Raw genomic sequence first — 144,179 nt, 5'->3', positions numbered from 1 at the left:
TATTGAAATTAGTGAAATACAAATAGTAAGAAAGTTTAACTGTATCAATGATTAATGTTTCTAATATAGCTTCAATTTTAAAAGATTTTAGGTTCAACATAAGTAAAATCCTCCCCAAAGATCAAAAGTGTAATGAACTACCTTGGGAGATAATGGATGCCCTCTTTCCTAAAGTCTTTAAGGGAAAGCTAAATGACCACAATTTGGATATTATGTAAAAGAGATTCATGATCAGGTACAGATTGTACTTGATAGTCTCTGAGATCCCTTCCAACTTTAATATTCTTTGATTCTATGACTAGATATATTGCCACTTAAATGAGAGTTTCCTAAGTCCCAGAAATATCCATGCCAAGTACTTTTTGCTAAATCATGTTCTATGCCAAATCAACAAAAAGTCTCGGTTTTCTCATTTTTGTTTTTTAAGGTGATATAATAGCTTGTTAAAGGAAAATACACAGTAAGGGTACCATGTCCTAGATAACCAGATTTCTTTTGCAGTATCTTGGTAGGGGCAAAAGCTATTCATGACAGAACGCTGTCAAATATTTATTTTATTCTTGATAATAACCTAATCAGATATACTGGGCAAAAATTTATAGATAACATTTCTTCAAAGTTGTGGAAAATAAGTGTGGAAAAAAACAGTTCACAAAAAATACCAGAACTTAGAAACTATAGAGAGAAAAAAATAACACATCTAAATTAAAGATGATCAGATTTTCAGGATATGTGGTAGTATAATCTACAGATGGAAAAACTTTGGGGGAGGTTCTGTTGTGGTCAGTGTATGAGAAAATAAAATGTGGTTATATACTTAGAATTAAACACGAAAGGAAAAAAGGCACCTGTTCGTCAAAGAGGACAAGGCATTGGAATATGTTTACTGATACAACACTGAAACTACTTCTGTTCTCTCTTTTTATTTAGCAAGTTTGTGACCAGTCAGAATGAGGGGATTCACTTCTTCTTTCAAAGGAGACAATGACTGTGTGTCATGGCTAAATACTATATTAACTGATAAAACAGATATTTTTCTTGTAAGAAATTCTGCTGTTGTGCCTAATATTAGATTCTCTTTCTCTAGAAATAAAATGCTTATGTTGAATATTAAACATGATTGATGTTTATAAAGCACACAGAGAGTACCTCATTTATGCATTTCTTACGTACAAGCACCTGCCCCAGTCATACCTGGCATCAGGAAATTCCTTTCCCCTTATTATCATTCAGTGTTTTCTTCCCTAAAAGGGTAATAGAATCTTAGAGTTAGAAGAGACTACGGAAGTCATCTAGATTGCACAGAACCTGAATAGGAACCCATGGTGTCACTGGCAAGTGGACATGCAATCTCCATTTGAAAGTTTACAGTGATGGAGGAACATATGACCTCCCAAAGATCATTCTACTTTTGTACACTTTTTTCTTCCCTCTTTTCCTCGTTGCCAATGCCATCCCAATGTTACCGGGGACCCTCAACCATAGACTGGGTCCCGATTACCTTAACTCAGTTTATGTCTACAGTGGATTTTGCCATACCAGTATAGGAAAGTGGAACCCTTCAACTCCTATAAGGGTTCCTCAACCCTCTTAGCCCTTAAGTCCATTCTTCAAACACAACCCCCAAATTCCTGCCATTCAACCTCTAGTCCAGCCCAAATTCTTCCTTTTTACTTCCTAGTTGTCCTGGACCAATTCCTCATATCAGAATTTTTGCCCCTACATATTAAGCTCATTGTCCTCCCAAACCCTGCCATAGTGATACAAGAGCCATCCTCGTGACTTGGATCCAAAAAGGGTCACAAGCCACTCTGCCTAGTCCTCCAGCTATGTCTCAAAATTTGAATCCCAAATGCATTTTCTTGTGAAGCTTATAAATGGTGACAAGCTCCCTCTCTCTGCCTGTATGTATGTGTGTATATGTATGTATGTGCATGTATATGTGTATATGTGTATGTACACACACACACACACACTCATATATCAAATAGTCTATGGAGTATATATGTGTGTCTTGCACTAAGTAACTGACTCACTGTCAGTTATGTTGTTTCCAAAATGATTTCTGAGGTTCAGTCAATATGTAAACTTTCATAATACAACTCATCTAGAAGATTGGCATGCCTTAAGATAAAGGTAAAATTAAGGAATTCATAATTTTTGAATAACCACCATACTTTCTCTGTTCCTTCATATTCTCCGGTCCTTTTCTGTCCTCTTTCTAATTATCTTTCCAAGCTGGAATCAGGCACCTATTATTATCATATATATTACCTCTCTATTATTACCTTACTCCTTTGTGATTCCCAACCACCCATAGCTTACTCCTTGCTCCAGCATCTCAGTGATAGTTAGATTTGGATCTTTTTGTATGTATTTCTGATATTTCTCTATTTTTCCCTCCTTAATTTTTCCTGCCCTCTAGTGACATTATTGAAAATCACAGAGAAAAAAATTCCTTTTCCATTCAATTACGTTCAAAGAAAAGAATGAAAAATAGGATTTTAAGGAACTTGAAATGTACAAAGGACAAAAATAAATTCCTATTCAAAGGAACAAGGGATTATGTTGGAAATACAGTTTTTTATGCTTTAATTCAGAACAAATCCCTCAATAATATCCACGGATATTTTAGGATTTACTTTCTTAGAAAGATAGGCAACATAGTATTAGTTAAAGAGCCAGCTTTAAAGACAAGAAAACTTTGGTTTGAGCCCTACCTCTGACACCTACTGGTTGTATAACTGGGCAAATCAATTAACCACTCAATGCTCACTCTAAGAGAAGTTTCAGAGAAGGTGCCAATTAGTACTAGAAGAGGAAGTTTCTTTACCAAAAAGTTCCCTATACCACTGAAGTCACAGGCCCAGTGGCTAACACTATCCCCGGGGCAGCTAGGTGATGCAGTGGATAGAGCACCAGTGCAGGAGTCAGGAGGACCTGAGTTCAAATCTCACCTCAGACACTTGACACTCACTAACCTTGGGCAAGTCACTTAACCCCAATTGGCTCATCCTGGGTCATCTTCAGTCATCCTGATGAATATCTGGTCACTAGATTCAGATGGCTCTGGAGGAGAAGTGAGCCTGGTGACCTGCACAACCCTCCCTCACTCAAAACAAAGTCAAGTACAAGTTATGTCATTATTTCTCTGATGGCATGGTCTTCTTTGGCAATGAAGGATGAACACACAACACTATCCCCTCACTTTCCTTAGGAACACAAATCCTCAAGGCATCTCACAATCCAAACTTAACATCTCTCCCCAGCTTGTTAGCTGAAGAAACCCCCAAGATTCTCAATTCAACTTCAACTAACATTCCCTACCATTTAATGACTTATACAAGTCTATACTTGACCCATTCCTCTGACTAGGGCAAATTCTCAATTCATGGATTCTCTTAGATGCCCTATTTAAATATATCCACTAGAACATTCCTTTTAAACTGTTGTGTGAGAATTATATATAATAGAGGAATATGCTCTTAGTTCAATGCCTAGCACGTAGTAGGCACTCAATAATTGCGTATATATTCTTTGACTTTGGTCTCAATGTAAGTGAAAGGTTGCTAAAGAAAGAACTATATGTGGGATGGTGGTGAAGAAATTTGTCTGGCAGGAGCAGATGGTGCATACCAAAGAGCAGATGAAAATGAAAACAAGGGAGGGTCTAACTGGCAAAAATTCTTGAAACCCATCACCAAGACTTTTAATCAACGGAGGAAATCGAGAAATTTGATGAGTTAGTGGAGGTGGAATGCTTCACTGAAAAAGAGGTGGATAAATGATATTTTTTAAAGAGTTTCTCCCAAATAGAAAGAAGTGACCTTAACGGGGTTTGAAATTCAGCCTTTCAACCCAGTTAACAAAAACAAATGTCCAACTAATTGGCTACCAGCAGAATTTTAGTCAGCAGCATTGACCGGGCTATAAGATTTCAAATCCTATTTAAAATGGTAGCTCTAACATTCACAAAGCTGCCTTCTCTAGCTCTAATAGGGAATTCCTCACCTGCACAGCTGCAGATTATTTGCAATGCATGTTAAGAATGGGTTCCACTCCAGCTTCAGCAGCTGAAAGTCTCTGAGCTGGTGGCCTATGAATTTGCAATTTACTGGTATAAAGGCAATTAGACAACTAGACTCTTTCTGAAAATTTTCTTTAGAAAAAAAATTCTGAAAAAAATTTCTGAAAATTTTCTGAATAAAAAGATGGAGGTGTCCACAGGAAAATAGCTAGAGATCCCTGATACTGCTAGTTTTAGGAAGAAAGACTCTGGAAGGAATCAGCCTTTGAGGTTGCCAGAGGACAAACAGATGCTATGCCAGGCCTGTACAACATATGGTCCAAGGGCCCTTTGCACCCTGCCGAAGGATTTCCGGCAGCCCTTGAAAAAATGTAGGGTTGCTACTGTACACTCTCTCGTTTGTCACGTGACCCGAGGCAATCAACCATCATCTGTCTGTCTCTAGTCTAACCTATTTGCACCCTGAAGAAGTTTAATCTATTTTAATTTTGGCCTGTACATACTGCAAAGTTGTACAGGTCTGTGCTATACTATTCCTCTAGCTCAAATACCATCTTTAAATGGTAGAACACTGTCAATAGATAATTCCTCTCGGATAGCACAGTGGATCAAGGAGAATCAAGAAGACCTGAGTTCAAATGTAACCTCAAACACTTGGTAACTGTGTGAGTCTGGGCAAGTCACTTAACCCTGTTTCCCTCAGTTTCCTCATCTGTAAAATGGGCTGGAGAAGGAAATGGCAAACCACTTCAGTATCTGCCAAGAAAATCCCTAATGGGGTCACAAAGAGTTGAATACAATTAAACAACAAAAAGTCGTGACAAGATATCCTCACACACTCTAGATTCACTATAGTTTTGACCTAGGCTTTCTCATTCCCAGACTTCACTCTATTTCATATTTTGGACTGTCACCTTATCTTAGCCCCACATTTTTAGTTTCATCATTCATGGTCAAAATATGGCAAGTCATTGAACCCCAACTGCCTCATCCTGGGTCATCTCCAGTCATCCTCATGAATATCTAGTCACTGGATTCAGATGGCTCTGGAGGAGAGGTGAGGCTGGTGACCTGCACAGCCCTCCCTCACTCAAAACAAAGTCAAGTGCAAGTCATGTCATCATTTCTCTGATGGCATGGTCTTCAGCAATGAAGAATGAACACATATGCTGTATATTATGATCCTCTGAATCTGGTAGCCCCTATAGGCCTCAAATGGACAGATCCCTATAACACACACACACACACACACACACACACACACACACACACACACACACACACACACACACACACTCTCCAAGGGCTGACCTTTGAATTAGGATTATGTAATCACTTTGCCATTGTCCTGCTTTCAACAACTGTACTTGGAAATTATTATCACTATTGCCTCTCTGACTCAGCCAAGACTTCACCGTCTTCTCAGGTAGTTAATAAATTCAAACTAGTCCCAAACTCTGCTTAACCCCATAACTCCTGGCATTCTACCTAGCAATGTACAAGTAACAGAAATCTGGATTTACTAGTAAACCAAAAAGTTTTTTCAAAAGCCCAAACCTAAGCATATGTTGCAAATATGTTCAGTTTAGGGACAGGATTACCTGATACAATAGAAAGAAGCCTAACTCTGCAGCAAAAGATCTAGATTAAAATCTTGTATATGGCACTTACTACTTTTATGACCTTGACTAGTCACTCAACCTCCCTGAGTTTTCTTATCGGTAAAATGAGGGGGTTGTACCAGATTCCATCTGAGGTCTCTTCCAGCTTGAATCCTACTCAGATCTGATTCTATTATCTTAAATTCCTATCACAATATATTTTAATAGATACAAAATATTATAAATGTTCTTAGAGAGAAGGGACTGTGCCTAACTCATTCCGCATGGTTACAAATGGGTAATAATCATTATAGTAGCTCCTAATTTATTTTAGTCAAAGAATTCAAGTCATGTGAATTTTCCAGAGAGCTAAAGCTTTTCCTTTAAGTTCTAAAACTTTTTAAAAAAATCTCCACTACAAAGCCAGCAGTCTCTGGATCACCCCAAAAATCTGGTTTCAGGAATTCCCAGATAGACTCATAAAGGCTCTATAGCCTGTGGTCTACGTAGAATTTCCTTTGAATTGCTGAGTTTTATAGTATCCCTCATGGCATTCATTGCTATTTTGATAAGCTCCTGAAAAGTGGAAAGAAACAAATACATGGCCAAGTACTCCATAAGTCCCCCCGCCCCATGAGCCCTACTCCATTGCAATATTTCATGATAGTACGAAGGGCTGTCACCAAAACATTGATCAGATGTGGAAGAGTTTAAAGATGAACTGAAGCAATTTAGGTAAAAATCACTTTACACAGATATCTATAGAACAATCCCCTAACCTTAAATCCACTATAAAGCGAGACTTGCCTATGCAATTAGTCACCCTGCAAGTTGGGTTAAGGTGGAAGATCGTCTCTTCATAAACTCCTGAAAGTCACTAGACATATTAAATGATGGTCTATCAAATATACACAGTTTTGAGGGGAGTTGACGTAACATTTTATTTCCCTGATATTCTATATCTTTGCATCTTCAACAGAGTATCTTACAGATCTGACAAAGTTGCCCCTGCTCAGGTCTTTAGTGCTAGTTAAGTTGAAGCACCAATTAAGTTCACTCTCTGGTATTTAAAGTCTTCCCGTTGTGGCACTTTCTTTTTACTTTCCTACATGAACTCTATGATGCAGATAAAGTGGGAAGCTCTTCTCTCCCCTCTCCCATCCCCCTGCCAAAACTTAAAACAAATATTCCTAGCACTTTCCTACCTCTGTACCTTTGTTCACACTTCTCCTAATGCTCATCATTCTCCTTCCTCTTTCTCCAACACCCTGTCCCCTTTCCACCCAAATTCTTACACATCTTGTAAAACCTAAATGAAAATGTTCTTCCAAATAGTACAGTATTCACTCCCGGACTCCATTCATTCTTCCATTACCATTTCCATATTCTTCCTCTTTCACCCCGTTAGATCAAATAACACTTTCCTCAAGTCTCTGCACTTATGTAAATATTGTATTTCATAGTTATCTATGTCTTATTAAAATGAAATTTAGTAGAGCAACTGCAGACACTATGCCTAAACCTTTGTCTCTTTAGCACCCTCATTCTTCAATGCCCTTTACATTCGAGGTACCTGATAAATAGTTCATTTATTGCATTGAATTACTGAATAAAAGCAGGGAACTGTATTGTCTCCTTATTAAGGAAAATTAAAGTAACAGATTAACAACTGAAAATAAGGAAAGCTTTTCTTATAGAGAAATAATTGTATAGGTACTTGGTAGTTGTACTAAGTAATGAAAATTAGGGAAATGAGCTAGAGATGTTACAGAATGCCATGGATAATGAACATACTGTCTCAATACTTCAAATTTCAACTATATCTTCCACAAAGCTTTTCTTAATTTTTCACCCTTCTCGAATTTTTCATAGTACTTTGAATTTTTCCTTTTTACTTAACCTAATTTATTTTAAAATGACTTGTGTGTCTTTCTTCATTATATAGGAAGTTCCTTCTCTTAACTATTCTTTCCCCTCAAGCCAAACTGTTACAGAGAATATAAAATTCCACTATGCTTTAGTTTGACTATTTTTTTAAGTTTTGATTTCACAGAGTAAAACATTATCTTAAGTTCTGCTGTACAATATGGTATCTTCCAGGTATGAATCAAAATTATTTAAAATTCCCTTATATTACAACATTCTAATTACTCAACCACGGAGAATACACAGAGACATGTATTCACTACTGTCATGCAGTTTCTGCATGATATCCTTCACATTGAACATTGATTCTTTATAGATGTCAAGGTCCTCCACATCCTCTTATTTTCATGATGTCTTTGAATTGGAGTCTCCTAAGTGAGAAGCATAGTCATGTGACTTGGTCTTTTACTGTACTCATAGGGATAAAAAATCAAGTTGATAAATAAATGCCTATTGTTCAGTTAGTATGCAGTTGTCATCTACTGGCAGAGTCCTAACATAATGGCTGCTTCTTTTGGAAAATGCCCTTGATGTTTCAGTACATCTAGGAATATCTATGAGGAGGGTACCAAAACAGTCCAAGAAATTCAGCTGGGACAGGTAAAGCTCAATTCACTATGAAGCCCCTAGACAGCCTACAATGAATCCACATGCCCAGCTGAGTGAAGAAATTCATAATCTATGAAGACAATTTTAACTCTGATTGCCCCCCTAAACCCTACAAATTTTACATAGGCTCTGAGAAGGACTCCTGACAGCAACATCATTAGCTCAGGGAATCACTTGCCTTGGCACAGGTAGAGTGGCCAATACAAGCTCTGGAAGTCTTGAACTTGTTCTAATCCTTCAACTTGATCAAAGAGAGAAAGGAAAAGGCAATTCATTGTTGATACTTTTGTCATAATCAGCTGGTTCCCATAAGTAATAATTCTCAAGTTATTCTCAGTTCTTAGCTAGGTTTATCTCAATCCTTATCATAGGTTGCCAAGTTTTTGGAGAAGGAAGGAAAATTCCATTAACAGAAGAATATCCTCCATAGGTTATTGCCTCCTCCCTCCCCCAAGAGCACCCAGTAGGTCTACAACCCATCCTGTAAGGAATATATACAACTAGATAATATTCTCCAAATCAATGACCTATCTCTGGACACATAAAACATACTAGTATAAATGAGATGGGTTTATGAAAGTTTCAGGAATCTACATCTACAGAATAATCACACTGCAAACAAAGTCCAGGCTCAGTGCCAACACATTGAGTTAGATGAGAAAGCTCTGATGGCCAAGAACACTCAGAAACCACAATTAGAAATTAATGGTATCCATCTGCTGGTTCATATAGTCCTTGCCTTGAGGTTAATGAAGAGATATCACCTCCTTTGTTTCTACTGATACTTGAAATTGCCTTACCAGTATGACCACCACCATAGAGCACTTATTATTACCTGGGGGTTATATGTGATACCATCTCCCTAGAACTGGATGATTGGCTAAGTTTTAAAAGTAAGCATAATTCAACAACATTAGTGCTTGAAGGACTGACATCATATAAGAATAAGTCTTCACAAATACTCTCAGCTTAATTCACCAATTCTCAAATTGTGCTTCAATCCATACATCTATTATTTTACAAGTAAGAGGATAGTTCTTTGTTTCAATAAGTAATTACTGATTGTATTGCTTGCAGCAAGTGAAAATGTTGACTAAGTTTGGGCTCCAACAATGAAATTCAAAGATTTTGATTTACTCCTAGTTGCCACATTGCCTCAATCAAGACAGTCAATCATTTAGTAGTTATTAAGTATATATTGTGTGCCAGGCATTGTGCCAAACTCTGAGAATATAAAGAAGGGGAGAAGAGAAAGTGCTTGTTTTTAAGTAGTTAACAGTCTAATGGGGGAGACGACATGCAAACAACTGAGTACAAACAAGACACACACGCATATAAAATTAAGGCTAATCTCAGAGGGAAGACATTTAAAAGGGGAATTTTGGATGGGATTTGAAGGAAGCCAAAGAATCTAGGAGGCAGAGATGGGGGAGAGAGTTCCAGACATGGGAACCAGATAGTGGAAGTGCATAGATTCAAGAGATGTAGTGTCTTTTGCAAGAAGGCCAACACTCCTGGGTCATAGATAATGTGGAAGGAAATAAATTGGTAAAAGATAAGAAAGGTAGGAAGGAGCCAGATATTAAAGGCTTTGAAAGCTCAAAAGATGATTTTATATTCAATCTTGGAGATAATTGAAATTTTATTGAATGGGGGCAAGGGCAGCATGATCAGATATGTGCTTTAGAAAGATCATTTTGATAGCTAATTGGAAGTTGGACCAGAGTTGGTAGAGACTTGAGATAGGGAGACCAACTAACTAGCATACTATTGCAATAATCTAGTTGTGAGCTGATGAAGGCTGAGACAAGTATGATGGCAGTATTAAAGGAGAGAAGGGAAGGTATATTCTAGAAATGTTAAGAAAATAGAAATGGCAAGATTTTTACCACTGATTGGATATGGGAACTGAGTGTAAGGAATGAGGAAGATGACAGCTAAGTTGAGAGTATGGGTGCCTGGGAAGATGGTGGTACCCATAACAGTAAGAGGGAAGTGAGGAAGAGAGGAGGGTTTGTGGGGAAAAATGATGAGTTCAGCTTGGAACGTGGTAAGTTTAAGATGTTTACAGGACATCTGGTTAAAGATACTTAAAAGGTAGTTGGAGATGTAAGACTGTAGGATGGAAGGGAGGCTTAGGGCTGGACAAGTAGATCTAAGAGTCATCTGCAGAGAGATAACTGAAATCATCAGAACTGAAGACATCACCAAGTGAAATAGCTTTGAGGGAGATGAGGGCATAGAGCAAGCAGAATCTTTTATATAAAACAAATATAAATTTTGGCTTTATTATAACTGAAAATATCAATAATTCAGGATTCTGCAATGTTCTGTTTTAGAACTGGATATTATTTGTATTGACCCTTAGGGATGATGTGTGTATGTATGGATGTGTTAAATTTATTTCAATACTTAGAGATTTATGATTTCCTCAATATCAGGTTTTCCTCCAGTGACAGATGACAAACACTACCACCCTACACACCTTAGTGAGGATAATATGATGATGGTGATGACAGCCTTTATGTAGAGCCTACAATGTGCAAATATAATCTCATTTGATTCTCCCAACAGCCCTGTGAGGTAAATGTTCTTTTTATTCCCATTTTCTGGATGAGGAAACTGGAGCAAACAGAGGCTAAGTGACTTGTTAAAGTTCACGTAGCTAATAAATGTCTGGGGCCAGATTTGAACTCCAGTCTTCCCAACTTCAGGCCCAGCACTCTATTTGCTTTGCCATATAGCTGTCTTAATGGTCAATTTCATAACTTGCTTTGGACAAAAAATTTAATCTGGTTGCCAAACATCTGATGATGAGCCTCTCCAAACTGGTCCTCAAATGACACATATACAGTCCATTTTCCAATGTTTCTAGCTTTAAACATGGCATACTCTACACTTCATCTGCATGGCCTTTGAGCTCTCAAGGTTCACCTCCATGTTATGCTGAGGAACCAGAGAATTTCATAGACATGAAGGAGAAACCATGGTCTATAACTTGTAAATTTCTTATGAGTAGGGACAGTTTCATTCTTTGTTATTTTCATCCCTAACACTTAGCAAAATGCCTGTCACATAAGTATTAAATGAATGACGGACTAACTAAAATATCTTTTTTCTTTCAAAGGCCTCCTAATTCAACTAGATTTTTTTTGGTCTGATTTTGTTTCTGGCTTTTCCATGCACTTTAGGGAAATAAGTAGCCTTGAAGTCACTGAACTTGTGATTTGTAATATAGGATAAAAAACTTCCCCATCTTGTACTTGAGTATTAATATCATTTCCATTTATAGGGATTCCAAAGTTGACAGACAGGTTTAGCTACAGTCACTTCTTTGGAAAAAAACAAATGATATGTACACTACATCCTATTGTGAAATTACTCTCTCTCTCTCATACATTTCACAATCTGGTTACATAACCCCTAACTCTTTTCCTGATATGTCATCAATGTTATCAAAAGTTTTACCAAGCACAAAAGGTGCTTGGTAGTTTTTCTTTGTTGATCAAAGTGTCGTTTGTATCCAACTAAGAGAGTTTATCAAGCCAAATCTTCCTTTCTTTGGAATACAAAACACAGAGGAAAGAGAGAAGAGGATAAAAGAGACCGTGCACAAACCTCTGAATGGTCTTCTTGGGGAAGGGGGAAGGGATCACCTCTCCTTATCCCTAATTCTTTATACCTAAAGTGACATAAAGTCCTTAAAGAAGACATGAGACTTTGTCCAATGAGCAATCCCTCATGTATACTCTTAGAATTAAGGAGGCATGTAAATGGTTAACGTCTCAAATATATATTTTCCCCATCTGCTTCTGATTACAAAACCATTGTGGAGGCTGTCATCTGACTTCCACAAATTATCACCACAAGTTTGGTATAAGTCTAGTTCAAAAGAAATATAATTTTTAGGCAAAGGTCCAAGTTGATTAATCACTCTACATTTACATTTAGGAGGATCAGATACTATTGGAAAGTAACAACACTTTTGCAGGTAGAAGTTTCAGAAGACAAGACTTTCACCCCTTACTACAAAAGATTTTGGGTCCCATTTGTCTGAGGAAGGAATGATGGGGCTAATGGAGCAATAACACCCCTAAAAAGGATACTTGGACTTTCCCCAAAATTTCAACAGCCCAGATCCCTGGCGTTGCCACTTGACCTGATGAAACTCAAGTTTTCTCATCTGTAAAATGGCTGGAGATGGGGAGAGCAAGGGAGAGGGGCAGCAGCAAAACATCTATCTCACAGGGTTGCTATGTGTCATGACTTTTTGGAAACCTGAAAGTCAACAATAACCATCATTTATTAAGCACTACTATGTGCCACGCACTATGTGGGGTACTAAGACAAAGACAAACATGAAAGAGGCACTCTCCTGAAGGACCTTCTAATCTATTAGAGAAGACAATATTTACATATATAAATATATAATGAAGAGGAAGAACAAACTGAAATAAGAATCTGTGTGACAAGCACATTTTTCTGAAATCACAAGGACATTTAGGATATAAAATGTCCTAGAATATAAAATGTAGCACAAAATTAAAATGCAAGATAATTTGAGGAGAGTGGGCACCAGCACCTAAGGGGATCAGGAACAACTTCACATAAAAGGTGGTATCTGAGTGAAAATTGATCACTCTGAAACTCTCAGTATATTAATGTTCTAGGCTCTGCTCCCATAGTTAGAATCTTCTGACCTTGATTCAGTCCCTAGTCTCCAGCCTACATCAAATTAATACAGTTCCTGCTCTAACTCAATGTCTTTCTTGTTCCTCTTTCATAACTTCCTCACTCAGATTTTCATTTTTTCATTATTTAGGTTCATACTTAGAATACTAAAACCTTTTCACCTGTTCTCCTACCAAAGCTTGCTTCTCTTATCATTTTTCTCTTCCTTCTAAATTAATATCTGACCAATCACATCAGCATTCTCAAAAGCCATATTTGTATCAAAAATATATGAGGCAATCTCACATCTCAATTGAAAAACAAAAGCTGTGATACACATGTAAATGTGGAGGGCAGTGCCATTCATCGTGTTTCTGCCTTGTATCTCTAATTAGTGTGCCCTTTCATTAATGATGTGTGTGAAGTCCCTGCAAATTAAAAATATAAAATTATGCCATAAAAGTCTTTTCTAATATGCATTTTTATTTGGTTGGTTGAATGTCTACTAACTAGTACTAAATCCTGGCAAAGAGAACTAAATTAATAATGTAAAATATCAAAAAAAAAAGAGAGGCAAGAATATAATTTCAACATCCTAATTATATTTTTCCACTTTAGGGTCAAAGAACGAATAAGCATCCAGTATTTTATCTCCTGTGTCTTCTAACTAACTAAAATAAAATGTGCATTAAAGCTGATTTATATACCTTACAAGTTTGTTTGGGGACAACTGCTTTGTTGTATAAAGTGGCGTAAGATAAGCAAAACCTTTGTCTTTTCCTGTTGTCTAAAACAAGGCCCTTTACTTAATAAATATTTAACACATGTTTGTTACATTAACTTAGTCAACGAGCATTTGTTAAACACTTAGTATATACCAGACTATGAGGTAAGTGCTGATGATGCAAAAGAAAAATGAAAACAGTCCTTGCCCTCAAGGCGCTTACATCCTAAAGGAGAAGACAAAGTGTAGAGACAGAAGGATGTACCAAAAAAAATCCAAACTGGAAAGTATATTGAAGATAACATTAGAAGGGGAGGCACTAACAAGTACTGGGAAAGATCTCTAACAAAACTGGCACAACTTGAATCTTCAGGGCAAAGAAAATTTCTAAAAAGAATAGATGAGGATGAAGACATTCTAAACATGGAGAATAGTCCCTACAAAGGAAAAGAGACAGGAGAAAGAGCATCATGGATGAGGAACAGCCAAGAGACCAATATACATACACCACTGAATGTATGATATAGGAAGACTAGGAAATAAGAAGAGACAAAGTTGTAAAGAGATTTAAATAACAAATAGAAGATTGTATATTTGATCCTATAGGTAATAGGGAGTCACTGAAGTTTATTGAAAGGAGAAAGAGATAAAGAATAAGGGAAAGAGATGACAAACTTGGCACAGGGATATAATCTAGTAGGGATGAACAGCCTCATTTATCCAGATATCTAGGAGCTCTCTGTCAAAAGTAAGGCAGTTAATAACTTCTTTGCTTATCTTAATGATGATTTCATCCTTCAAAAGTTGGAGGAACTAACAAGGGAGAAATTCTTTTCTGTATCTGATTCTCACTAACAGGATTTGCTTTCTGGAATGGATAGGCTGGAAACATTGAAGGGAATGACCATGCCATCCTAGAAATTGTCTGACATGCAACCTATATCATGGGAAAAAAGATTTCAAAGGGTTCAGAGGAAAGATAGGTAGGAGCCATGGGCTAAAATACTTCAGAGGAAGCTAACTGAAAAAGAATTAAATAGGCTTAAGAATGAAATTCTGAAGATGCAAAGGGAAACGGTTCCAGTGAGAAGAAAATGGGATTTGTCTTAAAATACCAATTTGGATAAAAATCACCAATCAAGTTAGATCTTTGTTAAAGAAATGAACAGAAGGAATTATATGGACTGATGCTGAGTGAAACAAACAGAACCTGGAGAACATTGTACACAGTAACAGTCACAGTGTGCAAGGACTGTTTCTGATAGACCTAGACCTTCACAACAATGCAAGGACCTGAAACGTTCCCAAAGGACTCTTGAGGCAAAATGCCATCCACATCCAGAGAAAGAACTATGGAATTAGAACACAGAATGAAGCAGAATATTTTCTCTTGTGTTATGCTTTGTTTCAGTTTGTTTTTTCTCATGGTTTCTCCCATTCATTTTAATTTTTCTATGCAACATGCCTGATGTGAAAATGTGGTTAATAAGAATGCATGTGTAAAACCCATATAAGATTGCATGCTGTCTTAGGGAGGAAAAAAGGAGAAGACATCTAAGACTTATGGAAGTGATTGTAGAAAACTGAAAACAATTAATTTTAAAAAAGTAATGAATAGGCTATGAAAGCAAGTCAGGGAACAGAAGAGGAATACAAGAGCATGGTGTGGTTCAGTAAAAATAGCATCAAGAAACTATTTTTGCAATAATAAAACTTAATTGAAGCTAGAGATGGGAGCTATGAATAACATTTTTTTTCTTTTTGTGCATTTTTAGATTTATTGAGACAAAAAGAATGATCAAAGATAGGTTCTTTGTGTGGGGTGGGTGGGATGATGATAACCGACAACAGTGAGTGCATCATCGCTTAATTTTCTTTTTGTTTTCTCTTCAAAGGAGGATGACCTATACACTGAAATGACAGGATAAAAGGAACTAACAGAGTTGATACCCAAGATAAGCAGAGATGGTTGAAAAAAACCAACTTGATGAATTCAAGTCACTTGACCCAAATGATCTATATCTTTGGGTCCTAAAAGAACTCGATGTGATTACTGAGCCATTGTCAGTGATATGTAAAAGAGCATGGAAAATGGGAGCAAAGCCATAAGATGGGTAAATAAGTGTCCAGATTTTCAAAAAAAGGAAGAGAAAGATGGTCTACAAACTAGAATTATTTCCTGGAAAAATTCGGAAACATACCATTAAAGAGATGGTTGGTAAAAGGAAGCAGTGGCTTTTTTAGGACATGCATGGCTTTATTAGGAACAAGTCATCCTGACGAGGTTTAGGGGTGCTGGGGACCCCAAAATACTGACATGCTGGGTCCTGCTTGAATGAATTCGATTCAAGCCTTCTTACAGCCAAAGAAAAACAAAGTTTATTAAAGATTTGCCTAATTGGGTTGGCTCATAAGGAGCCTAAGCTTTCACAAGGGGGATCAGATAGAATCCCAGCTAGACAGAGTCTGGGCTGGATTGAATCTAGTGCCTTCATGGATGTGAGATGGAACTTAAATACAGAAAAGACTATAGGAGGGATCTGGGGGTAGTCTGGTAGTCTACGGAGGGTCTTGAGAAGAAGTCCAAGAAGCAGATGACTGGTCAAGGGAGGCAATCAGGAGATATCAGACAATGGAGGACTTGGGTCGGAAGCAGGTGGGGCATTCCAGGTCTTGATAGGGGTGGCATGGGAATGAATGCCCACCTTGATGGGAGTGATCGGCAGCTTGGAGAATGGGGTTTTGATAGGATCCAGGGTGGGAAGTGCACCGGAGACTTGAGCACGGCGATAATAAAAAAGCCCATAGGCTTCCTGAGACTGCTGGAACAAACGGAAAGATTAGATTTGAGTAAGAAAGACCAGATTAAGTGGGAAGACTCAAGAGGAGCTCCAGGAGGCACCCAGAGTCTGAACCCCATCAGTTCCAGATTAACTTCATTTCCATTTTTTAACACTATGTAGGAAATGCTGTGGAATTTACTCAGATTTTAGCAAAAAAATTTTATAAAGTATTTCATACGATTCTTATGGAGGACGAAAGGCATAGGTTAGGCAATACTACAATCCGAGGGAACCAGAACTTATCGGATGTCTGGATCAAAAAAAACACAGTTGTTAATGGTTCAATGTCAACATGGTATAGCCCTGAATACCATGCCTAGGCACATTAGGACACAGATGGTAGTGGGAAACAAAACACATCGATTCCCATAGTAATGTTTCAGTATGGATAGGGGACCTGCTCTTGCCCTGGTGCATAGCCCCTCTCTTGCTCTGGAGTACTCACCCCAGACCTCTAACCCCAATGCTCACAGACCTCTCTCTCTCTCCTCCTCCCTCCCCCTATGCCAAGTTGGAATGAAAAAAAAAATGATTCACTGTAACTTTTTCTTGGATTTCCCCACCAGGATTCAGTCTTGTACACTTTTTGGGTCTCTTTGGAGATTTGGAAGGTATTTTGTTTTGATTTGGTTTGTTTTTTGGAGGGAGAACGCTTACTGTATTTCTTCCTGTTACTCTGTCTTCTTGACTCTGTCTATTATGCTTAAAGACACTATAGATAGAAAAAAAATACACCAAGAATATCTATTTACCAAATGACATATCATTTAAGAACTTAAAAAGACAGTGAATCAAATTTTAGGGGAGAAATTGACATCAAAATAATAATCAATAAATAGGTTCACTGTGTGTTTCACATGTAGACAAACCTAACAAAATGATCACCACTAAAGAAGCTTAAAACCTGAATATAATTTCAGCAAACTAAGACATGATAGATTTTTGGAGATTATTGAATGGAATAAAAAGGAATATGCCTAATTATCATTGTATGGTATTGTATGCTAACTTTAAAAATTGACTATATGATAAGGCATAAAAATTTCACAAAGAAGTTTAGAGTAGCAGAAATACTAAATATATTCTTTCCTGATCAAAACCTAACAAAATTATAATCAATAAAGGGGCTCTGAAGACAGAATTCAAATTTAAATTGAGATTAACTTACTTAAATAATTGAAAGTCAAAGGAAAAATCATTGAAAAAAATTCCATTAAATAAAATTATGATGCAACAATATACCAAAGTCACCTTAAGAGAAAATTTATATTTCTAGGGACCCATGCAACAGAAAAAAGAAAGAATACTTCATTAAACTAGGCACATAACTAAAAAATTGGAAAAGCAACAAATCAAAGAACCCAACCATGAACAAGAATAGAAATTATGAAATTCAATGATAATCCAAATGAAAAACTAAGGTAAAAAAATTGCAAACTGAAATTAGAAACCATTATTCAAATAACTTATTAAGTAGGTAAACCATTAACTAATCTGATTTATTTAAAGTGGGAATTAAATGACCAATACAATAAATGAAAAAGGACAACAAATTAAGGAAGTATTAGACAATGTGACCTAATTAAATATGTCAATAAAGCTAGCAAATACTTATAAAAACATACACTAGCCAGGGTCACAAAGCTAGTAAGTGTCTGAGGACAGATGAGAAATCAGGAAAATGAGTCTTTCTGGCTCCAGCCCCTACAGCTGCCTAATAGCAACACTAGAGAGTTAACATTTAAATAGCATTACAAGATTTGGAAATGACTTTACGGTTATCCCCTCCGGATATAGCGGAGGTGTTATGGCACCCCTAGGATCTAGAAAATCCATTTAAAATTTTTTTGCCCTCCCTTCATAGCTGAAAAGAAGTGTGAACTTTTTTTTCTTTTTCTTTCATGGGGTGTTTACAGTAGCTTAATGTCAAATTTGGGTTAATATTATACAGTACTATACCATATTTTGTTCATTTTTGAGTTTCTAAAGTTCTCCTGTGTCATCTGCTGGCCTTCACATGTCCTCTGTGGCTTCTGTAAAACTATCCCCAAATTTCCACTTAATTTTTTATGCCCACCTTCATTATATCAAAACCACAATGGGGGAAGCTGTGATGTGGAAGGGATAACTGTATATATGTAAGCTGTATATATGTACAATGACACTGTGAAATAGATGCTCATTGTATAGACGGAAAAAACAAAAACAAAAACAGGCTTTAGAAAGGATGGAATTCATCCAGGGACACCAAGCTAAAAGTGTCGGAGGTAGAATTTGAATCCAAATAAAGAATTCAGAGAAAAGTGAGAATACGTGCATGAAGTTACATAGAATGACAAAAGAAAAGTCAAAAGAATAACTATGCATGACAATGAATGAAGAAGGGAATGAAACAGCATTTAAGTGCTTCCTATGCTCCAAGCCCTGTGCTAGACTGAAATAGAAAAGAAGGGAAGAAGATGGAAAAACCTTTCTCCAATAGATAAGCAGTCAAAGAATTAAAAAAGAATTAAAGAACTTTAAAAAATGGTCCAAATCACTCACAATAAGAGAAACACAAATCAAAGCAACCAACAGGCAAATTGGCAAAGATAACAAAATGTGGAATAGTTAATGTTGGAAAGGTAACTTTTCCACTGCCATTCTAGAAATCTATTTAGAATTATGTGAATAAAGTGTTTTAATTAACATGTCTATACTCTTTGACCCAGAAGTCCCTTGCTAGGCATACAGCCCAAGGAGATCACTGATGAAACGAAAGGCTATCTATACACCAAAATGTTTACAGTAGTACTTTTTGAGGTAGCAAAGAATTATAAACAGAATAAATATCTATTGATTCAGGAATAGTTAAACAAACTGTGGCACATAAATACGGGATATTGATGCACTGTAAGAAATAACAAATATGATGAATAAAGTGAAACGTAGAAGTCTTTAACGAACTGATGCAACGTGAAGTAAGCAGGACCAAAAAAAACAATATGTACAATGCATGTAACAATATAAATGGAAAGAACCACTATAAAACCATGGAAAATAAGGTTACAAAACTATAAGGAATAAACTTGGTCCCAAAGAAGAGTTTTAAAAATCTATCCCCTTCCTTTACAGTATGGGGGGAGGGGAGGTCTATTGATGTGGAATACTACATATATTTTCAGATACATAATTTTTTGAGGTTTTGATTGATTTTGCTGATTTTTTTCTATTCTTCCTCTTTTTCTTTTAAAAAAAATGTTATATGTATGAAATGGCTCCCTGGGAAAGGAAAGGGAAGGATGTAAGGGTAATTTTAAGCAATGCAGATTACAAGATATCAATGAATATTTACTTTAAAAAAGAAATGAAAATCCAGACAAGCCCTGATTTCAAGGAACCATATTCTTGCTATAGGACACAATTAGGAGACAGAGGTAAACTGCAGAGCAGATGGAAAGGCCTGGTGGATATAAAAGGGTACAAGGCAGGTGACAATATCCAGGGAACATTAGGATGTGCCAGCAGGTCAGAGAGAGGAGCCTGGGGTTCTGGAGGATGGATTGGTAGGACCTTAGGACACAGTGGAAGAGCAGAGGGTAAGATCTAGCTGTTCTCCATCTTACAGGAAGCACTGTAGTTGATGAATCAATGTTATTCAAGTGAAGTGAATGACCATGTATACCCAGTTCACCACTGTTGGGAAGTAGAGAGAAATCCAGGAAAAGATGGGAGGTCAAAGTCCAATCAGGAGAAGAAAGGGACCATTGCCAAGAAGTGCATTGGAGAACAGAGTTCCCATGGTGCTTGCCCCTCCTGGGCCAGAGGGATGGTATGTGAGCCCAGTGAAGCAGGAGGCTAGGGCAAAGGACAAAGAAATGCAAGGGTGCTCTACTCAAATACAAGGACTGAAATTAAAGGACTCATTCTTCCCAGGGCCACAAAGAGGAATTCCAATGCTTTGGCCAGAAGCAGGGGTACAGAAGAGACCCTGGTGAATAAGTGAGAGAAAATTCCTGACATGTTTTGTTCTTGTTCAGTTGTTTCAATCACATCCAACTCTGTGTGACTCCATTTGGTGTTTTCTTGGCAAAGATACTGGAACAGCTTGCCATTTCCTTCTCCAGCTCATTTTATAGATGAGGAACCTGAAGCAAACAGGGTTAAGTGACTTGCCCAGAGTCACACAGTAAGATCTGAAGCCAGATTTTAAGTCTTCCTGATTGTAGGTTTGGAGCTCTATCCACTGGCTTCCTGTAGTTTTGAGGTATCAACCTTCACCAAAATCATATGATCAAGTGAAGTTGCCCTAGGAAAGAGGAGGTCAATTCCCTAGAGTTCATGATCCTAAAAGCAGACAGAAGTTGGGGGAGGTAAAGTGGCCCTGACCTCTAGAGTTTAGCAAGAATGGTATACGTGGTGTATGAATGTAATGGAATACTATAGTTCCATAAGAAATTATGAGTAGGTGGATTTCAGAAAGACCTGGAAAGACTTAGATGAACTGACACTGAGTGAAATGAGCAGAACCAGAAGAACACTGTACACAGTAACAGCCACACTGTAAGATGAACAGCTTTGACAGGCTTAGCTCTTCTCAGCAATAAAATGATCTCTAAGACAATTCCAAAAGACTCATGATGGAAAATGCTACCCACATCCAGAAAAAGAGTTGTGGAGTCCGAATGCAGATAGAAATATATTATTTTTCTCTTTCTTTTCTTTCTTGATGGTTTTCCCCTTTTGTTCTGATTCTTCTTTCACAACATGACTAAAGTGGAAATATGTTTAATATAATTTAACATCTAATAGCCTATATCAGATTGCATGCCATCTGGGGGTAGAAGGAGAGGAAGTAGGAAGAACTCAAAATCTTAAAAAAGTGAATGTTGAAAACTAAAAATAAATAAATAAATTTTTGAAAAAGAATGTGTGGCACATATGACAATAAGTCATTGGGCTTTGGAAAGGGATGTAATAGGGTGAAGGATGGGAGTTGGGGAGATAAACCAAAGCCAGAGAAAAAGAGTAGAAACAGTTGTACCACAGAACTACACATGGAGAAAGGGGAGAGAGCACCCTGAGATACATCATCCTGGGAAAAACCTTGTCATTCAGTCTAGTTAAAATGCTGATCTCTTCATTCCTTCTTTCTGGTAAAGTTTCTAAGTCTTCATTCTATTAATGAGAATAAACAACAGTCTAGCTAAACAGAAAGACTTAATTAAAGGAAATACTTGCGACTTGAAAAGTTAAGGTGACCTCTTACTGGTATATGTCTAATGACCCAGAGATCTCTGAGTCAAAGCATTTAGACATCTTAGTTGCTTTTTTTTTTAATGTGTAATTCCTAATAACTTTCTATAATGGTCGATCAATTTGCAGCTCTACCAACTATAACTAAATGTACTTGTTTTTCCAACAGTCTTATAATATGGATTCTATCTCCTATCATTTTATCCAATTTGCTATATGTGAGGTAAAACCTGAGAGTTATTTTGATTTGGATTTCTATTATTAGTAGTAATTTGGAGCAATCATTTTTTGCAGTTGGTAATAGTTTGCAATTCTCCTTTTGGGAAATGTTTGCTTATATCCTTTGAATGAAGAATAATATGATTACAACAAAATATTTAAGTTAAAAAGTAGATTCTTGGTGAGTTAATATAAGAACTTCAATAAATATGAAATTTAAAGAGAATTATATAAACAGGGTTTTAATAAAAGCCATAAAAAGCTAAAAGAACTACATTACAAGAAACGTAATGACATTTGCTTTCCATTATCCCAGTCTCATGTAATAGAAACTTTTGGTTTAAAAATTCAGTAAACACTTGCATAGTAATATGTTGAACATTTTCAAATTAATAAAAATGGTCAAATTAATTACTTTAAATATTGAGGATACTGATTGAAAACTCTGGATTTGGGGGCAGAGAAGGAAATTTTAAAAGATAATCTTACTTTTCTTTCAGAACCAAGGGAGCTCAAAATCTTACTGTGATGTATCAGTGGAAGGAAAACAGAGACTCTGCCTCAAGGACTATCAATACATTAATTTCCCTTATTGGCATTGTATTTATTTTCAAATCCTACCCAGACACTTAACAGCAAGTCACTTAACCCCTCAGAATCTCAGTGTCTTCATGTATAATGATAATAATGATACTTGCACCTCCTGGGGTTGTTGTGAGGAAAGTACTTTGTGAAACTTAAAGTGCTATATAGGTAGGAATTGTTATTTTTATTGTTATTGTTTGTCACTGCTATCCCAGGGAATTCAGGAACAGCTTGGGAGATGAAGATTATCGTGCTCATTACAGGACTCCTGGGTTGTACTGTTCTCTATTGCATTTGCTCAGAGGAGCAGCCCCATGTTAGCTCTACAAACACCTTTAAGTAACTTTGTCCTGTTCATTGCTCTTCTGAATAAGTATCTTATGTTCAAATGCCTTTGGAGCATCTGATAGTTTTCTTTTTTTTTTTCTTTTTTCGATTTTTTTTTAAATTTTGTAATGTTTAACAATCACTGCCATACAATTGCGATTTTATCCCTCCCCACCTACTCCCCACTACCCCCTCCCTCCCCACGACTGCATACAATTCTGTATAGATTCTACATATACTTTCCTATTGAGTATATTTTCACTATAGTCAAGCTATGTAGTCAGACTAAGATAAATGAAAGAAATCGTATAACAAATCAGAACATGATACACAAACACATACACATACACAAACATGATCTGCTACAATATGTGAGTGACTTCCATATTTCTCTCTCTGAGTGTGGCAGGCATTTTGCCTTGAGATCCTCCATTGGGATTTTTTTTTTTTTTGGTAAGAAGTTCTTGTGTTATTACAAAAATCTAAGTCTACCAGAAAAAACTCTCACACACTGTGGTTGTTGCTGTGCATAAAGTTCTCCTGGTTCTGCTCCTTTCACTCAGCATCAGGTCATATAAGTCCTTCCAGGCCTCTCTGAAGTCTTCTTGTTCATCATTTCTTATGGCACAATAGTACTCCATTACATTCATATACCATAATTTATTCAGCCATTCCCCAATTGATGGACATCCCCTTGACTTCCAGTTTTTGGCAACTACATAGAGTGCTGCTATAAATATTTTTGTACATGTGGGACCCTTTCCCATTTTTATGATCTCTTGGGGATATAGTCCTAGTAGCGATATTGCTGGGTCAAAGGGTATGCACATTTTTGTAGCCCTTTGGGCATAGTTCCAAATTGCTCTCCAGAATGGTTGGATGTGCTCGCAGCTCCACCAACAATGAATTAGTGTTCCAACTTTCCCACATCCTCTCCAGCATTTATCATTTTCTTGTTCTGTCATGTTTGCCAATCTTATAGGTGTGATGTGGTACCTCAGAGTTGTTTTGATTTGCATCTCTCTAACCAATAGTGATTTAGAGCATTTTTTCATATGATTATAGATAGCTTTAATTTCTTCCTCTGAAAATTGCCTGTTCATATCCTTTGACCATTTATCAATTGGGGAATGACTTGTATGATTATACATTTGGATCAGTTCTCTATAAATTCTAGAAATGAGGCCTTTATCCCCGAGCTTAGCTGTAAAAATTCTTTCCCAATTTACTACATCCCTCCGGATTTTGGTTGCATTGGGTTTGGTTGTGCAAAAACTTCTCAGTTTAATGTAATCAAAGTTATCCATTTTGCATTTCATAATGCTTTCTATCTCTGCTTTAGTAAAGAATTCTTCCCTTCTCCATAGATCTGATAAATACACTATTCCTTGCTTCTCCAGTTTATTCATGGTATCAATCTTTATACCTAAATCATGTACCCATTTGGACTTTATTCTTTGATAGTTTTCTGAAATGGAATCTGATATGCCTAGGGAGGATTCTGACTTTTCTGTAGCAGGGATCTGGATACGGGTCCAAGCCCCATGTCACAGCACATGTACAAGTCTTCTCATTTCTGCTTGTTCAGGAGAATTCTGTGACTACCATTCATGACTTCAAGGATGGTTTAGTAATGAAGAAATGTTAAGTCAAATCCACAAGCATTTATGAAACACCTGTGGTATTCTAGGACCAGTGTGCTAAGTACTGAGGATACAAAGAAAGACAAGACAGACCCTGCTTTCAAGGAGCTTAGAATTTAATGTAAGGGAAAACATGCAAACAAATGTGTATAAATAAAATATATAAAGGATATACTGGAAATAATCTCAGAGGGAAGGTGTTAGCACTAAAGGGGACCAGGAAAAGGTTTCTTCTAGAAGGTGGGATTTTAGATATGATTTGAAGGAAGCCACGGAAATAAGGGGGGTGGAGATGAAGAGGGAGAGAGTTCCAGGTCTGAGGAGGAGCCAGTGAAGATGCATAAGATCAGTAGATGGACGGTCATACGCAAATACTAGCAAGAAGGCCAATATCACTGGATCACAGAGTTAAATGGGAAGGTTGCTAGATAAGGTAGGAGGGAGGCAGGTTGTGAAAGGTTTTAAATGTCAAAGTGAAGAGTTTCTATTTGATTCTGGAGGTGATAAAGGAGTGATGGGGGGTTTGAATGGGGGGGGGGTGTCATACAGACTTGAACTCTAGGAAGACCAATTTGACAACTGAGTGGAGGATGGACCAACCATCTAGGCCTGATGTAATGAGGGCCTCTGCCATGGTGGTGGCAATATCAGAGAACAGAAGGGAACATATATAAGACATTCTGAGAAGGCAGAATCAACAGGAATTAGTAACAGATTAGATATGGGAGGTGAGAGTAAAGAGTTGCGAATGACACTTAGGTTGTTGGCTGAAGAATCTGGAAGATGGTGGTGTCCTCAAAAGTAAGAGGAAAGCCTGAAATAGGGAGGGATGGGAAGGGGAATAATGGGTTCAATTTTGGCTGATTACTTTGGATCACCAATCGTTACCATCTGCTGTTTTTGTCATTTATACACAATCAGCATTTAGACAAACCTGGATCGAGGCTTTATTTTTTAACTTTGGTTTATCTGAAGTGGAGGTATTATTTTTAAAAAATGTACATTGTGAAAAATAAAAGTAATTGAAACCCATCTGAAAGAATTCCTTTTATTCTAATGCTTCTTAAGTTCAAACTACAGTAACTTCCTACAGTGTCCCTCAAGATTCCCATACAGATTATTGCGTGGTATTAGATTACTTGTTAGTTAAATCTTACTTGATTAAGTGGAGAGATGCCCACAGTGAATATTTATACATTTCATTTAATCATCTACCAACCAAAGCAGAGTTAACTCTGGAAAAGATCATCCAAACAGAATAAAAGAAAACCATATAAACTTTTAAATATGTGTCTGTGTCTGTGTCTGTGTGTGTGTGTGTGTGTGTGTGTGTGTGTGTGTGTGTGTGTGTGTGTGTGTGTGTGTGAAGGAGGTGTTGAAACTACTGGAGTATGGGAAAAATCAATTTTATCTTTTTAAAAATAATAATTATTCTAATAATTCCTAGTTCTCTATCACTGAGAAATTTGTCATTGATAGTCCTTCCTTCTTATACCTAGGAAAAAAAAGATTTTTTTATGCTACATAGTAGAGAATGAAAAGGAATGTTATAAGAGCATAGATTTTAAGTTGAAAGGAATCTTAGACATTATAGAGTTTTGCCCACTCATTTTACAAATGGGAACTACCCAAAGGGTTAAGTGACTTACTCTGAGTCATAGAGTTACTAAGTATCTTGGGTTCATTCTTAAGAAGACCATGCCATCAGAGAAATGATGACATGACTTCCACATGACTTTGTTGTGGGTGAGGGAGGGCTGTGCAGGTCACCAGCCTCACTTCTCCTCCAGAGCCATCTGAATCCAGTGACCTATTGATAATCACTCTAAAGCTAGGAGGGTCCAGAGGAGGCTTTAGGAAGGGCCTCATTGATGTCCCTACTTCAGAGGTTTAAGGTTTTGGGAGAAGAGAGGAGAGAGGAGGGGGGGGGGAGGAGGAACTAGCCAGTAAAACCTAAGTCAGCTGGGCATCTTATGGCCACTGAAATTTACCTTCCTTTGAAAAGGAGAAGGAAGGGGAGAGAGTAATTATCAATAATAACTGTTGCTGTTTCCCTCCCAGCCTGACATCTTTTTTTTCTTGGCCTCATTAAAGGCACCATGCCCTGGCTACTTCTTAAACAGTCCTATTCAATGAATGGGCGTTGCCTCACCCTAAGTGAGTACCTGCAAAGACCTTGGCCTAAACTCCCAGTGCAACCTGGGTCATCTCCAGTCATCCTGATGAATATCTGGTCACTGGATTCAGAAGGCTCTGGAGGAGAAGTGAGGCTGGTGACCTGCACAGCCCTCCCTCACTCACAACAAAGTCAAGTGCAAGTCATGTCATCATTTCTCTGGTGGCATATTCTTGTTCATCAACGAAGGATGAATGCAAGAAACAAAGCAGTCATAGAACATCTGCAGGAAGAATTATTTTGTCTACCTTTCCAGTCAATTTTGTATTGAGTAAGCAGGTGCTATCTGTTAAATTCTTTCCTAAACTCTGGTAAAACAATGACAAAAAAAAACAAAAACCAAACAAAACAAGAAACAGCTCTTGCCCTCAAGGAATTTACCTAATCTTCTCAGGTGGTAATACTTTCTTCTGGTTCAAATTATCTTGTTTTCACTTACTTGTTTGCATGTGATATCTCCCTGAGATACATAAACACCTGAGAGGCAAGGATTATTTCATTTCTTAGTATTCCAGACCTTTATACATACTAGGGGGAGGAAACATGTACAAAGATACTAAATATAAAATAAAAGACAAAGTAAATGCAAAATAATTTCTGGTGTGTGGGGAGGGCAGTAACAACTAGTGGGGATTAAGAGATGTCTCTTGCAAGGAGTGGCACTTGAATTGATCCTTGAAGGCAGTCAGGAATTCAAAGAGGCGTAGGCATGGAGACAGTCCAAGACAGGGCACCAGATTGGGAGATAAGAATGCCATGTAGAAGGAACAAAAAGTAGTTCAGTTTGCTGAGTGAGGGGGGGAGTATCATGAAATCACTGTAAAAAGCCAGACTGTGAAGAGATTTAATTGTTAAGTGGAAGATGATGTGAAGCATGGATTGTTGTGAAAACTTCAAAAGAACAAATTTGAGAATTATTCATCAACTCATTTCTCACAGATGCTACAATTTCTGTCTCTACAGGTTCTACAGTTCCTTTCTGAGTACTGTGTCCTGCTAACCAGGGAATAACTTCCCTCCATTAAAAAGGAGAATGCATGATTGTCAAGAACAAAGTAATAGGGTCTGTTTAAACTTACTGTGCTTGTTTACTGTTGGGATCCTAACATTATAGAACAAGAAATATGGAGCATAGTTAGTGGAAAGAAGAGTAAATGAAGAGTCAGAGGATCTATACTTGAATTCCAGCTTTGCTACCGGTGACTTTAGAAAGTCACTGAACCTCCATGGGTCTCAGATTTCCTTATCTCTAAAATGTGGGAGTTGGGCTGGATGATTTCTAAAGGTCCCTTTCAATTTTAAATTGATGACTCCCTTTAATTTACAAATAATAAAATGGAGGTCAGGACACATTAAATGGCTTGCTCAAAGTCACAAAGATACTTAAAAACAAAATATATAAAAAGTAGATACAAAATCATTTCTAGTGTGTGGGGATGGCAATCACAATTGGGAAAGTGTGGGGTGGCTCAGGAGAAACCTCTTGAAGGAAGAAGCATTTGAACAGAGCTTTAAAGGCAGCAAGGGAGATGAGGAGGCAAAGAGTATGTACTGAGACAATCTAGCATAAGTCATGGAAGGGAGAAACTGTTATATTCCAGAGAAGCACCAGAACTGAGATTTCAACCCCAGTGCCCTGACTCCAAATCTAGAGTGCTTTATAGCACACCGTATTAATGTGCTGGATTTGCCTTTATTTTCCTTCCAGTATTTCCCAGGACCAAGTAATCTTTTCCTATGTAAATTTTACAATTAAGATCTTTTGAGGTTTGAAAGGCCAGGTTGATCTAATGTTTCCACTTAACTCTCTCCCATTTGGAGTTCTGTTGGACCCATCACTGCAATAGTTTATCAGATCTGCCACCTCCAAAGGCACGTTCTGCAATTGCGCCTGGAATGTGGAATGAAATTCCCAGAGTGAACACCGTTAAAGACAATGAGTTAAGAGAACAAGGGGGGTAAGCAATAAGAAACAGGACCTTTAGTTAAAGAAACATTTGCCAAGTATCTACCATATTCAGTGAACTGGAAAAGCAAGAGAAAGAAGGCATCAATCAATAGAGGGAATAGAAACAGGCTTTTTTTTTTCCCTTTTGGGGTCAGAGTTTGGAAGCAGTAATTAATGTGACAGACAGGTGGTGCACTGGATAGAGCCTAAAATCAGGAGGATTTGACTTCAAATCTGACCTCAGCAACTTCCTAGTTATATGATCCTGGGCAAATCACTTAATACCTATTTGCCTCAGTTCCTCGTCTGTAAAATGGGGGCACAAGGGAGAAGAAAATGGTAAACCACTCCAGTATCTTTGCCAAGAAAACCCCATGGACAAAGTTCAAGAAGTCATGTACAGTCAGACATGACTGAACAACAATTGTGCCAAGTGATAGGGATGGAAAGGGAGGCACAAACAGTTCCTGCTCTCCAGAAGCTCACAGTCTAAGAGAGACTTGTGAATACAAGCATATATATACATACATGCATATGTGTGTGTGTTCGTCCTTTGTTGCCAAAGAAGACCATGCCATCAGAGAAATGATGACATGAATTGCACTTGACTTTGTGTTGAGTGAGGGAGGGCTGCATATGTAAACATATACAAGATGCACATCTTAGATACAAAGTAACTTTAGAAAAGAAAACAGTAGCAGCTGCCCTCTTGCAGAAGATGCCACTTGAGTTCAGTCTTGGAGTAGAATAAAGACTCCAAAATGTGGAAATGTGGAATGCAATGCAAAGGTTACCAAGGGGGAGGGAGATGGAAGTGTCCTTTTCTAGGAATAGCAAGTAAGTCAGAGTAAGTGAATCATAGATTTCCTCTGTTTTAGGAGTAAAGTGTAAGAAGACTAGGAAGGTAGGAAGTGTTTTAAATGCCAAAGGACTTTATATTTGGATCCTAGAGGTAATAGGGAGACTGTGCAATTTATTGAGTGAAGGGTGGAAGGGAGTGGCATGGGTGGGCTTATACAGAAGAATCACTTTAGAAGATAAATGGAGGACAGATTGCAGTGGAAAGAGACTAAGCAGGGAGACTAATCTGGAGACCAGGAGACTATTGTAATAGTCCTGGCAAGAGATAATGAGGACCTACCTGAAGGGATTTATAGGAAATAGATGAAAATGAGATTTGGCTACAAATTGTATTAAACGGAATCAGATTAAGGAGCTGAAGATAAACAAAGGATGTGAGTTTATATTTTATAGGGGAAGGTTTGCTGTTTAGTCTTTCAGTACTATCCAACTGGGTCTTCAATCTTGCTTATAGTTTTGGCAGAAAAGGGACTACAGGTTGTTAAGGATCACACAGTTTTTAGACCATCTATAAACATTAATTTTACTGTTTCTGTTGTTTAGTCATATCCAACTCCTCATGACCCCATTTGGGGTTTTCTTGGCAAAGATACTAGAGTGGTTGGCCATTTCTTTCTCCAGCCCATTTTACAGAACAGGAAATTGAGGCAAACAGGGTTTAAGTGACTTGCCCAGCTGGGGCAATTCTCTGAGGCCAGATTTGAACTTAGGAAAACGAGTCTTCTTGACTTGAGGCCTGGTACTCCATCCACTGTGCCATTTTGCTACTCCAAGAATGGAAATAAACAGTTGGATGAATGTAAAATGAGACTCTCTTTTGCCTCCATACCTTGAAAACCATAGTAATAAGGGGGGGTGGGAGATTGTTAAGCATTTATAAATGCTTTTTGATAGGCAACATTTGCACATGTTGGATGCTATGCTGAGCACCATCTACCTATTCTTCGATCTTCACAACTATTACAATTCCCATTTTACAGTTGAGACTATAAGACCTAAATAAACTATAAGGTCAAGTGACTTTCCCAAGGTCACATAGCTAAAAAGTATCCCAGGCCTTAATTGAACTTCAGGCAATAAACATTTATGAAGTACTAAGATTCAGATCTTCTGAGAGAAGGATTAGAGAGGGGAAGCCTGTGGAATGAGAACTTGTCCAAACAGTTTTTCAGTCAATGAAAGGTTTTGGCACAGTTTGGGGTGGGGCCTGAAAGGAGTTAAGTTTTGCTTTTTTTACTGTGGTTTTCTTGATGTCTTTTATTTTTACCCCAAAGGCTCTAGCGCAATCTATAGGTGTACACGACAGTCTTTCTAAACAGTTTCCCATCCGTCTTCTTGGGGTGGGGAATAAAGTATGTTTTATTATCTCTTTTCTGGGACCTTCCCTCCTTACCTTAGAGTGTCCTGAAAACACTGGACAATGTCCCCTCCAGACCCTAAACTGCGCGTGCAAAGGCGGGGAAGCTCGGAAATGAGATGCCTTCCACTGCTTCCACATGGCGGGGACGCGCGTGGGAAGGGCGCGGCGGCTTTGGGGAGGGGGCGAGGCGGCCGGGAGGGCTCCGCTCCGCGCCCCACGCGGCCGGCGCGGTTTCCCACGCGGGGACCGGTCCGGCGTGGCGGCCGGAACGACTCGTTTCGCACTTTGGAAACCGAACTGCGGACGCGCGCGGTCCCGAGGACATGGGGTGCCTCGTGGGGGGCAGGTTTCCATCCCCGAGGCTATGTTCTCCCCGGACTCCCCCAGCTGCCATTCACCGGCACCTCCCCCCACGCCCCGGCAGCCGCTCCGGCGTTGGCCCCGCCCCCCCGCCCCCATGACGTCTTACGGGAACGCAGGAGCTTCCCTAGTCCCCGCCCCTCACCCCACGCCCCGCCCCGCGATTGGCCAGCCGCACCGACAGCGCCCCCAGCCACGCCTCCGGACGGGCGAATTCGGGGCGGCGGGGGGCGGGGCGAGAGCGGAGCGCTACCACCGGGAGCGGAGGCCGGGGGGAGGGGGCGGGGAAGGGGGCAGCCCGGCGCGGGGGGGCGGGGGAGGCGGGGGACCGAGGAGTGGGAGGGGGCCTCGGGGATAAAGGGGGCGGGCCCGAGCGCGGCCCAGGATTCGGCCCGCCGCGGGAGAGGCTGAGCGCTCGCGCCCGGCTCCGCCGCCGCCCCTGCCGTCCCCCGCCGCGTCCCGCCGCCCCCTCCTCGCGCCCGCCGCCCCCCGTCTCCCGGGAGACGCGCCGCGAGCGCCGGCCGAGTCGGAGCCGGCTTCATGGCAGCCGCGAAGAAGGCGGTCTTGGGGCCGTTGGTGGGGGCCGTTGATCAGGGCACCAGCTCCACGCGCTTTCTGGTGAGCCCCGGGGCCCGGGGGTGGCAGGAGGGGGATGCCGGGGCCCGGGGGTGGCAGGAGGGGGATGCCCGGGCCGGGGAGGAAGCGGGCGAGGGCTCCCGAGCCCGGTGGCCGCCGGGCGGGCCGAGGGGCGAGGAGCGGATGACCCCTGGGCGCTGCCCCGCCAGCCCCTCCGCCCGCCCCCGCCTCTCCTGCACGGGCATGGCTGGCATGGGACGCCCTTCCACCCTCCCCGCCTGGGCACGCTGCTGTGCCAGAGGGGCCTTCTCACCCCCCACCCTCCGTGCGGCGTTGTCGGCTCCGGGAAACAGAATGACGGGGAACCCCCGGAGTGTGGGAGGGTGTGTGAGTGTGTGCCAGGGGGCAGGGATCCCGAGCTTGGGCCAGCACGTCCGACCTGCAGGGTGTCCGTCCTGAGAGAGGACTTTGAGGGACGTTGGCCTCTGGGTGTCTGGATGTCCTTGGCTGGGGGCTGAAAACTGTCATTGGCCGTGCCAGCCTGAGCGGCAGAAAGCACCATGACTGCACTGTCATCCTGAACGCCAGGGAGAGAATGCTGAGGGGGAAGAAAAGAGGAATTTGGTTATTCCTGTGCATTATCTGTGTCTGACTTCTCAAGAAAATTCTGACACTTGGGTTCCATTAGTTTGACCGCTAGGAACAGAGGATTTCTTTCTCTACTCGGGGCAGCACCACGCAAAGGAATAAATAAAGGTTTATTTAGCATTTATGACATTTTTATGGTCCTACCCACTCTGAGAGTAACCTGCGTTTTATACAGTAAGGAAACAATGCCTTAAAATGATCAGTGTTATTAAGTTTATTACACAAAGGAGCTGTTTGAAATTGCTTATTGCTTACAGTGATAACTGTCTGACTACCTGAAAGTTAGTGTGGATATCCAGTGTGATCTTTTTTTTCTAGCCTCCTCATTCAGTTTATTTCTTCCTCCACTACAGATGATTTTTCCAATAGATAAGCATTAGCAAAATATCTTGTACAGTACTATTTGCTATGCTGTTGGAATTTGCAGTTAGTTTCTTGATTCAAAGATCAGCCTCATGCCTTAATCTCTAGTTTGGTCCTAACAGAGAATTTCAGTTCAGTTTTTATTTCACTTATGTCAAAACTCCCAACAGATAGTTGCTTTCCAGATCTCTTCAGTGTCTTTTTGGTAATCTAATCTTTAGGGTAAATAGCCTTAATTTTTCATTTTCACATACAGATACAATTCTAATTCATACTCAAATACAATAAACCTTTACAGTCAACTGTATATTGAATTGGAATTGTTGGTCAAAATACGATGGTTTGTTTATCTTCTCCAACAAATGGTTGCTAAGTTCATGTTAAATCAGGTGCAGTATTTCAGTGGTGCATAAATTTGGATTCATCCTTTGTGTTCTTAACAAAACTTCCTTATGTTTGCCGTATTGCTAGAAGAAAACCTGAATCACTTTCTGCATTCACTTGATGAAAATCATTGTTTCTCAAAGTAATTGTCATTTTGAATATTCTCATAGAAGGGAAGGTAGTAATCATTCTAATTCTTTTCAGGTGATCTATGGAAGATGAAGTTTTTAGTTTCATGCAGAAGACTTTTTGTGTACTAATAAATACAGCAGATGGTTTTCAAAGAGCTTCCTCTTTGGATGGATTCTAAATTTCTTTCTTAACTATCAGATGCCATCTTATAGTGCTTTGCAGTCCTAAGATCTCAATATGTTTTTTTTTCTCCTTAGCAAGGAGAAGATTTAGAGCTCTTGTAGAATAATTGATAAGTAGGTGAGGATGGTGCTTAAAAAATGATCTGCTGTGCCCTAAACAAGATCTTACCAGTACAGCTACTATGACATAGCTCTATATGCTGAATTGTTTTCTTAAAACATATTGAATGAATCTTGAGCTAATTCCCAGAAGTTAGTGCATTCAATGTCCAGTGATGCAATCCTGACTAAGTATAATTGTTAATCCCTTCCCCTGTTAAAAATGAAATGAGTAATAACAGTCATGTATAAGGAAGCTTTTAAATTTCAGATATTGGCCAGTCAGAGATTGTAGTTTTTATTCTGTCTACTTGTTGGATTCAGTTTTTGTTTTTTGGCGGGTTTTTTGAGTTTTTGCACTAGTTTTCAAAACTGAAAACATGATGGTAATTGTAAGGTAGTTAAATTTCACATAGTCAAAGTTCTGTTTCTTTTATCACCTCAGGAAGTCTTTTATACTAACTAGATGTGTTAACTTGAATTGCTAAAGAAAAATATAATAATTGATTTATAATTTCAGAAAGTTCTTATCTTCCTCAATTTGTTTTTCTATTATGAGAAAAAGAATCTTGGGTTGTGTTGCAAATGCTTCTTGTCATGAGAAGTATTTACAGCCCTTTTATCTTTAGAGTTAGTATTGGCATGCATCTGTGTGGTGTGTAAAGTATAAACTTCTTGGAAAAGAATTTAGTGTGATAGGTTTTAGGGAGCGACCATTTTCTTGTTGGGACCAATGGGTTCAGTAGACATAGGTCATTGTTTTAACAGCTTTCTCAATTCAGTTTGGTCACTTAATTGTGTGTTTTTTGTTGTTATTATCTAAGTTCTTCCACTCAGTTACCTATGATGGGATAGATTTTTGTGCTGTAAAACTCTGGCATGGCTTACCAGCCTGCTATGTGCCTATCATTTGAAGATCTGCATATCTTAGTTTAGAGAACCTCTTTACCAGGTTGGCTTCTGGGCGAGGAGTTTGGGGGGTTTTTTTGTTTTTTTTTTTTTAAGTCATAGCAATTCTTGAAGACTATCTTTATCTACTAAGTCCTAACGATTTTCATTGTTAAAGGAAATGCACTAAATTACCTGGTGCTTGTAATATTTTCATGTAAATATTACTAGTGTTGAGCCTTGCTGAAAATATTAGTCAATTTTATTGTAATAGTTTGAAACTTTACGCTTATTAACAGATGAGATTGTTTGTATGGAGTCATTTGTTTTCAGTGACATTTTATGACATGTAGTATTTTTTTTTTTGACCACTCTATAGAGAAAAGTTGCCTAGAAGTTTTTTTCCTATTTGTATAATGGTACTTTTTTCTATTCTGGTCATTGATTCTGTGCTTGAACAACCCCTACTCTTTCTTTCTTATTCCATGTTTGTTAAGCATTCTGTTTCCATAATCCTCTATTCAGGACTGGAGCTTTTGTGCATAGTGTGGTCAGAGCTTCATTAAAAAAATTAAAACCCTTCACTGTCCCATTCCATGGTATATGTTGTCATAATCAAAGAGTATGGACTCTAAATTAAGGTATCTCTAGAATTATAACAGGCCACAGTTAAGAGTACTGGGATTAACAAATTAGCACACAGGTTCATCATACTCATCACAGATATCACATTGTCCCTACCATTAATACTGGAAAGGTGAATTTTCCTTTTTTGGGGTGGTGGAGCTAGTATTCTAACCAGATAGATGGAGAGTTGCAGTAGGGGGATTGGGGCAGGGAGAATTGTGACAAATTTGACAGGAACAAAATCCTGCTTTACAGTTTTGCCTAGATCTATCTGTTAATAGATATGGAGTCAAACTATCTAGAACTGGAGCCTTAGTCCTGCATGACTTAATAGCTGTGATTTTGAATAACATACAATATACCCTACCCTATGGGATTTTTTTCTGAAATTGGATAGGATATGTAAATTGTAAGAGCAATGTAAATATATGATATTTTTATATGTGAATCTTTAGTGTGAAGAAAGGCCCTTTTTAATTAGAACCCCATACTTTTACAGGGGATTTTATTTTTTGCTTGAGTAGTATTACTCAGTGAAGTATCTGTGGGAGAACCAAATTAGGGGGTGAAAAGGCATGGATGTGTTCTAATGGAAGGATTATGCACATTGAGTTTATAGATCCATTAAAGTACAAGGGAAACAGGTTCAGTGTGGCAAGAGCACTGGATGAGGAATTAAAGGATATATGTTCCAATCTCAGCTCTTTAATTACCTGTGTTACCATAGGCCAGCCATTTAACTTCTCTGGGCCTTACTTTCCTCATAAGTACAATTATGAAGTTGAACCGGATGATCTAAGGTCCCTTCCAGCTCTAAATCTTATTCCAATTATTCTTGATAAATCAATGAATCAAACTGCTGCAGTAGATCACACAGAGCACAGGCATTATCACAGTGAACTAAGATGATGGGTTAACTATTCTCTCAGTATGAGAATCTGTTGGAACATAAGTTCCATTGTCGTAGTTTTCCAGGATCTCAATGCCATCTCCATGCCACGATGAGGCTTTGGAGTATGATCTCTGTAGATGCGATGATATTACATGGCTGTGACTTAGAGAACATAACGATCTTGGAATAGTGAACACTGCAGGCAATCTTAACAATATGTAACAGTATGAAAAGGTGCGTAATTTGCACAAGTGGTCTGTAGAATGAATGATGTGAGATGTTATCAAGGACATTTTGACCTAAAAAAGAGTTGGGCTATTCATGTGAACATGAAGGACAGAAGCAAATTAAATGCTACATTGCTGTTCTCTCTCTACTTCACAAGATACAACAAGAACTGGAGGGAGGCCTCCATCCTGTTATTTTTATGGAGGATCTATGGAAAGAGATGGAAAAGAATGACTAAGAAGTCAAGGAAAAGGGATGGCTAGGTGGCACAGTGGATAAAGCACCAGCCCTGGAGCTAGGATTTAGGATTTCAAATCTGGATTCTCACACTTGACACTTAGTAGTTGTGTGAACCTGGGTGAGTCACTTAACCCTGATTGCCTCTCTCCCCACTTCACCAAAAAAAGTCATGGAAAGGTTATGAAACGTATTTTTGTTGTAAATACCAAAACTGACAAAAATCACACATTCGTCAAAATAGCAAGTTAGGAGTCAATTCTGTACATCAAATACATTTACAGCTTTCTGGGTTGTAGGCGGATAGAGGCTTTGTGGGTTATCTATTTTTGGGGGGAGATCCCCTTAGAAACATAATCTTTCTTTTATTTTCTATAAGTTAGCCACATGATCTAGATAAGATAGGTTGGAGTAGGTTTAGAGATTACTTAGTCCCAGTTTACATTTCAGTCCACTAGTGAAAATTTCTAGTTCTAAAAGGGAGGAACCTGGACTAGGTGATCCCAAATGTCCTCTAAACCCTAAAATCACAATAATAGCACACTACGCCTATTGCCTAGATTAATAGCCTAGAAATTAGACTTGGTACTGTTATTCCGGTAAAGAATCCAGCCTTTGGCATCACTGACCCAAGGCAACCTTTCTTGTAGGTGATCAGGTGATATTTGCCTTTCGGCCCCTGCTTTTCCCCTTGTCTGACTTTCTAAACTCCTTTGATACTGAACTCTCCAGCTTGAGGCATCTTGCCTCTTGGGCCTTTGATTGTTGATCTGCTTTGTCTGAGTCAGAGAGCAAACCCTTCTGCTAATATATCTACCATATCTAGACTTAAGCACAAGCACCTCTTTTCCATTTGTCCTTTTATACTTTGTCTTTCATATATTCAAGAATGAAAATCTGTATTTTTTCCTTTTATGCAAGTAAAAGGAGAATATTTTTTTCTGACTGTACAACAGGATAAAAGAAGAATAAACTGTCCAATCCCAGACCCAGGGAAATTTAGCTGAAGTTCTCTAGCCTTGGCTGGCTTGTGGTCCTCTCAAGGGTGGAAGGCACTGGATTGTCAAGTTCTAATTACTTTCAGCACTAGTCCTTCCATACAGATTTGAGATTTGCTTATCTGAGTTGTCTGAATCAAACTTAATGCTTCATTTCTTTTAAATTCTAGATCCATTTGGGAAGCTTTCTAATCAAATAATATCCATATTAATACATTATCATTTAGTTTTTTAATTCTTGAAACCTCCCCCCCCCTTCACAGTCTGTCCCAAGGGATAAACGTGGAAATAAAAACAGGTAAATAAATGTCAGTCTTCTGATTAGATGAAAACTCAGAAGAATCCAACCACCTAAATTAATCATTTCCAAAGTTTACCATGTTAATCAACAAGCATTTATTAAGCATTTGCTGTATATCAGGCACCTATTAATCTCTTTCCTCACCAACTTAATGTTCAAATATTACTTCAAAGTCAGACATGCAATTGGCTGTATTCCTGATTTAACCAACTTACTGGTGGTATAAAACCAGTACATTAAGAAGTGTAACTATATTAATTCTTGCCTTAACAGTATAGCTGTTATGTGCTAATAAAAAAACTTGGTAGTTTATTTTTTTTTTAGGTTCTGTTGGTTGGACTTCTGTAGCACATTGAACAATGCATACAGAATACTGAATGTTGAAAACATCTCCTCTACTCTTACCATGGCTTGGAAAAATTCAGGACCTTGTATATGCAATGTCAACATTGTTAATGAACTTTTTAGCTCCCATTCCAGCTTGTGTCTATACGTATGCTTTGTCTTTGAAAAATTCATTGCACTAGAATTAGAGAACTAAAAATAACATGCTCTCCTCTTAGATCTCTCTGAAGGAACACATGAAGAACTTGCAGTGAATGAAAGATTCCCAAAGGCTCTTAAAGGCATGATGGAAGAGGAAGCAGTGATTTCTATTAGTAGAGGAAGTTAGCGGATTAGAACTGCTGTTGAAGAGTACTCTCATTTTTTTCTTAGATGGGTATAACCCATTTATTTTTTGGGTGAGAATATATTTATGGGGAAAGAAACAATTATTGCTTTAAACATTCAAATACTATGGGGCATTGCATCCCTTTTAATATTATATTAACCCAAATACCATATTTTTTTTATATTCCAAATATATACACATATGTATATGTTTATGTGTGTATGTGTATGCTTGTATATTTATAGTTATTAACTCTACATCTGACATTTTATTTTCATAACATCTATGTTTATTCAAAGAAAATTTGTTGTTGGACTCCATGTCTACTTTACTTTTCTAGAATACAGAAGTAGGCCTTCACACCTGCAAACCAGGTGTACAGTGAATGAATGTGAGTGTTTTGCAGTTCTTGAACTCTTCATCAGTCAAATACTATTTTGATTTCAAGTTTTTGATCTTGGAAAATCCAGTGTCCATGATATCTTATCTTATAAAAAGTCAAAGGGTATGCACTTTCTGATAAATTTTTAATTTAAAGGTATAGTTCCAAATAGCTTTCCAAAATGACTGGGCCATTTTGCAGCTCTGTTAGCAGTGAATTCCTGTGCTTGTCCTGCTGTATAGTCTTTCTCCTATCTCAGCAGTAGTCATTGTCACTGTTTTGTCAGCTTTCCCAAGTTGATCCGGCTGAGACGGATCCTCTGATTTATTTTTTTAATTTGTCTTTCTCTTACTGTTGTTAGTGAGTAAAACTTCATATGATTGTTGGTAGCTTGCTTTTCATTTTTTGGAAGCTGCTCTTTCATATCCATTAACCACTTATCTATTAGAGAATTGTTATTGAGTGTATATTTAAACCAGTTTCTTTTTATTTTAAAATTAAATACAAAATAAGAAAAAAACATTAAATGTGAGCAGTAGAACTTAAGTGAGGATTCATTATTTCTTGTAGTGTTTGTAGCCCCATCATTGTAGTTCAGTTATTATGTTTTCTCTTGATTTGTTCTCCAACATTCATTTCTGTTTGTTCATTCTTCATATTTTTATTATTTCTTGGTCTCTCTAGCTTTGCTGGCTTCTTGTTGCCCAGTTCTAATTTTCAAGGAGTCGTTTTCTTCAGATTCTGGATCTCCTTTTCCAAATGGTTGACTTTGTTTTCATAATGTTTCTTGAATTGTTCTTATTTTTAAAAAATTCCTCAATTTCATTTTTTTTTTTAGGTGACTTGTCCAGGGTCACACAGCTAGTAAGTGTCAAGTGTCCAAAACCAGATTTGAACTCAGGTTCTCCTGACTCCAGGACCAGTGTTTTATTTACTGTGCCACCTAGCTGCTCCTCTCCTTTGGTTTTAAAGTCTTTTAAAAGTTCATCTGTGAATTCTCTTTTGGAAAGGCGACCATTTGACATTACTCTTTGGGGTAGGAGAGGCTTTTTTTGCTTCAGTATCCTTCTCTGAAGATCAGCCGTGGTCTTCTGTATTCCCACAGTAACTTTCTATAGTTGGGTTCTTTCTCTTTTGCCTGCTCATTTAAGAAAAAAATGTTTGTAGCAGCTCATTATTGTGATCAACCTTTAGTGCTATGGTATGAGGCCATGGTACCTCCAGCCTTAGATCCTTCTTTAGTTCTCTCTCCCCTGTGCTCTGGAACAGAAACCCAGAACTCCAGCCTCCTGTAAATGTCCACAGCCAGTGGCATCCCCACCCCACTCACTGCCTCTGCACTCACTGGGGCATGTGCGCATTCCTTCTCACCCAGTCTAGTGTCTTGTCTCAGAAGCACAGCTGGGCCTCCTGTCCTCTCAGTTTTCCCCATTCAGACCCTGTTTCCCCACCCTGGGAGGTGAGAAGTTCTGTAGTGGGATCTGAAGCTACCTCCAAATCCAGCCAGCCCCAGGCCTCACGGCCAACAGTTTCAGTGAAACTAGCATGGAGTGTTTATACTTCAAGGAGACCAAACTTAGGTCTGATTTCAGATTGTCCCAGGAGGACCACTGTTCTGCCCCAGCTCTTATTTATTTTTACTGCTCTGTGTTTGCTCTGAGATCCTATTTTGTCATGTTTGTGGGGGGAAAATATGGAGAGCTTGGAATTTTCAAACTTACTCCACCATCTTCCCAAAATCTTCTCAAGCCAGTTCCTTTTCTCATACCTTCATTAGGAAACTTGCTACAGAGATTTTTTTTTTCTGAGTTAACACTTTTCCTTCTGTCTAACTGCATGATTTTGTTTGTGAAAAAAATGTTCAATTTTAAAAGATCAAAATTGTCATTTTATTTTCTGTAAGAATTCTTCCTTTCTCTGTAGTTATGAAAGATACCACCTTTCCCAGTCTTATTTGTTTAGATGGCTAGGTCATGTATCTATTTAGAGCTTTATTATATATAGCATGATACAGATTGAAACCTAATTTATTGCAACTGTCCAGTTTTCACTTTAGTTTTTCTTTTTTTTTTGAGCCCTTACTTGTAAGAGTAGTTGGATTCTGTGGGTTTATTGAATGCTCTATTGTTTCCAAAAATTTTATGTACAGACTCTATATTTTTAAAACTAGTACAAAATAATTTAGATCACTGATTTTGTGGTATGGTTTGAGATCTGATCCTGTGAGGTTCTCTTCCTTCTCAATTAAAAAAAATATTATTCAGAATTTTGACCATTTTTTTCTCTTCAGTTGAATTGTTATTTTTTTCTAACTCTTAGGTTGTGAACTTTGATAGTTTGATATGGCACTGAATAAATAAGTAAATTTTAGGTAGTATCATTGTTATTATAAGCATTGTTCAATCATGAGCAATTAATCTCTAATTATTTAGGGCTCTTTATTTCTGTAAAGAGTGTTTTATAGATGTAGTCATATAATTCCTGTTTTTTTGTGTCTCAGTAGCTAGATTCCTAGTTTAAAAAAATTCTGTAGTTCTTTTAAATGGAAATTCTCTTTACCTCTTTTTGCCAAACTTTTTGGACAATATTTTATATCCTGGGAGGTTGCTGAAGTCAGTAATCATTTCAATTAGTTTTTAGCTGAATTACTGAGTAGATCATCATATTATCTTCAAAAATGATAATTTTCTTTTTTGCCTGTTTATATATTTTTTATTTTATTGTTACAGTCAACTTTTCTAGAATTTTTTCAACTAATATGATCACGGGTTTTACCCTTGATCTAATTGGAAAGATTTTTAGCACTTGTTCATTACAGATAATGCTATTTCTTGGTTCAAGGTATTAAGGAAAGATTCTTTTTAATGTTATGAATGGAAATACTGAGGTTGAGGTTTGTATAAAAGTCTGCTATGTGACTTTTGATAAAATCATGTGATTTTTATTACTTTGCCATTAATGTTATCCATTATGTTTATATTTTTATAATATTGAACAAATCCTGTACAAACCCTACACTTACTGTACAGATCCAACCTGGTTATAGTGTAAAATCTTTTTGATGTGTTGTTGTAGCCTCTCTGATATTTGTGAGACTGGAGTATTTCTGATTCTGTTAGTTATCGGTTTTGTTTAAATATGTTTAGTTAAAATGTTAAAATATGTTTAGTTAAAAAAATAATTAATATGGGGGTGGGAAGGACCCTCAGGATTTCTGGCCAAAACAAGCAGTTGCTGTTGACACTCACTCTGAGCCTTAAGGACCCAAACAATGACCAAGGAAGGGTTGGACTAGGACCTATTGTTGGCCAGTCTGAGAGTCTGAGTGATTTGGGTTTAAGGCATAGTCCTTAAGAAAGGCAAAGTCCTTAAGTCCTCACTAGCCCGGAAACCCCAAGATATCTTGAGAGGTTTCAGCTATCAAATTTTATTCCTTTGGGAAGAGCACCCACAAGTAAGGGTATGATATCCTATGTGGACAGGGAGAGGAAGGAGAGTTATGGTTCTGGAGCAGAGAGTAAGGCTGGTGACTTTGTATAGCCCTTCCTCACTTAAATATTTCATCTTAGTAATAGAGAGCCAGTGGAGTTTGCTGAGTATGGGGGGTGGGAGGGAGAGAGTGACATATTAGACCTGTGTTTTAGATAGATCAATTTATTGCTGAATGGAAGATGGACTGGATTGAGGAGAGATGAGGTAGGCAGACCAACCAGCAAATTACTATAATCCAGATTTTAGGTGATAAACCTGAGAAATATAGTTCTAGAAATCACTTGCGTGTAGCATATGTGTTAAAGGTGACTTTACAGGATTGCGATGTTGGAGCAATGTTTGTATACTTTTTTTGTATATCTCATCTAAAGGAACTGTATAAAGTTTGTCCATATTTTTTTTTGGAAAGGGAAAGATTTTGGTCGTTGTGATCAGTATTGTCAGGGAAAACGTACAGTCAGTATTGCTAGATTTAAAAATTCACAAAAACTGGAGTGTGATGAATCCAACCATTTCTCTTGTGGCGCTTGGTTCGTTGCCATGTGATGAATGAAGAAAAGAGGACTCGGTTTGACAGCTGCACAGGGACAGAGGGCCAGGGCTTTTCAGATGAGATTATATGTAAAGTACTTGGCACTTAAGCTGTGTAGATGATAGGTTGGGATGGAGGTAGAGATGCTGCTTATTAAAAGTGTTCAAGAACAAAGCCCTGGGATGAGTGTAGAGCTGAGGGTATGGGCCAGAATCTGGATTGAGTCACTGAGACCTTTAGGAAAGTAGAGCAACAGTATTTGCAGTCTGTGATACATACAATTTGCTATTGCATCATTTTCATAGAGTAGCAATATCATTTTTCATAGGATCTTGGGTTTAGATCTAAAGGAGGCACCAGAACTTTAATTTAGCCCATCCACGATAAAAAGGAGGAAACTAAGGTGCCTACAGGAGTTAAGGAACTTGACTTGGTTACATCTAGAATAGAGAGAATTTGACACCAGGTTCTTTGATATCCAAGTTGAGTGCCCTTTCCAATGTCAATGCATTGCAACTTTTTTTCCATGAAATTATTACATTTACAGAGTAGTACATTTGTTTTCAGTATCTACGTATCAATTAAATGTGGCCCTTTTTGGTGCCCTTTGACATCTTGAGAAAGGTAAAACTTTAAATACTGAAATCTGATTTCATCAATGTAAATATTCCCTCAGCTGCTACCGTCTCTGCATGTATGTGTGTGTGTGTATAAGTGTGTATGTGTATGTTATATGTGTACAATATAACACGCATATATGACATTAAATATAATAAACTTACTCTCTATGCCCCTTAGTTAGTTGTATGACTATGAATATATAGTCTTTTGTAGAGTTTAGTAGAGTATGTATAAACCTGCCTGTTTCCACTTTGGGTTACAATGAAAAACATCCTCAATGACTGCACACAGATCTTTTAGACATGAGAAAGTCGGTGTTTGAGTTCTTGGCTGCCATATGTTGTCATGCTTGAATTATTTTTTAAAAGAACCACTTAAGATTTTCCTTTTTTAAAATCCTCCTTTCCTTGAGGTATCATGTAATTGGTTCCTGAGTGCTTTTAAAACTGTTCTGTCTTCAGAATAAATGTCTCATTATATGCATTTGGTCAGGTAAAACTTCCATTTTATGTCCTCAATTCTCTCAATTTTATTTGCAAGTACCCTTGGGGTGATCAGTTTTGCCAAGGTTTTGTAGGCTCTTCCTCCCCTCCCCCCCCCAACTGATTTTGAATGTTATAAGGCAATATTGGTCATTATCTGTATACCATCATCTTCTGTACAAATAAACTTTTACTCTAAACTGTTGTTGCCTTTGGATACTATATCTCCTTGGCATGAAGGATCGAGTATTTTGGTTGGCTGAGGTGTTATAGCAATGTAGAAGTTATATTTATAACCCTTAGAGCACAATACTCTTTAACACTGTCTAGTAAATTTAAAAATGGAACTCATGTTCAAAAAAAAATTTTTCCCATTTCAAAACTTATAATTATTACTTTTAGCCCTATCATTTGAATTAGAGCCTATTTGGTCCCAATTCTAGAGAGCAAGGAAAAGAAAGAAAAGCCCCTATTTGCCACATATTCCTGTTCTAATTTCTATCCTTTTTAAAAGGTTGTAATGAAGCAGTTACTTATGAGGCCAGATTTAGTCTTTATATTTCAATGTTATTTATTTCAAATGTTATTCAGTCATGAATTTACAACCAGTAGTATTTCTGAAAGTTCACCATATTTTTAACTTGGTATGTTTGATTTTCTTTAGTGATAATGCTCTATGTTTATCAGTATTTCCCCCTTCACCCTCTCTCCAATAGCAAAGCAAAGTATCTAGTATAAAATTTTTGCCTACTCAACTCTCATCTCTGAATAAGATGTTCATAGAAGCATAGATTTAGAACTTGAAAGCATTTTAGCAGTTCATCTGGTTTGGGATTAACTTCATATTTTGGTATTTATTAATATCCTCTCCTTAATTTTTCAACATGTTTTTTAGGTTTTCAATTCAAAAACAGCTGAACTACTTAGTCATCATCAAGTGGAACTAAAACAGAAGTTCCCTAAAGAAGGGTATGTCTTAATTTTTAATGGTCATGACGTTTTCACTTTTTAAAATCATTTTTGCAATATTAACTGGATATATTTCTTGTCATGTGTATTTATGATCACAGTGAGGAGGTTTGAAGTTGCTAGAGAGACCCATTTTGATAGCTTAGCAATGTTAGAGAATATGTTATTTCACATTAATTCAACTTTAGTTCCACAAACATTTATTAAATGCTTACTCTGTGGAATCCATGGTCCCTAGGTGCCATGGATACAAAAACAAAATGAAACAGTACCTTATTCTGCTGGGGAGATAGGATGTATAGGTAAACACAACATAATTTAAAGAGGGAGAGAGCAATAGTAGCTGGGAGAAAACATGAAGGTGGTATTTGAGGTGAACTGGAAGGAAGGAAAAGATTCTGAGAGAGATGAGAGCATATGGGAAGCAGCCTATGCATGATGTGAAATATGCAGTGCCGAATTTGGTGACCACTAGTAGTCCAGTTTGACTAGAAGGTTGAAGGCATGAAAGACAGTTATGTGAAATAGAGGTAAATTGGACCCAGATTCTGAAGGGTCTGAAATGCCAGGCTAAGTTTGCATTTTATCCTTGAGACCATAGGGAGCATCTGAAAATAGTAAGGGCAAGGATTCAAACCCAGTGATATAACACCACTATTCTGCCAGGTGCCCAGGCCCACAACTTTGGAGTCGTCCTTGACTCTTCACTCTCCCTTGTCTCTCATATTGCCAAGTCTGTGATTCTGTCTCTACAGTGTCCCTCTTATCAGTCCCTTTTTTTCCTCAGTTCACAGGGCCACCCCCAGCCAATTCAGATCCTCACCATTTCTCATTTTATTTACTACTGAAATAATCTAAATGGTCTACTCCCATCTCTCCTGTGTATCTTTCATATAGCTGCAAAAATGATATTCTTAAAGTACATTTCTGACTACACCTCTCTCAGGAAGCTTCCTTATTGGATAAAATATGACCTGGATAATTCAAGTCCTTCACAGTTTGGCTTTGACCCACATTTCTAGACTGATTTCGTGTAACTCTCCTTCATACACTCTTTTTCCGGCCATACTGGTCCACTTGCTTTTCTCTCTCCATATGTATTTCATCTCTCATGTCTGTGCCTTTGTGCCAGGATATCCTCCTATCTTGAATATTTTATTTTTCCTTACCTATGCCTCTTGGAATTCCTATCCCCCTTCAAGGCTCTGCTCAAGTGCCACCTCTTACTTCCTAATTCCCTATTGCTTATCACTACCAGTTGTTTGTGCCCTTTTCCTCAGCCCCAGGGTCTTGAATGTTGAACTGGCAGGTTTGGATTTTTGTTCGTGTTCCATATCTTTTTGGTTTACAAATTCCTCATAGTCTCTGTATAAGACAGGTAATACAGTTATAGTTATCTCCGTTTTACAGAAGAGGAAACAGGGTTAGGCCACATCCAGTTAGTAAGTGTTAAAATGTAGCTTTAGAATGAAGATCTCTCCTGACTCCCATCTGGCATTCTTTCATCTACATCGTGGTTCTTTGCTGATCTAAGTGCAACAGATTCTATTGGAGGAGTAAAAAAGATAAATTGATAGGTTTGTACTTAGCAACCAATTTATTTAGCAAAAATATTACTCTTTTGAGCACAAGGTTTACATATAGTGATTGTATTTTGAATATAGTATCAAATAGAGGGCCCTTAATAAAATTTTATGATTTTTAAACAGGATATGAAGTTTTTGTAGATTTGCACAACTGTAAATTATACAACCTCTCTAAATGTTGTAGTAACAGGTTTCCATTTTAATGAGATTTGATAGCTGGCACTTGTGTTACCCTTCTGAGTATGTTAAATACTAATGGGAAAAAAGATTAAATAAAATCCTACCATAACGGAATTAAAAGCTACAAATAGTTGATTCTTTTTTAATGTGTATTTTACCCATAAAAAAATAGTACATTAATATGTTCATGATAATATCATTCTATATTTTCTTGTACTGAGAGGTCTGTCAATAAGTGTTCCTAGTTAATTTCCTTGAATATATTATTTTTAAATTTGATTTTTAGAAGTCTACATGATATTTCTTGATTATCAGTATAAAGCAGAAATTCTTTTTCCTGCACAATCACATTTTCAGTCTACTTAGGAATAACAAGAACATCATCTTTATATATCTATTGCATTCTTACAGGTTTTATTGTCTCTTAGGCAAGGAATTGCTTTCTTTTATTATCAACTTAGGTTTCAAAACAGATAGTATATAGAATTAGTGTATTTTTTTTTTTTTTGCTTTTTAATTAGGAACGTACTTGTAGGGAAAAATCAGTTTTCTGTTTAATTTTTTTAGTTTATTGGATGTATTTTGACTTAATTGCAAATGAGACTGCTTTGATCCTGACTACAGGTCTTAAGATCAATCAGATCTCTTGGGTGGGGTTGGGAGGAATATATTCACAATATTCACCAATTAAGTTTAATTGGTATTATTAGCATTTCCTCTAACACTTTCTTAAATCAAGCTCTTGATTTGTAATTTGCCAATTTGAGGTTTAATTGCTCAAACTGAAAAATTAACACGTTGCCAGGTCACTCTTGCACGCACCTGGTCAAGTCACTCTTTAGCCCTACTTAATATTGTAGGGACTGAAGGATTTTATGTCAGAGCCTTGACCTTATAAATTATCAAAGCACTCCCCCCCTCCCCCCCCGTTAGTCAATTTTTTAAAACTATAAATTTCCCAAATATTTAGGCATGTAGTACCCTTGTTAAAGTGAACTAAATTTTTTCAGTCTCTTAATCAGTTTTATTTGTTAAAGATTTCCAGATAAATAATCAGATGTGTTTATGTTCAAAGATGGGTGGAACAAGATCCTAAGGAGATTCTGCAATCTGTCTATGAATGTATAGAAAGAACTTGTGAGAAACTTACTGAGCTGAATATCGACATTTCTGCTATCAAAGGTATTCTTTTTGGGGTTTGGAAAGGGTGGAATAGGTCTTAACTCATGAAAATGATTTCAGTTTGATATACTTAAATTCCACCAGTAACAGTAATAAGGAAATTAAAAGTGAATCAGTTTCTGGTTTCAAAAGTTCTGTTAAAAAATTTCAGTTGACCATGCTTATTATTTTGATCATTTGGACAATTCTAATTTTTTTTTTTTTACAACATTTCATCTGTTTAACTTTTTGTGTTGAAACAACTTTAATTAGGTTATTAATATGATTTGGTTTGATGTCTAAATTAGAAAAGGGCTTCATTCTCTGACTACCCAACACATTTATTTTCCCCACTGGAAACTTCTTTTGGGTCCCTTTAGGTATTTTTGACTGTGGTAGCAGAGACCTTATCTCATGGTCAGAACTACAAGGTACCTAATATTAACCTAATACCTAAAGTGAAACTATGAATTTTCTAGAGCTAATGGTTCAACATAACATTGAGCAGTAGCTAGGTAATTACTACTGAAAATGTAAACATGATAAAATGTGTACAATATGCTGTGTGTATAATGCGAGGAATGCTCAAAAACTGTGACAGTGGGCAAGTCACGTCACCTTTGAGACTCAGTTGTTTTTTTCATTTTAAAAGGGGAATAGTACTAAATGCTCCATTCCACAATTTATTGTTGTGAAGAACTCATTTTGTGTGCTCTAGCAATACAACTACATTAATATACATGATCATGATAAGGTATATTTGTTCATTCAACAGCCAGTTAGTAAGTACTTATAATGTTTAAAACATTCTGTTACTGGTAAAAGGTATAAAGATAATTAAGACTTGGACCCTGTGCAATTAATTCTTAATCACCATCCTTAGTTTAATGTAACTGTTCCCACCTGAATTAAAATGTTGCTTTCAAAAAAATTATTTTGAAAACATACAGCTCCTGTTTTTAAATTACCTCTGCATCCAAATAATTCCTTGCTGTTTTCTTCAGTTACTATTAAATCCTTTCCATCTAAGACACATGGTCTATTCATCTTGCTTCTGTTAAAATGTTATTTTATCAAAATAAATTTTATTGATACCCTCTTTATATTAGTCATTTTCTGATTTAAAATCCTTCTAACTTATTGAACCCTTCCTTTAAACAAAGAGTTAAGCAAAATGAACCAACAGAGTAACCACATATGTGCCACATATGTAATGTTCCACATCTCTATTGGTATTAAAGAGTTCCTTATTATGAACTTGATAAACATCAACAAATATGAACATTTCCTTATCCAAAGGAGAACAGCAAGAGGGCTACGTATGAGGTCATGAATTTCCTCTATGTTTCAAACTTAATAATATAGATCTAAGACTGTTAGAATATGTAATATTTTTGTTCTAGTACCATAGTCATTGTCTGAGGGTTTTTTACTTGATGTGGAAGTAATATAGCTGGTATAACAATGTTTCAGGATGTTTTCTCACTTTCAGCTAAAGTAAAGAGGAATGGGTCCTCTTAATTCCTGTGGAATTATTTAATCAACTGACATTTGTTAATTGCTACTTATTTACCATGTTCTATACATAAAGAGAAAAAATAAAACAATCTCTACTCTCAAGGAGCTTATTGCTGAAATTATCGTTTTATTTCTTTGGTGATAGTTCCATAGATAGCTGAAGCTCACGGGATTTCTTCTCCATCTCTAAGTGATCAGACCCTGTGAGGCCTCTGGAGGGTAGCCTATTTACTCAAACCCAAGTCCTGGCCTATGTTTTTGATGACAGGGACACCAATGTCACCAACTTTTTGGAGATTGAGTCTCCTGATTACAGACTTTTAAACAGTTAGCTGTGCATGTAGTTGTATACCAAGAGAATTCTGTGAAAGACTGGCATCTTAAAATAGGGGGAAGGCAATTGGACCCAAAGAAACAATCTTTGTTAGGTTCAGTATGTGATCAATTCCAGTCATCACTATCCAGGGTAAGTTGTGATGGAAAAACCACCCATAATGGGCTTCTGTCTTTCACTTGGGATTTACCTGGACTCATTTTAGCAATAATGTAATAGAATCAGATTTTTGTGTGAGATAAGGACCTCAAAAATCCAATACCATTTTCTGGATGATGACATGAGGCATGAGAGATTAACAGATTTGCCCAAGGATGTGTGTAAAAGAGGAGGCCAGGATTTGAACCCACACCCCCTGAAACTAAACCTACCATTCTTTCTGTGGACATGTATATTTTGGTTAATTACAAAATCACACCCTCAGGTCTCACTAGTCTATTTCCTGGGCCACTGAAGAGAAATAAACTTAAATACATGGCATATAATAATCACTTGTCTTTTATTATGCTGAAATTAGATTGAAAGTACACTTTGTGCCAATTCTCTGTCTGTTTTCATACTGTCTTCTGCTTAATTTTCTTAAAGCTATTGGTGTGAGCAATCAGAGGGAAACTACTGTTGTTTGGGACAAATATACTGGAGAACCCCTCTACAATGCTGTTGGTAAGGTGCTGTGTGTGTTTAGTTAGCACGTGCGTGTGTGTATGTGTATATATTCTAGATATTTGTATATATATGTATAATGTAGATATAATAAAAACAATCCATGTTTTTCTACATTCATATTATGAGATAAAGGAAATAAGTTAAATCTCTTACTCAGTTGTGTTATGTAGTGACCCTCTTCATCTTGTAATTGAATTGTTTGAAGAAAATTCAATATTTTGTTTATTGAAACTTCATTATATATACCTCCTTTTATTCTTCAGTTTTAGTACTTTACAGAGTTATAATTTAGATCACATCAATCAGTAAATATTGCAAAAAAATTGTATAGTAATCTTTGTGTGGGGAGTTGTCAAATGTTAAGTCACTGAAAGCATTGTTATAATCGCATGAAATTTCTGCATTCATCAAGACAGAATTTCAGATGGTGATTTCCTGACTGATTTCATTGTGTAGAGTTTTAAGGATATTTCTCAATTCTTTATTTAGTTTTTGTTTATTTGGAAATCAGAATGTAGTGAGGTACGACATCCTGGTAGTTTTTTCTTTTCCTCTTTGTTAGAGGTAAGAACATAACATCTAAAAATCCTCCTGGTTTCTAATACAAACTTATATCTGTTAAATAGGAGTTAAACAGCCTAAATACCTGATCTGTATTTATTTGACTGTGATCCTATTCAATGCAAATGATTAGCAGTGCCAGGGGAATGCAAGTGCTGATAACCACTATAATTTGCTAGGAAAAAAAGATTGTTCCTCAGCTGCAGCAGCTAATAATGCAATAGGATTTTCCCAGTCCTTTCACTAGCAGTAACATATTTGTGGAGAAAACAGGAGATGTTATAAGAACATGGATGATGTGCAATTTGCACTACTTCCATTTTAGAGTTACTTCAGTGAGGGACATACTTGAGTACAGTTCGAATGGTCATACTGTTAGCATATGAAATGAACTGAAGTAGTAAGTCCTTTTTAGCATTGTTTGCACATATACTTTCAAAAAGTTAATAGCAAATGCTACTAGAATTCCTTTTCTTGTTTAATTGAAAAATATAGGAGTATTTTTGAGAACAAATTCTTAATGTATTAAAGAGCTAATCAAGTTTTAAAAGATTTTTATTTAAAGGTGTTGTAGTTGCTAAGGGATATACTAGGAAACAAGACAATTTCTTTAAAAAGCTTCCATTTTATTTGGAACCACAGTGTTAACACATGAAACAATCATTAAGCACTGATCTGGATTACTAAATAAAGCAGAAGTTAAAGATAAGGAAGAGATCAATATGGAGCAAGCAGAACGTGACCTCAGACAAAAAGACTATGGAGTTGGTGTGTTACATGCCAGTCATGAAGGATGTGGAATGATTTGTCAAGAAGTGTCAAATTATATATAAATACAGTGCTTTTCCCAGAGATGCCAACAGCAAAGAAATATTAATATGTGAACATTAAGACACAGAATATCTTTGCTCTGGTAGTTCTGTATTTGATACCTTTGCTAAACTATTGTAGGTCTAGAATTAGCTAGTTATTTGGGTTGTATCTTCAGCATTTATTTTGGTTAATTTGAGAGATGAATTTTTTTTAATCTAAATGGTCAATTTGTATTGATCATGAAAGTTTTTAAAGAGGCATGATATAAATTAAAAAAGTGGTCATTACAGTTAGAGGATCCTCCTCTACCTTTGTGATCTTGAGCAAGTTGACTTAATTGGAGTTTCCTTATCTGTAAAATGAGGACATTGCACTAGGTGACCTTGGAAGTTTCTTCCAGCTTCCAAATGTATTTAGGCTTAGTATATAGTTAATATGTATGGTATATATAGTTTAGTTTATATCTTATTTTGAAAATCAATGAAATAGTACAAGCCTTGTGTGCATAATTCTATTAAATAGCATTCCTTCTGATTACCAAGCTCTTTATCACTGATTCTCTTAGAAAGATGTACTTGTGAAAGGGAAAATATGGAATTGGATGGTCTTGACTTATTTCACTTAGTAATGTTTCTGCTTCTCATAAGCTCTTCTTGTCTTTGGGTCTATTTTGAGAGTTAGACTATGTTTTATACAATTGATTCCTAGTATCGTGCCAGGACATATCAGTTTGTCAAAAGATTTCATTAGTTTACTGTATTAAGCTGAAAAGCCTTACCTCTCAGCCTATATAAAACTGCTGGACTTCTGAACTTCTTCCTTTACCATTGCATCTTAATTTTTCTCTCTTCTCTCCAATTGTATTTTTAAATTTTCTTTTTTTTAAAGCTTTCCTTCTGCCTCTTCCATGGGATTTCCTTCCCCTCCATCCCTCACATTTCATCAGCATAAATAAAGGTTCCCTTGTTTCCCAGACACCAAAGGAAACTTTGGAATTTTTAACTATGCCATCAAAAAGCAAAGACAGTGGACACAATCATCAAAGTATGAGAAAAGGGTGAATCAGTGATTCACTGATTCAGCGGTCATTAACATGCCAAGGATTTTGTTGTTCATTTTCACCTTCCTCTGAATCAGTCTTGAGAATCAGACATTAAAAACAGCAAAACTAATTTTCTTTCAATTTCCCAGGATCCTGGAACTACAGATTTAGAAGTGGAAGGGATCCTAGAGGTTACCTATTCAAACCCTATATTTTTATAGATGAGGAAATTCAGGCCCACAGAGGCCTAAGCAACTTGCCATTAGTCACACAGATACTAAGTAACAGAGCTGGGATTCCAGCCCAAATTCACTACTCTTTCTTACTTTTCCTCATCATTCTTTCTTTAATTCTCCCACCTACTTCCTCAATCAGTTTCCTACTAGATCTGGTTGATTGGCAGATGTGACAATGCAAAAGTTACATAAACCTAATCCAGTTCTTGCCACGTATAAACAGAGCTGTTTACTAAGTAAAAATAATACCTTAGTAAGCTTTTCAGCAACTTCAATTCCCAGGGTCAGAAATGACTGAATAAACTTCTAATGTATGAAATTTTACCCAAAATAACTTTACTTAGCCCTAAAATTTTCTTGCTATGCATATAACTTGTTATTTAAAAAAAAAACATTTTTGGGGAAATATTTGTTTTTTATTTGCTGTGTTCTCACAGACTGCTTTCTAGTTTGTAAAAGTTGTAATCGGTATTAATGAAGTACCTATACTGATGAAATCATAGTTCCTTGAACCGCTAACAGTTTAGTTTAGTAGCCCCAAATAAGTAAATACTCTAAGTGTATTGAATCTTGAAAGATTTCTACTACAGTATGTGGTATCACAGTTCAGATATTTGAGGCAGAAACTCTAAATCAGAGGTTCCTAAATTTGTTTGGCCCATCACTCCCTTTCTAAAAAAAAAAAAAAAAAGTTCCTCAGTGTCCTCTTGGAAATCCACTTTCTTTAACCCTTTTAAAAACCCTAATGGTTTTTTTTTTTAAATTGCATCATTTCCAAAAATTTATTTTAAAAAATGACACATCTCAAATTTATTGTAAATTTGTGTTTTTTTCTTTCATTGAAATTTTGATGCAACATTGTGTCATGTAACTATAGTGTTATAAACAAGTCATCACACGCACGTTCCTTCTGATTCATGGACGCAGATGGCTTGCCTGCCAACACTTAATTGTTTAAGACCTCTCTGGCAGGTTTGACCACTGATCAGTTATAACTTAACCCTTTCTGTTTGTTTGGAAAATAATGTAATCACTGACTTTAACTGTTACACAGAAGATGAAACATGCGAGTGGTTTTTCAAAGTCCTTCTCTTCTCTCCCTGTGCTTCCATTGCTCCATCACCCCCTTATTTTTATTCAACACCCCTCCAATTGCACCAAGGCTACTAATGCCCCTCCCCCCTGTTGTGCCAGCGCCCCCACCAGGGGGTGGTATTGCCCACTTTGGGAACTTCTGCTTCTTTTTTACCTTTATTGCCCAACTTGTTAATCATTGATTACACCTGGCATAGTCATCAAATCAGGGCAAGGGAAACTTGATGCTCCTTTCTCTTTTCTTTGTGCTTCAAAGTGTTAATATCAAAGGAAAAGATAAAAAATAAAGTTATTAAGAAGAGACACAGGGCTCCCTTTGGAGTCCAGAAGAGCTGGGCTTCAGATCTGTTTCTGACCTGTCTTGTGTGACCTTTAATAGGCAGTTCTCTGAGGAAAATACAGGTCTAGACTCTTCCCCCACCAAAACTTAGGGAGTGTCTTTGACTTGCACGTTTATCTCTGTCAGTTGTGTATTATATTGCACTTAAAAATATTTTTGTTATGATGAGTTAGATTAGATGGACACTGACATTCCTTCCAATGCATAAATTCTAATTCATAAATTTTAATATTCTTTCAGTGCTATATATACTTCACCCTTAAATTTGGTCCTAGTTTAAATTTATTGCATTCTTTGATTCTAGGGAAAAATTTTTTATTCAGTTAGAAAGATAGTTTTTGTTTTTAGTTGGTGATATCTGATCTTTAACTGTACTATTTGTCTGTTCAAGAAATGTCTCGCTTCCACTGTTTACAATCACATCAAAAACATACTTTGAATGTTGATTCAGTCTTTCTAATTTTGATATACAAGTAAATTATAAATATAACAAGCCATGAGCTATTTCCACTTTTTCTAAGGCCATTTAGACATTTAAGAAATGAAGAATATTTTAGCCTTTGAAAATTTTCTACTTCTCACGTGGCTCTGCTTCATTTGAGAAAATGAGAACAGGTGAATACCAAGTGAAGTAATAAGGCTTTCCTCCCTATTCCTGTACTTGTTTGATCTAATTAAGCATTTTCAAGGACCATTTGCTTGGACTCAAAAGTTACTTATCTTTTGGTGGCAGGAAACTAAAAAACTCCTTTTGGCATTTTTGTTTGTATTGCTGCCACCGTTTTCACCTATGAAGAAATATGTAACATCATTATTTCATTGGTGTGGGGCCTCCCTCCATCTTCACATATCACACAACTTAGTGTCTTACAGAGTTGTCTGAGTTTCAGCCAGATTATAACTTCCTGGTAGTCATATAACTAATAACTGCTTTAAGGCAATATTTAGCCTACGTCAGTTTTCCTGACTCCAGGTTCAATGTACTGTCCACTGTATCTGCCCTCTCTCCCTGTAATGAAAATAGATTGGATTATTTTATACTGTCAGTTATCTATGATCATGTTAGCTCTTCTACAATCTCTTATTCCTTATCTTCATCTTCAGAGGCTGCTGATAAGCTGTCTTCATACATGAGATTATTTCTAAGGGTATTCTTGCATCAAAGCCGAATATAAAGACCAGATTGCCTGTATATTTTACTGTTGCCATTTCCCCCTCCTGTTATAAACAAACAATTGAATTCATTCAGTTCATTTTAAAAGATATAAATGCCCACTAATTTAAAGTTCTATGCTTTGTGCACTGCAAACTACTAAAGATATAAAATTCCCTCTGTACCTGTGCCACAGCTCTAAGTGATATACTGCAACCATATATGTATGTGAAAGACTTGTTAAGGGTATGAATTCTCTCTTTACTCTTTACAAAGAAAAATGCAGAAGATAAGCTCCAGTGCATCAGTAGCTGCTTATTAGGACTGCTGTGATGTGATACGAAATTTTGTCCAATTTTGTCCTATCGTTGAAGGTTTAGAGTAGACATTTAAAATTTACTTAGATTTAGAAAATTTGCATGGCATTCATTTGTTGGCACATTGTGCAGGGTTTTAACATCTTCGTTAGTTTTAGAAGGTTTTCTTTTCACTTTGACCCCTAGCCTTATCAGAGGAATTCATTATTAAAAGATATTACCTTGTTAGATCCTTTTTACAAATATCCACACTAGAAATCTTGGCAAAATGTTCCTTTCCAGCATAATATTCTATGGGAATGTGCTCCTCCAGTATTCTGTTCATTGTTTATTACCAATGTATCTTTTTTAAAGTATTTTATTTTTTTCCAATTACATGGTATGATAGATTTCAACATTGATTTTTATATAATTTATATAAATTCAAATTTTTCTCCCTACCCCCTCCCCTAACAGGAAGCAATCTCATACAGGCTACACATCAAGGAAACACATTTCCATGTTAGTCATATTGTGAAAGAATAAACATAACAAGGGAGAGGCCACAAAAAAAATGTGAAAACAATATGCTTCAAATTGCATCCAGTCTCCATAGTTCTTTCTCTGGATGTGAATGGCATTTTCCAATGTGAGCCTTTTGGAGTTGTCTTGGATCATTGTGTTTCTGAGGCGCTAAGCTGATCATCGCAGTATTACTGTTATGTGCACAGTATTCATTCTGCTCACTTCATTCGGGATCAGTTCATGTACGTCTTCCCAGGTTCTTCTGAGATCTGATTGCTTCATATAGCACAGCTTGTTCAGCCATTCCCAACTGATGGACATCCCCTCAATTTCCAGTTCTTTGCCATCACAAAAAAAGCTGCTATAACTCTTTTTGTACATGTAGGTCCTTTTCCCTTTATTATGATCACTGTGGGATACTGCAATTGTATTTTCACTGACAGGAACTAATCAAGGCCATTCCTCATGCTTGTCTCATTATTGAGCTAAGATATACATTTGCCTTTTTTCATAAGGAAAGCTATATCCCTCCCAGGACCACAAAGAGGCTGGTCCTGGTCATCAGTTGGGAGGGCTGTTAAACAGGAGATATTGTTCTTCTCCAGAGTTTTTCCCATTTTCCTTTCCTCTCACTCTATCTGTAAATTTACCTTAGTTAATTCTTCTATGAACAACTTACCCCGCCAGTCATTCTGTAGGTGGTGGACAGGTGAGCTCTTGGCCCTGACTGGCCCACTCCATTATTAGACCTGCCGTTATTTTTTCTAAAGTTCTAGCTGCTCCAGTTTCTCCTGGTCCTTCAGTCCCAGCTGCTGTCACTCCTTCTGGTTCTCCAGGTCCATCTGCTGTCCGTTCCTCCGGTATTGGTGCGGTGGCTATTGCTGGTGTGTCGGTTTGTCTTTTCCTGAGCTTCAAACTGTGGCTGGCTCTGAATCTGCTTCCTCCTAAAAATCTACCTACTCAATACGCTTTGGTCTCAGTCTTGCAACTTGGGTTCTTCTCATGGTTTTAGTCTTTCACCTCCATTTTATGAATCTTACTTTTCTGTTCACGTCTCTTCCATGATTAAGAGAAACAACAACATCCATTTCCGATTTCTTGCCAAGTTCTAATTTAATGAATATTTGCACATCCATGAAGTATGTCAAGTACTTTACCAAAAAATGTCTTTTTCTCTTGATAGCTCTTCCAGTTATTTTACATTCTCTTTCCTAAATCAAAGCTCGTTGCAGTCTTCTATAATGCTGCTAGCTATGTTCCTATGGTGAAGGATTCTGGATCTCACTACTGTTAGCACAGAGTAATTGGGCAGGCAGGTTCAAAGAGACTTAGATCTTAAAGTAGTCCTTGGTAAGGAAATCTAGAATCTACTTGATGTTCAGAATTTCATTAATAGAAGCAGCAGGAACCTCTAGAAGACCATACTCTTGAGACCGTACTCTAGAAGGAATTTGTAAGTCATTAAGTGATGAGAATAGAAACTGAATTGTACCTTGACAATCTTGAAGTTTATTTCCTTGTTCCCTAATTATTCCACTGATCACTGAAGCAAGTAATATCTCTGTATGTAGGAATCTAGCCAATAGGAAAAATTCACATATGCTATACTCATACTTAGTGCCAAAACTATTGGGCAATTTTGCAGTAACTGCTGCTACAGTACTACAGTTTTTTTGGACATGAAATTTCTGATCATGCCCATGATTGTGTTCCCTATTTTTGTAAAAATGTCTGTTTATAGGTACATTATACTATTGCCTCCCTCCTCATGTACTGGGAAACCTGTGAAAGAGTCCCTAAATCCCATTACAATCTAACAGGATGTAAGGGTACTGTTAAAGTTAATCACCAGTTCTTAAGGAGATTACTTTTTAAAAAGTAATTTGAAAGGACTAATTAGAGTACCCCATGGGAAATAATGGATTTTTAAAGGAACTGGAAAAATAAAGGTTGTTACACTTAATCAAACTAGTTACCAGTTAATATCCAAATGTGTTCTAGGAAGCTTGTAGAATCTTCTTCCCTGGAGTGTTGTAGAAAGAGAATAGGCAATCATTTGACTAGGATGTTGCCATTATTTTGATGGTAGGATTAGCATATGTACTTGATGACTTAATATCATAAAAAATGGAAGAGATCTTAGAGATCAATGAGTCCAATTCCTTATTTTTTAGATGAGGAAACTGATCCCCCTTCAGGTTGTTACTTGACTTGGGTCACAAAGCTAGTGACTGAAGAACCCAAATTTCCTGATTCTAGGTCTAGCACTCTATCTGCTATATACCACAAAGCCTCTTGGTATATATTTCAAGGTATATTATGATTATAGTGTCCTAAGAAATGTTGACCGAACTGGAGTCTTATATAATAAAAAGAAGTAATTTTAAATTTCAATAAACTAGAATAACTTGGAATTCCACTAACACTTCATAGTTGCATAAAGCAGCTTCTGGTCTTTAAGTTACCTCTCATGAATCAAAGTAGAGATGCCTCTGACCAAAGTGAGATTTTCGTTTAGTGAAAATGACTTTGCTATTTGAAAACATGAGTAACTTCTAAATTCTAATTTTGTTTTAGCTAGTAAAAAGGAATGAACTTTGACTCTTAATGATAATTCTGTATGTATTTTGTTTAATGGATCAGGAAACCAACACACTCAAATATTGAACGTTTGAGAGAATGAATGGCATGTTTCCTTCTCAAGTTCACTAGAGTGATCCTTAGGAACTAGAATTCAGAAATTTTGTAGCACTCAGTATGCTTGTTGATACTTTGTACAAGGCATTGAGCACTGGCCAAACTGGACTGCTTAGCCTTTTGTATTAAATAAAAGACATTCCGTCTTTATTTTTAGCCGAAAAAGATTGACAAATATCAATGTTATTTGGGACCTGATATATCAGTCTGCTCACTTGAGTGTAAATGTGTATGAAAAACTTAAAAAATAATTCTTCATAAAATGTCTGAATTCTGATATATTTCCTTTCTTAACAAATTTCTCATTCTTAACTTAAGAAAAATTTTGCAATTTCTGCAATTTATAGAAACTAATCAGTATACTACTTTGGGCATTGACCTAAAAAAGCTACTACTTTTATTTCTAATGACCTTTCATTTGTATTATATTTTGATTTCTAGTATGGCTTGATCTAAGAACCCAGGGTACAGTTGAAATGCTAAGTAAAAGAATTCCAGGAAATAACAATTTTGTCAAGGTAAGGGGTGTTTACATGAGTGTCTTTTATAAAAGGTATATTTCTTGAAATGAAGATTCACATTTAATTGAAAAGATTCCTTTATAGCTCCTTTTATTTATCACCTGATTGTCTGAGATAATACAGGATGTTGCAGCAGTTTATGCTACTAATACTTAAAACTTCTCTAAGACTTGTGACACCTTATATATAGAAGAAGCAGATTCCCTCAAAGGTGTTTTTCCAAAGGTAACCAAAGCCAAGTCAAAGCGTTACTGTATTTACTGATCATTTGGAGGACAGAAAACTCTAACATATGAAAGATTAAAATACTAAAGGGGAACTGAATCCAGTTCTGATGACTGGATACCTCACTAGGGATGCATCTGACCTGGGAATTGAGTCTGGGGATTTTGGTTTGCCGTGATTTAGGCAGGGCTAGGATTGCAGGGAAGTTAGAAGTATTTTATTTAATCCTTTTGTTGGATTCCTTTTTCTTTCTGTTTCTGTTTCTTGAGACACCTCGGAAATAACTTTATTTTATTCTTTACCACAGAGTAGGAGGTGTGATCCTGCTAGCTTAGTCTTAAGAAGATAGCATTTTTTCCCCAGAGATTGAATTCTGACCTTCAGCCAATTTAACCTAACGGCAACTCTCTAATGGGTACCTTAGGAATAGTTTTTGGTTTTTTCCCCTTTTATTCTCCAGTCAGTGGCAGTCTTTGACATTTTCTTTAGTTCCATGTTCCATTATTAGGACTCATAATCAAGATAGGCTATTTTCTCCTTGAAAAAAAAAAAAAAGACCCCTAGATGAGCCAAACTTCTCTTGTGAGTTCTGTATTACTATTGATCCACTATGGTTCTTTCAGCTTAGAAACTGCTTTCTGCCCCAGGTCCTAAAATTAGTATTAACCACCCCCTTTCAAAAGACAAAGGTTTTTTTCCTCCTTGGTCATTTTCAGAATCTTTTGCATTTTCTTCTTGAGTCATGAGACTGAAAAATTGTGTGTATCATCTTGCTTTTCCACTATCCTAACCTATAGTATTTCTCATCTATGTTCTTTGTCCACTTTTTGATTACTTTTTTTACAAATAAAATTCAGGTAACCTAGAATGTAAGCATTTTAATTCCAAAATTGCATTTCTGTAATCCATTAGGTTTGTTTACATGTTATACTGAGGAATAACATTATGAAATAAAGGGTAATTTGAATTGATTTGGCCAAGTGGCCAAAAACACCCTTTATGTATTTCACAGCGTTGAGGTATGACATGGAAATTATAAAAGAGATGGACCACACTCTTTCGGAAGATGGACAAGTGTATATGTTTAATATGTTATATATTAAGTAATGTGTATTTAGTAACCTTGTTCAGTAAAGTAAAAGATTTTATATAGAGTAGATGATTTGTAATCTGTTATATCTAGTTGATTTTCATTTGTTTATGCCACTTAAACCCCCTCTTCAGTACTGTTTAAGGCACTTCGCGTATAATTAATGCTATAAACTATGGTACCATGTTTTCTGATTATGATCATAAATTCATCTTGCAAATTTACCTACAACAAATTATAAATCAAATACTAGTTTCATGAAATTTATCACAAGAACATATCAGTAATTCCAAAAGAAACATAAAATACACACTTGATACAAATAGCAAGTGCTTACTTTCAAGATTATTTAAAGCTAATCTCCATTTCATTTTCTTTACCTCACTACGTGGATGATCTTTGAACTACAAACATCATTATAACCTTTGTTCATGAGCATGCTTGCTTACCTGTGCATGAACTGGAAAAACCAATTTTTTACTCATTACTGTTGTTTTAGTGAGATGGATTATTACTGTTTCTACAGGGCTGGCTTTTTTGTTGTTGTTGTTCTAAAAGGATCATACTAATTGGTTTTTCTCATTTTTGCAGTCCAAAACTGGTCTTCCACTTAGCACTTATTTTAGTGCTGTGAAACTTCACTGGATCTTAGAGAATGTGAGAAAAGTTAAAAAAGCAGTTGAAGAAGAAAGAGCTCTTTTTGGTACCATTGATTCATGGCTTATCTGGGTATGTTTTTATATATAAAGTGGACATAGCATTGGGAGGAATCTTTGGACTATTCAGAATTTCATCCTATAAGATCATGACACATGCCTGATTTATTTCTTTTCAATATTTTAAGCACTAAACCTTTGTAAAGTCCTATTTGGATGCTGTATCCTGGCCCATGTTAGGTTCTTGTACTCTACTGTAGAACAGAGTAAGTTTTAACAAATTGTTCCAGTCCATCAGCAAGTGTTTCTTAAGTGGCCATTATGTGCCCAGCATATATAAGCCCTGAAGATACAAGCACAAAGAAGGAAGTGTTCCCTGCTTGTGGGCAGCTTACATTTCTGGGGAAACAGACATACATATAGACAGCATAAGTATAAAGGGAGTAAATGTAAGTATGCCTTGGGATTTCGGAGGGAGGCTACTTGCAACTAGGAATATCTTAATGGGAAAGAACTCTCACGAGTGACAGGTCAGGAGGAAGTGTATTCTAGGTCTGTACAAAGTCAAGAAGTAGAGTATCGTGTGAAGAGCAGGGCAGCGTATGTGGAGATCTAGAGTGACAGAGTCTGAAAAGAAGCAGCGTGGCCAACATGACCACATGTGTGTAACGCCTGTAGATCACTTGCTAGGAGGGAGGGAGAGAGTGTGGAAGTCAGATTTTTTTAAGTGGACGTTGAAAATTTTTGTTTACATGTAATTGAGAAAAAAGTAGAATGAAAGTTAAATGGAAAAAAAAGTGCAGAGACAACATGTAACCAATAAGTTAAGTTTTAAAGCTTAACGGAGGAGTTTATATTTTAACCCAAAGGAAATGGTAAGCCACTAGAGTCAAATATGAATTTCACTTGAGGAAAATTACTTTTGAAAGACTTTGAGTACTCTCTGGAAATTTTTGATGTCCATCCTAAGTTTGGAAAAGTTTATCACTATCGTGGTTGATACTTGATGAGTTCTTTGGCCATGGTCATCCATGAAACAAATTAAAATATAAAGTGTTCCTTAGTACTCGGTAGTTTCCAGTAATAGTGGCAGAAAAGGAAACAGAAGGTACTGGGAACTACAGAATTTTAAACACGAAATCCTTGCCTAGTGAATGTTTCTGAAGGAACTGAATTGTATTAAATTTGACATTTTTGCTATAAATTAAATAAATAAAAGAAAATGAGCTAAATGGAAAGTATGTCCTAGTCTGTTCTTGGAGAGGCAAATAATGGAGTTAGAAAGGTTGGTTTTTGTTTTGCATTCAAATGCAACAAGACATTTTTTTCCAAAGTTAAAAAGACTGGTTTATTTCATTTTTTTTATAATTGTTTTCAGCTTTCAACAAAATCACTTCCATGAATTTTTAAGTTTTCTCCTCCTCCCTCTCTCTCCCCAAGACAGCATGCCAATCTTATATGGTTCTACACATACATTCTTATTAAACACATTTTCACATTAGTCATGTTGCATAGAAGAATTAAAATAAATGGGAGAAAAGCCCATGAGAAGCCACAACAAAACAAAACACAAAAGAGAAAACAGTCTGCTTCATTGTGTTCTGACACTACAGTTCTTTCTCTGGATGGGGATGACATTTAGCATCATGAGTCCTTTGCAAATATTTTAGGTCCTTGCATTACTGTGAAGGGCTACGTTAAGGTTCTAAGTTTATTAGATCCGGTCCTTGCACACTGTGGCTCTTACTATATATAATGTTCTCCTGGTTCTGCTCACCTTACTTAGCATCAGTTCATATACATCTTTCCAGGTTTTTCTGAAGTCTCATTTCATCATTTCTTATAGCACAGCAGTATTCCATTACATTCATATACCACAACTTATTCAGCCATTTTCCAGTTGATGGGCATCACCTTGATTTCCAGTTTTTGATCACTACAGAAAGAGCTGCTCTAAGTATTTTTGTTCATGTGGGTCCTTTTCCCATTTTTATGATCTCTTTGGGATACAGTCCTCGAAGCAGTATTGTAGGGTCAAAGAATATGCACATTTTTATAGCCCTTTGGGTATAGTTCCAAATTGCTTTCCACAATGCTTAGATCATCTCACAGCTCTACCAACTGTGAATTAGTGCAACAAGAATCTTAAGGCATGATTATTTCATGTGGCAGCTTCAGTGAAAATAATGGCAGGTTATGTCTTTTTATTATTTTGTTTTCAGTGTTCTACAATCACTTCCATATAACTTAGATATTTTTCCCCTCCCTCCCCCTCCTTCCCCCCTGTCTCTCCCCTCCCTCCCTGAGATGGCATACAATTTTACATAGGTTCTACACATACGTTCCTATTAAATACATTTTCACCTTAGTCATGTTGCATAGAAGAATTGAAATGGGGAGAAATCATAAAACAAACCAAAACATAATATACAAGAAAATGATCTGCTTCATGCAGGCTATGTCTTTATTACTGCCAGTACAACCTCTCATCCTTAGGATTCCTCATCTCTAAATTGAGGGGAGTTGGACTCATGTACCTCTCATGTCCCTGTAGCTCTAAATCTGATTGTCTGTTGCACAGAATAAGAAAGTAGAGAAATTCTATGAAAAACTCCATTATATGTAAACAAAAGTTTTTAATGTTCATTTTGGCAACAGGAATTAGCTGATGGAGAAGGTCACTTTGGAAGCCTTTCTTCTTACTTTTTTTGCTTTAAGTTCACCTACAGATGAAAGCAAAAACTCTAAATATGAGAGAGAACTAAAAACTGCTTGTTTTTGTGAATCCAAAGGAGTTCCAGGGAAGGATGAGAATTGTGTACATAAGTATGTGTAAACTCAGCAAGATGTGGTTTCCTACTGCCTGCTCCCAAGAAGCAACAGCCCTTTGCCTGTGAAACAATTGTCTTTCCTATCAACATTAATCTACTGGAAAATTCTTTTTTCTTCTGTTATAATGACTCCCAGATCTACATATGTGGTCTGTGCCTTTCTTCTGAGCTCTAGTCTTATATCACCAACTGCCTGTTGGCCTTTTCCAATTGACTACCACGTAGTCATCTCAAATTTAATGAGTACTACAGTCTTTCTAGTCACTCAGTTTCAGTCATGGGTGTCTTTCTAGGCATCCATATGATCTCTAGGTTTTCTTGAAACTCCTTACTGCTTCAGCCCACATATAAGTGGTGGTCAGGTGTCTAGGAAGAACTTAATAAATGCTTTACATTCACTAATTTCATTCTTGTCCACCTTCTTCGGTATCAGTGATATGTCTTGTATCTTTTCATTTGATCACCATCCTTTATTACGTTTCCCCTAGCTTCCTGATTGGTTTTCTTGCTTCAGGCCTCTCACCTCTCCAGTCTGTGCTCCACACAACATTGGCAAAAGGGATACTCCTGTAGTGCAGGTTTGACCATGTCACTGCCTGGTCAGGCAGCTCTAGTGACTCTGTTGCCTCAAGGGTCAAATACCAACTCTTTTTGAGAGCATTTAAAGGCCTCCACAATCTTGTTCCAATGAACCTTTTCAGGCTTATCATACGTTACTTCCCTTTTCACATTATGTAGTGCTGCCTAGAGAGCCTTTTTGTTCCTAATGCATGAGGCTCCACCTTTCATGTCTGTGCTTGTCCATAAATTAAATGGGCTCCTTCTTTACTTAAGAGTTCTTAAAATCACCGGTTTCCTGCAGGACTCAGTCCAGAATGAAGCTTTTGAATGAAGCCTCTCCTGTTCAGCCCAGCTGCTAGAATCTTCCTTTCAATTTACCTTGTGTTTACTTTTTTTTTTTTAAACAAATCTTTATACTTCATATTATCTTAGCTGGCTAGATTGTAACTTTGTAAATTGTAAAGATAGAGATTTTGTTTCATTTTTGCCTTTGTATCCACTGGCACATAGTGGGTACTTAACTGAGTACTGACTAATCCCATCTTTACTATGATGTTTTTGCCTACAATGTTAATATATAGTGTGCTTGTCATCACAAAATTGAAACTTTATTTTAGAGCCTCAGCAACTTAACTCATTTCTGTCTCCTTTAAAAAAAAAAAATAATGTGTATGGGGGAAAGTCTTGTATTTAAAATTCCAGGTTACAAAGGTTATCTTCATCTTATCTAAATGCTTTCTAATCAATACCAGAATTTTTTTATAAAAGGTTTCCTTTAAAAGATGTCATTCTATATCAGGGGAATTAATGAAAAGCAATGCTAAGGAAGGTGGCCTAGCCATCCCAGATCTTAAATTGTATTATAAATTGTTTCATAAAGCAGCAATCATCAAAACCACTCGTTGCCGGCTAAGAAGTAGAGGGAATCAGTGCAATAGGTTAAGTACACACAAGAGACTGTAGTCAATGATTATAACAGTCTGTTTGAAAAGCCCAAAGACCCCGGCTTCTGAGATAAAAACTCACTGTTTGACAAAAACTGGGAAAATTGGAAAATAGTGTGGCAGAAACTGGTCATAGACCAATGCCTGACACCATATACCAGGATAAAGTACAAATGGGTACATGATCTAGCTGTAAAGGCTGATATGATAAACAAATTAGGGGATCATGGGATAGTTTATTTGTCAGATTTAGGGAGAACGAAGGAATTTATGACCAAACGAGATAGAGAACATTATGAAATGCATGATAGATAATTTTGATTACATTCCCCAAACAAAGCCAATGTTGGTCCTCTAGGACCAACAAGGATAGGTAAGCAGTGTTAGCCATGTTCTTCATGAGACCATTAGGAGAGATTTGTCCTGTGGGAGTCATCTGTGTCACCTAGACTTCATCCTCACAGGTTTCTGAACTTGTTCCAACATTGGCCATCATCTGAGGTCTTTTACCCAAACAAAGCCAATGCAACCAAGGTTAGAAGGAGAGCAGAAACTGAGAATCTTTACAACTAGCGTCTGTGATAAAGGCCTCATTTCTAAAATATATACAGAACTGAGTAAAATTTACAAGTCATTCCCCAGTTGATAAATGGTCAAAAGATACGAACTGGCAGTTTTCAGAGGAAGAAATTAAGATATCTATAGTCATATAAAAAAATACTCTAAATCACTATTGATTAGAGAGGTGCCAATCAAAAGAACTCGAGATACCATATCGCACCTATCAGATTGGCTCACATGACAAAACAGGGAAATGATAAATGTTGGAGAAGATGTGGGAGAGTTGGAACACTAATTCATTGGTGGAGCTGTGAGCTAATCCAACCATTCTGGAGAGCGATTTGGAACTATATAAACGTGTTTATACCCTTTGACCTAGCAATCCCGTTCTAGGGCTGTATCCCAAAGAGATGATAAAAATGGAAAAAGCACCCACATGAACAAAAATTAGCAGCTCTTTTTGTAGTGGCCAAAAACTGAAAATTGAGGGGGATGCCCATCAATTGGAGAATGTGGTGTATGAATGTAATGGAATACTATTGTGGTTAAGAAATGATGAACAGGAGGACTTCAGAAAAACTGATTCTGAATGAGGTGAGCCGAACCAGAAGAACACTGTACACAGTAAGAGCCACAGTGTGCAAGGACTGGATCTGATAAGCTTAGGACCTAAAGTGTTTCCAAAGGACTTGTGATGCAAAATGTCATCCACATCCAGAGAAAGAACACAGAATGAAGCAGACTATTTTCTGTTTTATTTTTTCTCTCATGGTTTTTCCCATTCATTTTAATTTTTCTATGCAACATGACTAATGTGAAATTATGTTTAATAGGAATACACGTGTAGAACTCATACGATTGGATGCCATCATGGTGGGGGGAAAGGAGGAGGAGAAAATTCAAAACCTACAGAAGTGATTGTTCATAAGTGAAAACTAACTATAAAAAAAAGAAGTCATTCTAAAAGGGAGGAAGGTTTATGCAGGGGTGAGGAGGCTACAAGTTGTACTTGGGAGATTAAATAGACTGTCCTGGTTCAAACAGAGGGTCATGTTTTGAGTAGTGGGAGAAAAGTTTGAATAGTTAAATACCATGTCCTATTACTGGTTGCCTGAAATGCAAGTATTGATACTTAGTTATTGCCAGGTCCAAGAGGAGCCAGGGTCACATTTGATAAAAAGGTAGAACCTAGAAGAACTCCAAACAACAACAACAGGTTGGGAAGAACTAAGAGTCAAAATATGGAGTTCAAGAGGTCATCAAAAGGGGAAGCTCTAGTGAAAGCTAATAAACCAAGTTGGAATGGTTAAAAAAAATTAGAAGTAGGGTTGAGAGGATGTAAAAAGCCAGTGGTGAGCTGGGATTAAGTGCTTTCATCAACGTCAAAAGAAATTAGTTTGCTTCACAAAGCAATCTTTGAACAGCGTATTTTCAACTGGGATATAACATTGCTAGCCATGTCCATTCCTATCTTCTAAAGGGGTTTAGAACCTGATTCTCAGTGCAAAGAAAGATTGGATTCTCTCCCTCCCTCCCCCCCCCCCAGTAATCCAACAGTAGGTACTAACATGGGCTTTGTATATCTAGAAGTGAAAGGATCCTCGGAGGTCTCCTGACAGGCAGCAGTATTTAAAGGATGGATTAAAATCACAAAACCTTTCTTTGGCCAGGGAGACGAAAATACTATATTGGATTAGTCATAAAAGTTTGAAGTAAGATAGTAGTAATAATATCAGAAATGGAAAGGATATTCAAGAGTCATTGCAAAGAAGAGTGTCAATAACAACTGAGGAATGGAACTATGATTCCATTAGAAATAGGGAACTTTTAAGGGAGGAAGCTTCTACCAATATTGATGTGCACTCCATTGTACCATTGATAACCTAGAACCCCAGAGAGCTGCCTAGAACCCGGAGAGATTAAATTAAATTATCCAGAGCCACACAGCCAGTATATGTCAGAGCTATGACCCAGGGCTTCCTGGCTTGAAAATCAGTTCTCCATGAGTCACAATGCCTCTCATAGCAATTTCTACATACAGTCATATTAGACACATTACGAATTAAACATATATGAAGGCAGAGAGTTTTGCTTTTGTCTGTGGATCTCAGTGCTTGGCACAGTGCCTGGCATAGAGCAAGCACTTAAATGTTTATTGGTTTATTGATTGATACATCACTTTTCCAAAAGCACTTTAAATACATAATTTGATCCTCACAGCAACCCAGTGAGATAGGTACAACTAACATCATTCCCATTTTACGGGGGAGAAATTTGTGACTGTGGTTTCCCATGATCATGAAGTTAGCAAGTGCTAGATGTGTTATTTAAACTCAAGTTTTCCTTCTGACTTTAGTTGAGAGCTATTTCCATTCTTCAACACTGCCTGTTACAGATGAGGAGTACTGTAACATACACCTATCTCTTGTGGTTGGAGTGCTTTAATTTTATTCCCTTTAAAAGGATGTGAACATCGGTCTCTTTCCTGACTGTCAAACGTTTGAAATGGAATGTTTTTTTTTTCCCACATATGCGTAAAACTTTAATTAGAGCCCAACAAAGTAGAATTTTCTTCATGTAATCTTTTAGGAGAGATATAAATGACAAAAAAACAGTTTTATACCAAATTTATGCAAAAAAGTAGGGTGAGACCATTATGGGAAGCTTTAAAAATTCATGCTACTATTTTACCTACCACCAGTCTCACACCAACTTTTCACTCACAGAAAACTGTTCCAAAGCTGTACAGTTTAGCTAGTGCAGCAGGATGCAAGTCTTAACCATACCACATGGCTTACTCGTGGCAGTTTCACTTGCTGACATGCTTGCCTTGTGCCTCCAGCTCTTCATTGGGTTGAGCGACAATACCATTAGTGCACTAAACAAGCCATAGAAGTCAGCTTTAGGAAATACCCTTGACAGTGAGTGTACTGAGAACTCTAGGCTCTGGACTCTGAGTGTGCGAGAGAGAACGGAATATCCATGTGGTATTGGTGAATATGTTGCTGCTGTTTTACCTTTTTTTTGTTTTGCACGTTATCAATTTTATTTTGTGTGCTGCATTATTTTATGATTACTGAGTTAGGAAAAAAGTGCATATTATTAGAATTAACATTTTATTATAAAGAATTACATGCAGAAAAGTGTATTTTCAGCAATCTCTAACAAAAGTTTTCAGTTTTCAACGATCACTTCCATAAGTCTTAAATTTTCTCTCCTTCCACCCGCCATCCCTACCTGAGATGGCATTGCAATCTTATATGGGTTCTGCATATACATTCTTATTAAACACATTTTCACATTAATCATCTTGCATAGAAGAAGTAAAATGAATGGGAGAAACCATGAGAAAAACCAATCTATTTCCTTTGTAAATGGCATGATGAACAGAATTGTATCATGTGATGACTATGCAATTAAAGATAATAAACCAAATTTTTTTTCCTGGAAAAACAGGGTGTGATTATGTGGTAAAATGTGGGATTAAGATTTTTCAGAAAAAAGGTACCAGTGATTCTGATTAAATACTTGTTAGTGAAATCTCAATAAAACCACAAATAATAAGTATTTTTTTTCTTATCTTTCTATTCTTTCCAGAGTTTGACAGGAGGGCCTAACGGAGGCGTCCATTGCACAGATGTAACAAATGCCAGTAGGACAATGCTCTTCAACATTCATTCTTTAGAATGGGATGTAGAACTGTGCGAGTGAGTTCTACTTGGGGTTGTATTAAAGTATACTTTTTAAAATGACTTGCAAAAATGTACTTTTGCCATGTTTATAATTTAGTATTAGTTCCTGTGATTTGATTATATGAACATCAGATCACTCAAGTATAATGACACCTTGTCAGTGCTGAGTCAGTGGGGTATGCATATTATCTAATTATGGTTCTGTAAATACAAATACTGCATGGTGACTGCTTTTTAGTGAAGATCCTCTTAGGATGGTACTTCAGTCTGTGTTCCTTTAAATATTGGTTTTGAAGATGAAGTAATAAATAAACACCTAATCATGTGCAGTGATATTATGCAGCACATTATAATTCCAAAGTGCTCAGTCAATGCTGTGATGTGGAAGAATGCATGTATTTTCATCTCATTTTGTAGGTAAGGAAACTGAGGTACAGAAAGGTGAAATAAACTTCCCAAAGCCACATAGCAAGGCAGCTAAGTGGCTCACTGGATAGAGCGTTTCACCTGAAGTTGGGAAGACCTGAATTTCCATCTGGCCTCAAGATACTTGACCCTGGGCAAGCAGCTTAACCTCCATTGGCCTCAGTTTCCCCAACTGTAAAATGGGAATCATAATAGCATCTTCCTCACAGGGTATTGTTAGGATCAAATGAAATAGTATTTGTAAAGTGCTTAGCACAGTGCCTGGCACATAGTAGGCCCTATGTACATGCTTATTCCCTTCCCCTCCCCCTAGTAAATGACATGACCAGAACTGTGCTATGAGATACTGTCTTTTGACTAATCTTGGGACCTTGAAACCATTCTTGGTTCATTCCTTACTGTACAACTTTGTGTTCAAATACATTCCATATTTTCTAGTTTTTAGGTAAAGTGTTGCCAAATATTAAATTAACAATGACATTGTTTTTAGGTTTTTTGAGGTTCCTATGACAATACTTCCAAATATCCGGAGTTCTTCTGAGATCTATGGTCTAATGGTAAATAATAATTTTTAAACATCATTATTCTGGATTTGAAAGCCAAATTTAGCTAAATCAAGTTTAGCCAACTTAAGTGATTTGTGAAATTTTTAGTTACTCCTTTTGGGTAGTGTATGAGCAGCAGTGGCAAACTGAATTTAGTAAAAGCCTGAGTTCTACCAAATCATTTTGATAAGTAATTCATAAATTTTAAATGGCCATGATAAATATAGATCCTAAACTTTTTCATAGCATTACTAAAATTGTAAAAGATGCTATGAGAACTTTTGGTAGTTAGCTTTTGAATTTTATTTCTCTAATTCAAATAACTTATGATTGTGGTCATTTCTCCTAAATGATAAGAGGGAGTTGCCACACTGTAAGAATGCTTTTCTCCAGGCAGTCATTTTAAGTGAACGACTCTTAAGTTAGGTGTCATGAACTTAGTAGGTCTAGACAAAACATTTACCAAAAACTAATATCAAAGAGTGTTCTTATTTGTAGCATCATAATTTTAACTGATCATCTTATTTATTAAATGCCTACTATGTGCAAAGTATTGTGGTAAGCCTTAAGGGAGATTTAGATAAGACAGTCACTACTTTCATGGAGATTAATAGAGGGCTAACAAATAAACAGATTATTCTAGTACATTAGAATGCTTTGTGACGTTCGAGGTGTGGGATGGGTTTACTGACTTAGGGCAGTTATGGAAGACTTAAAGAAGGAAGGACCATTTTGAATGTGATAGGTAGGAATGCAGCAGGTGAAGAAGAGGGGGGAGTGTGTTGTAGACAATAGGGATTCCAGACATGGGTAAGAGCAGAGCATTTTGGGGGACGATTCAAGTGAAAAGGGCCTTAGGAGAGGACCTTGAATGCCAAGGCAAATGAATTTGAACTTTATCTGATAATTGAGCAGAGAAACCAAATAATAGACCTATTTCTGAGAAGATTATTCTGGCATGAATGTGCAGGAAGTGTCTGAGAACAAAGGGGGGATGGGAGAACTTAAAGGGCAGTGATTGTGGCAGTAGGGATACGTGTGGGGTGGGGTGGGGAGTAGAAGCAAGAGATGTTGCAAGGGTATATAATCCATTGACCTTATAACTGGATATAATAATAGGGTTAAAAAGAGAAGAGTCAAAGAAAACCCCAAGGTTTTGAATGTGACAAACCGAGTAAATGGTGCTGCCAGAAGTTAAAATAGCAAACAGCAAGGTTTAAGAACAACACCAAAAACAAAAAAATTCTGTTTTACGTTTGTCTTTATGTTGGTATCACATGTGGAGATGCTCTGGAGCAAGCAGAGATAGAGAGAGACTGGAGCTGGACTGAAAATGTACATTTGGTAGCTCTGTACAGAGATGTCTGTAGAAGTGATAGTCAAGGAACAAAGGGTAGGGAAAGGCAAGAAGACCCCAGGAAAGATCATTAAGGATCACTCATTACAATTCAGGACACAAAGACAAGCAAAGCAGTTTTGTTATTGTCATGTAAATTTGACATACTTTTTGTAAAGTGTACAATGTACTTAAGTTTTGTTTCATATATAGTCCTTTCTGTTTTTTGTATAAATATATCCTTAATTCACAATAAAGGAATTAAATTTTCCTTGATTGTTGGATTAAAACAAGATTACAGGAGGCATTTTCTTTTCAAAAGGATTTGGGACACTGTTCTTATGTTTGGAGGCCCAGTAGAGAGAAAGGGTCACTTGTGGTCACTCATTGCTGGAGCAAGGTCCTGGAAGAAGAGAATTGAATTGGATGTAGGACACAGGAAAGAATGGTTATCCTTAGTGAAGAACAGGTGTGTAGTCTGGGCCCAGATGAGAGATAATGGATTATAGGAAGTTCTTAGGGTTATTGAAGGGGATTGATATCAGATGACATCTATTTTCTCAGTGAGGTGGGAGGCAGCTTCATCTAAAGTGTGGGAGAATTGAAGGTATGGAAGGAAACGAGAAGAGAAAGAGAATTGGAAGGACTTTCTAGCAGCAGAAAGGCCTGTGTTCTATAAATGTGTGTGAAATTGGTTTACTCTTTTCCCTGGTGAATCTAGTAGTTGAAGAGATAAGGATTCATGAGTCTGGAAACACAGGTCAAGTGGACAGGAGTTGTAGAATGGCCAGGACACATTCAATTTGAAGACTGAGATTAATGCAGGGTATGTAATTCATTTTTACAGATTATGAAATCAAATCAACAAGCATTTTGTCTTGACACTAGGAATACAAAGATAATGACATAGTCTCTGACCTCAAGGAGCTTACATTCTGGGGAGAAGTGGTGACTGTTTACTATGTACAACATGTGCAGAGATATACGCACACAAAATAAATTTAAGATACTGTGAAAAAGCACCTTTGGCAACTGGTGAGAACAGGAAAGGTCTCAAGTGGGAAGGGGGCATTTAAGCTGAAATTCAAAGAATACCAGAAGCTCTGAGAGGTGGAGTATTTTACCACCATGGAGAGCAGCCTGAACAGAGGTACAGAGACCATAGTTAGTGTTATCATTGAGGAAGAGCCCTGGGTGAGCCAGTTTGGCCCAACCCATCAGCAATGAAATGTTCATGAATGTATTTTTTAGTTTTTAAAGAAAGGTTTCAGTTACAAAGACCTGAAATTCAAGTTAGAGATGGAATACAACTGTGATTGTAAGAAATTATTATTTTCGTGCTATTAGAAACTGCTTACAGTTTTACTTTGATCATAGTGAATTGAAGTCCTAAGTTAGAAAGCCATCACATATATATATATATAAATAAAATCTTTGGGGCAATCAGGGAGAGAACACAACTGTTAAAAATGCTCATTGCTTATCTACGTACTGTTTATGGAATTGTAGAGGAGCTGTCATTGAACCAGTCAAAAGTCAAATACAGAAAACTGCGCACATGAGAAATAGTTTCAGAGAAAGGTTAAACAACATTTAGATTAGCTAATTTTTCTTTCGCATTTGAAATGTGTCTCTATCCCTTTTTTCCCTTCTTGCTGGCTGTAGAAAATCTCTCATAGCCTGGTGAGTAGGTTATCCAACAATTATCTTCCCTGTCCATCCACTTGGTAAAAGATAACAGTGTATTTCCACTTATTTTAGGAAGACAAATATGTTTATGGAACAATTGGGTATATTTAGAATTTTGCTTGAGCAAAATTGCAATGAATTGCACTCAGGAGTTTTTTAACCAATTGAGTAAGGGGTTGTTTTTGTAGGTTTAATAAGTTGAGTCATTTCTGAAGTAAATGATAATCGGTAGCTTCTTATTGAGATTCAGAACATAAATTATAAATAGTTATAAGAATATTATGAAAATTAAAAGTTATTTTTCCTTTTTCTCACATTGGATGTAAATTGTGTCTGTATGCCTCAAATAATTTTATTAATTTTACCTGAATAATACCTTGTATCCAACATCTGAAGATGTGCCAATTGGAAATACACTGTCGCTTTCTTATGCATGCTTCACCAAAGTTAGGTTCTTAGAGTCCACAAGAGAATTCCCCCAAGAGAACACACTAGCTTTTAGGAAGCAAGATTTTTCTCATGTTGTATTTACTGATAGTGAGGTTTTATTTTCCTCTTTATTCTTATCTTTATTAAATTCACAGCTCGTCACTGAAGTGTAAAAGGCATTACTTCAATTTTTAAATGACAGCTCGTTAGTTAATGAACAAGAGTCAACCAAGTAGCATTTCTTCTGTTCCTGTTAAGAAAGATTTTGTCAAATTTGTGATTGGGCACGTTGAAAATAAAGGAAACTGGAATTTGTTGAAAGTGCCAAGTCATTCACCATACATCTCAATTTAAAATCCTGGTTTGGTTTTTGGCTATATTTATAAGATAAAAAATTCCTGTTCAATCAATATATTTTACTTAGACTAACTTAGGGAAACGTGGTCAAATATCTCATTCAACTTCTGGAAATAGTTACTATTATCTTAAAAGTTGGAAAAGTGAGTTGGATGTAAATCCTCAAAAGTAAATAGTGTATCAAACTGATTTAGCAAATGTTTATATTTACTGAAGCTGTGTTTATTATACACCCAATATTTTGTAAATGTTTTAAAATATTGACTTTTTAAATGGAATTTGTTTGTTGAAATTTTAGGTCTGTAGAAAACTTTATAGGTAACTTAGTCCTACCTCATTTTGAAGTGAGGAAGCTGAACCCTAAAAGTGGTGAAGTGACTTGCACAAAATGACTCATTTTCATGGAACGAGGACGAGCACTCAGAAAAAGCGAAAGTTGGAGTCTCTTTTTGGCGTTCTCTCCACTGCTGTTTTTGTCAGTATTCTTGTAGGACGCAGACATGTACAGCCTGTGTAGTCACAGCACTTTGCTTTGTCCTATCTGCCTGTGCACAAAAGCATGTGGCTGTTTGATGTTGATCCTTTTGTAACACATTAATAAGGTAACCCATTTTACATGAAATCATATGTTCTGTATTTTTTGTGTTTCATTAGAAAGCTGGGGCCTTAGAAGGTGTGCCATTATCAGGGGTGAGTTTTGTGCTAGATATTTATTTTATTTTACCTTTCTTCTGATAAACCTTTTCTGCAATTAAACTCTTCCCATCTAGACTCTACAGAAGTAATGAATAGCAGATTTGACTGATTTTTCTTGTCTTATCCTCCTTTGTCATATCCTTTATCAGTTAATGGTAATATTAAATAATGAAATACTTAAAAGATGGAATGCAAAAGGAAAGACCTTTATTCCTTTCATTTTTTGTGTAAGTGATCTTCTCGGAATTGTTTGCATCGTTCCCATTGGTGACTTTTTGTCACCCTTACTTATCCATTTTTGCTTTTAGTGCTTGGGAGACCAGTCTGCTGCTTTAGTCGGGCAAATGTGTTTCCAAGATGGACAAGCCAAAAACACGTAAGTTGTAGGAACAAAATTTAAACCCTGATTGGAGTCTAGTTTGGAGTTTGCTGGTTGTTGTTGGTACTTTTAGCTTTGAAGTGTATGAATGCTGAGAAGTTGTGACCTTCACATCTTTAACACAAGAATGTTTAAAGTCTTATCTTTTCCTTCTTGATCTGTACCCTAGATATTTAGTTTCATAAATCAAAACATACTGCAAGTATGTTATAAATAATGAGATCCAGTCATTTGCTCTTGGTCAGAGATCTGTTATGTCAGAGGCAGGACTTAAATTCATCTCTTCCTAATGACAAAACTGTGGCAAGCTGTTTATGATGCACTAAAAATTCATGAGTGCCTTTCAAGGTATTAATTTTGGGGATTAAAATTGTCCAACCTTCAGTAAAGCAAAACTCTGAGCCAATGGTCCTGTTCATGGTCCCCTCTAATGAAGTGGACCTCAGATCTTCCTCATGATCTGAGATGCCCCCCCCCTTCTAGGACCTTGTATTTATAAAGCTTGATACCCAAATGTTCAAAAGAAGCACGATAAAATACAGAATCTTTTGCTTGAGATGATGGATACGGTAAAATAAGCAAATGGGATCTGTCAGCAGGTTCACAAATTGGATGAAACAAGGACTATCTCCACAGACCATGTGTTCATAAGGCTCTTCCGTAGGTTAGGCAGGGGGAGATGGTATGCAAGGTATCATTTGCTCTAAGAACATATCGAGAGTCTTTCTGCACTGTTCTTGGTTCAGTCATGGAATTTTAACAAAACAGGATGGAGATATCTTTGGTTTCATTCTTGTGGTTGCACAAGTGAGCTCCATGGCTATTTAATGTAATGTTCATTACTCGTTTTAAGTTTGTGACCTATGACCCTTCCATTAGAATCTATATTCCTGTGTGGCTTACGCAAAATATGGATTAATACATTGCTTATTCTTCTACTCATAACTACTAGATGACTAATTACCAATAATCATTATTCCATATAAAATCATAATGAACTGGTTAGAATTTGAATAGGCGTCCTCAATGACTTATTTGTCCCATTACAATTTTATCTCTCTATGGCAAAATTTTGGTTTTAGTATATTAGTAAATAGAAGTAAATTTTTTAAAAGCACAAGACTTCCAAACTAGCAAAAATCAGTTTAATAGTCACTTTTTGATAAATCATCTTAATAAATTACAAATTTTGATTCCTTTTGATTCCTTTTCAATCTTAAAACTTATAGATACGGGACTGACTGCAGCATGTTTGTGATGTCTTCCTGTAGCATGAATTTTGTTTTTTGCTTATAATGCTGCTATAGAAATATATATTTAACATCAAAATGTCTTTTGATTTACACTTGTTATTAGTACATGATGACATAAGCTGATCTTCAGAAGCATATTAATCTAAAGCTTGAGTAACATATTAGATAAATTTGGGTTTACCTTCTGGTAACTCTGGAATAAGTACCCGCTGATAAGTAGAACTAGTACTTAAGTGTGATTACATATTACATATTTTCTTTACTTAAAATTAAGATTTGCTAAAATAAGATAATTAAAAATGAACTTAGAGGAAGGAAACAATTAGTTTTTAAATTGAAGTTATAGCATTAATTGGGACACTTTCTAGAACAACCCTTTGAGACAGCTCGGTGGTACAGGATGGAGCGCGGGACGAGCTAGGAAGCATGGGAAGCTGAGTATGACACCAGCTTCAGATACCTACTAGGTGTGTGACTGTGGGCAAGTGACTGAACCTCTTGTTTTACTGTCTCCCCAGCTACACAGTGGGGATAATAGTATTTGTAGGACACTTAGCACAGCGCCTCCCACGTAGTTAGCACAATTCGAACACTAGCTATGATGAAGATGATGATAATGATAGATATGGATTTTTAGCAATGAGGAAGTGAGTTTTTTCCATCATCACACAGTGAGTAAGTATCTAACATGAGCCTCATTCAGACACCTGACATCCTACAGTTATTCTTTGTTTGTTATTGACTCACAGGACAATTACTCTGCTTCTAGGCAGATGATATTCTAAGTCTAATCATGGAAGTATTTCTATAATTTAGTATAAAATATTAAAATACTCTGCATTTAGAATAACGTAGAGAACGCAAATATTTTCTAATTTCCTGAGTAATTTGTGCGTAGTAAAATAGTTGACCTTCTTTCCCATATCTAACCTAATTAGTGGGGAAAGTAACAGTCAGCATTTGGGGCTAGTGTGAAGGATGTGACAGCTGATCCATGACTGGGTAAAAACAAGCTTCACAGTTTGAACTGAGGCTAACTTACTAATTAGTACTAGTACTACTCAGAAGCTGCGGATTTGTCTGCTTCTGGTCTCTTATCCTTTTATTCTTCCTGCAGTTTTGCTATTTTATTCATCTTTGTTGAAGTTGGGAGAAGAAGACGCTGCCCTTCCCCAGGGAGCTATAAAAAAGTGTAGCTGTCACTTTTCTGACAATAATGCCGTAAGCCATTAAGGGTAGAAGTATTGATCTATAATCTGTGATCCTGATCCTATGTAGATAATGCTTACGACTCTTACTTCTGTTGTGAGTAATGTGAATACATAAGAATAATCTTAAAAGGAATATTTTTCTCATGAATCATCTTAAAAGTTTTATTTTCTGAATGTAATGTTGATAAATTGAGAATAATTGTTAATCTGATGCAGGAAAATATACTAATATTTTTGAATTTTTGTTATTTGGAGTTTTGGATCTTTCTATCTTCTGTCTTTCTATTTTCTTTGAAATTATTGCTATTTCTTCTGAGAATCAATACATAAAACCTTAATATTAGTAATCACTTTTTTAACTCATTAGGCAAAAGATATAGATGTGTACTTGACCCCTGAAAAGCATTCAGCCGATGAAATTCAAATATAGTATCTTTGGGATGTAGCAGTTGAGGTAATGATTTTTAGATGTATTATAAATACTAAATGCTCTGTATTAATAATTATGGGGCAGTTAAGTGGCATAGTAGATACAGAGAAAATCTTTAGGACAGGAAGACTCATCTTCCCAAGTTCAAATCTAGCCTCAGACACTAGCTGTGTGACCCTCACTTAACTACATTTGCCTCAATTCTCTCATTTGTAAAATGAGCTAGAGAAGGAAATAGTAAACCGTATCTCTGCCAAAAACGAAACCCTGTGTGAGGCCACAAAGATTCAGACATGACTGAAAAATGACAATAACCAACAACATTAATGATTTATAGAGATCTGCCACCTCTGTCTATTTGTCTGTCTTTCTGTCTGTACGTTAAGATTTGCAAAGCATTTTACAAACATCTCATAATATCCTCACAAAAACCCCGGGAGAGGTAGGTGCTATCATAATCCCCATTTTACAGACGAGGAAACATAGGCAGGCAGAAGGTAAGTGACTTGTCCAGAGTCACATAGCTAGTAAGTGACAGAGTCTGAACTTATTGTGTAACATATACTCAGTTTCACTGAAATACTAAAAGTTAATTGTTTAAATGCTGTCTACTTCCCAAGGGTGAAAAGGCAAGCTCATTCTCGTTGGATCAGAAGAGATAACAGTTGTCCCTGTTTTTCTTCTTTATTTGGTTATTCTTTATTCTTCTTCGGAATGTTGATCTCAGAAAATTGATAGTATAAAAGTTCAAAATAAGGTTGAAAATTTAATCATCCATTGGAATTTGGTTGTGTTCTGTCAGCCAGAATAAGCATCTGGTAATTCTTGCAACGGCTATTAGCAAGGCTTCAATTGCTAGAAACACCTAGGAGTTTTTAGGAGCCCCCTTTTCCACCATGCTTGAGTACATTAGCAGAAAAACGAGAATAGCAGCCAGATGGCAGTAAGTTAGCTTAGAGTGACTGTCCTTGAGATAGATCCCCATGGACAGAGCACACAACTTCCCCTCATTGACTTCAGCTTTCACTTAGCTTCCCCTGATTTCTCTTTGCATCCTTGTCACTTTATTAGCTGCCTAATATAGGTGACAGAATCAGGCCTGGGCTGGAGCTGCCACCCAGCACAGAACTGTCTTGACCCTTTTCTGTTTGTGTTTGAATCTGCTGAACAAGGTGCTTCCACCCACCCTGACTCTTGCTCTGATATCCAGGTGGCCACAGTTGTCCATCTCACAAACGTATGTGTGCTAGGACCCAGAGAGGTGCTTCTACTGTCAGTAACAATGTTGGTTCTGTGTCAATCAGCAGTCAAGAAATTCCTTTGTGATTAAAGCTTAGCTGTCATTCGGTAACCTGGATGACGCAGATGCCTCAGATTGTGATTAGTTAATAAGGTCGTTGATGTTTTACGTATTTGTTTTTGGTGGTTGGTATTTTAAACCGTGTTCCTCTGACAAAGAAATTACGAGTAGCCTTTGGGAAGCTTAGCTCCATCGTGTTGCTAAGGATGGTAGCTGCGTTTTCATGAAGAGCGGTTCTCCTGGCCTCTCCATCAAGATGGTCTTCAAAACTTTTTTCCACTACAAGAAGATTAAGAACTTTAGAACTTAACACAGGCCTTCATAAAAACATGTATATTGTGACAATAAATTCAATGTCGGTTTGGTTAGCTTGTTGGGATTTGTCTTGAGTAAAATTACTATATTATACTCTCCTTCTCACCAACTGTAGGTATGGAACAGGTTGTTTCCTACTGTGTAACACAGGCCAAAAGGTTAGTTTTCTTCTTCTTTATTATCAGGGCCTCATTTTATTCATGAAAGCAATAAACTGTTAAGCATAATTTGTTACAAAACTTTTTAAGTGTTTGCATGTTTTAGGTGCAAGTAATGCCATTTTAAGGTATTGAGACTAGTCAGGCATGAAAAATCACCAAATCTAACTGTTGGAAAAACAAGTGTTTATATACTTAGATTCTTATATGTGGAAAAACTAGAAAGTAAGCAGCAAAGATCCTTTATCGAGACTGACGAGTAACACAGAAGTGCAATACATTTATTTCAGTTTATTTTTATGTTATAATACTCTTTTAAAGTAGCCAAAAGTAAGCATAGTATGGGGAAAATATACTTATATATCATATAAATATGACATATATAAATATTTGTACATGTATGTGTATGTATGTATGTATATGTATATATGTATATTTATAACTATTCCAACATTCCTTTTAAGAAAAATGACATTGTTTAACCTTAAAATATTTCTGTTTTGTCTAGTGTGTTTTTTCTGATCATGGCCTTCTTACCACAGTGGCTTACAAACTGGGCAGAGACAAGCCAGTATGCTATGCATTGGAAGTAAGTTTATTTTCACAAACATTTTATGTTATACTTTGTCAAAACATTACAGTATATAGTGATTTCTAAAATCTTACCTAAGAATCTTAGTGAATCACTCTGGAATGTTGCTGTCTGCTGTAAATAAGGGTTTTTGAAAGATAACAGAAAAAAGGTAGCTCTGATGTAGTGCTCTACAAAGAAGATCCCTGCAGAGACAGAGGGCAGTTCTCTTAACTTGTCTCCTCGTGATCATCACCTTACTATGGCACTTAGTCATTTAAGGTGTGGAGAAAGAAATTGAGAAACTGTAAAGAACCACCAGCACACACAAACGGGTGGTTTCTCCAAGTACATTTAAATCATGTAGTAGAAAATAATCAGGGAGTGGATCTAAGTGCTGAGTATGATCAGCTATAATCACATTGTTTAAAAAAACAATTCAAATGATTTCTTTATGAATTACTCTTAAATTCAATATTTATTAAATGATTTATACAGTTGACCTAATAAATGACTTCTTATACTGTACTACCTATATCTCAAATTCTAGAAATTACCACTATTTTAAATACTCTGTAAATTGCAATCATTTCCTAGATGTGTAAGAGCTTTAATTTGCATTTCATAGCTTTTCTTTTTTTGCCACTTTTTATGTAGCATAATGTGTTAACTCCATTGAGAAGTGTGTTCTTTGTGTATGCTATGTTCCTGCTACAATGTATAGATGAGGCTTGTGCAACCTGTAGCCTTCGGGCCACTTGCAGCACATACACCAAAGGATTTTGGGCATCTCCTGAAATGTAGAAATGTACATTTTTCACGGAACTCCTGCAGGCTTGATGTAGGTTGTATTGACACTTAATTCTCCTGCTCACACATTCACTTCTTTTCTTCTATTTAATTGTTTTCTTCCCCCAGATGTTGTACCTATTCAGTACATAAATCAACAATGAAATAACTGAATTTGATTTTTAAGGGACTCTAGCAGCTGGTCATCTGGTCTAACCTCTGTCCCAGCGCCTCCTGAGGGAACTCATTTCCATTTCTGCATACTTCATTAACGTTTTGCTAACATCAGTCCTAGATTTCCCCCTTTGTAAGTTACGCTTATTTCCCCTGCCCTTAGGAGCCAAACAGTCCAAGTCAAATCCCTCTTCCATGACAGTCATTTGCCCCCTGAGCCTTCTCATCTTCAGGCTATAGATACTCAAGTCCTTAGGCTGTCCTGGTTGCTCTCACCTGGAAATTCTCTAACTTATGAAGTCCCTCTGATAGCTTCAGTTGTGATGCCCAGTGAAGATTCTTCACTGTGCTGCCCCCTTCTGGTTTGTTGCTCCCACTTCTCACTTTTTACTCATGCTATTTCTTTTGAAGAAGGTAGAAACAGTTTGATCCCACTAAGTCACAGTGATACGTGTAAGGTCAAGTTTGCTTCCTCATGTTACAACCTGTGGTTCCTGTTGCTTGTTACATAAAATTTAGGCTTTAGCGCATACGCTTGAGTGTCCGTGGGCCTTTCTGGCCTTTCCTGTCTGGGATTGTGTCTGCTGTGGACTTGGGGGGCTCCGGGTGACTTGCTGGTGTCAGATACAAACAGCCAGGCCCTGCAGGGTGCCCCCTTTCCCGCAGTAATCTAGAGTCTTAGCTTTAAAGCCTTGTCAGTCTTTACATCTAACCATCTGAGGCCCTCTTTATTTATTTAGTCTTCTAATACCTTTCGGTAATTTAACTCCTCTTCCTTTCCTTTTTCATACTAATTCCTTTGTTTCCCCACTTTGTTTTTCTGAACACCTTTACCATGTCTTCTGATCCTTATTCCTTGTGATTATATTTGATCCTGTTTTTCTTCAGCCTTCTTCTTACAGAAGCCAGAAACAGAATCAGAAGCTGGACATTGTCTATCTGACATTTTTCTCAGTTTCTCCAAAGTTCAATCTCTTTTTGTTCAGATCTTCTCTCTTTTCACTCTTTTTCAGTGGAAGTTGGAAGTGAAATTCCTCTCCTATCATAAAAATATTTTCTGCCACAATGAAGGTAGATCATTACTTATCTTGGCTTTATTAGACCCTTGGTTTGGAGGGAGTGAGACAACAAATACTTTCTTTTCTTTCAGTTTTCATTTTTAGAAAAGTACTTACTTTACATTGAGCTGAAATCTAAATACCTTTACTTTCTATCCATTGGGCCTAGTTCTAGCCTATACTGAATAAGCTTATTACTTCCACATATAATCCTACATTTATTAGAAGAGCTTTCTTCCTTTGTCCTCATCCTGTCTTCTCTAGGCTAAATATCTTGAATTCCTTCAGTCACTTATGACTTGAATTTGAGTTCCCTTCTTCTGGATGTGTTCCATTTGTCATTCCTTCTCTTAAACCATGTCTTAAACTAGTATATGAAATGGGACTGAGTTTATTTTTCTGTTATGCAGCTTCATACTAAATACATGCTCTCACACTCGCCTCTCACGATAGCTCCCACGCAGATACCATTATTGTTGTCACTGTTTCATTATTTCAGTTGTGTCCGAGTCTTCATGACCCAGTTTGAAGTTTTCTTTGCAAAATTTTCTTATTTTAAAAATGAAGTAGTTGAACTACATGATCTTTTCCACTTCTAAAATTATTTGACATAATAGAGTTCCCTTTTTAGATTGGTATTGATCCAGTGATCAAATATTAGTTATGCATTAGCTAAAACTTCATCTAATTCATTGTCCATTCTACATTTTCTTGTCTGAAAGTCCTTAGTGGAAAGTTCTGTCAAATGCATCAGTGAAATTGAATAGAAAATTAGGTTATATCTATAGCATTCCAATTTTTTTAAACCAGTTTTATAACTCACTTTGTTCAGGTTTCCTGTGTTAGCATAGGGCATATTATTTTCTTTGATAGGTTTTTCACAGAGCCACATCCATTTTAATATTTTGAGAGGTGTTAGCATATTATATGGTTTCTCAAGTATGATGATTGAATCAAAGATTATTTTTTCATAGTGGATGCTTAATGTTTCTGAATGAAAAGTAAACTCACTTCACTTAAGATATAGCATTGTGTATTAGTGCTACACTGGGCTGGAGCTAAAGTTGCCATTAGCTAGTTGTATGGCTTGGCACATATCATGCTTGGACTGTGGTAGTAGTGTACTGCTTGGTCTGCCTCTCCCCTCTCCAGAAAAGAGATAATCCATCCTCCACTCAGCTACCAGTGAGTTCAGGTCTGACCATGTGTGAGACACAGACACATACGCATGCGCACACGCACTTGCACACACACACACACACACACACACACACACACACACACACACACACACACCCCTTCTCTCTCTTAGTCCTCCCCCCTCCCCCCAACTCTAGTGGCTCCCTATCACCTCCAGCATCAAATACAAAATCTTCTGGTGTTGAAAGTACCTCATAATTTACCTGACTCCTACCTTTCCAGTCTTCTTACACTGTACACTGTACACTGTACGCTGTACTCAGTATTTTTCCTGCCTGTTCCATGAGTAAGACACTCCAATCTCTCCACTCTGGGCATTCTCTCTGACCGTCCTTCATGCCCAGAGTGCTCTTTCTTCTTTACTCCAGCTACTGAACTCCCTGCCTTCCGTAAGTCCCAACTAAAATCCTAGCTTTTCCAGGAAGCTTTTTCTTCTCTAGTGCTTTCCCTCTGTTATTTTATTTCTTTTTTTTTCCTCCTGTATGTAGCTTGTTTGTATGTATTTGTTGTCTCCCCCATTAGAATGTGAGCTCCTTGAGGTCAGGGACTGTCTTTTGCCTCTTTTTGTATCCCCAGAACCTAGCACAGTGCTTCCCACATAGGAGGTGCTTAATAGATTCATTAATTGACTGACTGAAGTAAGTTGCCCAAGTTCACACAAGTAGGGCCAGGATTTTAACCTGTCTTCTGACTCTAAATTAGTTACTCTTTCCACCATACCATTCAGTCATGCCATCTACTGTAGTATTTCAAGCCTGCTGATTGGAAAAGAAAATTTGGTGGTAGTGTTCACCCTGTTTTACATGTTAAAGATTCAGTGATTCTTCCCATCTCACTGTCAGAACTCTTTTGATCAAATGAATCTCATGACTTTAAATAAAAGAGAGAAGCCAGTTGAGATTTTTTTAATATTGTATTTGGCCTAGAACTTAAAAGTGATTCAGATCATACATTTGTGTGTGTGTGTGTGTGTGTGTGTGTGTGTGTGTGTGTGAAATCCCAGAGATGGGATTTAAACCCATGGAAGCTGGTGAGATATCTAAGAGAAAGTGTAGCAAGAGAAAAAGGGAAGGAGCCCAAGAAGACTTTCTTAGTAAAGGATAAGAGATGGATTATGATCCAGCAATGAATGCTGAAAAGGAGCGGTAACGTGGATGGGAGGAGCATCAGGCAGGAACAGTATTACAAAAGCCCAATCAGGAAAGAGTGTTTCTGTCAAGGAGGAAGTCCTAGTCAACAACATCAAAAGCTGCAGAAAGGATAAAAGACCATCCAGTTTAACAGTTAGAGACCTTGGAGCCTTAAAGTAACATTTGAGATCTCATTTTCAGTAGAGTTTTGGGATGAGTCACTGCTAAGGTTTGAGAAGTAAAAGGAATTGTGCGTAAATAGAAATAGAAATGATTTTTCTAGCTCATTTTAGTTATGAGGAAACTGAGGCAAACAGGGTTAAGGGACCTGCCCAGGGTCACACAGTAAGTGCTAAGGCTAGAATTGAACTCAAAAAGATGAGTCTTCCTGACTCCAGGTCCTGCATTCTATCACGAACTTGTAATAGACAAAGTTGGCAGGATTATATAATGGTTGTTCAGGAGTACAAGTAAACTGATAACAACTGATAGGGTGTTGAGGATGCTCAGTGCATAAACAGGAGGAGGGAGTAGGGCAAGAGTCAAGCATGGAGGATAGTATATTATTTAGATTGTCAACTTGGTTGGTCAAAACTATGAAGAAAAGAAAATGATGAGGAATCTGAGGCAATGGACTGGGAGGACAGAAGGGAGAGGAGGAGTCTGTAAGTTAGCACTTACCATAGTCCCTGCTCTCAAAGAGGAGGAGAAATCAGGAGCAAGACCGAGGAAGGGATGGAAGGAGAAGAGAGTGATGCGAGATAGGAATGGATCCCAGTAGCAGGGGCGAGATGAAAAGGGGGACAACAGCATGTGTGTTAACGTCCAAAATGTGAGAGTGTTTGGTTTTCTTCTTTTGGAGGGGGGCACCTGGAAGCTGTAAGATCACAGCCACAAGAGTATAGATTTAATGTTATTGTCTGTGTATGATAAGGATTTATCTTATTTACTCTCCTTTACTAATACATGGAATATATGTAATCTCTATTCAGTCATGTCCTCCTCTTCATGACTCCATTTGGGGTTTTCTTGAAAAAGACATTGGAGTGGTTTGCCATTTCCTTCTCTAGCTCATTTTACAGATAAGGAAACAGGCAAACAGGATTCAGGGACTTGTCCAGGGTCACACAGCTAGTCCATGTCTGAGGCCAGATTTGAGCTCATGAAGATGAGTCTTGCTGCCTTTGGGTCTAGCACTCTCTCCACCGCACCGCCTGAGTAATAGACAAGACAGATATATGTACACATACAACAACGTTGTGTGAACTTCGTTTCATTAGGTCAGTGCATTTACAGACAGCCTCCTGAGGAGAGGAGGGGGGCGCTTTTGGTAGTGATCAATTTCCCTTCCTGGACCTTAAGAAGAAATTCCATCTAAGGTTTTTTCCCCCTTTAGGGATCAGTGGCTATAGCTGGTGCTGTTGTCCGCTGGTTAAAAGACAATCTTGGTATTTTAAAGTCTTCAGATGAAATTGGTGAGTATGGCTTTACTTTTTGGTGGTCCTAAAATAAATAGTTTGAAAATCTGAATCAGAATCATGGATTTAGGGACGAGAGTGGTCATCTCGCCCATCATTTTAGAAATGAGGAAACAAAGGCCTAATCAATAGATAGGAAGCAGCAGAGACAATTCAAAACCAGGCCTAAAGAATTACACATCCTGCATTCTTGCTACTGTTCTGCATTTTATTGTATTTATGCTAACATAGGCATAGACACATACGCACACGCATACATTCATGCATGTATATATTGTATATAATATGTAGCCATCATTTCCACGTATGACTTTACGGGGCAATCCTGTTCCATTAAATTGACATCAGTTTAATCTAAGTTAAGTTTTGCTAAGCATGAAAATGAAATATTTCATGAAGTGTTGTAGTGAGCAGAAATTATTAATCTATGGTTGTTAAATCGATGATGGGATATAAACTCTAAACTCACAAAGTTTGTTGTGATTATAATCCAACAATTTCCCAAAATAAATAAATATTCCAAAAACCCAAATAATGCTGATTAGACCTGCAGCTTTTTGTTCTCTCTTTGAATAACTAACTCTCCTACGTTAGCCTTCTCCGTGTAGCTCCCACTCTGTTGCCTGGTCATTGTGTTAATGTAACTCTGGGTTAACAAAGGATATGTCAGGGAAGGACCAACTAACCAAATACAGTAGCTGATAAATTCTTTGGGGATGAAAATCCACAAAACAAACTTTTTGATAAACCTAAGCAGACTTGAATCCGTTTTTTTGAGTTTGACATAAGAAAGTGATATCCAAAAGTGTGTTGCTTACTAAAGGATTGACAAGAAATGATAAAACTAAATATGGCTAAGGCCTGTTTCACTCACTCACTTGCAAAGCAGAAGGAACAATCTAGGTTATTGAAGACAGAAGTAGCAACCCCGTAGGGCACCTTTTACTTCTGTCGTGTCATTCTTGTCTGGAGTGAGGTTGGAGGCCAGGGTTACATTGTTAGATAGAATAGTATTTAAAATTCTCTAAAATAAAGAGAATACCATTTGCTATACTAAATGATAAGAAACACAGAATGTTTGTACTAGTTGCATCATGGCAGAGAGCAATACTAAACAGTCATCTTTTCTATATATTCTTTTAATGGATTTTTTTTTCCTCCCCATATCAGAAAAGCTTGCTAAAGAGGCGGGCACTTCTTATGGCTGCTACTTTGTTCCAGCATTCTCAGGATTATACGCACCGTACTGGGAGCCCAGTGCAAGAGGGTATATAGCCATTTCTGTCTTGACGCTTTTACTGAATTGCTTTAATGGGATAGCTCCCTCATTTTAAAGATATTTTAGAATCGATTTTAAGTAATTTGAGGGAATCTTTCCAAATCTAACCAATGGAAAAAATGGGTGGGGTGATGGAATTCCAAGACTTACCCACGCTAAAGATATGCAAATCACTTAACACGAGCTTCTTGTTAAAGCTTACTTTCAATATCTTGGACTCCTCATGTTTGTGGAGAAGTTACTTAGTCTGGGACATTATCTAAACTAGAGAAGTTTCGGTTACTTAGGTTAACCTTTTTTTCTTTATTTTGTAAAACTAGGGAATGTAAGAAACGTTACTTCTTCATTGCTATCCTAGTATACTCCCCTCACCAAATTCAACTCTCCCCCCTACCCCCCCCCCCCCAAAAAAAATTGTTCTGGAAATTTTCAGTCAGATAAGATAGTATTGTAATACTCTCATCTTCAAAACTTCTGTTTATGTTTTCAGGATTATTTGTGGCCTTACTCAATTCACCAATAAACAGCATATTGCTTTTGCTGCATTAGAAGCTGTTTGTTTCCAAACAAGAGAGGTAAAAAAAAATCAGGCCCAGGTTATCATTTTCTTTACTTCTTATGTTTTGCATATTAATCTTAACCAAGGAATGTTTTCCCCAAGAATACAGTGTGAATGTGTTCTCACTGCAATTTTTGTATATTATACATTAAATAAATGTGTACATACATGTATATATTGCATATGTAAAGTTAGCTATGAAAGCAGTAGATTTTCCCTTTTCTTTAAGCTAATACTACAACTAGTTTGTACAACTAATGGGATAGTAGAGAGAAGACCAGATAGGCTGTGCAGATATTGGAGATTGACCTCTACTTTCAACTTTGATTCCTGTCTCTAGAAATAAATAAAAAACAATTCTTTCCCCATGAATACTGCAGAACTTATTTATAATATATCCAATACTATATTTTAATTAGAAAATTATATTGATTTAAGATTTTGGATGCCATGAATAAAGACTGTGGAATTCCACTCAGCCATTTGCAAGTAGATGGAGGAATGACCAACAATAAAATTCTCATGCAACTTCAAGCAGATATTCTTTGTATACCAGTAGGTTAGTAAACATTTATGCCTTAAAATTTTGAGCCCCAAATTGATAGGAATAAAAATTGTAAATTTAAAAGTTATTTTAAGTGTATTTAACTGTTGGTTATACCGATCTGCATTTTCTCACCTTAGTAAAGCCTTCAATGCCTGAAACAACAGCACTGGGTGCTGCCATGGCAGCAGGTGCTGCAGAAGGAGTTGGGGTTTGGAGTCTTGAACCTGAAGATTTAAGTGCTGTCACAATGGAACGGTTCGAACCTCAGATCAATGAAGAAGGTAAAGCAAACTCTTGAAAGAATATGCTTTAAAGCAGAGATGCCAAACTCAGGCAAGTTGCCACAGAGTTGTCCTAGTGCACCCAACTAGACTAAAATGTAATTGGGAAATGTTTAATAAAATAAAAATACTGGACAGCACAGATGTTAATTTGTGGTTCCCTAAGTTGGTAGGTGGCCCACAGGAAATCCGTCCATTTCTGAGCTTGACACCACTGCTTTAAAATATGTACATATGTTTTATAATATATGTTTATGTTCATTAAAACTATGGATAGATACATGGGATCTTATTGATATCAATTGGCATTTTTACACCATACAATAACAAGTATCATCCATCATGTGTGCACACATACACACAGTCTCATTTAACTCGCACAACAGGCCTCAATGTACTTGCAAGTGTCTTCCCTGTTTTATAGATGGAGAAACTGAAAGTCTGAGAGTTCTGGGTCACACAGTTAGCCAGGGGCAAAACTAAGAGTCAGAGCTCACATTCTGACTCCCAATTCAGTGATATAATTAGAGTAGCAAATCTTACTACGACATCAGTCAGTAAACATTTATTAATACCTACTGTGTGCCAGGCACTGTGCTGGCCCTTTCTTGATTATTTTTTTTTTCTGTTCTACTTAAGCAAAACTGAGGTGCACTCAGTTGGAAATGGTGGGGCGTATTTGTTTTTAGACTTAAACACTTGGCTTTTCAGTCTTAGGGCACTGTTCTTCGTACAAAATGTATTTTAGAAGCATCCTTTCAAATGCATGGATTGATTCTAGATCCTCACCTAGTCTTAACTCTGTCCTCTGATACTAACAACACACACTGTGAAATGATTGTGAGGCTAAGGATATTTCCTGGGACTGGGGGACAGAAGCAATGATTCCAGCCCTTGTCCTCATCAGCACCTGCTTTAGTAAAGACACTTGTGCGTTAGAGATTTTAAGTATTATTGGGAGAGTGGTGTGGCAAACGATTAGATTCGACTCACTTCCAGTACAAGAAAATCCAGTAAGGAAGGTTTTGTTCACTTCACTTAGAAAGTAGTAGTTGTTTTCAAATCAGTTTCATTATCATATTTATTGCAGTTTGCTTTGTGCTTTACATACCTGAATAGTTCAAATATGTCCAGTTTTGCCAGGATCAAAACAAAATTTTGTAGAAGTTTTTAGGAGTATATAAAGCCCACAAGTTACAGAATAAAACCACATGGGATTATGAAATATTTAGCTATGTAGCTTCTGACTAAAATGTGTTCCAATTAAAATCTAGTTATTGGTGATAAAAATGTTTTATCAAGGCATTTTGTTTTGACACAATAACTACTTCCCAGTAATTTTCTCTCTATAATAACCTTCCCTTTAAAACAAGTTAAGTGTGGTAGCTTTATTTTTACAGCGTATTGTATCTAGGAAATGGAGGGCTATAAAAGAGTAGAATGGCTTCAATTCTATTCCCAGAAGAATGTCCTTATGGCCAGTTTTGCGTAGCCCAAGACCCAGTGTGCAGCACTGAAAGCAAAGTGCTTTCCAGACTCCCCAGAGTGTGTCCAGTTTAAAAAGAAAGTTCTCTACTTAATTGTCTGTAGCTCACACGAATAAGTGGACTTACAAGGAAGATATGAAAGAAGTAGAAGTAGAATTCACAAGAGTTGGCAACAGAGAAGAGAGAAGTAAGGAGGGAGAGAGATAGACTGATGGACACCAGGGTGCCTGAAATAGTCAGAAAATTTAAGGAGAAAAGCTCATTTATGTTTATAGAGGAAAGTAGTAAGTTTCATTTGGGACATGTTGAATTTGAAGTTCCAGAGGGAATTTTCCCCCAACATTTGGTGTGATGTAGATTAGGAAAAAGATTAGGGAAGTTGATACGAAGTGGGCGTTCATCTGTATAGAGAGAGATGATAATTGATTCCAAGGCAGATGACAGAATCATCAACAAATGTCATGGTAGAAGTAATTAAACTCCATAAGATAACTAAATTCACGTAGCTCGTACAATCATCAGTCTGAGATCATGTGTTACGCATCTATTGTTATTATGCACTGAGCTAGGCGATGGAAACTCAAAAGACAAAAATCAGACAGTTTCTGCCTTCCAGAAGTTTGTGTTATCTTTAGCATAGATTTCTAATCATGGAAATTATTACTGAAAATCTTGGACATCTTCAGAAGAGAGCTAATTCAATTGAGGGTCAGCTAGGGAGCACAGTACATACATCGTCAGATCTGGCATCAGGAAAGACTGCTCTTTGTGAATTCAAATTTGGCCTCAGACACTGACTACCTATCCCTGGGCAAGTCGTTTAACCCTGTTTTGTCTAAGTTCCTTGTTTGATGATCTGAAGAAGAAAACTACTCCATCTTTGCCAAGAATATCCCAAATAGGATCAAGGAGAGTCAGATATAACTCAAAATGACTGAACAGCATATTCCTGTCCTTATGTGTAGAAAAGGACGTGGATTGCTCTATTGAGAGAGAAAGATAGCACATGGATACCCACCTAATTCCTGGGTTGTCCCTGAAAAAGGAAAAAGGTGCTTCCTTGAGGATTGTTTTTAAATAAATGGACAAGAATTACGTGAAAGTCAGTCAACAAGCTTTATTGAGTGCTTATTATGTGCCAGGCGTTAGACTACATGTAGGGAATGTACATAGAAGCAGAAAGACAGCTTCTGGCCTCATGGAGCTTACATGAGTGAAAAACACCTGAGCAGCATTTCAAATGAGTGGGTAAATCCTGAAGCTAAAATGTTCTCTATAGCAATGAATGACTCAGATTATTATAATGCCAGTAGGAAGTTGATGTACATATTTTTGCTTTAAATTGAGAAACTTTTCCTAATGCAGGAAAGCCGGCATCATGCTATTTGAAAAACAAGCCTGAAAATGAAATTTTGCTTAGCTTTCAACAATGTGAGAGTAAATTCTAAAACTTTACACTATGTAATGGTTGCAATCTCAAATAAGTTTACAGACAATTTATACAGTTTATGGCTTCTAGATTCTACTCGGAAAGAAAAAGGAAGTATTGTTTGAAGTTCCAGCATTAAGGGGCATAAATAAATATTTTTCTTTTTAAATATTGCATTGTTATAATAAAGCTTTTTCACTGTCAAAAAAGCAAACTTGATAAAATGATTATAGTTTATAACAGAAGTACTGGTTTATCATTTGCAATAATTTGGTAAGAATAAAGGGCAGTGTTGACTGTTTATGACTAAAACATCACAGTAAAATTTTCCTTTTTGATTCTAGAAAGTGAAATTCGTTATTCCACTTGGAAAAAAGCTGTACAGAAATCAATGGGCTGGGCTACAGGACAGCCTTCTTCAAATGGTAAAAAGTCAACTATTACCACTATTAATGCTGTTTATGATTTATTGAAAAGTAGCTTAATTGATTTAGCAAATATTTGGCAAAGAATGTGTAGTTACAGAAAAGGAAAAGTTATTGTTCTGATTTTCCCAATTTTCTTCTACACAATCAAGATTAATTAAACCGTATCAGTCACTATCTTACTGCTTCTGTATTACAGAGAAAAAAATAATTTATAATATATTTTTAAAAGGAAAAAAGATAAGAATTCATGAGCTTCATTTGTTAAAATTCTTATTACCATTTGCTACTTTAACCGATGTGGGTGTGGCGTGAATGAAGTAACTGATACACTGTATTACACTGTACTGCAATTCTGGAATATTTTTCTAGGAAACAGTTTCCTAGGCTGCTGAAAAGGATTTTGGCCGATGTAACTTAGTTACTTTAATTTCCAAAGAAATCTCAAACGGTAAAAGTTACTAAATGTTGGAGTCCTTTAAGTAGGATCTGTGGACAATCCTCTAAGTTTAATATTTCCTTATTTTCAAAGTGATCTTCAGAGGACAGAGAAATTTAGTAAAAGTGAATTCCGTTCATATTCCAAAACTCAAGCTTTTACCTTCATAGTAGAGATAATAAACAATTAGCATAAGATTTAACCAGATTTAGCTGCCTTTCCCCCCATCTTAATAGTATTTTATTTTTTTCCCATTACATTTAGAGCTGTTTCAACATTCACTTCTGTCAGATGAGTTCCAGTTTTTTTCTCTGTCCAGCCTCCCCCTCCCTAAGACAGCAAGCAATCTGCTATAGGTTATAGATGTACAGTCATGTTCAGTATATTTCCACATTAGTCGTAGTGGGAAAGAATCTGAACAAGAGAGAAAAGCCACGAGAAAGGAAAAGTGAAACTAGCATGCTTTGCTCTGCATTCAGACTCTGGATGTGAATAGCATTTTCCATAGGATTTATTTTTTTAAAAGACTGAAATGATTTTTTAAAAACTTTTGTGTATGTATTATGGACTCCTTTGGCATCTGGAAAAGCCAAAGACTCTCAGCATCATTTTTTTAAAAAATTTGTTTATTTTTAGTTTTCAGAATTCACTTCCAATAGACTTTGAGTTCCAAATTTTCTCCTCATCTCTTCCCACCCCAAGACACCATATAAATTTATGTAGGCTCAGCATGTATATTCATATAAAACCTATTTTCATGTTAGTCATGTTGTACAGAAGAACTAGAATCAAGTGGATAAACCACAAAAACATACCAAAAAAGGGAGAGCAGATAATATCCTTCAATCTGCTTTCAGACTCCATAGCTCTGTTTGTGGATGTGAGAGCATTTTCCATCAGGAGTCTTGTGGAGTTGTCTTAAATCCTTGCGTTGCTAGGATTTAAACCTATCAAAGAGGCATCACATAATGTGTCTGTTATTGTACACAGTGTTCTCCTGGCTCTGCTCCTCTCACTCAGCAACAGTGCATCAGGAAGTCTGCCTGCTCATCATTTCCATTACATTCATATCCCACACTTTGTTCAGTCATTCCCCAAATGATGGGCATCCATCACAAAAAGAGCCGCTATAAATAATTTTTTGTACACGTGAGTCCTTTTCCCATTTTTATGATCTGTTTGGGACACAGCCCTAGAACTGGGATTGTTGCGTTAAAGGGCAGGCACAGTTTTATGGCCCTTTGGGCATCGTTCCAAATGGTTCTCCAGAATGGTTGGATCCATTCACGACTCCACCAGCAGTGCATTAGTGTTCCAATTTTCCCACATCTCCATCAGCATAATGTTTTTAAGCACAAAATAAAATACATAAAATTACAAAGAAAACCAACTCTGTTGAAAGACAGTTATTGTTTTTTTTTTTCAAGTTCATGAACCCAAGTTCAGAAATTTCCCCTTCCTGTGTTGCCATCGTTAACTGTTCATTTCTGTCATGTCTAACGTGGAATACTCCTTGCATTTTTGTCAGTATTGCCCTGAATCCTCTTCACTGTGTCATCCAGAAACGGTTCATTTGAATCCATTTTTTCGCTTTAAATCAATTTTTTTTCCCTTGAATTAATTTAATTTTGGTTTTTACCATTCACTTTTGAGTTTTAAATTTTCTCTGACTCCTTTTCCTTCCCCCTCGCCAAGACGGCATGCAATCTGATAAAGGCTGTACATATACTTTCTTATTAAACATTTTAACATTAGTCATGTGATAAAGAAGAATTAGATTGAATGGGAGAAACCGCAAGAAAGAAAACAAACACAAAAATAAAAAGAGCAAATAGGATGCTTCAATCTGCAGTCAGACCCCGTACTTCTTTCTCTGAACATCTTAGATCCTGGCATGGCCAAGCAGAGCTCAGCCGTCACACACAATGTGGCTGTTACTGTGTACAGTGTTCTCGTGTTTTGGCTCATTTCACTCCACATCAGTCTTTCCAGATTTTTCTGAAGTCACTTAAATCAACTTAATTCAAATCAAAATCAAATCAATTTAATTTCTCCATTTCTTTACCTCTTAAATTTTGATAATAAGCTTCCTATATCAAGGCTGTGGCAATCCTGTTTGTTGCAGAGATTACTGGTACTTTTGATACTCCTTGAATATTAATAACCAGTGTTCGCCGAATGTCTGTTAAAAGCCGAGGCTTTGGGCCACGTGTGAGGGTGAGACGTTGCCCTTGTATTCACATCACTTAATCTAGTTTTCATTTATTGCACAGCTTTTGTACATAAGTAGAACTCGCCCATGGTCTTTAATGAGCACTGCCCCTTCTATTTCCCTTGGCTCTTACATTAGCATGTGAGGACAAGATAACAAATAGTCATGTAGTTTTTGTGCTGGACGCTTCAGCTGCCAAACAGTCATCTCCAATTTTATATTCAAAACTTGGATTTAAGACAAATTATTGCTCAGTTTGGTTCGTTCCATTTGTCAGCGTTCCGGATGGTCTAAACAGTTAATTTTCTTGTTTATTTTGTTTGTTTGTTTAATGCCATAGCAGATTAAGACCGAATTTCTAAAACTCTTGGAAAGCCAAAATTTCCAAACGTATGACACATTCAGATGGAGACTCCTTAGTGAAGTATGAAATGCTTCCCTTTTAAACCATTTATGATAATTCCTACATGTGGAGGTAGAATCCTGTTCGGCTTGGAAGGGCATCCAAACTTATACTTAGTATCTAGCTGTAGAAACTTGAAACTTATTTTTATAATACTGGACAACTATATGTCAGATAGCTTTCTAATTTTTCAAACTGTATTTTGCCATTATGATGCCTTTCTTATGTTGAATCCTTCTGGTGAAATTTGAATTCATTTAATTTCTACCATAGAATTTAGCAAGGGTTTTCAAAACACTGGAGGTGATTCTTCCAGATTTTTTGTGGGAGATTTTCTCTTCTTAAGGGGAGTGGGAGAACAAATAATATTTGGTAGTCTTTCCTGACTTTCCTGTCTGTTGATTTCTCACGATCTGGAAAGATAATAAATATGCAAAGCACTGTGAGCGACTTTATAAACTACTATACTGTACTACCTAAAACACATCACAAATTTTGATGACTTTGAATTAACCCAGGCATTTTTTACTTTACATATTTCTCAGACAGGCACAAATAGCTGGAAGAAAATGCTAAACAAATTTCTAGAAATTCACCAAAGCAACATTTTGAAACAATATGTAATTTATCCAGAATATTTAACACATTGTAAATATATAAGTGCAAATGTTCCACCTTGCCAAAACAATAACCTCTTCCTCAAATAGATTTGCTACTAAATGAGCACCTTACTATGTTGGCCAAAGAGTGATGATTTTTTTTTTTAGCCACAGTAGCTCCTATACATGATCTACTAAGTTATAGAGAGGGGGAGTGATCAGTATTGTCAAGGAATTATTCACGCAAGAGATCACAACCTTTTGAAGTACCATAATAAATAGGGATTTGTGAATGTATAAATGTTTTAGGATTCCTTCCTTAAACAGAATTTATTGTATCTAGTGCTTAAAACAATTATGTTTGGGTTATAGAGATGTTGATAGTCTTGTGAGACAGAAAAAACAGGAACACGTTACCTCATCTGATCATGTTATTAATGTGTTGAGTTTTTTTTTTTTAATTGACTATCCCAACTTTTCAGGAATTGGCAGTTATTTTTCCCCTGGAGATTTGTATATATTTTATTCACTCATATCCCTCATATTAAGATGAGAGTGAGAGAATATTGCTCTGTTAAGGTCAAGAAATTATCATTTAGTGCACAAATAAAATGGGAATTTTTATATTTCCTTCTGCTTTACCTACTTCTATCAGACTTTATTTTCAAGTAACTTCTTTATAATAGTAAAATACTCTGCAAATGGCATTAAAAAAAATCAAACTAAATCTTATCAAGTGAGATTTTCTCATCTGGAACATCATTATCTGTTTAAATCATTGTTTTTATTACCCAAATTAAAGAAGATCTTAACATTACCAAATTTCTCAGAGAATTGCACATCTTTCCATTTAGGTTGTCTGTTTAACCAATTTATATCTATTTTTCAGTACTCTGCTGAAGTTTCAATTGTAGCGCTTGATTCTACTGAGTATCAAAATCCTATTTAATATTCATTTTAAAAGAAAGTCTCAATATCTTCACAGTCATTATTTTTAGCTAAAATAAGGTTTAGTGTCCATTTTCAGTTAAGCTAATATCACTCTTCCCTGGAAGTATTGCTATTCTAGGAATGATTCAAGTTTTTTGGGGGAAAAACTTGCATCATTCATTGAAGTTTGTTCTGCAGTTCAGCAGCAAAGCTAAATTTATAATTTCAATTCCCCAAACATTGGATTTGCCCAGCGCATATGAAGTATATTCTTGGCTTATTATCGCTTGCTTTGTGTATTGCCTCCTGTCGTAAGCTTTCGGTATTGATTATATTTTTGATTTAATATAACCTTGCTAGCTTTTGAAAATATATTATTTTGTGACTCTTGTTTTGCTGTTTGTGTGATTCTTAACCCCAATTTGCACTTTTTAATGTGTCTCTCTTTCGGTTTGCTTTACTGGGATTCCCTCTTCCTTGGATGACAGCAGGTGACCCTAATATCTTCTGTAGTGTGCCACTGGGCTTTTTTATAGTGACTAGCATGGTAATGTTAATCGGAGCAAGGTACATCTCAGGTTAGTTATTATTTGAATTAGAAAATTTTACTAGGTAGCTTAAATGTATTTGTCTGTGATAACTCAGCAGAAAAGGTTTGCAGTGCTTTCTGGCATTTCAGTATAGAAGAACATAGAAACAGATTGTAGATCTGTCTAGTTAAACCCATTGTTCCTAGGGGAAATCAGAAGAAGAGAGAAACAACTTAAACTATTTTAAAGAGGGAAGATTATGCTTTGGGGGCAGAGGGAGGTGCATAACAATGTCATACAGAAACCAAACAAAATTGAATATTACTTCTATGAAATGAAATTGAGGCTGATTGCTGAAAGTTAGTGTCTTAATTTTGTGGGGGAAATATTGCTGTACTTGAGAATCAATTTTTTATAGATGTTGAAAATTTGTAAATAACTGCAAAGTCTTTTAATGATGCTGGGTCACTGTTACAGTAACCCCACATGTGAGGTGGTGTTTCTTCTTAATTATTACCACTTATTCTTCTGGATGAAATACTAAATTGTTGCCTAAATTCTTTGTGGCTAAAAGCTGAAAGACCACAGTATATCACTGCAGTACGTTTTGCAAGTGAAAACCGAACTATGGATGGCAAACATGTCAGCAAACACCGCTGACTTACACATTAGTAATGGCTTTTAAAAGCTGTTAATAATTCCTCTGACTTTCAGAGAATAATGAATCAACAATAAATAGTCATCTTAAAATAGCACTACTATTGACTGTGATTTTTTTCTCATACCAATAGTCATGATGCCTTTTCTTAATCCTTTAACCTTCTAAATTATGAATGAGAAATTTTAAGTTTGGGGCATCTCATCAGTTCAGCACTGTATTTAAAGCTAGAATAGAAATTGTCTAAATTAATATTAGGTAAGGAAAAAACCAACATTTTAACTTTAAAAAATAAATGCCTTCATGGTATCATGCTAAGTGACTCTTTGCAAAGCATTTATTCCATTTCATTATTGAGAAAATTGGGAATACGTTGCACTTGCTTTTAGGAGGCTGTTACCCAGCTTCGGTATACTTAGTCTTGCTTCTGCATGGCAGTGACTAATGACCTCAGCCTTTTTTACCTTAAGGGAGTTTTATGAATGTTCTTGAGGGAGCTCTCTACATTTAATCTGATGGCACCTTTAGGAACAACTTCATTGTTATTTGTAACTGTAGAGTGGAATAGAAAAAGAATTGAGAAAAAAATGTTGAGGAATAATGGTGCCTATCTTCCACCCAATGCTTCAGCTCAGTATGTTAAGGTCTTATAATTTGTGGAAGATTAAGGTTTATAGCACCTCTTATGGTCTGAGTTAGGTTACCAAAACAAATTGCTTACGATCTTCATTGTTTAGTGACATCGTTACAGTCACATCACATATATTTGATACCAGAATATAGCATCAGTGACTGAGTGTTAAATGCAATGTGAAGTGCTTTAAGAGTCGCTATTAACTGCATTCAGTTTGCATGAAATTTTTGTGCAGTTACATTGCCTTCTATTTTTGCTATTAGAAAACAAAAAGAAATCATTATTCCTAGTATATGCTATTAATCCATTATTATTGTTTACATCTTGAATGTTCAGTATTATTGACATGTTTGGTGTTTGTTTTTCTGTTTTAGGTGTTCCATAAATACCTGAGTAAATTCCACGGACTCCCCGGAGGCAGTCTGTTTTTATGTACCAAGAGAATCTAGCCATTCTTTCTCTTAATGTGTTATACTACCTAATAGAACTTTACTTTTATTTATAAGCCACATGCTGCATGTCCCATAAGAACCCTATGGGTATTCTTGTGGCTTGAATTAAAGAAAACACAGCAGAAAGACCATAGAAACACATAGTGTATTTTTTTTAACATTGGCAATTAAGATTGGACTGGTTCTTTAAGAGACTGAAGACCCTCAGTTTTTATCATCTTGTCTTCTTCCCCTCAGGATCTAGGAAAAAGCTTAAAAGTTTCCATTTACAATGACTTCTCAAACATTTTTCAAATGCTGATGTGTTAGGAATTTTATACTCTGGCTGCAAGTACTCTATTGAGATATTCCTATGCCACTTAAAAAAGAAGGGTGCATTTTTGTCATTGGTCCCCAAAGGACCTCTCTCCTATGTGGTGGGAAGGCCAGTTGTTCTATTCTTGAACAATTCTAAATCCTAAGAGAGGGGAAATTTAACAATATAACTAAAACCTCTGGTATTTTTACCTGGTTCTTATAGGGAAGGACTTTTTTCTCCCCTTTTGTCTTTTTTTCACCTCTCCTTTTTGTGTTTTTTACTTTGTTATGGCCACAGATTATCCATATACAGTGTAGCACCTAGAAATGAAGAGTACGTTGCACTCAGTCAAAATGGGTTTGAGTATTAAGTGGACTACCGTGTACACAAGTATTTTGGGGATAATGACTGTACATTATGGGAGAGTTGTTATGCACATTAATTTCCAGGAGATACTTTTTCTTGAAGAGTTAACAATATTTATAATTGAAACACATATTCCATGTCAATAGATGGAAACACACCCTGTTCTGGATTCAACTGTGTGTCTTTAACTTAGATGTCATAATTGGATAAATTCTGAACCTTGTTTTAATTTACACATTTTGGTCCAAATAAAGACTTTTATCTGACTCAAAAAGCCTGAAGAGAAAATGAATTTGGACAGAAAGTCAAAATATTTCATTAGGCCCAAATGTGTTACCAACTTCATGGGACGTAGTCATTTTTACTTTGGAAGACAGAATTATTCCTGTTTATGTCTTTTAAAGATTTCATCTAGTCTTTGAAACTAATTAAAACCATCTTAAAATTAATTTAACTGTGTTTCTTCTTTAATGACAGTGAGAAAATATTTAGTAACAGTATAGACGTTGAATTTCCATGCAACATATTTAATTTAACTGTATTTTTATAATCAAGTACAATGAAGTCTAAGAATGTGGTTTTAAATAATGTTCACTCTTGAAAGAACTTTTCCTTCATTGAATATGTATATGGATGTTTGCATGTTTGGGGACAGGGAAGTAAGTCTGCCTTAGTAAAGACATCCCCATAATTCTTGGTTGTACTTTTTGTGCAAATTTTTTTTTCTTGTAAATAAGATCCAAAATATTAAGTAATATCTAATAAGTAAGACCTGTTTTTATGTTTGTATTGAGTCTTGTTTGCAAAACAACATAAAAAAAGGGGCTGGCCAATAAAATGTGAATTTCTTTTTCCACAGTGTTTCTGTATCTGAATCTTAACTGTTTACTGATCTGTTTCTAACATGGTTCCCATTTTACTTGGGTGAACCGTGGACAGTTAACAGCCCATGTGAAAAAAAGTATTTTCAAGCTTTTACCTTTGCTAAATATTACCTCTCAATTATTTTATCATTTGATGCTCAAAACAAAGCTTTTGAAAATCAAATGTAGAAATAATTTCATTATCCTACCTTTTAAAAATTGGTGGTACTCATTTACAGTTCTGATCATGGTACTCTCCCACCTGTTTAACTTGTTACTGTGGTTGTTCGATTTCTCACTGAGAGGTGATATCAGGGATGCTATCCTAGTGAGTTACTGTGAAATTGTCATTTGGGGGAGATGGGACAAGGGAAAGCTACTTTAACGCAATTACATTTCTGCCAAGGTAGGTTGAATTAATTGTAAATAATAATGAAAAAAAGTGTTTAAACTATTTTTAGCACCTTGTGAATTTTTCTATGAATTACATGATTTATAACTGAGATTGTACACAATGGTATCAAAATATGATTAATAAATTTTCTTTTAAAAATTGTCCCCATAGTTCTTACTTGCACTTTTCATTTACATAATAGAACCTGGATCAAAATTTAAGATTAAATTAAAATATAATTTCATTTAAATTTATTTTAATTTTAATTTATGTTATGCCTCAGGAACTATGAAATACACATTTTCTAATTACTCTGTATGATAGTCATTTTTGCCATATAATCAGACGTACTATGAAGAACCTACTAACTGAAGAAGCTGTTTCCAGAAATAGTGAGCAGCTAACAGTGTTTAGAAGAAGAAAACGACATGATCTCCCTTCCCTGCTTTTAGGAAATACGTTCACTAGGAAAGGATTTCACATGCCCAGTCACACATGCAAATACAATGAATATAAGCTCCAGCTTTTCTCTATCTAGTCTGAGATTGTTAGAGGCCTCTTGACAGTTTCTTTGCACTGAAATATCATTGTCATGAATAGAAAACAGGATAAGTAACATCTCTTAAACAATGATCAACTTTTCATTTCTGTAATGATTGCTTTCAAATTTTAAAATATATTTTAAAAGAATATTAAAGAGTTTTAGGTGTTTTCTTTCAGTGTCATCTCAATAATACTGAATAATGATGAAATTTAAAATACATTTTGAGCTTCTGGTTGAGAAAGCATTCTGCAAATATGTAAAGTATTTGACCACACTGGAGCTGTAATATTTCTGCCAAAGACTTCAGTAAAACATTGTAAACATTTAGACTGTTTCATAATTACTGTTCAACTAATTCTAGCATTAAATGCTTAATAAGCAATTTGTCCGTTGTAGGTATATTCTGTCCCATCTTCAAAGTGAAATAAGTATACTTAATCTTCAGAAACATAAATGTTCGAGATGGTGATGTTGAACATTTGAAACTTAAGTTGCTTAACTGGGCCAGTACCTTTAAGTACTATTTTCAAAAACCACAAGGAGTAAAATAACTAAAATTAATTAAGCCAGCAGAGAAGTATGTATGGCATTGGAAGGTGACATAATGAGCAACCTCAAAAGCTTATGCAATCATTGTTTTTAAAGTTGATTATTTGCAAAATGGACTGATTACAGTGGACTTTCATAAAATGTCAAATTAACTTGATAAAACAATTTATTTTGGGAGGGAGTTAATAAATTGATTTTCATTTTTCACCCTCAGACTTTATTTTGGGTATTGACCTAGATTCAAGTTCCACCTTTGGGGAATAGTCAATAGAGAATAGTCAGCAAACATTTATTAAAGGCACTGTGTGCTAAGTTCTGGGGAGGGTGACAGGATTGGGGGGAGGGAAAAAAGGGGTGGTACAGATATGAACAGGACAGCTCCTATACTCAGGGAGCTTACAATCTAGTGGGGGAACATGGTACATAAAAATGAAAGAGGAGGAGGAGGGTGACAGTGGAGAAGTCTAAATGAGTAACACCTGGTGAGGTATGAGATCTGTCCTGTGTGTTCCCTCAAGTGAAAGTTGAGGAGTGTACCCTCTAATTAGAGGGGTAGACGGCATTATGAAGTAATGGAAAAATAAGATTTCTTAACGATAAGGTTCCCAAGGGCATAATGGAAAATTTCAAAATGAGTGCAGCCAGGTGGTGAAATGAGACCCTGGGCAAGTCATCTACACTTTCAATGCCTCAGACAAATCTCTGGGACTACATGTTTCAAAAGACTATTTGCATTTATAGAAGAAATTTCCTTAATAGGAGTTCCCAAGTATGGACCACTTTCCCACCCATCCCTGCCCTTGATTTCTTACACTTGCAGTAGGTGTAATGAAACAGTCATCCTCCTTTTTATCATCAGTCTTCAGGAAGGTTTAACTTTATAGGTGGTTCAAAATTCAGAGACTTCGTATTTGTGAATTTGCCTACTTGATAAAATTTTTCTAACCCCAGATTTAAAGCTTGTGATGGCTTTCGTGGTCATTCATGAGCAGCAAAAAATTTGAGCCCACCTACACATGTTCCCAGCTGAGACTGAATGAAGTTAGGCTCTTTCCTCTTGTTTCAGCTTTCATGCTGCAAACAAATCCTTTTCACAGCATTTTTATGCTCCTTTTTGGTGATTTCTTTATTTACAATGACTCGAGCTTAGTACTGAAGTACTGTCTAGTGTTCCTTAAGCACAAGAATCCTGCGATTAAACTTACAGAGGAAATATATGTATTAGATAAGCTTCACTCAGGCTTGAGTTATAGTGCTGATGGCCGTCAGTTCAGTGTTAATGAATCAACAATAGAGTACATCTAGGAAAAGGAAGAGGACATTTGCTGATCACTCTGGAAAGTGCTAAAGTAAATATTGTGACCAGAAGTTAACAGAAACCTAATACTTTTTGCTTGTGACAACTTTATATAGGCCATAACTACCCTAAATGATGAAACAGACTGTATGCTATTAAGTATTTTATCTAATATTTTCTGCTGGCACATTAATATGAATATCTGAAAATGCTGAAACTCCATGACCTCAGTCTGACTTTAGTGGAAACTTAAAATTAATACTTCAGTGCTGGGAAGACAAGGTACCCATGAACTGAATAATGGTACTGGGTCATGGCAAACATGAAACAAATCAACTGATTTTTGTTTTATCTTTGTATGGGAAGGTTGGAGCAAAGTAGTCACCAAGCACTTGAGAAATAGGACAGCTCCTGATGACTAGAAAACATCCAACCTCCCTTCAAGTCCCTAGTCCTCATTGAATTACATTTTACACCACCAAAATACTCAAGAGATAATGACTGCTGAGTGATCTTGGAAAAATTGTGGAGAATAGAAGTGGTATGCAGGATTGGAGAAAGGCAATGTCCAAATTTTCCAAAAAAGGAAAAGAAGGTAAAGCTGGCAAGCATGTTTCCCTTTCCTGCAAAATTGCAGAATATATTTTAATGGGATAGTGTGAGCATTTAGTAAAGGAAGTGATCCATACTAAGAGCCATCTTTCACATCTCTGAGTTGTCTTCAATTCTTTGATCTCATTCCCTCCATCGCATATATGTTGTCAAGTCTTTCTAGTTTTACTTTTATTACCTCATATCTTTTCCTCTCCCTACACTAACATGTTTATCACAAATGTTCAAGCTTTAATCACATTTTGCCTTGCCTTTTGCAATAGACTCCTAATTGATCTCTGTGTTTACAATCTCTACCTTCTGAAATCTGTTCATTTTTCCAACCAGCATTTATTAAATGCAAAGCACCATGTTAGGCAGAGGGGATATCTATCCCCTGCCTTTAGGGAATTTATATTTTATTGGGAACATAAAACCACAAACCAATAATACACAAACCAATATAAAAATATGTGCAAAGAAAATACAAAATAATCTGAGGGGAGAGTACCCATAGCATCAGGTGGATAAGGAAAAGCCTCACGTAGGAGGTAGCTCTTACTCTGACCATTTAATGAAGGTAGGTATTTCAGAGTGGGAAAGGCAAGAAAAAGGACATCCTAGGTATGGGGACAACCTGTGTAAACGCCTCGAGATGAGAAAGGGAATTCAGTACAGCAAATAGAATTTAGGTTAGTATGTCTGGAAAATAGAGTACATTAGATGGACTATCATAAGCTTAAACTCCATTGAGCTGCCAAAGAAATCTGCAAATAAGAGGTCACTTGCCTTTCTATTGCTCAAGAGCATTCAGTGGCTTCCTATTTCCTCTAGGACAAAATACAAATTCCTCAACTTAGCCTTTAAAGCATTCACAATCTAGTTCTTACCTTCCTTTCTGGATATATTTCATATTATTCCCCCTTTCACACACTTTATTCCAAACAAACTGGTCTATTTGTTTCCCAAACTTGACATTCCTTTTCACACCTCGATAGTCTTTGTACAGGCTGCCCCTGAGACACACTCTTTCCACCTTCACCTTTTTTAATATTTGGATTCCTTCAAGGTCATGGCTTAGGTGCTGCCTCTACTGGTTACTGCTTTCCCCCTCCTCAAAGAGGGAGAATTTTATATTTTATATTTATCAATCCACATGTTAAATATAAATCTCTTGAAGGCAAAAACTATTTCCTTTCTCTTTTTATTTCCAGTGCTTAGCATATTCCGTTCTCCAAAATGTGCATAGTAAATGCTTACTGAACTGAATTTCCTTACATAAAAACATACAATTTTCTCTGTAACTCATTTTCCTTTACCCCATACCTTTCTTTCAACCTTTGCATGTTCAGTTGATTTTTTTTTTCTGCATTAGCTCAGAGAGGAGGGGAAAAGTTCATTCAGTTCTATTACTTAAAGAACTTAATTAGTAATAAAAACTTACATGCCATTAAATTTCCTCAAATTTATTAATGTGTTCTGTTCCTTTTATGATAATTAGGAAGCATTTTCTGAACTCCATGAGTACATGCACCCACACCAAACACACCGACCATCATTGCAAATTAATGGATTATATTTATATCTATATCATGTCCTTAAATATAACAGATAAATAAACATCTTTTCACCCTTAGGCCCTGTTTGCAAGTCAAAACATCTGTGTTTGTCAAAATGATTGAAATCTGTCTACTTAAACACATGCCATATTGGGGGAGAAGGAACCACTATACAGGATTAGGATTTGGAAAAACAGTTGAGAGATTATACAGGAAAGTACATTAAATTAAAGCAAATCAAATTTAGAAAACACGTCAAAGGGTAATCATTAACTTTTGTTTTACTTCATTTAGTGATTCAAACTGATTTTAGCATAGCAACTGGGCAGCTAGGTGGTGCAGTGGATAGAGCACCAGTGCAGGAGTCAGGAGGACCTGAGTTCAAATCTCACCTCAGACACTTGACACTCACTAGCTGTGTGACCTCGGGGAAATCACTTAACCCCAACTGCCTCATCCTGGGTCATCTCCAGTCATCCTGAGGAACATCAGGTCACTGGATTCAGATGGTTCTCAATGGTTCTGGAGGAGAAGTGAGGCTGGTGACCTGCACAGCCCTCCCTTACTCAAAACAAGGTCAAGTGCAAGTCATGTCATCCTTTCTCTGATGGCATGGTCTTCTTCGACAACGAAGGATGAACACACAGCATAGCAACTACATTAATGTCCCAAGTGAGCCCAGCTTGTTTTATGCCTTACTTTAAAATTTTACTTTATAAAATTCCTATCTCAAGAAATCTCCCCAAAGTGTCACTTCAAATTTTAAGCTGTTTGTTCTGATTTAAGTAAAATCAGAAAAGTCTGCTTTTCTTTTTATTTTGAATATGAAGTCAGAGAACATTTTTTATGACTATGAAATACAGAATAATTTGATATGACACTAACTGTTAATACAAATTTAAACACTGGATAAATATAATTGATTTCTATCTTTCTCCATAACACCCTTATCAGGAAGATAGTGTAAATAATTTTATTCTCATCTGATAGAGGAAGAAACTGAAATCTAAACTGTTAAATACTTAAGGTCAACAGCATTTAATCCTGGGTCTCCTGACAGCAAGAAATAACAATGCCATGCTCTTTTTTAGAAAATGTATTTAAATATCCATGAAAGGAAAAGCAATGGAAAATGAAGCAGTGGCGAAGTCATCTGGATAATAATATAAGGCTTTGCATACCTTAAAGCATTATATAATTGTGAATTATGAATCCTATTCTTAACATCATTATTATTCAGTAGTGCTATACATTGATTTCACCAAATTCTAATTCAATTCTTTATTGTTGTTTTTGTACCCGTCTTACATTCAACTTTAGGACCTAGTTATCCAGTTTGTGAATGATCCAGGTCTCCCAATTTTCTGAATTAAAAAACCTTTTACTTACTTCACTGATTGCCAATACCCCTTTTGCTTTCTTAGGGATAGGGTATGAACCTGACATTTTGATAGTATACAAAATTTCCAGGTTAGAAAACTCCCTGTACCAGTGAGGATCATCACCTTTTCTGGAATTTTGAGTTTTAAGAGAACTGTCTGGATCACTTAGATTTATTGACTTGCCCAGGGTCACACAAACCACTACTTGTCAACAATTGGATTTGAAGACAGCTCTCTACCCATGAGATGATGCTGCCTGTTGTCAATTTCTAATGAAAGTGGAATTAAGAAATTTCATGTTTAATGAAGAAATACTGTTAAGAAATCCTCGTTTATTGCTTACTGAAAGAGAAGGATGACTATCAAAGCTTTTAGGCAAAATGAGGACCGAGGATATTTAAGTGATTTGTCCAAGAGCATACAAGGTTTGAACCCCAAATTTTTATAGTCAGAGCAAATGTTTTCCCACTGTTGCACATCGAACCCCACACTCATCCTATACACACAGCTTCCAATTCTGGTCTTTTTCTTTCTTGATTTTGTTTCAAACTAAATTCTTACAATATGAATGGCATTAAATTTTCACTGATTCAGTTTTAAGGTAGTAGGAGGCTGCTTCCTTTTCTTTGCATGTGAGAATTACAAAATACTCTGATACTAATATCAAACAAGGGAAACACTGGTGAATACTTTGCTCAACTGTCTCTTCTAATTTTTGTTTCAAATTTCTATCTCCCCATGTTTTTGTGATCCATATCTACATTAGTTGACTCTGAAATCTATTGAAGTTGGCTGAAGGATCTGCCCAACCTGTTCGAGTCAATCTTAAATATGATTCAAAAGGTAGATTATCCTCTAATTAATGTTTGATTTTCTATTAGGAATATGCAGGTCACTGCACAAATAATGATTTCATATGTATAGATGTATACATACACACATACACAAATACATACATACATATATGATGTACAAACATATCTCAGCCACCAGATGGTGCTGTTTTCCACCTTAAGGCTTTTTGTTTCAACCTATGGTCTCTTTCACTTCTACACTTTTTCCTGTCAGTTTGACATTTATACTATCAAAGTTGCTACCGTGCTTAGTTTTGGGAAGCGACCAGTGCTAAACAGTATTCAGGTGATCAGTAAGTGTTCAGATGTTGCCAGTATACTTTGGGGGTTCCTGAACACTGTATTAATGCAAGTTGGAAAGACATGATCTCAGGACAGAGATCATAGAATGCAGTAGGATGAGTAGAACTTCAACAATTTGCTTGATTTCCTGATTTTGTTTTCCCTTGACAACCTTTGACTCATTAGAAAAATAAAAATTATCACTTTTTTCATGATTGGAAGTTAGATTTTTTTAGTGTTCAGGAGCCAACTAAAATACTTCAGCTCATTTAACTATTTATCCAAAGTAATACACAGTAATACATACATATATTATATAAAAGTAATATGTAATAATATAAGTATATCATTATATGACTTTCTGACAGGTTTGTAGTCAACGAGAAACTAATACTTCATTTTTTATCATCTCTCTTTTATAAAATACTTAATATTTATACTTGCCTATTTCAAATAAGAAAGTCACAGCTTTATCAACAATTTTGGCTATATAGGCACAGGACTTGATATTGTCTTATATTTTTTTTCACTCGGAATAGTAATCTGTGAACATTCAGTAATACATATGGATGAAGATGATGATATTCAGTTCTCTATTTATGAAATAGATGCACTGCTTATCTTCATACATAAGAACTCAAGAATTTAATGACTGAATATTAGTCTTAGATTATAAGGAACTCCTATACCATGTTTTAAGAGAAAAAAGATATTAAATAATTCAGCTTTCTCTACTATAGATGCAAGGATTTTTTTAAAAAATAAAATTCTAAAATATATAAATTTTTAAACCTTATTATTAAAGCTTTTCTTACATGTCCTTAAAATAAAAATGTCCTCCTCCCACCTCACCTTCACTGTAATTTACCACTAATCCCAGGGTGAATGTCATTCTAAGGGTAAGGAAAGCTGTGCTTAGCTTTGTGAAAAAGTATTAAAATGAAGATGCCCAAATTAGGAACATCACTAAGAAATGCCCTATCCATCTAATCTAATTTGTCTCTGGCCCTCAGTTTTATGTATAATTTCATTAAGTCCTAGCAAATTTCTAGAACTCATTACTAAAGAGAGAGAGAGAACACCTTAGAAAGTAATGTGATCACAGTCAGCATAGCTTCATCAAGAAAATAACTTGCCAAATAATTAACTTTATCTTCTCTACTGAGTTACTGGACTGTACCAGGTTCTGTCCTGGATCCTCTTCTTTTCAACCCACTATCCTATTTTGCTTTTTGATCTCATTGGCTACTATAAATTCAATTATTATCACTATGCAGATAATTCTTAAATATATTTATCTAGCCTCAATTTATCTTCTGACCTCCTTTCTTGCATCTGCCACTATTAATAGGACATCACAAAAGGGATGTCTCATAAATCTCATGAACTCAACATGTCCAAAACTGAATTTGTTACACTTTTTCCCCAACCCTCTCTTTCTACCTTTCCTTTTAAGAACATCACCTCCCACACCCCTGTCACCCAAGTTCACAGCTTAAATGTCATTCATCACTTCTCTCTCTCACCCTCCTCCATATCCAGTCTGTTGCCAAGTCCTGCCAATTCTATTTTGACAGCATAGTCCATATATGTTCCCTTCTCTCTTCTAAAACTACCATCATCATGATACATTCCCAACGCAGTAGCTTTTCACTTTCCCGCTACTTATTGCCTTAATTGATTCCAATGACTCCCAACTTTCACAGAAACCACTCTGGTTGTACAATGGGTATATAGATATTAACATTTGTTCCATCCTAAAAAAATTTGCTTCAGATCCTTGTAGAGGATACACCTTCAGCCATTAAATCTTACAAAATTATTTTTAAAATGAATGCTCTTTAAAAAAATCTATGACCTGTGATAATTTTCAGTTTTACAGTATGAAGAACAATTTTTATTGAAAACAATGAACAATAACTCACAATAATGAAAATTATGAAAATTGAATTATAGAATATTTTTTAAAGAAAATTTTTTACATGTAGTAGTATAAGCTAAGATGCTTATATTTTATAGCCCTGAATTTGTAATCTTGTTTAACATTCAGTCTCTTTATTTTTAGAAGAATTCTCTGAGACAGAGCAGGTGTGCCCATTTTACAGATGAAACAAAGGCTTTGAGAGGCTGTAGTTTGTTCAAGAACCCACAGCTAAAATGGAAGAATAATTCACAAAAGATATACATCATAATATTGTGTCACCAAAATTAAACTCACTTAACATAAAGGAGTTTCCTAGGACCCATAAAACCCCATATTTCTTTAATACTTGATTTTTAAGTTATTAATTTTAAAACTAAATTGCTGTTCAGTCACCTCCAACTCTTGTCCATGGGGTTTTCTTGGCAAAGTATACTGGAATAGATTGCCGTTTTCTTCTCCTGTGTGTCCCCATTTTAGAGATGAGGAATTGAGGTAAATAGGAATTAGGTAACTTGTCCACGGTCACAAAGTAAGTACCTAAGGCTGAATTTGAACTCATCTTCCTGACTTAAGGCACAGCTCAATATCCACTTCACCACCTAGCTGCCCTAAAACTAAATTACACTTCCTCATAAGAACCTGATGATTTTTCAGAGGAAGAAATTACCTTGAACTTTAAAATGAAAATTTGTATGATTTCTATTGAATAAATTGTGAAATCTGGATGAAGGCGCATATGATTAGGGAGTCAGAAGTCTTACTGTATACTTTAATTTCTTTAATATAGTCCTTTAAGTTGTCTTGTTAGTAAAAAATTTAGGGATAGGTGCCAAGATTTAGTGACAGGTATGGGTGCTAAAAGCACAAAAAAGAATGACTTAAAAGTAACACTCCTATGTCAACAACATTTCCAGTTGGTAGAGTAATAAAAAACTGCATTTTGCAACTTCCATACTGCATAAGAGAAAATGATAACATTTACCTATATGTATGTATGTATGTATAAATATCACATATACCTATGTATATACACATATGTGTATATATATATACATTATACACACGCAAATATATACATAATTAGCCCAAGGTTAAAAAAGTCGGTCTAGGCTTTGGAAAAAAGATATCCTTTATCAAATTCTTCCTTTCTTTGATTTAACCAAGATATCTGTCAATTTAAAAGAATGATCATTAGCCCAGAGGAAGCATTTTTATAGTCACTAGTAACATTTCTTGTCATCCCCAATCTCTGGTGGAAATTGTCACGAGCAGATCAGAGTAGTGACAGAAAAACCATCTGTGTATTTTGTTTGCTATGTTCCTTTGGGGACAGGGGGATGACTTCATTTTTATCTTTGGAGCATAGTAGATGCTCAGTAAATTTCTGTTGATTGGCTAATCAACCATCTCTATTTCCAGGGATGGAACCTACTCCTTCACTTCTACCTCTTGGAATTTGTACCTATCTTTGAAATACAGCTCATTTCACATCCTAAATAAAGACTATATCAATCTCCATTTGGTAGTGCCCTTCTTATAGAAATTGTATTGTAAGCATTTTGTTTAAAATTTTTTTTCATATTCATTTTGCTTCCCCAGAAGAACATAAGTTTCTAGAAAATTGGGACTGTTTCATTTTTGCTTTTATAGCCCTAGCACCTAGTCCAGTGCCTTACACAGAAGCTTAGCAAATGCCTGCTGAATTGATAAATCTCAGTTTGCTTCCTATTAAACAGACTACTCTTACAAGATTAGGATAAACCTTTGCCTGCTTAACGGTGTCAGTTTAATTTTCTCCATTTGGAAGAAAAAAATTGGAATCAATGATTCTGGAGACCCAAAATAAGCAGATTGCAGTGGAAATAATGTAATATTTGTTAACATACAGTCCGTGGGTTCAAGTCCTGATTCTGCTACTTATTACTTGTGTGAACTTCAGCAAATCACTTACCCTCTTTGGGCCTCAGTGTCCTAACCTAGGAAATCAAGAAATTTAACTAGCTGACCTCTAAGGTATCTTTTGGCTCTGATCACAGATTGGGAATTATATGATCATATGAATTATAGGATCAGATGAAGACTGCCAAGGTAGTCCAATTCAAGTATGCACATACAATAACTATGTTGATTAGCTTAATATGGAAGAACAGCAGTGTAAATGGAAATTTATTGAAATGCCTATATATATATATATATAAACAAATCCGTAATAGCAACACCCCATATTTTGAAAATTCTTTACAAGATGTAAAGTCAGTTCAGATGGTACTGACTAATAAAGCAAGAAATCCCATAAATATGCATGAAATGGACTGAAAATATTAATGCTTTCATTATAGGCTAGTAATACATTAAAAAAATTAGAAACAGATCTTATTGGTTATAGACAAGGGCTGTCAAGAACAGCCTTTCCTCTAACTTACCCAATAATGTATCACTGGTCAGCAAAGCACACTCAAAAGAATAGATTTCATTCTTAAACCCAGATTAGGTGAAAGGATGGAAATTGAGAAGTTACTTTAATTTGAAGAGGGAAAGTTGAAAGAACCTGAAGAAACTGAAGATCTATTCTTCACAAACTCCAGAAGTGCTACTTAATGTGAAGTGGAGGTAAAATAATACCAATACCTCAAGTGAATTTTGAAGATGAGATATACTTAGAATGGAATTTCTAATAGCCCTTTCTAAGTTTCACAACATTCTCAAATAGGCCAACCCATACTAAAACAGCTATTTAAAAAATCTGATGTCTGCTCTTATCATCATAATAAACATTCTTCCACAATGTCTGAAGAATTTTAAAATATTTCAAGACCTTCACAGAGTGGCATATGTTGCATTAGTACAAGCTAAGGAAGAAAGGCAGAGGTCTCTAGGAATCCTTCTCACTACCCACATCACATACCATGAAGATAAAATTGACTTAAGAAAACTAGAGCAGATGCACAGTGAGACAATGGAATATTACATCCGTTGGTCAACAAGCTTTTTTAAGTTTATTTTTCTTCTTTTTATTACTAAAACTTAAATATACAATAAGAAAAGAAAACTAAACATATATTGTTCCCTCTTGAACCCATTCCTGATGAAAGTAGGTTTCTAGAACTACCAGCCCTTCTCCCCCATCTAATTCTGTGTCAGTTCCTCCTCTTGCCCTTCATTTACATAAAATAATTACTCGTTTTAGCTGTTCCTAAATGGTTTTACCTTTTATAGTCACATCATACATACTCAGGTCTGCCTAATCTCTTTTACAAACTACTCAATTATGAATAACAATCTTAGGCATATGTTTTACATTTTATATACTTAAACATATATACAGATGTAATCAGTCTGTCCTTAACTGAATCTCTTGTAATTAGTCTTCCGTATGTACCTTATATTTCTCTTGGCTGTTGTATATTAAATCTTCTACTAAGTTCAGGTTGTTTGTTTGTTTTAACAAAGTTCTGAAAGGCATTAAAGGTTCATTTGTTTTTCATTCAGGATTATGCTTAGCTTTGCTGAGTATGATATTTGTGACTGGAACCCCAGTTCTTTTGTTTTTTGGTATATAGAGTTCCAAGACCTATGGTCTTTTAGTGACATTGCTGCTAGATCTTATGTGATTCTAATTGTGGCAATACCATATTTAAATATTTTTTCTTGTTGCTTATAATGTTTTATCCTTGAGTTGAGTACTTTGTAATTTGACTGTAGTATTTCTGTGAGTTTTCCTTGTAGAATCTCTTTCAGGTGGAGATCAGTGTATTTTTTTTTCTATTTCTACTTTGTTCTCTTGTTCTAATGTTTCAAGAAAATTTTCTTTAATTATTTCTTGTATTATTGTATCAAGATTTTTCTTTTGATCATAGCTCTCAGGTAGTCCTATTGTTCTCATGGTTTCTCTTCTTGATCTGTTCTCCAGACAGGTTGCTTTTCTTATGTTTCACTATCTCTTCTATTTTTTCATTCTTTATATTTTGTTTTATTATTTCTGGATCTCCTATAACTTCACTGACTTCCCCTGGCCCAATTCTAATTTTCAAGGAGTTATTTTCTTCCTTAAGATTCTGGATTTCCTTTTCTAATTGGTTGACTTTCTTTACATAATCCGGCTTTTCTTGGATTGTTCTTTTTCTAATTTTTTTTTTACATCTCTCTTATTTGAAGTCTTTTAAAAAGTTCTTCTACGAACTCTTTTTGGGCAGGTGACCATTTAGGGTAGAAGAGGGTTTCTTTGCTTCCATATTCTCCACTGAAGATGAACCCCCATCTTCTCTAATCCCATAGTAACTCTTTGTGGTTGAATTCTTTCTCTTTTCCCTATGCATTTTCCTTTGTAATAACTTTGTTTTTTGCAATTACCTCTAGTCCTGGGATTTGGGAAGATGGTGCCTCTGGCCTCAGATCCTCCTTCAGTTCTCACTTCTAGCATGGAACTGCAACCAAGACCTCGACTCTCCTGTAAGTGACCACAGCCAGCCATGTCCCTGCTCAGCTGTTTCTGCACTCACCAGGCATGGGCTGATTCCTTCTCACTCCAGTCACATCTCTGCTGCACAGCTGGGTCAGGTCTGGCATTCTTTGTCAGCAGAGGTTCCATTGTTCTTCTAAGGCTCAAATTTTCCCAGAATCCTCTCCCAACAAGCTTTTCTTAAATTCTACATGCAAGGCTCTATGTTAAGTTTTACGTGATATAAACAAAGGCAAAACATGTTCCTTGCTCTCGGGGAACTCATATTCTAACCTAGTCAACATGCACAGTAGAAAACTTGAATACCATTGCACAACTGAATGAAACAAGAAAGAAATATATGCAATGGAATTGAAGGTACATGGGAAATTTTTAATACCCTTACTCAACAATTGCCAATGAAAACCAGAAGGTCAAGGTGACCACACGAAGTCAAAACAGCAATAAAGAATGAAATAAGCAAATCAACGTCGATCAAAAACTATACTATAAAAAACTATACTATATGAGAACAAAGAAATTAGAGAAGCACGAACACCTCCAAGAAGGAGATTGTGGAAATTTTCCTGTGAAAAAAAGTGCAACAAAATGAACATTTAAGTTCCATTAAATGTGAAACAAAAAGTTTGTGCTCAGAATTGGTTACATCAAGGAAGATGACCAGAGCTAGCTTCTCTGTAAAGCTGGAAAGTTGGCAGGTTCTCATAACTGTTGACCCATATGATTCACACTGATGAATAAATGACTAGTAAGGCACTTGACCAGCATCCCCTCTGATGCAAGTGGAATATCATCTTTCCTGGTTGAACACGAGATATTTATTAACAAAAAAACCCACCAGTGATCTTTCCAAATTTAGGACAATTTTGTCTTTATGTATTTTATTCAAGGGATTCAAAGCTTATATGGCTTAGATTGTTTTCTTGTGTGTATAAGATTTCTGTTAGATTATAAAAAGTGCAATACTAAAAGGCCCTAGAAGTTAAAGTGAAATGTATCGCTGATTCAGTGATTACTGAACAATATACTTAACAGCTTTCTAACCTTTACATGTATTGGTTTATTACCACAAAGACTTTGACAGTTGCACAAGCATGTCTTAATCATGTTTTCATCAACAAGAGGAAAATAACACAACAAATTCAGCATGCAAATGAAAAGAAATGAGAAAATAAATTAAAAACCAACCAACGAACACCAAAATAGAAATCCTGAAAATTAAAACAAAGTAGCAAAATTGGAAGCTAGAAAACCATCATATTAACAAATAAAACTAGAAGCCATTTTTTTTTCAGGAAAAAAATAGATATGGCATTAACTAATGTAGTTTTTTGTAAAAAGAAAACCAAATTAGCAGTATAAAAAAATGAGAAAAAGTGAATTCACAACCAATGTAAAAGAAATGAAAGACATTGTTAGGAGCTTTTTTGTTCAATATAAATGGAATGGATGAACATTTAAGAAATACAAGTTTCTCATATTAAAAGAACAGGAAATGGAGTACTGAAATAAATCTTAGAAAAAGACATTACAAGCTGTAAATCAACTAAAGGAAGAAAAAAATAATCCAACCTAAGACCAGATCTGGGTTTATAAGTAAATTCTACCAAATATTTAAAGAATAATAATTCTAATACTACAGAAATCAAAATTATTTCTATGACATAAGTATGATCTTGATGCCTAAACCGAGGAACATCAGAACAGAAAAAAAAATTATAGATCCATATCCCTAACAGACATTGACGTGAAAATTTTAAATAAAATATTAGCAAGTAGGCTGTAGCAACATATCACAAAGATTATATACTATGATCAAACTAGATTTATAAGAATGCAAGGCTAGTTAAATATTAGGAATACTATAAACATAACCAAAACAATAAGAAAAACAAAAATCATTTGGTTATTTCAATAGACACAGAAAAAACTTCTTGTCATTTTTATTAAAAACTCTAGAAAGCACAGGAATAAATGGAACTCTCCTTAAATGATCTTTCCTGTACGATCAAGGGTAAAGCAAGGATATCCAATATCACTATTACTATCAAAATAGTGCTAGAAATGGTAACTGTAACAATAAAGGAAGAAAAAGAAAATGAAAGAATAAGTATAGGCAAAGAAGAAATGAACCTTAGTCAACTTAAAAGCTTCACCAATATTGCAGGATTTAAAATAAACAGACATAAATCATCAGCATTTCTGTATATTAAAATCCAGTAAAGAAAAATCCAGAGTTTGAGAAATTTCATTTGAAATAACTATAGGCAGTATGAAAGAATTGAGAATTTATCTGCCAAGATAAATAGAAACTATATGAACACAATTGCAAAACACAAACAGAACTCCAACATTTGTACAAGTACAAATCTAAATAATTGGAGAAATATTATTTCCTCAGAGTTAGATTGAGGCAATATAGTAAAAATGAAAATATTGTCTTAAATAATTTACATATTCAGGGTTGTACCAAGCTAACAAAAGATTACCTTATAGAGATTTAAAAAATTAATCTCTAGGAACCAAAAGTCAAGACTATGAAGGGAATTAATTAAAAAAAAAATAAGTAGGGGGAAATAGGGCCCAGTAGTACCAGATTTCAAACTGTACTATCAAATTATAATCATCAGAACTATTTGGTACTGGATAATAAATAGAGAAGCTGATTGATAGAACAGATTGGACACAAAGTATACAGAAGCAAACTTGTTTGTTAAAACCCATAATTCCAGTTATTGGAGCAAGAATTCATGATACAAAAAAAAGATTTGTTAGAGAAACAAGAAATCAGTTTGACAGAAACTCAATATAGACCAACATCTCATGCTATATCCAAAATAGGTACATGATTTAAACATAATTAACAGTATTCTCTATGTATTCACATATATTTAACTCATGGAAGTATGGCAAGGTTACCAAAGCCTTGAAAAAATATCTCTTTAAAATAAAGAAGCAGCTAATTGGATTAGACAGCAATAAACAGCAAAATTGTGGTCTCTCTAGAGAATATTATGCATACACCACATAAAAATGTAACACATTGGGGGCCTCAGTATATTCCTTTTGGATAAGACAAATTTAACAAAATAAGAAGAAATTAAGGACCTGAACAGAATTTTAGAGAAGTTATATATAATAGATCTTGGGTGATAAATGAAAAGGAACTGAAAGGAGTAAACATATTTCTCAGCTATGGATGCTACCTTTGAAAACACTGACCATATCCGAGGATATAAAACCCCATAACCAAATACAGAAAATCAGAAATATTAAACGTAACCTTTAGAAATCACAACTCAATGCAAATTATTATCTATTTTTAGATATCTATTTTTAAATCATGCTCAATTCATTATGCCTCAGCCAAGGTTCTATCTGGGCTAAATCATCAGGTTACAAATTCATCATGCACCAACCCCTAGAAAAAGGAACTACCACACAGTAAGTGTGGTATTATCACACCAGTTTCAGTTTGCAACAGTCAGGCATAACCAGGAGGAGTCTGCTCTGGCCCATCAGGGCAACCTCTGTTAGGAACTTACCTGTCATTTACAATTTCATCAGGTCTAGACCATCAGCCTGAGTTTTCCCTGCATCCTGATTATCAGGCTATACTTACTCAAGTTCCAGGCATTTGTGTTAATGCACCATTGGTCTTCTGTCACAGTTCATAGCACTCTCAGCTTGGACTACTAGACTGAGGTTGAGTTAAGACCTGCCTGATGCCCAGGACACACCTTCATTGAATCCTAAAAACCAAGAAGAAGCTGTGTGGGACCCAATCTTTAGGCCAATGGTCCAGATTATCCAGCCACACTTTCAGTAGGCCAGGACCACCAGATGATATTTCCACCAACCCAAGTTTATCAGGCACTATTTCTACTTGGAGAAGAAAATGACAAACCACTGCAGTGTTTTTGCCAAGGAAACTCCAAATGAAGTCATGAAGAGTCTGCAAAACAACTGAACCACAAAAATATCTACTTACTTCCAACCACCAGACCACACTTCCCTCTAGCCCCGACCACCATGCCAAGGATATATCAGACCCAATATCCAGGTCAAACTGAAAGTAGCCTGTGACCACTCAGAAGCAGTGCCACTGTGTCAGTCCACCTGGACATCCTACAACCTGATGATGGTCAGCAGGCTGAAACTGCAATAGAACCTCTTCCTCAAACCACATTTCAGTTATTCCAGAGTCACTGGGAAACAAAAGTCAAAACAAAGAAAATCAAGAAAACCAGGTAGCCCCTCTAGTGGGCAAAGACCCACAGCTTGCCACTGTTGAGGACTCTGACAGTGTACAAATCAGACCTGTAACAGCCCTGGAACACCATACAACTTCTATACAAGGCCCTGGCCACTGACCCATAATGGCATCCAAGTCTGAAGCTCTAACAGGCAGTGACTCCTTAGCCACCAGGATGAGGTTCAATCTAACAAACAATGCAAGAGCCAGACTACACAGAACGCTGATGCCATATGGCATTTTAATCACATCAAACCATACACCACTGAGGGAAGATGGTTATCCCTGCTAAAACTGTTAAAGACATCGTCAGTTCCATCCCTCAGGAAAAAATTAAAATGACTCTGTACACAGATTCTCCTAAATCACATGAGGGGTGATGTCCGTTGGCCTTGCTGTTATGTATCATTCATTTGTAATCTGTCCATAATCTGCTCAGCTTGTGCCTCCTGGATCCCAAATGGCTATCTCCGTTTTTAGGGAACATGTTGAGCACAATTGTGGCTGTACCTGATTCTGAGGAGGAGATGGGAATAAAATTTGTCCTCCGTGTGCCCCAGAAAATGACTCATTCTGTGTTTAACATACTATACCTATGTGCCTCATGCTTAAGTCCTCCTCGCTAATAAGAAGCAGTACCCTTTGAGGAATCACCATTTACCACCAGTTGAAGGTAGTGGATATCATGCTTGATATTGTGCTTAGCAAATGATCACCAGTCATGGAGGAGAAAAATTTTAAAAAAAAGATATTTTTTTGGGAAAATGCCTGAGAAAAGCAACATCTCAAGTAAAGGAAGGTCACAGAGATATGTCTCAAATGTCTCCCAGTGATGTTGCAAAGGAGAAAGGAAAAGGAAAATTAAATGACACCTTCATGTTGATGTTTGCATTCTATCTAATGTCTCACTTGTGAATATGTGCATTCTAACAGGTAAATTGAGAGACCAACTTTTCTTTGGGATTTATGAGGAACTAATTAAAAGGTCTCACAGGTCACCCATGAGAAGGTTCGCTATAGCCAAGATCTCCTCCTATTCTATCACTCTCTGTCTCCCCCAACCTCTGATGTTGTAGAAATTCAGACTTGCTCCCTTCTAGGATGGCTTGGAACTCATAAGCCTCCTTACTATTTGGACCCATTTCTCCATCCCAAAGTCTACAACCAAAGGAAACAGTGCTCTTGGTGCTCTATGTCAGTATTTCAAAATATACAGTCTGGCTAAGAGGGCCCATAACTGGCTCCTTAACGAATCTTAAAAAATGACAGCTCAATTTCCCTTGTGTAAAACTTCAACATAGTACATAAGACAAAATCAGATACCATTTCTCTAGGAGATACCTGAAATGTCTTCCATTCACCCTACTCCCTTCTTCTTGAGTCCTGTTGGCTCATCATGTTTATTTTCTCTGAATGTCTATGGTCTTGTAGATATCTTTCTTTTATATGACTTATAATTTTTGCTAAGTATCAAGTCAATTAAGTTGATCTTTGGGGTCTCATGGGGCCAAAGGTCTGAGAGGAGTGATGATGGAAAGGCAGGAGATTAATATTGTAAGTACCCAACCATATCCAAATGGAGCAAACGAAAGGTGGAGCTGAAACAAATTGAAGCATGACTTTTGTGTGTAACATTTGCTCAGAATCACATAGACATATTAGTGTAGCAAGTAATTGTGCTTGAGAAGAATATTTCATTTCCTGAAAATAAGTATAATTATTGAAGATCCAGGAAACCCAAACTAAACAAGTTATGGCACCAATTGGCATGTGTTGACCAGGCTCATCCCTTATTTGCCATAGGAGAGTCTTTTGGCAGATGTCATTCTTATTATCTCTTTGGAGAAGGCACTGATGATATGGCAGATTTGGTAGTGAAAGTCCACCTTTCATGGTATGATGCCATTTAAACACCTGAGAGGTTCTGTGTTCTGCACAGTCTAGCCCTGGCTTTGGATCCTTGATTAAGCCTTATATCTCTGTGGTCAGAGCTCATTGCAGTCACAGCCTAATACTCATGAAATTTTAGAGCTGAAATCTGGTGTCTAAGGGCCAGAGGAGATGAGGTCCTTTGATGCTGACTTGGTGATACTTTGATGTCCCCTGTCTTTCTGACCCAAGCATTCTAGTGTTCTCTGTTTTCTGACATTTTTGTCAAGTGATTTGCAACTAAGAGTGGCATGAACACTCAGTGCTGCTTCTGAGTGACCCACTTTTTTGGAGGTGCAGGTCTAGTTATGGCCAGTGAAAGTGTGACAGAGTAATGAAGACCTGGATGAAATCTGTTGGTAAAGGAAAGACAGAGACACAGCTTGATTTCCAGACTGTGGTGCAGTCTTGCTCTGGTGCTTGACAAGGCAGGGTCATAATCCAGTAACCTGTGCCAGATGGTAAGGTTTTTGTGGAATTATGGTCTGTTACTCCATAGTCAAAGTGAAACTTTTTTCCTTATTGCTTAGGTCTAATGATTTTACAATCTATCTTTTAGGGTCTGTGAAAGCATGACTGTGAAGCCTTAAATAGCTGACATGGGAGATGGTGGTCAGTGCTGAGCCATAGCCTCAGAATGAGGTTGAGAACCTAGTTTTTGGGTTTGGTCAAATGAGTAGACCTCAATAGACCACTATCTTAGAGGAGAGTAGAATTGCCTGGCCATTTGCATTCTTTCCCCAGTAAGGCCTGGGGATTACGGCTCACTGAATCCTCCATCCATCAGAACAGGCCCTGTGGAATCATGGCCTTATGATTTAGGCCAGAAATAACAACAAAACTCTGTAGTGTTATTTGAACCATATTAAAATGTAATTGGGAAATATAAGAAAAATAAAATTATAATACAACATAGATAATGTTAATTTGTGGTTTTCTAAATCAGTATGTGCCCACAAAGACATTTTTTCTTTTAAAAAATATTTATTTCATTAAATATTTCTCAATTACATTTTAAAAAAATGTAACATTCATTAAAGAAATTAGTTTCAAATGCTCTCCTTCCTTCTTCTTCCTCCCTCACCCCTTGAGAGGGAAAGCTATATATTATTGATTATAATGTGAAGTCATCCAAAACATAGTTTGAAATTAACCATTTTGCAAAAGAAAACACACATACATAAATAAGAAAAATGAATTGAAGAAAGTATGTTTCAATCTACATTCAGAGTCTCTCAGTTCTCTCTCGGAGATGGATAGGGCTTTTTCATCATTGATTTTTTGGAATGAGATCTTTATCTTGATCAGAGTAGCTAAGCTTTTTACTATATGCAATGTTTTATTTACTTCACTTTGTATCAGTTCATATAATACTTCCCAGATTTTTCTGAAATCGTCCTGCTCATAATTTCTTGTAGCACAATAGTATTCCATCATATATATCCCAGCTTGTTCAGCCATTCACCAATTGATGGGCATCTCCTCAATTTCCAGTTCTTGAACACCACAAAAAGAGCTGCTATAAATATCATTGTACAAATAGGTCCTTTTCCATTTTCTTTGATCTTTTTAGAAAACAGACCTAGTAGTGATATTGCTGAATAGCTATCTGGGCATAATTCAAAATTTTTCTCCAGAATGATTGGATGAGTTCACAACTCCACCAACTGTGTATTAAGATCTTGATTTTTCTACATCCCATAGAGCATCTTATTTTTCTTTTCTGTCATGTTAGCAATTCTGATAATGTATAAGGTGGTTTCTCAGAGTGGTTTTAATTTGCACTTCTTTTAATCAATAGAAATTTAGAGAAACTTTCCATGTGACTATAGATAGCTTTGATTTCTTCTGAAAACTGCCTTTTCATATCCTTGAACAATTTATCAATTGGGGAATGATTCATATTTTTTTATCAATTTGACTCAGTTCCCTATATAACTGAGAAATGAGGCCTTTATTAGAGAAACTTGTGTAAAAAAATTTCCCTTCAGTTTCCTGTTTTCCCTCCAATTTTGGCAACATTAGTTTTGTTTGTACAAAAATTTTTTCACAAAGATCTTTTTCATTTTGAGTTGGATACCACTAATTAGGGGAGCTGTCACCTCAGATTCATGGATGGTACCTGGTGCCACCAAAGTTTGACAGTTAGGAGTGTGGGGTTCATGGACTAAATGTGCCCATATCACCAGGGTCCAGTGATGTTTTTGCTATATTATCCTTGCTTGTGAATAGTGTAGAGGTGGCTATGATCTATACATGACTGTGGATATGAGGTCAATTGTTCTTCTGGCCCATGGTGCAGTCTTTTTATACTTAGTTCTTGCACTGGACTGATATTTGATTTATGGTAATGATAGCTCAGCAGTGACTATAATTGGTGGGCGTGGAGGTGGAGCCCTGCACTTGAGTTAAACAACTTCTCAGCCTATGCTCTGGAATAGTGGTGAGGGCTTTCTAACTGTGAAGTAGCTAACTGCCCTAGGGTAGATTTAGTGGTCCTGGTAGAATCATTTCAAATCTGTGGGTCTAAACTGGTGGTCAGGATAATGTGACTGAGCAACTCTCCTCTTGATCTGAAGGTTAAAACATCCAAACTGGGTTCCTGAAGTCCTTACCTAACATATAGACCTCATTGAAGTTTTAGGACTTATTGACTTGGCTATTAAGGTGCTGGTGCAGCTAAGATCTTGATTCTGTATTCCTTAAATCAAAGAAACCTTAGTCCTGGCATCTGTGCCAGGCATGAGCTATACTGAACATTGGCATGCTGTTTATTCAGCTATTTCTGGGAGCTCAAGCTAGGATAATTGAGTAGTTGAAGCATGGTGAGGGTACAGATGTAGGCCTGGAGTAAGAAAGAGGTGATTTAGAGTTTTGTTCTAATGACGACTGAGCCAGAATCTGCTTGGTGGTGGTATTTCCAAAATGGTGCTATCTGTGGAGATGGAAAGTGTTGCGCAACTGATGTGGTCTAGTGACAACAGCCTTGGACCTAGGCTGCTGCTAAACAACAGAAGAGTTGAATGAGGATTAGTGCATATAGCACAGAGAACATGAATGGAATAGGTATATTAGAACCCCCTTACATTCATAAGGCATTTTATAATTTCCAAAAGGGCTTTTGCATGTGGAGCATTAGGTAGATCTCATTATTCCCATTCAACAGATGAAAAAAGTATATCACATTTATGCAATCATCTTGGCTTCTCTTTTTACCAGTCCCTATCCTGACAATAATCTCTGAGTCAAAGAGGGCAAGCATTATTACTTATATTTTATATGAGAGGAAACTGAGGTAGAGAGATGAAGTGATTTGAATATTATTGATATGACCCGTAGTAGAACCAAGAGACGAAAAGGAGAGTGAGATTCGGGATGGATAAGTAATAGGGTCTAGGTAACACAGGTTTTAATAAGGAGAAGAAGTAGAATCAGAAATATAGGTCTTCTAATTTCTAGGCAAATATTCTTTCATGACTGCCCATGTTGCCCATGTTGTGGTGAAGACCACACTGTCTGGCTCAGATGGACGAGAACCACACACACACCCATCACAAAGAGAAGTGTGATGGGATCCCATTAAAGCATTTGATGTAGTTATTTGTGACTAAAAACTAAATTTTTACCTTTAGAATATTGTTTTCTCTTCATTTGGTTCCTGAAGTATTTTATTGGGAAAAATAACATTTTATTAAAGAAGTATGAGAAATCTGGTTCCAACATGTTTATTAAAGAGTTACTAAGTAGAAAAATTGCCTCCTCTACAACCCAGTCTATCAGGATCTTTCTTTTATATCCATAAGATTCTCCTCCCATTAGCAGTTATCTTAATATACATACATATATACACACACATATACATATACACATTATAATATTACTAGCTACAGGCTACAGCATACTGTGATACAGAGGGGAGAATGTGAGGTAAGGGATTCAAGTGTAAATGGATAATATGGAATTGAACTAATTTACCAAAGGGTTGAGATCATGAAGGGAATGATGGTGGTCTGGAAAGGAACTGAAGGATGTAAGGACTGAAGGTAATAGTAATGATGGAGAATGGGTTTAAGGGTCATAAGACAGAGGGAAAGTTAGATGATAAAAGATAATGATCACATCAAGGAATTTTGGGATTCATGAACATGGATGTAGAAGACTTGTGAGTATTGGAAAGATCAAGAATATGGACTTGTCTGTGTATAGCTGAGGTGGATTGGAGGAGTAGGTTGCAGAAATTGAGAAGATTAAGGAACTGGGAGATCAGAGTATCAGTATTTATGTTGAAGTCCCCCAGTATGAGGACAGGAGTTGGGGAGAAAATACTATGAGTCTGACATTAAACTCATTGAGGAAAAGGAAAATGTCCTCAATAATGGCTACCAAGATCTAGATTGGTTGATAAATTTGAAGAATATGGGTCTCAAGGGAGAAATGGCTGCTGAATGATGGTGGTAGGGGAAGAGTGCGAAAGTAGCCATGAGGAGTATGGTGTATTCCAACTCCCCATAATGTGGTGAAAATATCCATTGCTCTGTGATCCTTTGATTTTTTAAAATTTATTTTTAGTTTTCAACATTCACTTCCATAAGATTATGAGTTCCAAATTTTCTCCCCACTTCACCCCTCTCTCCACTCTTAGATGGCATGTAAAGAAGTCAAGTTACTGGCTGGAAAAATGCCCAGAAAAGGGAAAATAAATAAGACCATAGAAGGTTACTTTCTTGGTGAACAGATATCTCCTCCCTTCCTTTCTGATGAGGAAGAACAATGCTTATGTGAAAGTCAAATTTTCTATTTGGCTCTGGTCTTCAAGAATGCTCGAAAGTCCTCTATTTCACTGAATGTCCATTTCCCTCCTAAAAGATTATACTCAGTTTTGCTGGGTAGGTGATTTTTAGCTGTAATCCTAATTCCTTTGTCCTCTGAAATATCATATTCCAAGCCCTCTCACCCTTTAATATAGAAGATGCTAAATCTTCTGCTATCTTTACTATGACTCCACAATACTTGAATTGTTTCTTTCTGGATGATTACAATATTTTCTCCTTCACCTGCGAGACCTGGAATTTGGGAGTTCACATTTTGGGATCTCTTTTGGGATGTGAGCAGTGAACTTTAGTTTCCGATTCTAGGATTTCAGGGTTTTCCTTGAGAATTTCTTGAAAGATGACTGTACTGATAATGTATTTTTGCTTATTGTTGATGGGAAGATTTTTTCCCCATCCATTAATAGGCCCATGTGACCTGCTTGGGTCCCATGAAAGCCTGTGGTGGGAGGAATTTGCTGAATGGATGGAACAAGAAGAGGTAGAGCTGAAAGGAAGTTAGTCATTGGATCAGTCGGAATTGAAGGATGCAGGCAAGCCCAGAGCTGACTGTGAGTGTGCAAAGGGCATTTTGTTGAAAGGAAGCCTGCCTGTGATTTGTATAAAGGACCCTGGTTTGTGAAAAGTCTAGCAGGGGGAAGGCTTGGGGATAATGTTGCTCTCTGCATTGTTATTATGTATGGATTTTTGTTACTAAGTTGGATTTGGTTTCCTGGTGTCTGAATAAATGTTTTGGTTCTGTCTTTCATGTGGAAAGTCTATGGTATTTCTCAATTCAGAATTGTGCTGCAATATTCGTGGCCGAAGTAAGCACTGTGAGTAACAGATTGGCTCTAAATTGAGTAAGGAAGGAACCTTCTAAAGCCCTCTCAAATTCCCCTCCAAACAATTAGAAAATTGCCTCAGAATTGCTAGGAGCAGGGAAACAGCTTCTTAGCACTGCAAGAAAGGTCTGTCTCACTGGAGTGGGAGGGGAAAGAAAGAGGTTCAAGCGCATCAGCAGCCAACCTCACAGCAGGGGTCCTGGAAGAGGGCTCCACACCTGGGGCAATTCACTATAGAAGCCCTGCCCTCCTGCAAACCCACAGACCCCTCAACAAGTGAGCAGTCTATGCAGAGCAGCAAGGCCACCCCCAACACAAGCCACCAGTGAGAGGCCTTGAACTCACTGCAGGACTAAAACCCTGCTCTGAGGCTGGCCAACAGGGAGACTCCCGCCCCAGGGTCCTGCCAGCAGAGAGACCCTGTTTCCACAGCAACTCAGCAGCAGGGGCCTCCACCTAGATCATGGCCATCAGCTAAACTCCACCTCCTGGGGAAGCTAGTAGGGAGGCCTCACACCCCAAACACAAGCCCTAAAGGTAGCCTACCCTCCAGAAAAAGCAAGCAGCTAAAACCCTGATGCTGAGCAACAGTCATCAGGAGACCCAGAGCCCCAGGGACTAAGGAGTGCTAGGCACATAGTAGGTACTGAATAAACTCTTGTTTGATTGGTTAATTTAGACCAGTTTTTCCCAGTGCTATTTCGGGTATGCAAAAATGCCTTCAGTTTAGGTTAAGGGATGTCTTAGAAATTCTTTAAAAAAAGGCCTCTTTAATTTTGAGCAACAGCTTTTTATGGCTGGAGGTAAGCAGTTAGCATGCTGGCGAGGGGGCAGGGGAAGGATTGTGCCACCAAGTAAAACGAAACATTGGAGGAGCCCAACTCAGAACGATAAGTTTATAAATTCTGTTCTCATTAGCAATTCACAATAAGGTCAGTAGGGCACTGGACTTGGTAGGGGGACAGGTCAAAACATAAAGGGACAGTTCTTGTCCTCATAAAGTTTACATGTTTCCTGTGGGACAGGAAATAAACTTTGTGCTTTTAAGGAGAAATAGCAAGTCTTCTATCAAAATACATAAAAAGGCAATCAAATTTTTATGACACAACAGACTCCTGTCTCTGAGTTCAAATCTGGCCTCTGAATACTTACTAGCTATGTGACCCTAGGTTCTATGCTTAATCCTATTTATCACTTACCTCAGTTTCCTTACTGAGGAATAAAAATAAACTGGACAAGAAAATGATAAAACACTGTAGCATTTTTGCCAAGAAAACCTCAAACACGGTCACAAAGAGTCAGACATGACTGAAAACCACGGAACAGTAACAACGTATGCATAGGTGTCTATACATTGTATGTGTGTGTATAAAAATATTTCTTTGTTCCTGCACCTTTGTGTTTGTCATTCTTTGTACTCAACAACTGAATAAAACCCCATGGCTCAGGTATGTGGTAGGATGTGCACTCTAGTCAGAGCACATGTCTTCTAAGTCTCCTTAGGCAGATTCACAGGAACTGAGTAGGAGGAAGACCTTTAGAGCAGTCAATCAGCCAGTGATCTGGACTTCAAGACCTCTTTATCAACCTCAAGGGCATTGAAATTAGGAAAGTTTGTCAACTTACATCACTAACCTTAGATGTTACCAACCAAATCAGTTACTAGGCACGTACAAACTTCCCAACAAATAAGCAGGTCAATCAGTGGTGAAAAGTAGTCATTTCTGTCAGCTAGGATCTAGCAATAGGCTAATGCTAACATTATAACAACATAGATTTAACCTGAAAACCTATAGGAGAATCTGGAGCCTAGGATAGAGGCATGATGACCATAAATAGAAGTTATAGAAATGTAGTGTGATTCAGGACTGACAGTAGAGATGCCCATGGTAGATAGAAGAGGTATTAAGAGAACTGGTGATATTTTGATGAAACACTCTAATATGGTTTGACAAACAGAGTAAATTGAATGGATTGATGCAAATCAATTCTGCAAAAAATGTCACACTATGAAAGCCTTCGCACATTAAAATCAAATATAGTTGTGTACCCAGTTGACTAGGACTTCTTCAATGGAGAATAAAAGGGTTAATAAGAAGCCAGAGGATGATGCTAAAGCAGAAATTGAAATTCAGAGCTTGGTGTTTAAAGGAAAGAGTTGTCCATCTTGTCTTAAGGTAGAGGTACCTGTAAAAGAAACCAAAGTAGGGAGGCAGGTAGGGAGGGATGGAGGGATGGAGGGAGGGAGAGGGAGAGAGAGGGAGAGACAGAGACAGAGAGACACAGAGAGAGAGAGAGAGAGAGAGAGAGAGAGAGACAGAGAGACAGAGAGAGACAGAGAGAGAGAGTCGAGTGCAAAGTACTGAGAATCCTTATTCTGATACCATCCATACACCATTATGCTCTCAATCACAAATTTAGACTGAATTTTGCAAAGGGGACTTTTTTCTTCCTAAGGACCCTTCTTGTGCAGGAAAGGTCTTAAATCAAGCCAGCAGTGTTTTGGTTGTGATCTCATGGTCTGAATGGTGAGAATTTCCATATGTGCTTAACAGAGGAAGTGGTAGTTCTACCTTGTATTTTTCCCCCTCAAACAGAACTCAAAACAGCTCAAACTAACCTTAATGAGCATTATCAATCTACGTTACAAGATAGAACAGCAAGATACACATCAAAAGAATGCCTCATTTTGATTTAGAATACTTCTATCACAGAGAATCATAGAATTTCAGTTTCAGAAGAAAACCTCAGAAATTGTAGTACCTATCCATGCTTTAGTGAAAATCTTCAACAAGATGCCCAAGACATAATTGTTATACAGTCTTTTCTTTACTTCTAGTCAAGAACTGCTACCTCCTAAGACAGACATTTTCAATTTTGGATAGCTATAATTACTAGGAAGCTTTTTCTTACCTAAAGTCCAAGACTGTCTCTTGGCAACTTCCACTCGCTGCTCTCTGGGGCAAAGAACAACAAAACAAATCCTTCTTCCATCCAATAGCATTTCCTTCACGTATTTGATGATGATTACCCTGTTGCAGAACTAAATGTTTGTTCCTAGTTCTTTCTAGTGATCCCAGTATGGTACAAGCTAGAGATCTCTCACAGTTCTGGGGCCTCCTCAGAATGTTGTCTCCTCTCCTTCTTAAAGTACAGAGTTCAGAATTGATGAACACAAAATTCCACAACAGAGCACAGAAAGATTCTCAGTCCCAGTACAGTGCACAGAGCATGGGGTTTGGGAGTTAGGAAGACTTGAGTTCAAATCCTTTGTGAATACTTATACTTATTGGCTGTGTGATCTTGAGAAAGTCACCCCAAGCTCTCTGTACCCCAGTTTCTTCATCTGTAAAATGGAGAGAAAATAACACTTACCTCAAGGGACTGTTATTGCTCAACTCTTCCCGGTTAATAGACACCTCTTTGACTTCCAGGTCTTTGCTTGACTAAAATTGCTGTTATGTTTTTATCCACATGCATTTTTGTCTGCTTTTCTTCTTTAATTCTGGTGTACTGGTATCACTGGGTCAAAGGATGTGTGTAGCTTAGTGACTTTGGGGGTATAACTACTTCTTTCTTTCCAAATGGTTGCACCACTCCATTTTACCACCAACAGTACATCAATGTGTGTCCTTCCATATCCCCTCCAATAGTTGTTATTTCATCTTTGCCATTATGACATGCAAGAGGTGGAAATTCAGAGTTATTTTATTCAGAGTTGCATTTCTTTAATTATAGTGATTTTGGGCATCTTCTCCCTATGATTGTAGATAACTTTAGCTTCATCTTTGGAGAACTGTCTCTTCATATCCTTTTATAATTTATCTATTAGGATATGCCTCTTCCTATAATGTGTATTAATTCCCCATATATATTGGATATTGAACCTTTATCAGAGAAATTTGCACAGAAGATTTTTTTCCCAGTTAACTATGTTCTAAGTTACACTTGATAATCTATTGGTTTTTCAATTTTATGTAATCAAAATTATCCATTTTATATCCTATGATCCTTTCTATCCATAGTTTGATGCAGGACTCTTTTCTTATCAACCTTTGCTTCTCCTCTAATTTTCTTGAACTATGACCTTTTATAGCTTGATTGTATATCCATCTGAAGCATATTGTAGTAAAGAAGATGAGTTATTGTGGGTGGAGTCAAGATGGCAGAGTAAAAGCAGGGGCCTGTTTGAGCTCTCCCCTGAACTCCTCCAAATGCCTAAGAACATGTATCTAAACAAATTCTAGAGCTACAAAACCCACAAAAGGACAGCAAAACACATCTCTAGCTCAAGACAATCTGGAAGGTCAACAGGAAGGGTATATCACACTGGGCTAGGAACAGAGGGCATGGGCCATGCCAGGACAGACAGGGCCTGAACAGGCCTCAGGAGACTTAATCACTGGCAGCTATGGCAGTTTTCAGATTTCTCAACCCACAAACACCAAAGACGACATAGAAGGTAAGTGGGAAAACTCTGTGTGATTTGGGTGAAAAAGGAGCATGGTCCATCTAAGGTCCAGCCCCAACCCCAGGGTGGGAGAGGTGGCAGCTGGAGCAGCAGTAGTGACTGCTTCAAGTGCTCTGGTCCCACAGACAACGGGGGATTGAGCAAGTGATACAAAACCCCTGAAGGCTGGGACAGTGCATCCTCCACCCCCAGAGTCCTTCCTTGACAAAGAGTTATAAAGTCAAGTATTTGACTGGCAAGATGAGCAAACATTGTAAAAAAACTCAGACTATAGAATCTTACTTTGGTGGCAAAGAACATCAAAACATAACCAGAAGAAGATAAAAATGTCAAATATTCTACACCAAAAACTTCCAAGAAAAATACAAATTAGTAATAGGCCATGGAAGAGCTCAAAAAGTATTTTGAAATCAAGTCAGAGAAGTAGAGGAAAACTGGGAAGAAAAATGAGAGTGATGCAAGAAAATCAGGAAAAACAAGTCAACTGCTTGCTAAAGGAGACCCAAAAAATACTGAAGAAAATAATTTGAAAATAGAGTAACCCAAAAGGGAAAAAAGGTCCAAAAGGTCAACGAGGAGAAAAATGCCTTAAAAAGCACGATTGGCCAAATGGAAAAGGAAGTCCAAAAGCTCATTGAAGAAAGTAATTGCTTAAAAATTAAAATAGAGGAAATGGAAGCTAATGACTTAATGAGAAATCAAGAAATTTTAAAACAGAACCAAAAGAATGAAAAAAAAAAGAAGACAATGTGAAACATCTTATTGGACAAAACCACTGACCTGAAAAATAGATCAAGAGAGATAATATAAAAATTATCAGACCACCTGAAAGCCAGGATCAAAAACTGAGCCTAGACATCATCTTTCAAGAAATTATCAAGGAAAACTTCCCTGATGTTCTAGAACCAAAGAGTAAAATAGAAATGGAAAGAATCCACCAATCACCTCTTGAAAGAGATCCCCAAAGGAAAACTAGCAATATTGTAGCCAAATTCCAGAGTTCCTAGGTCAAGGAGAAAATATTGCAGGCAGCCAGAAAGAAACAATTTGAGTATTGTGGAAATACAGTCAGGATAATACAAGATCTAGCAGCTTCTCCACTAAGGGATAGCAGGACTTGGAATTTGATATTTTGGAGGTCAGAGGAACTAGGATTAAAACCAAGAATCACCCACACAGTCAAACTGAGTATAATACTTCATGGGGAAAAAAGAACATTCAATGAAATAGAGGATTTTAAGCATTCTCGAGGAAAATACCAGAGTGGAATAGAAAATTTGACTTTCAAATACAAGAATCAAGAGAAACACAAAAAGGTTAATAGAAGTGAGAAATCATAAGGGACTTATTAAAGTTGAACTGCTTACTTTCCTCCATGAAAAGATGATATTTGTAACTCATGAGATCTTTCTCAGTATTAGAGTAGTATATCCAGGAAGGTTGCTAGCACAGGTACTGGGATCTGCTTTACTAGGAAAGGTAGTGGATTAAGGTGTCAACAATCTTTTTTAATTACATTCAGAGAATGTAATTACAAACAGAGAGAATATAAGGAGAGAAATAAAGAAAAACAGACGGGCTGTACTTCCTGAATCAAAGCAATATTGCTATATATTTTACATACACCCTTGGATCGAGAGAGCCTTGACATCTGAGCAGGTAGAGGGTTTGAATTTATGGGCATTCAGAGTCTCAAACAGGGAATCACAAGATCCTTCTCATAAATGAACCCCCAAAGTAAAATTCTAAACTCCTAGTATATGTAACAAAGATTCAGCTCCTGATTGTCTCAGAATCAGTAGGCATGAAACCTATGGGATTCAGCATAGCTGTGAATTATCAGGGTTCAAAGGAGACTGAGACATCAGATGTTCACAATTGAGCCTGAGCCTGGGAAACTGAATTCTAAAAAGAAAAAAAAAATCCCACATTGTTTGCTGTTACAGGTAGCTACAGGATATGTGTGTGTGTGTGTGTGTGTGTGTGTGTGTGTGTGTGTGTGTGTGTGTGTGTAGATATATAGATGGCACAGGATAAGTTGAATATGAAGGGATGATATCTAAACTAAAATTAAGGGGGAAAGAAGAATATATTGGGAGGAAAAAGGGAGAGACAGAATGGGCTAAATTATCTCATATAAAAGAGGCAAGCAAAAAGTTTCACAATGGAGCGGAAGAGGAGAGATGTATGAATGAATGAGTGAACTTACTCTCATCAGATTTGACTTAAGGAGGGAATAACGAACACACTCAGTTGGGTATCTGACCCTACAGAGGGGCAAAGAGGTAAGGGGAGAGATGATAGAAGGGAGGGTTGGTCAGAAGCAAGTACTTTTGAAAAGGGACAGGGACAAAGTTGAAAATAGAGTCAGTGGGGAGCAGGCTAGGATAGAGGGAGTATAGTTAGTCTTTCACAACATAACTATTACAGAAGTGTTTTGTGTAACTGCACATGTATAACCTGTGTTGAATTGCTTGCCTTATCAATGATGGTAGGTAGGAAGGGATGAAGGGAGAGAATTTGGAATTTAAAGTATTAAAAACAAATGTTAAAAATTGTTTTTATAATCAACTGGGAAATAAGATATATAGGCAATGGAGTATAGGAATCTATGTTGCCCTACAAGAAAATAAGGGGGAAGAGGATGGAAGAGTGATAGAAAGGAGAGCAGACTGGGGAAAGGGGTAAGCAGAATGCTTGCCATCATGGGGTGAGGGGAGGGGAGGGATGGGGAGAAAATTTGGAACTCAAAATCTTGTGGAAATGAATGCTGCCAGCTAAAAATTAATTAATTAAATATTGTTTGTCATATGGGATGGCTCTCTGGGAGGGGGAAGAAAAGGGATACTTGGAGTAACTATAGTGATGTAAGAAACAGAAAGTATCAATAAAACACTTAAAGATTATAAAAAAATTTGAGTTGTTGGCTTAAGTCTTATTTGTCCAATACTGTTTTGCAGTTTTTCTTTCAACTTTTGTCTAATAGTGAGTCTTCCTCTTAGTAGCTAGTATACTTGGATTTATGAAGTTCTATATTATTTTGTTCGTTTGTTGTTGTTTTTTTAAAATTTTGTGTACAAAATTGCTGTATTAGAGGAAATGGGGGAAGTTGAGACATTAATGCACTGTTGGCGGAGTTGTGAAATGATCCAACCATTTTGGAGAGCAGTTTTGAAATATGTCTAAAGGGCTATCAAAGTGTGCATACCTTTTGATGTAACAGTGTCACTTCTAGGTCTATAGCCCAAAGGTAAAAAAGGGAAAATAATCTATTTGTACAAATATGTATGTATGTATGTATATATGTATATATGTAAATATACATACATATGTATGTATATCAGTTCTTTTTGTGGTGGTAACAAATTGGAAACTGAAGGGATGACCATGCATTGGGAAATGACTAAACAAGTTGTGGTGTATGAATGTAATGGAATACTATTATTCTGTAAGAAATGATAAGCAGGCAGATTTCAGGAAAACCTTGAAAGGCTTACACGCACTGATGCAAAGTGAACTGAACAGAACCAGGAAAACATTGTACAGAGTATCGGCAACATGGCACAAAGATCAACTATGATTGACTTAGTTCTTTGCAATACAATGATCCAATACAAATCCAAAAGACTTAAGATGGACAATGCTATTCACATCCAGAGAAAGAACTGATGGAGTCTGAATGTGGATCCAAGCATACTCTTTTCACCATATTTTTTATTTTGTGGTTTTCTTCCTTTTGTTCTGTTTCTTCTTTTACAACATGACTAATATGGAAATATATTCTACATGAAAAAAATCTACTATGTTGAGTTATTTTTCTGTTTTTCAATCAGGATCAAATTGCTTGAAGAATTACTTCTTTTTAGTATAGTTTGAGATAATGGTACTTCAAGGTCCCCTTTCCTTTCACTTGTTTTCATTATTAAGGTTATTTGAATTTTTAAAATTATTTTGTTTAGGTCTATAAAGTCATCTTTTGATAGTTTGATTATTATGTTATTGAATATGCAAGTCAATTTAGGGAATATTATATTAATATGACTCCATCGTGAATAATTAATTCTTCTCAGTTTACTGTCTTTTATTCTCATAAGCTATTTTATAATTGTATTTACAAAATTCCTGCGTATGTATTGGCAGATGAACTTCAGATATCTTATATATTTTGTAGTTATTGTGAATGGAATTTCCCTCTCTCCTCCTGGTTTTGTTGCCAAAAATGAAAAGACATGCTCATTACTTTTGTGGATTTTTATATAATGTTGCTTTATTGAACTTGCTTCTATCACTTTAAATGAATTAGTGGCGTTATCTAAGTAAAAAATACATATCCCCTATAAAAAGTGACAATTTTGTTTCTTCTTTGCCCATCCTTATTCTATCAATCTGATTCTTTTGTTATTGATGTTATCGTTTCTGTTATAATATCAAATAATCATGGCAACAATGAGCATCCCCTCCTTGCTTTTCCACTGTTGTTACTGGAAAGGCTTCTCGCATTTCACCATTACAGACAATGTTAATTCTTGTTTATAGATACTATTGACTATGTTAAGGAAAGATCCATTTATTACTGTGCTATCTAGTATTTTTATGCAAAAAGGACATTTTATTTTGTCAAAAGCCTTTTCAGCATCTCTTGATGTAATTATGCTATTTTATTGATTTTATTAACATATAGCTTATTAGGTTCACAGTTTTCCTGATATTGAACCAACCCTACATTTCTCATGGAAATCAAATCCGATGTGTACAACGCATAATCTTTTGAATATGTTACTATACCCTCTTCTCTATCATCTTATTCAACACATTTGTATCAGTGTTGCTGTTCATCCTTCATTTCTAAAGAGAACCAATGATGTCAAGGGCTGATGTATTGACTTGTGCATGAACTAGATTTAAGTGAGGCAGATTTGTACAAACTTGTCATCCTTACTCTCTCTTTGAGTTTCAGCGACAAGACAAAAGTCAGAAAGACTGGCTGTGGTCCAGGATGCAGTGGATTACCTTGGTATCTTCCGTATCTGACCATGCTCTAAGTATTTCACAGCACCTGTTTCAGCTGCCTTCATGGCCGTTGGAACAAATTGTTCCCATCTGTTCATTCCACTGGGGAAAATCTTCACATACATGGATAGATATCTCTCTAACTCACTGATGGATTTGACACCTGTCAGTTTTCTTCAATTTGTATCATATCCATTAAAGACATTTCCCTATGCTTTTCTTTGTCTCGCACTTCTCCAAGATTTAGGAATTGGGACCATATTTGTCTCATAGAAGGAATTGAGTAGAATTCCGTCTTTTTCTATTCTTGTAGCAATGTAAGTAAAATGGAGTTAATTATTCTTTTTAATTTTTTTTGTATTTATTTAGTATTTAATTTCCCCCCAGTTTTATGTAAAGACAATTTTTAACATTTCTATTTAAAACTTGAAGTTCCAAATTCTCTTTCTTCCTCCCTCCCCACCTCTCCTTTATTGAGAAGGAAAGAAAGTCCATATAGGTCATATATGTGTAGTTATGCAAAACATATCCATAAAATTCAATTTGTGAAAGGAAACAGACAAAAAACACTCAAAAATAATGAAAAAAAGTTGCTTCAACCTATATTGACACCATCAGTTCTTTCTCTGGGGATGGATAGCATTTCTCATCCTAAGTCCTTCAGAGTCATGGATTGTTGTATTACTGAGAATGGCTAAGTCATTCATCTTTCAACATTTCTGTTATTTTGTACCCAGTACATTTCATTTTGCATCAACCCATGTAAGTCTTTCTAGGTTTTTCTGAGAGCATTCTGCTCATCATCTCTTATAGTACAATAGTATTCCATCCTAATTATATGTCACAACTTACTCAGCAATTCCCCAGTTGAAGCATCCCCTCAGTTTCTTTACCCCCAGAAAAGAGTTGCTATAAATATTTTTGAAAATGTAGGTCCTTTTCCTTTTTGTTTTTTTAATCTCTTTTTGGATGCAAACCTAGGTATTGCTATGTCAAAGGGCATTCATGTTTTTATAGCCCTTTGGGCATAGTTCCAAATTGTTCTATAGAATGGTTTAATCAATTCACAATTCCAACAACAGTACATTGTCTCATAATTCCCATGTCCCCTGCAACATTTGTCATTTACCTTTTCTGTCCTAGTATCTAATCTAATAGACATGAGGTAGTATCTCAAAATTGTTTTAACTTGCATTTCTCCAATCAATAGTATGTTACAATATTTTCTTCATATGGTTATAGGTAGCTTTAATCACTTCATCTAAAAACTGATTATATCTTTTGATCATTTATCAATTGGGGAATGGCTCTTATTTTTATAAATTTGACAGTTCTCTGTATGTTAGAGAAAGGAGGTCTTTATCAGAGAAACTTGCTTCAATTTTTTTCATAGTTACTATTGCTAACTGTATTTCCCTTCATCCTATTCCCCCTCTCTATTCATTCTATTCTTTCTCTCCTTTCACCCTGTCCCTCTTCAACAGTCTTTTGCTTCTGCTTACTCCTTCCCCCAATCTCCCCTCCCTTCTATCATCCCATCCTCCCTTTCTCTTATCTCCTTCCCCTTATATTTTCCAGTAGGGTAAGAGAGATTTCTATACCCCATTGCCTGTGTATTTTACTTCCCAATTACATGTAAAAACAATTTTTAGCATTCATTTTTAAAACTTTGAGCTCCAAATTATCTTCCTTCCTCCCTCTCCACCCACTCTCATTGAGAAGGCAAGCAATTCCCATAAATATTACACATGGGTATATGCAAAACACTTCCATAATATGCATGTTGTAAAAGACTTTATTTTCTTCCAAGAGTTAGTTATTCTTTAAAAAAATTTTTTTAATAGAACTCACCTGTAAATACATGTGTTCCTACGGTTTATTCTTTGGAAGTTCATTTGTGGCTTATTCAAACTTTTTTTGATATTGGATTATGTTAACTTGGGTGTTTTATATTTTTATAAGCTTTCAGATTTTTGTCTGATATTGGACAAAATTGTTTCTAAGAATTTTCCTAATTTCTTTTTCATATGTTTGGAGGTTTGTTTTTTTATTTTGGTTTTAAAAATGTACTTTTCTGTTTAAAAAATAAAATTAGCTAATGATTTTTCTATTTGATTCATGCCCCCAGAGCCACTGATTTAATTTATCAAATCATTTTTCTTGTTTTCCACTAAAATTTATTTTCTTCTTTGAATTTCAAATTTAAAAAATTAGCTTTGTTTTTAATTTTGGGTTTTTCTAGGTTTTTTTCTTAGTTGTACACTTGATTCATATTGGTTTTATCTTTTATTGTTGAAAGCATTCACAAATATTCATTTTCCCTGAGGACAGTTTTAATTATATAACCAAAATTTTGGCAAATTGTCTCAATGTTATCTTCTCTGAAGATATTATCTATTGTTTCTATGTTTTTTCTTTGACCTACTGATTCTTTAGGATATAAGTACTTAGTCTCCACTTATGTTCAAATCCTTTTTGCAAAGTCCTTTTATTGATAGTAATTATGTGCAATAGTAAACAAGGATGTTTAGTGCTTTTGCTATTCTACTCATATAGGTTTTTTATGTTCTAGAAAGTGGTCAATTTTTTAAAGGTGTCATATATAGGTGAAGTATGTTACTTCTTTGATTGCCATTTAGTAACCACCAGACAGCCACCATAGATGACTTACCTAAATTTCTAAGTAGATCTTCAAATTGTTTTTGCTTATTTATTAAAGTTTTTTAGATCTAGAAGGGACACTTTGGGATCCCCAACTATTGTAGTTTTATTTCTTATTTCCCTCTATAATTAAATTCATTTTCTTAAACACTAAAAAGCTATATAACTTATCAGTTATATTGATGTTATTTCATTATATATCATAGTTTTAAGCATACTGTTTCTCTACTTATCTTTTTTTTCAGCAATGTCTATTTTTACTGTTAACTGGTATGTTGTTATGGTCATTCTTATTTTTTTATATTTGCTTGAAGAGTAATAAATTCTGCAAATCCCTCTTTTTCACTCTGCGGACATTTTAATGGTTCAGCTGCGTTTCTTGTAAACACCATATTGTTGGATTCTGCTTTCCAATCCATTCTGCTGTTCTTATTTTGTGAGTGAGCTCATTCCATTCACATTCATAGCTAAGATTAATAATTGTATTTTCCCCTCTATTTTATCCTCTTATACCTCTCTCTTAACCTCCATAAATCCTTTTCTACAATGAAGAAAGTGATGAGAGAAAAGATACATGATCAGCATTAGTAATCTGTAATTGAAATGTCTGATCCCATTCCACTCTTCACCTGTCCCAGATCCTGGTAATCAGTTTTTACATTTTCTTTCTCTCCTCTACCTCCTCTATGATTTGCCCTCTGAAACTATTTATTATTTATTTTTCCCCCAGTGAATCATTTTCCGATATTCTGAGTAAACTCTGTTTGATTGTAACACTTTGTTTTTGAATATCATAGTCTAAAATTTTCTTTTGTACAGAAGGTGTGCCAGCCTTGTGGATTCTCTGACTTTGGTTCCTTGCTCCTTGAATTATGTCCTTCTACATACTTGCAGTATTTTTTCATTGATCTAAAAGTTCTGGATATTAACTCTAACAGTACTTCCAGGAGGTGACTGATGGATTCTTTTTATTTTGCAGTCTGGTTCTAATAATCTGATGAGTTTTATGATTTCATGAAATATGGCACCCAGATATTTTTTAATGGGGGGGAGGGACCATGGTTTTTCAGCAAAGCTGATGATTCTTAGCTTCTCACTCCTTAATCTTTCTTTCAGGTCACTTTGTAAAAATAATAGAGACCTAATATTTTCTTTTATCTTTTCCAGTCTCTAACTTTTATTTCTTGATGTTCTTGTGATTATTGAGTTTGACTGCTAGACACTATATTTCAGGATTTCTTTTACTTTTTAAAACTAGATTTCTCTGTATTTCAGGATTTCTTCTACTTTTGTAAGCAATCTTCTCAGCTATTTACTTCCGTTCCAAATATTTCCTTCCTTCCTTCCTTTCTTTTCTTCTTTCTATTTTTCTTCTGTCCTTTCTTCTTCCTTTAATTTCTTTTAAGCTCCTGCTTGTTGCTCTGGACTGTATGGATTCTGCCTTTCTTGACTTGTTTCCACTTAGAGCATTAATAAGCTTCTGGCTATCTTCTTGTGCAATCCTACACTGAACAGAGGAGTTTTTGTTTTTCTATTTCTCATGTTTTTTTAAAAATCACTTTCAATGCGTTTTTAGAATTTTGATGCATCATTAATGATGGGCTGGACTTCTCTAGGTCCTATTGCATCACCCTCTTAACAAGAAGTGTACCTTTCTCTTTTTATTGGAAGGCTAGAATAGTAAACCTGATGGAGATGGGGAATTCTGTTCTCAAGTTTTCAAGATGACCTCTCAAAAGCAATTCACAATAGTTTTCATTTTCTATTTTCAGGACTTCACTTATCACTCCCCCATACCCCTTACCTCCAAAAAAAAGATTCCTAAATTTCCAGTTTTATTCTGGTTTCCTCTAAGGATTCCAGACCTGCATTTCTGCCTGCCTGGAGGACATTTCCAACAAGATATCCTGCTGATAGCTCACAAACAAACTAGAGATTGAACATATTCTTTCTTCCAAATCAAGTTAGTCTCATGATTTTTCTATTTCTTGTAGTGCTATCATCATTCTCTATAGTTGGAAAGCTCAGAATATCATCTAATTAATCTCCTTACCCCATCCCTGTCCTGTAATATTAGTAATCAGATATTTCTGTTAGTGTCAACTCCTTAATTTGCCCTTCCTTTCCTCCCCAAAATCTTTATTTTTTTACTTAAAGCCAGTGCAGTGTGGTCCAGGTGACTCCTAAAGTTCCTTGTAACTATTTCACATGGCCCATGTCACATAATGACACATGATTATAATTTAAGTTCATGTATTTTCTCTTTTTCTAGTCTGATTCAGAAGATCTAGACCTGGTAGTTACATTAGCGCCTGCTAATCCACTCTACTCATTTAAGAAAGGAGGGTAGTGGAAGGCCAGGTTGACTTTCCAATGAGCAAATAGGTTACAAGAGAAAAAAATGAGGTTGGAAGTAGAGTACACTGACTCTAAATTCTTATCTCCTATAGGTTAAGAGGCTATAACTTTGTTAGCTTATGGAAATTTCTTCATGGTAGTTTCAGGGCTGCTCATCTACCTTTGGTGTTCATTTGGCACTCAACTTTCACCTGTGACTCCTAAAAATTCTAGCATATGCAGTGGCTATATCCTGGTATACCATCTCAGCAGATGGGGTAAACCAGGTTGAGGGTAACTGACAGGTCACAAAAACCATTGATGAACAAGGGGGCAGTGTCTATCCTAAGCATGCAAAGACTTCCTGTAGCAGAATGGATAGATAGGAACAATTTGTTCCAGTGGCCATGAAGGTGGCTGAAGCAGGTGCTATGGAGTGCTTAGAGCTTGGTCAAACATCCAAGATGCCAGGTCATCCATGGCACCCCAGGTCATCACCAATCATCCTGACTTTTGTCTTGCCACTGAGTTTTTATGACTGGAACAGAGAGTGAGGCTGTTGACTGTGCAGCTCTGCCTTATTTCAATTCTCACATACGTCAAGATGTCATTGTAACCTTGTGAGGTCATTGGTTCTCCTTGAAAACAAAGGACAAACAACTCATAATTATGTATATATACATATGTATATGTGTATGTATATTTGATGTATATTTGTAAAATGAGAACTCTTTATTACATCAGAAAGCGTGGCAGTGAGGGAGGGAGAAAGAATTTGAAGAATCACTATTAATAGTTTGTTGTCTCCGTCAAGTTACAAATTTCAGATAATGAACTCCTCTGTAAGCATTTCATATCATGGATTGCATTTCAACAAAATTTATTTCTATATTTCAAATTTAGCTGTATAAATAGAGTGGTGTCTATTCACTTGATAGGATGGAGGACAAAATCCCATTAGTGTAAGCAATTCCGAACCACCAAAGTTGCTCATTTAAAGGTAGATGATTTGATGATTTTTTTAAAAGGAAGGAATGAATGCCTCTATATGTCATTCTAATTCCAGCCACACATCCCCCCCTTATCCACTGAAAGTAAAAAATAAATAGTAACACTTGGAGCCCTGAAAATAGTAGCCGCTCAATTGTGTAGACTTGGGGAAAAGATCAAAATTGGGGAAAGAGTTCCTAATGTAGGGATTATAGCCTTGGTTCTAGTGGTAGTACAGCAGCAAGCACCCTGACACATCCAGGATGGTCTGCTAGCACAGGTTCTTAGATCTGCTTTTGTAAAAGGAAAGCAATTTTTGAGGGGTCAATAATCTTTTTTAAACACATATACTAACAGAGAAAATACAAGAAGAGAAATAAAGATCAACAGACAGGGTTTTTAACTCTCTGACCATAAGCAATACATACACTGCAGATCAATAGACAGACCCAACTGTCTGACCATTACATACATATGTAGTGACCAGAGAGAGAGAGAGGCACCAACCCCTGGGATTTCAAAGCTGGAGGGCTCCTTAACAGCTACCCAGAGTCTTGTCTATCTCACAGACATTCTTCCAAAGAATAAGCCCCCAAAACAAAACCCCACCTGAGGATACATATACACTTTCCAAAGGCAGGATGGGGAGAAGGCAACAACCCTTGTGATAAAGTGCCTTATTAGAAATTAAAAAAAGGTGTGAGCCTTCCTATAAAACAAGCCTCCCCTGATTATGCTTCCCTTAATGGGCTCCACCTGAAGTCTATTAATGGATGGGGAAGATCTTTAACTCTTATTGCCTGTGGTTGTTTACATTACATTAGTTGGGTGACAAAGATGAGGAATAAGGGTGCTGGATGTTGTGCATTTGGGCCTGATCTGAAGCTGTATGTATGTCCTAAGTTAGAAAGGCTAAAGATTACGAACTCTGGAGTCCAGTTTGAACCTTTAGGAATGTTTAAAACTCACACTCTAAAAGAAAAGGAAACTCTCTTAAGGAGCAGGTATTACATTTCCTTGAAAAGAGATATATAAGATTTTTAGTCTAAAACAAAAGTAAAATTCTTTTTTAGACCCTAAAACACTTGTTTCTAGCCAAGGATGTTAATCTGTATTTCTTCCCCTTCCTTGTCTTTCCCTGTAGCCTCCCTAAAAAATTGGGCATTTGAGTCTCCTATTATTTTTCTTCTTTTTTTTAATTTTAGCAGACTTGTAAATGTAATAATGGAGAAGGAGAGCTCAATTTTCTTCTGGTTGGTTGTGTCCAGAGCGTACCTATGCATTTCTTCAGACTCCAACAGTCACAGAACCCAGCTCCCAACTGTCACATTCTTTGGTGGTTATAGACTTGAGGACCTCAGTAGACTTATATTTCCTTCAACTTCATCCTTTTGAGAGGTCTATACCTCTGCTAAGTCTCATGGATATGCCATTCAACAATGTTCTCCCATAAAATGTGAAATCTGGGGAAGGCAGAGTAACTTGACAAAAAGAAAAGTGGGCTAGGTGACAAGAAACTTAGTCCTCCAAACCTAACCTTAGCCCATAACTGTACCATTAACATAACTTCGGCACCTGGGTGTGCCTTCAACAAAAATCAGGAGCATATCCAATACTA

At 36.6% G+C, this 144,179-nt stretch overlaps 1 protein-coding gene across 6 annotated transcripts; it reads left to right on the top strand.

Annotated features, from left to right (window-relative positions):
- Positions 1 to 31,539: 31,539 nt before the first annotated feature.
- On the top strand, positions 31,540 to 101,411 carry GK (glycerol kinase). 6 transcript variants are annotated; one of them, XM_072615220.1, is made up of 21 exons: positions 31,540 to 31,733; positions 44,748 to 44,821; positions 47,663 to 47,769; positions 50,186 to 50,263; positions 59,466 to 59,542; positions 61,452 to 61,589; positions 70,011 to 70,120; positions 71,022 to 71,088; positions 74,078 to 74,095; positions 75,542 to 75,577; positions 75,892 to 75,959; positions 80,587 to 80,629; positions 81,138 to 81,218; positions 86,948 to 87,026; positions 88,200 to 88,296; positions 88,799 to 88,883; positions 89,306 to 89,426; positions 89,552 to 89,695; positions 92,956 to 93,036; positions 98,108 to 98,197; positions 99,816 to 101,006. In XM_072615220.1, exons 1-21 carry the CDS (start codon positions 31,656 to 31,658, stop codon positions 99,824 to 99,826), a joined length of 1,683 nt encoding a protein of 560 aa, XP_072471321.1. In that variant the 5' UTR covers positions 31,540 to 31,655; the 3' UTR covers positions 99,827 to 101,006. The 6 variants fall into 6 exon arrangements, with proteins under 6 accessions (XP_072471321.1, XP_072471317.1, XP_072471322.1 ...); XM_072615216.1 differs by having other exon boundaries at positions 31,559 to 31,733; positions 98,111 to 98,197; positions 99,816 to 101,411; XM_072615221.1 differs by lacking the exon at positions 74,078 to 74,095 and adding an exon at positions 57,104 to 57,187 and having other exon boundaries at positions 31,559 to 31,733.
- Positions 101,412 to 144,179: the final 42,768 nt, after the last annotated feature.

The sequence above is a fragment of the Notamacropus eugenii genome, chromosome 5 (assembly GCF_028372415.1).
Source record: "Notamacropus eugenii isolate mMacEug1 chromosome 5, mMacEug1.pri_v2, whole genome shotgun sequence".
In the NCBI taxonomy this organism is placed as follows: domain Eukaryota; kingdom Metazoa; phylum Chordata; class Mammalia; order Diprotodontia; family Macropodidae; genus Notamacropus; species Notamacropus eugenii.
This window is presented reverse-complemented; position numbering and strand designations above follow the sequence as displayed.

Excerpts from the sequence above, each read along its gene's own strand:
- GK (XM_072615221.1), top strand. The coding sequence starts at position 31,656 with ATGGCAGCCGCGAAGAAGGCGGTCTTGGGGCCGTTGGTGGGGGCCGTT. Across the intron at positions 80,630-81,137 it reads TGTGTAACACAGGCCAAAAG|TGTGTTTTTTCTGATCATGG; the intron begins GTTAGTTTTCTT and ends TGTTTTGTCTAG. Across the intron at positions 93,037-98,107 it reads AGGACAGCCTTCTTCAAATG|CAGGTGACCCTAATATCTTC; the intron begins GTAAAAAGTCAA and ends CTTGGATGACAG.